Source organism: Sciurus carolinensis, chromosome X (genome assembly GCF_902686445.1).
Source record: "Sciurus carolinensis chromosome X, mSciCar1.2, whole genome shotgun sequence".
NCBI classification, from domain to species: Eukaryota; Metazoa; Chordata; class Mammalia; order Rodentia; family Sciuridae; genus Sciurus; species Sciurus carolinensis.
In genome coordinates this window covers 52050173-52194351 of record NC_062232.1, presented here as the reverse complement: position 1 = coordinate 52194351, position 144179 = coordinate 52050173, and the positions used below count along the sequence as shown (strand labels likewise).

Sequence of the window (144179 nt, the reverse complement as noted above, 5' to 3'; positions counted from 1 at the left end):
AGGGATCATGCCCATTGTAGAGATGGGGAGGACAAGACATAAGAAATATGATACCCTTTAGCTACTAGGCAATGGAACCAGAATAGGAACCCAGACAATTCAGTTCTAGAGCTTTCCATACCACACTCCTAGCATCCAATACAGCATGGTAAGGGCACTTCAATAAAGAAGGAGCAAGTCAGACAGAAAAAATCCCTGTCCTGTTGGATTTAGGGTCTAGTTCAGGGAGACAGACAATAAACCAATAAATAAATATACAGCATGCTAAGTCACAAGAAGAACTTTTAAGAAAAACAGAGCAAGGTTGTGTACTGAGAGTGATAAGGTGCTATTGTATTTATTTTTTGAACCTAGGAATATAATTTCTATAATAACATTAATAAATCTTTGCTATCTATTTTGCCTCCACAAAGACACAATAATTTATCAATTCTGTCACATGAAACCCTTTACACATTTTGCTTTCTTTTAAAACTCTCTTACAATCTCATATAGCTTTTATAATTTACCCAAACCTTTTCTTAGTTTTGTATTATATTCCTTGGTTATTTTGAGATCACAATAATCTTCACAACAAAAATCTATCTTTTGAACACAACTTTAAATAAGCTTGAGTCTAGCTTACTTTGGAGCCATCCTAACATGGAGTAGGGTGAGAGGCAGAGATTTATGTCAGGGAATGTGGAGCTTTTGACAAATCACATGGTACAACATTACATCTGAAATGTGAATCAAATAAAAACCAAGAGAGCTCCTAACTTTTTGTGGAAAAAGTGGCAAAATGTTTGTTTTACAATGTCAACCTTGGAACAAATCAGGCTCTTCTTATTACCTTCCAAAAATATGGTTAAATTCCAGTCCAAGTGTAATGAGTAACACAAAATTTACATATAACTTATTAACAATGGGTTACCTTTATCCAGTTTCAAAACATCAAATGACAAATAAGTCATTTGATGTCAACCTAATTATTTCTATATAAATCTGAAGGAAATTATCGCTACAGACAATTTTAGTTTGTAAAACATCAACCTGGTAACATACTCTCCTAAACTTTACTTTTTAAAAGACTTTTATACTTAGAGAACATGAATATATCTAATATACAAAAAAAACCAGTAATAGTCAGTATCACAGTTACATAGGTATCCTTATATTAACTAAGTTTAACTTTTAAAGTTAGAATCCATTGTGTACAGTAACTATAATCATAGGTCTGCATAGGTTAGCAGTACTAGCAAAAGTTCAAATAGCCTTTAATCTCTTTACTGTATTTACTTTTTTATTTATCTTTTAAATTTGTATTTATTTCTAATTGCATATACTTATACTATTATTTATTCTTTTTAGTTATATATGAAAGGAGAATCTATTTCAATGTAATTATACAAGCATAGAATATATCTGATTCTAATGAGAATCCCAATCTTATGGATATACACAATGCTGAGATTCACTATGGTGTATTCATATATGTACGTAGGAAAGTTATGTCAGATTCATTCCACTGTCTTTCCTATTTCCATTCCTCTCTCCTTCATTCCCCTTTATCTAATCCACTGAATTTCTATCCCCTCTTTATTGTGGGTTAGCATCCACATATCAGAAAAAATATTTGACCTTTATTTTTGGGGGATTGGTTTATTTTATTTAGCATGATGTTCTCCAGATCCATCCATTTACTGGTGAATGTCATAAAATCATTCTTCTTTATGGTTGAGTAATATTCTGTTGTGTATATATATCACAATTTCTTTATTCATTTATCTGTCGAAGGTCATCTAGGTTGGTTCCATAGTTTAGCTATTATTGAGCTGCTATGAACATTGATGTGGCTGTATCACTGTAGTATGCTGATTTTAAGTCCTTTGGATATATACCAAGGAGTAGGATAACTGGATCAAATGGTGGTTCCATTCCTAGTTTTCTGGGGAATCTCCATACTGCTTTCCAGAGTGGTTACACCAATTTGCAGTCCCACCAGCAATTTATGAGTGTACCTTTCCCCCCATATCCTTGCCAACATTTATTGTTACTTATATTCTTGATAATTGCCATCGTGACTGAAGTGAGATGAAATCTCAGTGTAGTTTTAATTTGCATTTCTCTAATTCTCTAAGATGTTGAACATCTTTTTATAAATTATTGATTCTTCATATTTCTTCTTTTGCAGTGTCTGTTCAGTTCCTCTGCCCTTTTATTGATTGGATTATTTGGGTTTTTCAGTGTATAACATGATGTTTTGATTGGGTTGATTTTTTATGTGGGGGGTACGCTAGAGACTGAACCCAGGGACTTACATATGCTAGATAAGTGCTCTACTACTGAGCTACAACCCCAGACCTTGGTTGATATTTTAAACAGGATGATCAGAACAGCCTCATGAAAAACTGGTATTTTTAATGAAGAAGTTGAATATTTTATTATTGTTTATTATTTCATTGCAAAGCTGTTGCTTCATGGTCTAAAAATAGCAGCAGCAAATGAAGTACATTGAAAAATTAAGATAGCATTGTTTTTCTTCCTATTATTTTTTTGGTGCTGGGGATTGAAACTAGGGCCTCATGCATGTTCTTGATCCAATACTGTACAAATAACAAAAACTGTTTTCTAGTCTCAGTTATTTCCAATCATCATTAACTATTTTGATTCCAATCCAGGTAAGTTACAATATTGTATAAGGCTTAAGATAATAATATTATACTTGATGACAAAATTCATATTTTTGCAGTGTTGGGGATTGAACTCAGAGTCTTGTACATGCTAGGATTGTTATTTCATGTTGCTCCATGAATTAATGCAACCAAGGCAGATGGCATCCCTTGTGCAGAGACCAGTTGGCAGCTGCCCTCAGCCTCCAGGGCACCTATGGGCAGGGCCTGGTTGCTTCAGACCACAAGCAGGCCTCAGATCACTAAAGTGCTGACTTTTTATGCTTTTCTTGAGATATAATTTACATACAATAATGAACATTAAATATTTTCTTTTAAAAATTGTTATGTTTTATTCATGCATTACAATTATACATAATTACAATAAGTGCAATTATGTATATGTACATATACATAATATTTATATTTATATATAAATATACATAAGTGTGGTTCAATGTGATATATTCATACACACACATAACATAGTTCACTCCATTTCAATCCCCATGACCTCCCCAGTCCCTTCCTATATTCTACTGGTTTCCCTTCTATTTATTTTTTAATTGGTACATTATAATTATATATAAAAGTGGAATTCATTGTGATATATCCTAAAATGCACATAGCATAATTTGCTCAATTTCATTCCCCAGTACTTCCTCTTTCCCCTTCTCCTCAATCCCCTTCCTCAACTCTACTGGTCTCCTTTCTATTTTTGTGAGATCCCTTTTATATTCTTTTTTTCCCTCACTAGCTTCTACATATGAGAAAAAATGTTCAACCCTTGATTTTCTGAGCCTGACTTGTTTCACTTAGCATGATGTTCTCCAGGTCCATCCATTTACCAGAAAAATGTCGCATTTTCATTCCTTCTTTTTATTTTATTCCTTCTATTTATTTGTATGTGGCAGTTGAATCCATTTTGATAGAATTATACAAGCATAGTATATAACTCCACTGTGAATATATACCACATTTTCTTAATCTATTTACAAAGAACACTAATCTTAAGAGCATAGCTCAGTGATGTTACCTTTATAGACACTATAAATAAGTACCCCAGATTAAGATTTAGATCTTTTCCAGCACCCTGAAGTCCATTCTGCCCCAGTGTCTGTACCAGAGATCACCACTACTTTTTTGTTGTTGTTTTTGGTATCTGGGATTGAACCCAGGGGCCCTTAACCACTGAGCCACATCCTCTGCTCTTTCTATGTTGTATTTGAGACAGGATCTCACTAAGTTGCTGACCCTGGCCTAAAACTTGCAACCCTCCTGCCTCAGCCTCATGCATTACTGGGATTGCAGGAATGTGCCACCAGGCCTGGCATGTCACCGCTATTCTGTCTTCTCTTACCATCAATTAGTTTTGCATTGTCTGATTTTTCACTAAACATGTCGTTGCTGAGACTCAAGCATGTTGTTGTGTATCAGTTCATTCTTTATCATTGCTGTGCATTTCTCCAAGGATATTCCACATCTAATTATTCATTCAATTCATGCACATGAGGTCTGTTACCATTTGGGAGCTATTATGAGCAAGGCTTCTCTAGATATTGATTTGTAATTCTTTATATATTCTAGATATGAGTTCAGATAGATGGATGGTTATGTGTGGAATATCTTCTCCCTGACTATGGTTGCCTTTTTATTCTCTTGGTTCATTTTTGATAACGAGAAGCTCTTGAGTGCAGTCCAATTTATCAATCTTTTCCATTATTGTTATTCCTTTTAAATCCTGTTTAGGTTATCTCCACCCATCAGAGGACATGACTGTATTCTCCTGGTTTGGGTTTTTTTTTTTCTTTCTTTCTTTCTTTTTTTTGCCTAGAAGCTGTTTTGCCTTTCATATTTAGGTCTATAATCCAACTTTGATGAATTTTTGTTTTCATCAAGAAGTAGGATGCAAGGGTAATTTTTCCCAAGACAGTCAATTGCTCTATTGCCACTTATTGAAAATATTGCCTTTTCCTCCACTGAATCAGTAACTCAGTGACCATATATATGTGAGTCTATTTCTGAGTTGAGGTGATGTTTGAGTTGAAATGTGACAGAAGTAAGTAAAGGAGTCAACCATGGTGCTAAGGGGAAAGAATGTTCCAGGGACTGGACTAGGATGAAGTACTTGTTTTGGGCAAAAAATTAAGGGGACACCAAAAATCTCAGTAATTTCAGATAAATTGTATTTTCACATAGTATTTTTAAAAAGTCAAAACAAATGCAGAAAATCCATAATACTATATCAAAATTGTACATAAAGTCAGGATGGGTATTACTGAGTTTTCATTTTGTCCCAGAGCCCAATATGACTTGGCACAGCAATTATGCATACAGTGCTGAAGTCCGGGGGCAGGTAGGAAGTGTCCAACCAGCCCCCCAACCTGGCCTGAAGTAATGGAAGCAGATATGGGAGGTGGTTTTCCAGAGGAGGTGCTATTTGTTCTTGTCTTAAAGGAAGAATAGGAGGTTTCCAGACAAAGTGTGAGACAGGAGTGCATCCCAGGCACTGCACAGTGTGATGAAAGGGATGCTGGCCAGCAGAGCTTGGAACTGGGAAGCAATCAGCAGGTCTGATGTGACAGTTCTGCTTGCAGTGGAAAGGGAGAGAAAGCGGAGAAGAGGCTGGGAAGCCAATGAGACCAGATGGTGAAGGGCCTGTAGTATCAGCCTGAGAAGTACGACTTTTTTCTTGAAGGTGAAAGGAAGCCCTTGACGGTTTTGTGTGTGTTGGTGGGGGAGATGCTTAGTACATGCAGTGTTTAGGAAGCTGTTAGACTGAGAGGGGTCCCTCCCTGACTACTTGATAAGTGGGAAGGGAATTACTAAGAAAGTGCAGTCCCCGCCAGAGGGTAGGAGCTCCGCGGAAAAGAGCCCAGAGTCAGGACTAGGAGACTCCCTTGCTAGCCCCCAATTCCCTTAAGAACCTTATCCGGGTCATTGACCTCTCTAGCCTTTGGACTTCCCAGCTGGATACTGGGTCTCTGCCTATGCATAGGCAAGTGTCATCACTGCCCTCTCTTCATCCTCTCAGCCAGTGGCCAGACACTTCAGTGCCCTTTCTACTTGAACACTGCCTTCTCTGACAGGCTGGTTCCTCTCACCCCTCAGTGTCCTCTCCCACTTATCAGCCAGTTTCTATGCCCAGGAGCTGAGGGCTGAAAGTGTTCACAGAGCATCTGGTGATTCTCAACCCTGCTACACATTGGAATCATCTGGAAAACCTTTACAAATAATCAGTCCCACTATTATGTGTAATTATAATGCATCATGAAATTTTTATTTTAAATTCAGATTTTTAGGTACATATCACCATTTTCAATAGCTGTTTTTATATACTAGTTTCTAATTAACAAAAGTATTAAAATATATGTTTAATTGATGACATGTTTGATAACACTCATTGTTGTCTAAATTTTTACACAAAACATTATAAATTAAAATTGAATGATATAAAATTTAAATAAGTGAGAGTATTCAGCATAAAAATGCCAATGCCTGAGTCCCACCCCCAGAGGCTGAGGGCATTGGCTTGGGATGGGCTGTGGGCATCTGGGGGTTCCAAAGCTCTGACTCTGTGTGATGTCAGACACTAGGATTTTTTGACCCAGTGACAATGAAAATGAAATCCAGTCAGGAGAGCAATCAAGTAGACAAGGCTTTTATTGGGGCTTCCATTTAGGAGAGGAGACACAGTTCCCACAAATAGATATCATAGTGGCTATCTGAAGAAAAGAATGGAGATCTTTTATTGGTTACTTACAGGGGTGGCAACATTAATTGGTTTTAGGTGTACTCAACTCAAGCCTTTTTCCCTGTGCAAGGATAAATTGCTGCAACAGTTCAAGAGAATACAGGGCACTCTGACCTCAACTATGCAAAGCTGGCACAAACCAAGCCAGGGGTCTGTTATCTGGCCATGAGCCAAGGCTCAGAAGTCCATTTGCCCTTTGTCTCTATGGTGGTCACTGTCTCAATTCCAATATGCATCCAGCATTGTGGACCACTGATCTACATTTTCAGACATCACTGATGAAAGCAATCACCTGGAATATTTGTCAAACATACCCATTTCTGGCTCTGTCTCAATCGCTAAGTCTTTCTGACTGCACCAAGAATTATGGATGGAAATATCTGACAACTCCCTCTTCCTTCTCTCTTCTTCCTCCTCCTCTTCTTGCCTCCAGAGATGAGACTCAGGACAAGTTGTGTATACACTCTGTGGGTAAACAAGTTGGCCCTGGGGGCTTCCCACAGAGTGGTTTTCCTTGGACTATATGTTAGCATGTTTGTTAGGCAACAATCAGACATTCAAACCATCAACAAACATATGAGGAGTTGAGCCTTTAGCTTTGGGTGACACCCGCCCCACCACATTTTTAGCAGCTGCAAGCCTCAGGGTTATGAGAAAAAAATACGAGAAGGTAGGGGTTTTTCCCTACCAGCCTTGAAAGAGAAAGAGGTGGGCAGATAAGAAAGAGATCAGAGATGGGGGATTGAGGAGGAGGGATGAGAAGGCAGCCTGACTCAAGATGCTGGCTGGGTACTGGGTGCAGCCCATGGTGGGCATCAGAGATACAGAACCGGAAACACAAATGCCAGTGGGTGAATCTGCAATGCATCCCTTTCATATCTAAAGCCACTGACAACTGTAGAACATCAACTTCAAGCCTAGTAACTTAGACAGATCCGGTCTCAAAATAAAAATAGAAAGGACTGGGGATGTACCTCAATGGTAGAGCACTTCTGGATTCAGTCTCCAGTCTCTCTCTCTCTCTCTCTCTCTCTCTCTCTCTCTCTCTCTCTCTCATACACACACACACACACACCTATGGAATCGGCATGGTTCCTGGTGGATGACACTCCCTGACTTCCTCTGAGGACATGTAGAAGTGGGTGTGGTGTATGAGCAAAGGCTCTTTTTTCCTTTGAAATGTTGCTTCAGTCTTTCTCAGTGCAGGGAATGACCTTGCGCTTCATATCTGCCATACTTCAGCCTTCTCCTTTATATCACTGCTTGGGAGCAACTTGAGGGTTGATGTTTCCTCCTTTTTCTGTTATACATTGTATTCCCAGTGTGACAGGCTGACAGAACTGGCTCCATGAGAATGTTACAGGCCAGACTCTAAGGGAAATGACTAAACAGACTCCATTTTGCTCTGAGACTCCATGTTATGTAGGAAATAAGCTTCTCCCATGGGAACACCCCACCTCTGTGCCCATGATCAGTTATTTAGTGTGACATGTTTAACAATACAGAATGACAATTCATATGTAAAGAAAAGTTGCTCTCTTTTGATTCCTCTTCCTCCTAAACAATGTACTATATGAACGGTGATTGTGTGGATGTTAGTAACCATTCTTTAGTTTGCACCTAGGTAAGAGTCATTTTGACCCACTTCCCCCTCTGTCGATGATCTCATGATGTTAGTTTGTAATTTCGAATCATAGCAACAGACACTTATGATTGATGTGATTTTTGGTATAAGAACCCCTACAGGAGCTGGTGAGATAGCTCAGTCGGTAGAGTGCTTGCCTTGTAAGCACAAGGCCCTGGGTTCGATCCCCAGCACCCCAAAAAAAAGTCCAATAAAAAAAAAAAACCCTACAACCCTATGGTCGGGGCTGTTCTCCCAATAGCCATTTTATGGGGCATTGTGTGAGTCAGTCAGTCGGCCAGCTTAATAAAGACTCTCAAATTTGGACTTCTCAATAGTGATCGGTCTGTTCTTAAGTTGCGCCCCATAACACCAGTAAGAACAAAACTTTGCTACTGCTGGGTACGGTGGCACATGCCTGTAATCCCAGCTACTTGGGAGGCAGAGGCAGGAGGATCCCATGTTTGAAGTCAGTCTCTGCAATTTAGCAAGATCCTAAGCAAGACTTCATTTCAAAATAAAAAATAAAAGGATAGACAAGATAGCTCAGTGGTATAGCAACCCTGAATTGAATCCCCAGTACCACACACACACAAAATTATTCAATAAATGAATATGCAGAATTCCAGGGTTTGAAGTATATGTTTCAGGAGCCATGGTTGGGGGCAGGGTGGCTGAGCTGAGTAGATATCACCCAGTCCACCAGAGCTGGTCTGCTTTTATATGTTTTAGTATTTATTTTTGAGTTATATTTAAGGATTTTATTTTTTTCAAAAGTATTGAGACCACAGGTACATTCCAATGTTTTCATTTTACAAATGAGAAAAAGTTGAGTCTCAGAAGAAAGGATTTTCCTGGATCATACATTCAGCAGCAGAACTGGATCTGGGATCACGGCCATCCAAGGCCTAGAATTTGAGCTTCCCAAAGCTGTCTGACAGTCCTTTTCACCAGATCAGGCCTCCCTTACCCCAAACCTCTACACTGCCTTCTCAAGTCTGCTTAGATGGCCTCGAGTGGGGGTTGGGAGAAAAAATGAGGAAGGAAGGGTAGAGAAGGAAGGAAAGGAAAGGAGGGAGGAAAAAAAGAGAAAAGAAAAAGTAGAGCTCACTGCACTGTGTGCCAGTCAATAGACCATTTGTACTAAATTTGAGGATCTGGGTTTCAGGCAGTATTAGAGAACCAGGGTTTCTTTGAAGACCAGTACTTCTGTGGGATGAACTTGGCTGGACTACACAGTAGAGCAGGACTAAAAAGGAAAAAAAGAAAAAAAAAAAAAACCTTTGTCCTTCAGCAGGCCCAGATGAAGATCCATAATGGTTCATAACACTTGTGATAGTCAGAGTCAGGAGCTTTGGGCTCTGACTCTGGCTCTGCCAATCACAGGGCCTCTGTGGACAAATAACTAAGCTTCCAGAGCCTCGGTTGTCAAGTGGAACTGCTAAGCTGTGACCTGTTTCCTCCCAGGGTTATTGTGAAGCTGACAGAAGATGCAGATGAGGAAAGTCCTTTGATTCTCAAATATCACTTGGGGCACTTGGCAAATGCACAACTTCCCAGGCCTCTGTGAGTGATTCTGAAACAAAGCCCAGAAACAAGTATGTTCAACAAATAATTCAGGTGATTGCTATCAGGTTTATCTGAGAAATGCAGAATCAGTAGTCCTTGACCCTGTCTGAACATTAGAATCGCCTGGGTAGCATTCAAATCTGGCGCCCGAGCCCACCCCAGACCAATGACCTCAGAGTCTCTGGGAGTGGGACCGAGGCACTGATAGTTTAAAAAGTTTTACAGGTTATTCCAACGTATAGCATGATTGGGAGTCACTACCTAAATGCTCTGGGAATCCTTTTATCCCTAAGCTCTGGGCATAGAGCTGAGCAGGAGAGGATACTGTGGGGTGAGAGGAGCCAGCCTGTCAGGGAAGGCAGTGTTGAATGGAGAGGGTACTGGGCTCAGAGTCAGGAGGTTCTCTATCTTATCCCCCCACTTCCTAGCACTGTCAGCTTGGCTAGATTACTTTCCTTTTCCATGATTGTAGATTTTTTTTGGTACCAGGGATTGAACCCAGGGGTGCTTAATTACTGAGCCACATCCCCAGTCCTTTATTATACTTTATTTAGAGACAGGATCTTAGTTGCTTAGGATCCCACTAAGTTGCTGAGGCTGATTTTGAACTTGCAATCCTCCTGCCTCAGCCTCCTGAGCTGCTGGGAATACAGGTGTGTGCCACTGCATTCAGCCAGAACCATAAAATCTTGAACAATCAGATGGTGTATGGGATGGGGAGAGAGTAATTGATATCTAACCATCCTTACCCTGGAAAGCTCCAAAGTTTTATTCTAAGAACCACTTAAGGTAAGGTTAGGCAAAATAGTTCATGAAACTTCAAAAAAACCACTAGATTAACCTTAAGGACTTCATCAGGATTCAAGTACTCTTCTCCATTGTTGATATTTCCTCCAACTTTGGAGAAGGGAACAGCAGGTAGACTTTTAGATCAAGGTATTTAATTTGCTCCCCTAACTCCAGAAGGGAGTGAGGCATAAACAGGAAACAGGAATAATGATCATGTTGGTGCTCCCTTAAGTTTGTTTTGGGGCTTTGCATAAGCTAAGTGGGGATACTGCTTATAGCTAACAGAAAAAAAAAAGAATAAAGAAGACACCATATCTGAGTCTAGCTAACCTCAGAATTCTCCAAACAATCCTGTGAGATACACTGTGATCATCTCCATTTTGCACTTGAGGTAACTGAGACTCAGAGAGGTGAATGGCTCTGAGGACACACAGCTAAGATGTGAGCAACATATAAAACTAGACAAGTCAAGGTGGTGGTAGGGCAGTTAATGATACATACTATAACCTGGATGGACCTCAGAAACATTAAGTGAAGGAAATCAAACACAAACGATCACATATTGTATGACTCTATCTAAAATTATAGCTTTTTGTACATAGTAGTTGGGGTATGATTCTTTTTGTATGAAGTATTCAGAAAAAGCAAATCCTAGAGACAGAAAGCAGATGAGAGGTTGCCAGGGAAAGCGGAGTGGGGAGTGATTCCCTAATGGATATAGAGTAGTCTTTTGGGATAATCAAAATTTTGAAACTAGCCGGGCATGGTGGCACACACTTGTAATCCCAGTGACTCAGGAGGCTGAGGCAGGAGATCAAAAGTACAAAGCCAGCCTCAACAATTTAGCAAGGCCCTAAGCAACTCAGCGAGACCCTGTTTTTAAATAAGATAGAAAAAAGAACTGGGGATGTGGCTAAGTAGTTAAGTGCCTATGTGTTCAACCCCCAGTACCAAAAAAAATTTTTAAACTAGAGAGAAGTTGTCACACAATGTTGTGAATGCAGTAAACACCACTGAATCATATACTTTAAAATGGTTAAATGCATATATGAATTTCATCTTAACAAAAGAATTCAGAGAGCTCACAGCTGTCATCTGCAAACATGCCACCTAAGCAGTATGTTTCTAGGATCTAATATCTTCAGCATGAGCAACACATTTGAACTTGCCTTGATGACCAATAACAGCTACAAGAGGCAAATAGTTCCCCTAATTTATCAATCTGATTATATTCAATTCATAGTATGAAAAGTAGGGTCTTCCCCATTCAATGCCTTTCACTTTCCTTCTGTTTTTGTTCAGGTATCCATCATCCTCTGCATGGGCATGTGAATTGAGAAGTAGGCTATGATTTTATTGAACATATTGTAGAGGTGTCAATCCCTGGCCTACGATTCTCTCAGGCATGGGCATGTGACTTAGTTTGGACTAATGAGATACTTGAGGAAGCCTTCTAGGAGTGCTTCTGGAAAAGTTTTCTTTGCTTTAAAACAGAACTACCAACCATGCAACAATGGTGGACCTATAATCAATGAAAATTTCCACCTCTCCACCCCCACCTTTTCATCAAGAGAGGAAATCTTTCTTTTTTTCTTCTTTTTTTTTTCTGATTGAAAGGACTCTGGAATGCTGGTTCCTCCTCTATTACTATCTCACTGGGTGGAACTGGGCTGGGGCATTTCATTCTTAGGATCTCAGTTGTCCTGTGGTTATAAATTGCCAAGAACTGAGTCATTTTAGTGATCTAAGAGACACCGATTCATAGAAAGAGCAGAGGCATTTCCACATGATGCCCTTTCTGGAGCCATCTCCCAGGGACTTGGGCTCAGATCTTGCCAAACTCCAGCTACCAGGAGATGATACAGTCTTGGCTTTGGCAATCAGGCAGTTCTGACCTCATTTTCCAAATCTATTCAGTCTCCCTCCCTCCTTCCATCCCTCCCCTCCTTCTTCAGAGAGCAGATTTGCTCTGCAGCTCAGAATGAACCAGGCACTCCAACCTCTTGATTGACAAGCCTGTGCATGGAGAATATTTTCAGGCACCCTATTTGCTAATAGCCCTTTCTGCAAGATTACAATTAGATTCTAATTGCCCAGTTTTCTTTCCTGGCTTTTTCTTATTAAAGAGATAATTTAACATTCAGCAAGATCTTGGGTCCCAGGGTCTTGTGTTTCTAAAACTCCATTCTTCTCATTGCCCCCTCCTTTTCCCCTTTTACCTGGGTCCTCTCTTCTGTCCCTTGTTAAAAAATTATTGACATCCTTAAAAAAGAAAGCCTGGTTGCTCCAGGGTTAGCAGTGGAGACTCCCCACAGAAATAGAGGTGGCCACGCCTTATTTGCTGAGACACATTTCCTTTGGGGACTTCTCACTAATATCTGGGGCCTCCACTCTACATGGGCTCCATACACACACTGTTACCCATCTAATGATTTTACCTGTGTACGTGGCAGGGGGGGATTAATACTTTGCCCTTAATTTCCTGCCCTAGAATATATTATACCTAAGACTTTCGTGCAGGCACATGAACAAAAACAGGGAAATAAACACAGAATAACATGAAGCTTCATCATCTGATTTACAAAAGGAGCCATCCCTAAGGCTCATGCCAGTCCAATCCCTGCCTGCCTTCCCAATGAAGATGCCACCCAGAAATCCATGTCTGCATACTTCTCATTGCCAAGTCCGGACCCCAAGAGTCCAGGGCACTGAAAGAACAAAGGAGATCATTTTCTGCCAAAGGACTACCTCTCCCTCTCACAGTTTGGGTTTCTGTGTGAGAACCTGCCTTTTTCCCAGGCAAGAGCACCCACACCTTAAGTGAATGCAACCCAAGCACCCCTTCATTCATACTTAGAGAATGTGAATGCAGTAGCACAGAGATGTCCTTAATATTTTTTTCTTTCTTTCCTTTGTCCCTTGCCTCACTGTCATCTCTCTCTCCTATGTTCTCCTTCCCTCTTTCATCTATAAGCAGAGTCTTTTCTGGTTCTGCCTTCTAATGCCCTTCCCAGTGACAAGTTGGCAAATTCTTCCCTAATGTCCTCTCCTGCCCCCAATATATGGCCCAGGTGGGATGATTGCTCACACTTCTTCCTCTAGGGTCACACCTCTCCCCTGTTTGCCTAATATTCCCAATCATTCATTCAACAAGCATAGGCTGAGCTCACTAGGGCCAGGCCCTCATTATGTGCCAGGAGCTCCGCAAGAAAGTAGTCACAGCTCCTGCCTTCAATGATCCATAGTTAGTTGAGAAGACAAGAACAAAAGGAGGTGATAAACAGGTAGTGGCTGTTAGGTAAGAATTTGGGCGACTGTAGGAGGGAGAGCAGAGTAACTGAGATGAAGGGCAGCACGCCAAATGGTGATCAATCAAACGGACAAGAAAACTCCACTGACCCTTAACTCCACCTGCTGACCCTTAACTCCCTTACATCCACCTGTCACTCAGTAGGACCCCCACCCATTCCAGCCTATAAAGACCCTGGGCAGCCAGAGCCATGCGCGATTTTCTCTGGCTTCCTACCTGACCTGTATCCCGGGGACTGGGAATTTCGCCCAAGAGCCAAATTCCAATAAAGCTTGCTTCGGCCACTTTCTGTCTGATTCTATTTGGCTGCTAGCTGTGCCCCCCAGCTTACATGTGGTGCCGAAACCCGGGAGGGTTTTTCGGCTTTCCCCCATCAGCGTTGAGGCCCACCCCCTCCCTCAGAAGAACCAGGAGATTCTGTTCCGTTCTGCTCAGTTCTGCTCCATTCCGCTCCATCCCGTTTCTCTTTACCCAGCATAAAACGGGGTAAGTTCCCTAAGTTTTTTCCCATTTGCCGTTTCAATTTTTACCCTCTGTTCTTCAAGGGGTCTGTCTGTTCATGGGCGCCACAGACCCCCCCCCCGCCCATTCCGTTTATTCCGTTCGGGAACCCCGAAAGTCAAAAGACGTTTTGGCTTTTGACCCATCCGCCATTTTTCCTGGGATGCCTTTTTTGCTTGTGCGTACCTATCTGGGTAAAGTTGGGCGGCTAATGGGAAATACCAGGATTTCATTGGACCCCAAAACTCCTTTGGGCTGTCTCTGCCATAATTTTACTAAACTGGGACTCCCCCAAAACTTAAGCCGCAAGCAGCTAGTTTTTTATTCGCCCGGGGCCTGGCCTCAGTATGTTTTAGATAATGGCTCAAGATGGCCACCAAAGGGCACTCATGACCATTAGCAAGCTTTGCATTTTGGAATTTGGCGCTCGCCCAGCTCCTTCCTATACCTGTTCCACCACCCAAGTTCTCCTCCCCTAGGCCATCCCAAACCCCGCCCCCTCTATGCTTTGTCCAGAATTCTGCCTCTTCTTCCTGTCCTCCTACTCCTCAGAGTCCTCCCCCTCCCCTTCTCCTCCAGAATGTTCCTCCACCCACTCCATTCCCTCCTCCCCTGTTAGCACACACACCATCGTATCAGACCCTCTTACTGCCTAACCCAAAACTTCTTTGTCCTCTCCGGGAAGTAGCTGGTGCAGAAGACATTGTGCAAGTTCATGTTCCATTCTCACTCCAGGACCTTTCCCAGATTGAGAAACGTTTAGGGTCTTTCTCTGCTGATTCCTCTACTTGTATTAAGGAATTTAAATATCTTTCCCAAACTTAGTCTCACCTGGCATGATGTTCATGTTATTCATTCTTCTACTCTCACTCCAGACGAATGAGCCTGCATCCAACAGGCAGCATAGGACCACAGTGACCAAGCCCATTTAATGGACATAGCTTTCCCCACAGGAGCAGCAGCGGTTCCGATAACAGAACCAAACTGGAACTATCAGGAAGGCCAGCAAGGCCACCATTGTTGTGCTCGCATGGTCCAATATCTCATAGCAGGCATGCAAGCAGTCTCCAATAAGGTGGTAAACATTGATAAACTGAGGGAAATTACCCAGAATCCAGATGAGAATCCAGCTCTGTTTCTTAACCGCCTTACAGAGGCCCTTACTAGATATACTAAACTGGACCCTGAATCTCTGGGGCTACAGTGCTAGCAACCCACTTCATTTCTCAATCAACCCCTGATATAAGAAAAAAGCTCAAACAAGCTGAGGAGGGCCCTCAAACCCCTATCCGAGATCTGGTGAAAATAGCCTTTAATGTCTATAATGCCTGAGAGGAATTAGCTGAATTGGCCAGGCAAGTTCATTTACAGAAAAAGGTGACACTCCAATCCCAAGCCTTGGTAGCTGCCCTGCGGCCTGTGACTCCAGCGAGAGCTTCAAAGGGGAGCCAGCAATCCTCTCCGCCAGGGGCTTGCTTCAAGTGCTAACGCGAAGGTCACTGGGCTCATTAATGTCCAAACCCACAGCCCCCCACCAGGCCGTGTTCCACCTGCAAACAAGCAGGACACTGGAAGAGTGACTGCCCTATGACTAGTCCCTCCCTAGCGCCTCTACGCAGAGGTGTGGCCAGCCAGGCAGTCCCTTCCCATGAGCTTTTGGGATTCGTGGAAGACAAAAGGAGCCTGGACTTGAGGATCCCCATCACCCTCGCCGAGTCCAGGGTAAAGCTCCAGGTAGCAGGTAAGTTCATAACTTTCCTTGTGGACACAGGGGCCACCTATTCTGTCTTGCCTGCCCACTCTGGACCTTTATTTCCTTCCCAGGTTTTGGTTATGGGAATTGACGGAAAACCTTTCTTCCCAAGCAGAACAGCTAGATTAGCCTGTGCCCTGGAGGGACATCCTTGTACACACTCGTTCCTAGTTATTCCCTCCTGTCCAGTCCCCCTCCTAGGAAGAGATGTTCTCCAACTCCTAGGATCCACCCTACAGCTCCTTCCCAGGCACACTGCTAGTGCTCACCTTCTTCTACCTCTGTTTCATACGTTCTCTAATGCCCCCACACCACCTATCCTACCATTACCCCCAGACCTGGTCGACCCCCAAGTCTGGGACACTTCCAAGTCAGTCATAGCCTCCCACCACAAGCCAGTCCTTATCCAACTGAAACCTCAAGCTAAGTTTCCTTCCTCTCCAAGCAGTTTGATTCCACAGTTCATGGGAAGCTACCATGTCTCTGAGCACTGGCAGCAGCAGCTGAATTAACTAAGGAAGCTCTAAAACTCGCCCTACTCCAACCAATAACTGTTTTCAACTCATCGACTGCAGGACCTCTTAAGTCATAAATCCCTTCCACTCCTGAGTCCATCACGGATTCAAGAATTTCATCTCCTTTTTATAGAAAATTCCACCATTACTCTCTGCTCTTCTCTCAACCCTGCTACACTTCTCCCACTGTCCCTTCCTCCCTCAACCATCAGTCATTCTTGTCCACAGGTGCTGGAGGCCCTATGTTCACCTCGTAAAGACTGCCACTCCACTCACCTGACCTAACCATTTTTATAGATGACTGTTCTATGCTGGGTACAGATGGACGCCATAGAGTCACTTACGCATTTGTCACCTCCACCCCAGTTCTGGAAGCCAATTGCCTTCCAGAAGGGACCACTTCCCAAAAGGCCGAACTTTTTGCTATGATCAGGGCTCTAATTTTATCCAAAGGTAAACAGGTCAACATCTACACAGATTCCAAATATGCCTTCTTGATTGCTCACTCACATTCGGCTACTTGGAAGGAGCACAGATTTCTCACCACAAAGGGGTCACCAGTGGTCAACAGCTCCCTAATTTCTAAACTCTTGGAGGTACTTCAACTGCCAAGTAAGCTGTCATCATACACTGCAGAGGGCACCAAAGATCTTCAGACCCTATACCATGGGTAATAACAAGGCAGACTCTGTAGCATGGGAGCTAGCAACAAAATCCTCAACAGCCCCCATTTTATTCCTATCCACTACAATTAAACCTAAATATTCTCCACAGGAAGAGGAGGACCTAATGACCTGAGGCAGCCATCTCGGGGATGATGGCTGGATTTTCCTGGGGGACCAGATCACCCTTCCTAAGCAGCAAGCTTACAGCTCATTGGTGGACATTCATAACTCTCTTCATACTGGCCCCAAGCCTCTACTGTGGCTTCTCCAGCCCCTCTTTTACCTTCCAGAAATGAGAACTATTCTGGAGCAGATCCACTCCACCTGCCCAGTCTGCTCCACAGAGTCCTCACGAGGGGGCATCAAACCCAAACTCCCAACACATCAGTTGAGAGGTCATCAGACAGGTGAAGACTGGCAAATCAACCTCACCCACATGCCCAAACACAAAAAGCTCCGTTATTTACTTACCCTGGTTGATACTTTTTCAGGCTGGATAGAAGCTTTCCCCACCCCCAAGGAAACTGCCTCCATCCTCATTGAGCAGATTATTCCCAGATTCGGACTTCCTGCATCCATCCAGTCAGACAACGGTCCAGGCTTCACCTCTCAGGTTGGCCAACTAGTGTCCAAAAGCCTCAACATCACCTGGAAACTCCACATTCCCTACTGACCCCAATCCTCGGGTAAGGTTGAAAGGGCTAACGGCATTCTCAAGGACCATCTCACTAAGCTTACTGTTGAACTTAGACTTTCTTGGCCCAATCTCCTTCCATTGGCCCTTACCCAAATCCAGGCGGCCCCTAGAGCCCCCTCAGGCCTCAGCCCCTTTGAGCTACTCTATGGATGCCCTTTCCTAATTAACCAGAACTTCCCAATCGCCCCTCCTCCTTTAGCATCTTATCTGCCCTACCTCACACTCTTGCACAAGCTCCTAAGGGAACATGCAGACTGCTACCTTCCTGCGCCATCCACAGCCTTATCTCCAGCTGGACCGCGAACTGAATCTGCCATCATTCCTCTCCAACTGGGTGACGCAGTTTTGCTCTGAGAATTACATCCTCAATTGCTACAGCTTTGCTGGACTGGACCTCACACAGTTATACTTACCACCCCAACAGCAACCAAACTTCTGGGCTGCTCCTCTTGGTACCATGTCTCCCACCTTAAAAGAGCACCCTTCCGGGATACCCAGTCCTGGACTTCCACTGTGCTGGGACCCACCAAACTTAAAATCTTTCGCCAGTCCCTATTATTGTTACTACTCATTAATTTCTCTCAAGCCTCTGTCCCAGCCTACAGGTGGTGTTTCTATGCCCAGGAAATGTAGCAGATGGGTAGAGTCTCCTTCTCCAAGATTGTGGCGGAAAAGGACTGTTCCCCCACAGGATATGACCAGGAAATCACCCTTGATCCCAAGGATTTTAAAACTATATCTGACTCTTCTTGCTATGTCTGTACGGTTTGCTTCCTATTTGACCAATACCAGCCATACTGCAAGACGGAGCCCGCCATATATGGAGGGTGCCCCTACAATGCCTGTAAGAGACATTTCCCAGAGCCCCACTGGGGGAATGCAAGAAGAATGAACATCAAAGACCCCTGGACACCAAGATGGGCCTCAGGGGTTGATGGTAAAGTTTACACAGGGCCAACAGCCAGCCGTCCCGTGGCCTCACTTAGAATCTGGAGCGCTTATACTCAGGTAATTCCTCAGGTTCACCTAACCATTCAGGAACAGGAAAAGAAGATCCAACACCAGCTCAATGCAGCTACGCAGCCTCATGCTAACCCTTTCTCATGGCTTACTTTGATACGTCAAGGTCTCCAACTTCTCAATCTCTCCAGAGTCAGTAACATTTCAGATTGCTTTCTCTGTGCAGGTTTGGACCAGACTCTGCTAACATCTGTTCGTATGAGCACCCTCCTTAACACTTCCTCGAAACCGAAACCACAAGGAAACCCCCTCACCTTTGGAGGGAGTTCCCCTTTATCACAATTCCTCAGAAAACTTTGCTTACTGTTATGCTTCCTCTAACTCGGTGCCTTGTAACTGAACCATACGAGACTCTTCTCCAATATTTGCTCCCCAGGATTCTTTCTGGTGTAATGGCACTCTGATGAAAGAATTAGGTGCCAATATGCCCTTTGCTTTCTGTGTGCCCTCTATTTTAGTTCCTCAATTGACACTATATAGTGAAGCTGAATTAATCTGGCTTTCTCAACATCCCATTCCTAGGGTAAAATGGGCCATTTTTCTCCCAGTGGTGGTTGGACTCTCCCTAGCCTCCTCGCTTGTGGCCTCTGGGTTGGGAGCAGGAGGACTTGGTTATGCAATCAGTGCCACCCAAAAGCTAGAACAGTAACTCCAAGAGGCAGTAGAGGCATCTGCTGCCTCCCTGGCATCCTTACAAAGACAAATAACATCTATTGCTCAAGTCTCTTTACAGAATTGTCAAGAGCTAGATCTGACAGCAGACAAAGGGGGAACATGTCTATTCTTAAGGGAAGAATGTTGCTATTACATCAGTGAAACTGGACTGGTCGAAAAGAGCATCGAAACTCTCAGGCATCTGAGTGAAAGGCTGAAGCAACATCAATCAAATGACCCCTGGCCAGGACGGCTGAACTCCACTCTTGTCACCTGACCCCTATCCTTACTCCCCTATTTGTGATAGGATTTCTGCTAATGATGACTCCATCTTCTCAGGTTTGCCCGGAACCTCATGAGTGAGGTTGCCAGGGTGACATACAACCAGATCCTCCTACATTCTTACAGCCGCCTCCCCACCGACCTAGAACCCAAACCTTTTTCTTCCCATGACACTACCTAACATGCAGGAAGTAGCCAGATGGACTCTGGTGCCCTATATCACCAAAAAGGTCGGGATGTTGGGTCGGAATTTGGGCAAATGTAGGAGGCAGAGCAGAGCAACTGAGACGAAGGGCAGCATGCCAAATGGTGATCAATCAAGCGGACAGGAAAACTCCCACCTGCTGACCCTTAACTCCACTGACCCTTAACTCCACCTGCTGACCCTTAACTCCCTTAACTCCACCTGTTGACCCTTAACTCCACTGACCCTTAACTCCACCTGTCACTCAGCAGGACTCCCGCCCATTCCAACCTATAAAGACCCTGGGCAGCCGGGGCATGCATGATTTTCTCCTGCTCCCTATCTGACCTGTACCCCGGGGGACTGGGAATTTTGCCCGAGAGCCAAATTCCAATAAATCTTGCTTCGGCCGCTTTCTGTCCGATTTTCCGATTTTATTTGACCACTAGCCGTTCCCCAGAGGGAGATTCAGGGTCCAGTTTAGTATATCTAGTAAGGGCCTCTGTAAGGCGGTTAAGAAACAGCTGGATTCTCATCTGGATTCCAGGTAATTTCACTCAGTTTATCAAAGCTTATTGGAGACTGCTTGCATGCCTGCTGTGAGATATTGGACCATGCGAGCACAATAATGGTGGCCTTGTGCTTTTTTGTTTTGTTTTGTTTTTTGTGGAACTTACCCCATTTGATGCCGGGTAAAGAGAAACAGGATGGAGCAGAATGGAGCAGAGCTGAGCGGTAAAGAGAAAGAGGATGGAGCAGAATGGAGCAGAGCTGAGCGGAACAGAACGAAATCTCCTGGTTCTTCTGAGGGAGGGTGTGGGCCTCAACCCACCCGAAAACCCTCCCAGATTTCGGCACCAAATGTAAGCTTACAGTGGCATCAGTGCATGTACAATGTAAGAGAGGCTCAAGTCACTGATTGGCCCCAGATTGCCATTGAGCAGAAGGATCAAGAAGGGTTTTCAAGAGAAAGTAAAGTTCAACTTGAGATCTGAAAGAGGAGTAAGAGCTAATCAGGCAAAAAGGAGAGGCAAGCCAGGTGCTGTGGCACACACCTATAATCCCACCAACTCAGGAGGCTGAGGCAGGAGGATTGCAGGTTGGAGGCCAGCCTCAGCAACTGAGTGAAACATTGTCTCAAAATATTATGTACAAATCAGAAGAATGAGAAGTTATACTCCATTTATGTCTGCTTTGTCAAAGTGCATTCTATTGTCATGTATAACTAATTAGAATAAATTTTAAAAAGTGCTGGAGGGCTGGGGCTAGGGCTCAGTGGTAGAGCACTTGTCTAGCATGTGTGAGGCACTGGGTTTGATCCTCAGTACTGCATACAAATAAGATAAAGGTATAAAAAAGTGCTGGAGATGTAGTTCAGTGGTAGAGCCCCGGGGTTCAATTCCCAGTACTGCAATAAATAAAGGAGAGGCAGAAGTACTGGGGAATGAAATTGACCAAACTATATTGTTACATTGTGTTCATGTATGAATAGTCCCACGATTATGAATAGTTATAATACACAGATAAAAAAAGTAAAAAAAAAGAACTTCTATTGGAAAAAAGAAAAATGGAGAGGCAGGGCATCTGAGGCAAAGAGACCCTAAATGTTCAGAGTCTAGAAAGAAAATGAAGGCATGACATATTCTAGGAACCTTAAGAAGGAAAATGGTCAGAGCAAGGACTACAAGCCAACCCACCCGAAAACCATGAGACAAGGGCAGGGCAGGTATGGAGAGCCTGCCACGTCATACCAGGAACATGAGATTTTATCCGGAAGGCCTGAGGGAGCCATTAAAGGTGCAGCTTTGAATCTGGTCCCAAGGCAGAGAAGGGGAGTGGCCATTGAGAATGGTACCCCCAGCTCATGTGGCAGTGTGACCTAGAGATGAAACGCTGGGTCTCTGCAGCCAGACCTCCCACACTGGAAACCCTGTTGTTACTTAATATGTGAGTGACCTTGGGCCAGTTCCTGAACCTCTGTAGGCTTCAGGTTCTTCATTGATGAAATAGGGATAAGTACATTATCAACCTCAGTGTGCATTCTGAGGATTCAATGAAATAGTACAGGCAAAGTGTCAGGTACCTAGGAAGTACTTGATATGGAGTAGCTATTTTTTATCAAACCCACAATGCTCTCACTATGTGCCAGACAGTATTAATTCATTTAATCCTTACTGTAACCCTGTAATATGAAGAGAATTATTGTCATTCTCATTTTACAAATGAGAAAATTGAGGCACAGAGAAGTTAAGTCTTTTGCTTCAAATCATGTACTAAGTGACAGGTCAGGATTCGAACTCAAGGAGTTGACTTCTAGCAACTGTGTGCCCAGATCCAATAGATTATATGACTTGGTGTCAGCATTATATTCATAAGCATTATTCTCCCTTGCCACATCTTAGTATAAGTCACACCAGAACCTCCAGCTCTTACTTTACAAGTCACTCTGGGTCACATCTAGAGACCTCTATAGAGATCCCATTTCCCATTCTTTGTTAACAGCTGGAAGTACCAACTTCCCTCAGGGCCTCCCAAGAAGAGCTAGACTTAAATTGCATTGAAGTAGGGGGTGTGCTGAGCAATACTTCACAAATGTGCAATTGATTACATGAATACTTTGGGTAAGACATCAGGGCGAACTTCCTGACAGTGAGAATTATAAAAGACAAATGGAGAGAGCCCATCTGCCTGGAGTCAGAGGGAGGATTGAGTGTTGGTTTTTTTCCCCCAAGCTTAATAATCAAACAAATGACCCTCAAAAGTGGTCCACTGATCACTGGCAGTGGGGGCAGGGACTAAAACCAAGAGCCTGGTTCCTCTCTGGCCTCTGGGTCTGTGCTCATCTGCAAACTCTCAGGGTGGTGTCTCTCCTACCCTGGCTGCAGCACTAGGCAAATACCCTTCGCTGCTCTACTTAGAGTCTCAGATCAGTTCCTCTGGGCTCAGGCATTGTGACAGTTCTGTGAATACCCAGATCCTCCAGGAGCTCATGGGCAATGGTGGATAACTGGGTAGAAGGGGCTGCCAAAACCTCTGGGGATATAAGATGGAGGAGACCAGTGATCAGACTAAACCTGAGCAGAGTTCCCACAAGCACAGATCAGGGGACGGTGAGACACTCCCCTGAGAACAAGAGAAGGTTCTGGTTGAAGGTGAGAGACTACTACCTGTACCTAGCCAATCATCTCCAACTGCAGAACCAGCTTGGTCTGTGGGTGCCCATTACCCATGAAGAAGGAGAGAGGCTATGGGAAGATCTTGTGTGAAGACTTTTGAGCTCTGGCAAGAAGAGGTCTCCTCCCCACATAATCTGACTTGGCCTGAATGAGGGGAGAAAGCACATCCCTGGCCCTGTGCCAAGATGTTCTAGTTAGAAGGCCTGTGTGGACCAACACCTCATTGCAATCTGGAGACCACTGTCCTCCTGTCTCCTTCCTCTCCATCCCCCAGCAGATGGCGCCCTATAGAGCTGAGCTGGAGGGCCAACCCTCTACTCTCTCCCCCATAGGCTGTCTTCTTCCCTTATAGGGGCAAAGGTCTGAGACCTTCCCAGGCCCCTGCAAGGGGCAAATGCAATAGGGCCAGACCAGCCTACAAACTAAACTCAAACATGCCCCTCTGCCCCTGTTTGCAAGACTGACTACATGTGTGACTCAGCCCTGGCTGAGGGCTACAGGGTGATCAGTGGCTAAGGTCCAGGTCCAGGGCTCCAACAGTGCTTCCTGCCCATCTCTAGGAACTTCCAGCACAATCAGCCTCACCAGCCCGCAGACAAACAGCTCATCCTGTCCCCATGTTTGTAAAGGCTGTAAGTGTCTACAGTGTGCCCAGCACACCAACTGATTCCAGCAGAAGCTGGGTCACCAGGATACCCACCTGTGTGTCTTTGTACATGGGGTTGTTTTCTGTGCCATTGTGTGTACACATAACTATGTGCCATATATGTCCTTGCGTGACCATACTATATAGTACACCCTAACACCAATGACATCTTGAGGACAATTTCACTGGCAACATCACATACACTATGCCCAGATGGCTATGTTCCAATGTAAAATCACCATGTTTTTATTGTCAAGTAATGGGCTCCTCCAACAGTATTGAATGGCCTCTTGTTCCTGAATTCCTCCACAAATCCCCATCAGAGCTAGGGTCACCAATAGAATGAGGTTAAGTGGTGAGGTGAAGATGTCCTTTGCAAATAGTACTGGATAATAATGCACATTTTTTTAAGCGGAAAATTTAATGGTTTAATTTTAGGCCTTATAAAAATCCCTTTGTGTCAAAGCCATCCAATTAAAGCAGTCAGAACACAATGTTCTTGGTGTCCAAATGGATGCATCAAAGCAGACAGGTCAAAATGTCAGGCGCATGTGTGCGTGCACGTGTCTGCTCATGCACATGCTCCTGTGCCTGTGAGTATCTGAAGGTCGTTGGCTCTGTGCTCCCTTTTGTGAGCATTTGGACCAGCTCAGGTCTCTATAGGCCTCGGAGCTTTGTTCAGCCTATGCTGAGTGCGTTTATGTGGAGGGAGGTGCCCATCAGCATTGTTCACAGGAATGGCCTGGCATGGAGCATGTCTGCCTGTAACTTTGAACTTACACTTTACTGGAGTTGGGAAATGAGGCTGATTCAAGGGGAAAAGAACTACTATTTGCATATCCTAGTCCAGACCTCTTCCCACCCAATTGTATTATTTCATCACTGCCATCAGTCTGGCCAGACTTTGCAACAAAGTCCCTCTAATGGGAAGTCATAAAAATGTTTCATAAAAGAGAAAGGAGCCTGGGGCCAGACCAACCCCAGCTGCAAGTCCCATTAGGGAGAAATGAGTGGAGGACAATGGGCTTCACAGGACCACAGCCTTTCAAGGTTTCAGGGTAGAGAGAGGCCAGGAATTCAGCTTTCTCTAGTGCCAGCACACTGGTGCCCTGGGCGTTCTGGAGAATTTGGGGTGGGGAGGCTGGAATAGGACTGGACTTGGGACAGTTGCAGAGACCAAACCCAGGGTGGGACTCAGTGGAACAAAGGGCTCAGTTCCAGGCTGTGGGCAGGCTTCTAGTGCATTGATCAGGTCTAGTTCAAGGATAAGAAAGGCTATTGCCACTACCACCTTGCTATGGGCAGGATTCTCATTTCTCTTTCTTGGACAATGGCAGTAATGTCTCTTCTGATCTCCCTGTGCTATTCTCTCCCTTTCCAGCCCAGACCCACACAGTGTCCAGAGGGAATCTCCTGAAATAAAGGTCCAACCTCACTCCTCCCTAACTAAAATCCTTTACTAGGTCCCTGGTGTTGATGGTAACATTTCCCAAATGTGACCTGGGGTTGTTAATAAGATCTGGTAACAAAGTGGGTTCCAAGGGCAAATATATTAGGAAAATGCTGGGCCTAGCAAAGTAATACAATTTTTTTTTTTTTTTTGGTACCCGGGATTGAACCCAGGGGTGCTTAACCACTGAGTCACATTCCCAGCCCTTTTTGATATTTTATTTAGAGACAGGATCTCATTGAGTTGCTTAGGACCTCACTAAGTTGCTGAGGCTGGCTTTGAACTTGTAATCCTCTTGCTTCAGCCTCCTGAGTTGCTGGGATTATAGGCGTGGGCCACCTCACCTGGTTACAATAAACTTCCTATTGCATCTTTACTTGGCTTATGTGTAGGGGGGCTCACCAAGAAGAGGGGTCTAAAAGAAGCTCGTTACCCCACTTCTTTGACATCAGACTCTCTTCCACCCCATCTTTTTCATAGAATATAGTGTTAAGCAGAACTCAGTTTAGGAAACACTGGCTTGGCCTAAATCTTGGGGACTTTGCATCTCAGGTGCTTCCAGTTCATCATCTTTACTCATGCTCCCCCCAACTGGAATGCCTTTCCTTGCTCCTCCTCAACACCTGGTTATTTACTACTTACCTTTCAAAACTCTTAGACTGTACTTCCTTCAAGGATCCTACTAGTACCCACCCCTCGATCTCCAGGCTATCTCTAACTTGTCAATTAACACCATGTATTGAAATAACTTCCATATTTATCTCCTTCATGGAATTCTGAGCACCTTGTAGGCAGGATCTGGACCTTATTCAACTCTGGGCCCAGAGCCCAGCACAGGGCCTGACGGTTCTCAGTGAGTGCTGAATGGACAGATGGCAAAGAAAGTGGAAAAGAAAGAAGGAGAAAGAGAACTTAAGAAAGAGAGGGATAGAAAAAGGGAAAGAGAGAAAAGCAAATATATGGAGGCTTTTGTCAGGAATCCCTCAGGATGGCCTAGGTTCCATGTGTCAAGTTAATGAACCTGAAGTGAAATAATGTATATTATATAAGATATTCTATACAGTTTCATTAACTTTTGGATTATTGGACTTTGGTGAGGCTATAGCCCACTCGCAACAGCAAGCAGTGCACATTATGCTGGGGCAGCCTACTAATACTGGAGTGCTTACTAAAATATTCAGGTGGACCAACCCCCACATCAGGTGATTCCCATTTGGCCCTCAGGCAACATGTTGAGTGTCAGATCCTACTCCATTGAGCCCTGCCCATGAGCTGCTGCCACTGCCTCCTTGAGGCCAGACTGAGAGGTAAAGGCCTAGGGGTTCACCCACCTCCACACCAGGCACTGGGATGTCCTGGCTCCTGCTCTACCTCCACTTGGATGATGCACTTCTCATCTACCTGAATCTGTTTTCTTCTCCTTCCCTCTAGCACTCAGAGCTAGGAATTTGGAAAAATACAGGAGCTAGAAAGAAGGCCAAGGTTAGGCCTTAAGGGAAGAACTCTGGAACTCAGAAGAGAATCTGATATACATAACAAATTTTCAAGGAATAGCTGTTGAATATAGGAACTTGGGCTACAGAGCATGAACTTCAGAATTGGAGTGTGATTCAAGGATTTCCTGAAGCCCCGCTTATTGCAAAAGAATAGCTCTTTGAGTCTACCATGGGCCCCGGATTTCTACCATTCCAGATTCCAAGTTCTTGCTTAACAAAGATGACCAAGGTTGTAGTCCCCACTCTTGGTCTAAGGACCAAAAATGTGGGCTGTGTCTCCAGCAAGTGAATGTGCTGCACAGAACTATCTCTAATCTCACCTGCTATCCAGAACTCCTGGGAACTGGTGAACTATCTGATCCCATTTGAGGGTTTGTTCTTGTAAGAAGGCAGTAGGACATTTTGGGACAAATGCAGCCTTCAAGAAAACTAATGTTCCACATGAGGACTCACTGGAGAAAGAGTTCTGTGCCTTTCATGGCTAATTAGGAATTTAGCATGTGCTTCTCTCTTAAGTCAAAGTCACTCTTTGGAAGTTGCTTTTCCACTCAAGCCAGGCCTCCTAGGCCCTCCAGAACACCCATGGCCCAGATGAGCCCCAGACCCAGCCCTGCCCATGCTCCTGAGTCTGCTCTATCCTTTTAGAGCCCGACAGCTTCCATAACTGCATCTGCTCATTGGCCCCATACCTCTTTCAGGGCCTTTCCTGTATAGGCTGGTTATGAGTGATTTCCTTCCTTCTGCGAGTGCAGTAGAGATGAAGCCAAGTTAATAAAGGAACTCAATATTGAGGGAGATGTAGAAAAACTTAGGCATCCAGGGCTGGATGGTGAATGAGGAGGTCAGGGGCAGGACCAGAACAAAGGAGCACGGAGAGGGTCTTCCGATGAGGTCAACTTCCTGCTTGATGAAAGCACTCATGGACACAAGTGGGAGACCCAATCAGACAGACACTTCCATACTCCTCCTTCTAAGCTGGGGATCCAACAGAAAAACAAAAACAGATGCATGAACAGAGGGGACATCAATCAATAATAGTGAGGATCACATTGACAGGGGAGGAGATAAGGAAAGGAGGAAATTCCAGAGACCATAAAAAGAACAGGCCAAACTCCCCACTGGAATCCCAGCTCTGGGGCCCCTTCTATTCGGAGAAGTCTGTCTTTGTATCTCTGTCCCTTTAGCAATACATCTTCTTATTGCTTCTTATTTCTGTGTCCTGTTCTTCAATTCTCTGTTGAACAGAGACAACAAACCCGGTACCCCTAGACAGTAACAGTATCTTAGTCTGTTTGTGCTGTTGTAACAAAGTACTACAGGCTGAGTAATGTGTAAATAATATGAATTTATTTCTCATAATCCTCGAGTTTGGGAAGTCCAAGATCAAGGTGCTGGCAGGATCTAGTGAGGGGTGATGTCTGCTTCCAAGATGGCACCTTGTTGCTTTATCCTCTAGCCTAAAATGGTGGAAGGGATAGAAGGCAAAAGAGCACTCCCTTCAAACTCAAGCCCATCATGACTCGATCACCTCCCAAAGACCACACCTCTTAACACGGTTGCATTGGAGATTAAATTTTAACATGAATTTGGAAGAGGCACCATCATTCGATTCATAGCTGCAAGTATTGGGAAAGGCAGTCTCATGAGTGCAATCCCAGCCACAAAAAAATGGGTCTCTGGAATATTTTCTTACTGGGAGATAAAGAGCCCTCACAACCTGTGCTGGGCTTGGGCTTATTCCTTTGGAGAGGAATAGCTTCCCCTATTCTTATCTTGATGTGTACCGGCTTTGTTCTGCTTAAGCGTGACAATCAATGTCCCTCAGGCATGCTCCCAGCTTTCTGAATTTCAGACCCCACTGGGATGTTGGGGAGGAGTCGCATGTGCTTTCCCACACCCAGGCACACTCACCTTCTCCATCCTATGGCCCACATGGCAGGAGTAGCCAAGAGTTTCTTTCTTTTGATTCTTTAAACAGTTTTATTGAAGTACAATTATTATTTAAACACCAGTCATGTTTAATATATACAATCTGATGAGTTTATACACATGAATATACTGGGGATACCATCACTGCAATCAAAGTACTTAACACATCCATCACCTGCAAAAATTCCTCTTGCTCCCCTTGTCTTTTATCGTGGTAAGAATACTTGATATTGGATCTACCCTCTTAAAAAATTTTAAGTGAGCCATACTGTATTGCTAACTATAGGGACAATGTTGTACAGCAGATCGCTAAAATTTACACTGCATAACTGAAAATTTATACCTCTCTCCCCCTGTAGCCCCTGGCAACTACCATTCTGTTCTTTGCTTCTATGACTTTGAATATTGCACACAACTCATATAAATAGAAAAATATAGTATTTGTCTTTCTGAGATTGATTTATTTCATTTAGCATAATGACCTCCAGGTTTATTTATGTTTTCCAAATATGGTAAAATTTCCTCCTTCTTTAAAGTTGAATAAAATCATAGTTTTGCCATATACCACTTTTTTCTTTCTTATACCACTTTTTCTCTATTTGTTCATCTGTTGATGGACATTTGGGTTGATTCCAAGTATTGGTTGTGGTGGACAATGAGTGGGGGGGGGGAGATTATCTCTTGGAGATTCTGATTTCAATTATTTTGAATATATACCCAGAGATGGGATTGCTGATCATGTGGTCATTCCATTTTTATTTTTTTGAGAAATCCTCATTCTATTTTTCACAGTGACAGCAGCATTCTATGCCATAGTAACAGTGTGTAAGCGTTCTAATTATTCAACATCTCCACCAACATTCATTAGCTTTTTTATAGCCATCCTAACACATGTGAGGTGATAGCTCATGGTGACTGTTTTATACTTCACTGATGATTAGGGATGGTGACTATTCCTTCATATATATGGTAGTCATTTCTATCTCTTTTTTGAGAAATACATATTCAAGTCCTTGTCCATTTATTAAAATCAGATTTGTTTTGCTATTGAGTTATAGGAGTTTCTTATGTTTTGTGTTTTGCATATTAATTCATCATTAGAAATGGTTTGAAAATATTTTCTTTCCATTCCATTTTCTGTCTTTCGATGGTTTAGTTTACAGTGCAGAACCCTTTTGTCTAATATAACCCCTCTCATCTCTTTTTGCTTTGTTGCTTGAACTTTTCCTGTCATATCTGAGAAATTATCACCAAGACCAATGTCAAGAAGCCCTTGCTCAATTTTTTTTCTGGTTTTACATTTTTGAGTCTTATGTTCAGATCTTTAACCCATTTTCATTTGACTTTTGTGTATGGTGTAAGATAGGGGTTAATTTCATTCTTTTGCTTATAGATATCCAGTTTTCTAACACCATTTATTGAAAAGAGTGTCTTTTCCCCATTGTATTTTCCTGGTACTCTTGTCTAAGATCAATTGTTCATGTGTGTATGAGCTCATTTCCAGGTTCTCTATTCTATTCCATTGATCTATCTGTACCATACTGTTTTAATTAGAGTAGCTATGTAGTATTTTTAAATCAGGCTTGTGATGACTCCAGTTTTGCTTTTTATAAAGATCACACAGATTATTTTGGTCCTTTTGAATCCATATGAATTTTAGGATTTTTTTTCTCTATCTGTAAAAAATGACATTGACACGGATGTGGGGAAAAAGGCACACTCATACATTGCTGATGGAGTTGCAAATTGGTGCAGCCACTCTGGAAAGCAGTATGGAGACTCCTAAAAAAACTTGGAATGCAACCACCATTTGACCCAGCTATTCCACTCCTCTGTTCATATCCAAAGGACTTAAAATCAGCGTACTACAGTGATGCAGCCACATCAATGTTTATAGCAGCTCAATTCCAATAGATGTGGAACCAACCTAGATGCCCTTCAATTGACAAATGGATAAAGAAACTGTGGTGTATATATATACACAATGGAATATTATTTGGCCATAAAGAAGAATAAAATTATGGCATTTGCTGGTAAATGGATGGAGTTGGAGAATATCATGCTAAGTGAAATAAGCCAAGCCCCTAAACCAAAGACCAAATGTTTTCTTTGGTAAGTGGATGATGATACATAATGGGGGAGAGTTGGGGAGACAAGAGAAGAATGGAGGAACTTTGGAAGGTGTAGAGGAAAATGGGGTGGGAGGTGGTGGGGAAAGGAAAGATAATGGACTGAGACTGACAGCATTACCCTAAGTACATGTATGATTACATGAATGGTGTGAATCTACATTGTGTACTACCATAGAAATGAAAAGTTGTACCCCATTTGTCTACAATGAATCAAAATGCAGTCTGTAAAAAAATTTAAACAATTAGATAATCCTAGAAAAGCAAATAAAAGGCCATTGAGATTTTTTCTGGTACTTATTAATGATTAAGTACAGTTTGATGGGTTTCATTGTGGCATATTCATACATGCTTATAACATGGTTTGATCAAATTAATTCCACATAGCTCCCCTTGCTCTCCCCTCCCTCCTCTCATTGATCCCATTCCTCTACACTAATAGTCTCTGTTTAAAATTCCTCTAGCTTCCACATATGAGAGAAAACATGCAGTATTTGTCTTTCTGAGTCTGGCTTATTTTGCTTAACATGATGTTCTCCAGGTTCGTCCATTTTTCTGAAAATGGCATCATTTTATTTTTCATCATGGCTTAATAAACATTCTTTCTGTGTATTTGCCATGTTTTATTTATCCATTCATCTGCTGATCGACACCTAGGCTGATTCCTAACTTGGCTCCTGTGAATTGTGCTGTGATTAACATGGGTATGCATGTATCACTAAAATATGCTGACTTTAATTCTTTTGGGTACATACCAAGGAGTGGTATAACTGGATCACATGGTAGTGCTGTTTTTAGTTTTTTGAGGAACCTCCATACTGATTTCCATAGTGACTGTACTAATTTACATTCCCACCAGCAGTGTGCAGTTCCCTTTTCTCTGCAACCTTGCCAGCATTTATCGTTATTTGTGTTCTTGATGGTGGTTGTTCTGATTGGAGTGAGATGGAACCTCAGTGTAGTTTTGATCTGCATTCCCCTGATAGCTAAAGATGTTGAATATTTTTTTATATAATTGTTGGCATGGGCATACAACATTCCAGAATCTGTGTGGGATACAGTGTACACAGTACACAAAGGGAAGTTCATAGCTATGAGCGCCTACATAAAATACTCAGGGAGATCTTAAGTAAATAACCTAATGATGCATTTCAAGAACAAACCAAACCCAAAACAAGTAGAAGGAAAGAAATAACAAAGAACAGAGCTGAAATAAACGAAATAGCTACTTTAAAAATACACAGGATCATCAATCAAAGAGTATTTGTAAAGATAAAGGATAATGATAAATCCTTAGCCGAACTAACCAAAAGAAAGAGAGAAAAGATCAAAATTAATAACATTAGAAGCAAAAATGGGGGATATCATAATGACACCACTGAAATTCAGAGGAAGACTATTTTGAAATTTTATATTCCAATAAATTGGAAAATCTGGAATATATGTATAAATTTCTAGGAGTGTATGACCTATTAAAATGAATCAAGAAGAAATAAAAAGCCTAAATAGATCAACAACAAGCAATGAGACTGTGAAAGAGGAATAAAAAGGCTCTCAACAAAGAAAAGCTGAGATAAATACACAGCTGATTTTTTTTTGTACCAGGGATTGAATGCAGGTGCACTTAACCACTGAGCAACATACCTAGTCTTTTTTTTTTCCTATTTTATTTAGAAAGAGGTTCTCGCTAAGTTGCATAGGGCCCCACTAAGTTGCTGAAGCTGGCTGTGAACTCACAATCCTCCTGCCTCAGCCTCCCGAGGTGCTAGAATTACAGGCCCGCACTACTCTGTCTGGCTTGTACAATTGATTTTTAAGGAAGCATTAACACCAGTGTTCCTCAAATTATTCCATGAAATACAAAGTCAGTATCACCCTGATATCAAAACCAGATAGAGATACATAAAGGAAAAATATTACAAACCTATATCCTTGATCAATGTATTTGCAAAATCCTTAATAAAACACTCATAAACCAAATTGAACAATACATCAAAAAGATCACACACCATGATCAAGTTGGTTTAATTCCAGGTATGCACGAATGGTTCAACATACACAAATCTAAAAATGAAATATACCACATAAATCGAACAAAGGACAAAAATCGCATGATCATCTCAATAGGTGCAGAAAAAGCCATTGATAAATAAACACCATTTCAAGAAACAAAAGAAACTAAGGATAGAAGAAACTTACACAATAAAGGCTATATATGACAAACCCAAAGCCAACATCACTCTGGTGGGGGGATTGAAAACATTTCCTCTTAAATCAGGAATAATTCAAATATGTCCACTATCACCATTGAGATTTTGATGTGAACAGCACTAAATCTGTAAATTTCTTTGAATAGTATAAATACTTTAATAATAGTAAGTCTGTGAATCCCTAAACATGGACTATCTTTCCAATTATTTGTGTCTTCTTGAATTTCTTTCTTCAGATTGATATAGTTGTCAGTGGGAAAGTCTTTTCCTCATCATTTATTTCCAAATATTTTCATTCTTCTTTATGCTATTGTAAGTGGAATTGTTATCTTCACTGTTAATATATAGAAACAAAACATAATTTTTTTTTTTTTGCGGTGCTGGGGATCGAACCCAGGGCTTTGTGCTTGCAAGGCAAGCACTCTACCAACTGAGCTATCTCCCCAGCCCCAAAAGATAATTTTTGATGATACTGGGGATTGGACTTAGGGCCTCACACATGCTAGCATGCTAGGTAATCGCTGCACCTCTGAGCTATGTCCCCAATCCTTTTTATTTTATTTTGAGACAAAGTCTTCTTGAGTAACCAAGGTTGGCCTCAAACTTTCAATCTTCCTGCCTCAGTCTCCTGAGTAGCTTGATTTACATTTGTGTGCCACTACACCTTGTTTTTTTTACTGCATTTTCTGTGTCCCCTAATTTTGCATGTTGTATTTTCATTTTCATTTGTTTCAAGATATCTTCTGATTTCTTGTTTGATTTTTAATTTGACCCATTGATTGTGAATTTTTGAATTTTGTTTATGCTATTAATTTCTAGTTTCATTCCATTGTGGTCAGAAAAAAAATATTTGTATGACTTCAGTTTTAAATTTGTTGAGACTTGTTTTGTTAACTAATATGTAATCTATCCTAGTGAATGTTCCATGCATACTGGAGAAGAATGTATGTTTTGCTGCTATTGAGTGAGATGTCCTGAATATGTCTGTAAGGTTCATTTATTCTGTGCTGTTGTTCAGGTTCAATGTTAATTGACTTTTGTGTGCATGTTCTATCCATTATTGAAAGTGAGTTATTAAAATCTGATTAACATGTGTTGCTATTTCTCCTTTCAGTTTTGACAATGTATGTTTCATATATTTGGGTGCTTTAATGTTGATTGCATATATAATCATTATATGTCCCTGGGAGATTGACTCTTTCATCATTTTATAATGTCCTTCTTTGTCTCACGTGACCATTTTTTACTTAAAGTCTATTTTGTCCTATGTAAGTGCAGCCACCCCTGCTCTCCTGTTTGACATTTACGTGTAATCACTTTTTCCATTATTTTTTTTAACTTGTGTGTATCCTTAATTTTAGACTAGTCTCCTGTGTATATCATATAGTTAGGTCTTAATATTTTATACATTAAGCCACTGTATGTCTTTTCTTAAAATTTTTTATTTGTTGATGGATCTTTATTTTATTCATTTATTTTTATGCAGTGCTGAGGATCAAACCCAATGCCTCACACATGTAAGGCAAGTGCTCTACCACTGAGCCACAATCCCAGCCCCCACTCTATGTGTTTTGATTGGAAAGTTTAATCCATTTACATTTAACAAAAATCATTGATAGTAAAGTACTTTTTTTTTTTTTTGCAGTGCTGGGGATTGAACCCAGGGCCTTGTGCTTGCAAGGCAAGCACTCTACTGACTGAGCTATCTCCCCAGCCGATAGTAAAGTACTTGATATTGTTAATTATTTTCTGACTTGTAATCCTTTTTTTGTCTTTTCCTGTTCAATAGTCTTCCTTTGTATTTCTGTTGATTTTTTTCTAGTAGTATTTTAATCCTTTTTATTTGTGTTTTTAATTAGTGTGTGTGTGTGAGTATGTGTGTGTATGTGTGTGCATGCACACTTGCCAGGAGGCTTATATTAGCCTCTTATATGTATAACAGTCTGCGTTAAGCTGGTGACAACTTCAACCACATATCTGCTTTTATTTTTCACATGTGCATGCACATACCTACACACTTTGTGCTATTTACATCAGAATTTATATCTTTCTACATCAGAATGTACATGTTTTTATATTGTGTATATTGTGTTTCCATTAATAGATTTTTGTCTTTTAGCTTTAGTCCTATACCATTGCAGTATGACAGTATTCTGTACTTTTCTCTATAATTCCCTTTATGTAATGACTTTTATATTTTTTATATGCTTTCGCTTTCCTGAGCAGTGCCATTTTGTTTTAACTTTAAGAACTCACTTTAAGGCTGGGGTTGTAGCTCAGTGGCAGAGCGCTTATCTAGAACTTGTGAGGCACTGGGTTCAATTCTCAGCACCACATAAAAAATAAATAAATAAAATAAAAGTGTTTAAAAAAGAACTAACTTTAGCATTTCTTGTCTGGCGAATACACTCTCCCTTTTGTCTGTCAGAGACAATTCAAAAGGAGTCAGGTGGGTGGGAGATGAGTCCATGAGGTGGAAACATCCTTTTGGAAATAAATCAAAATTTCGGAGGCAGTGCAGAGACTGACCTTGGTTCTCAAAATGGGTGAAACCAAGAGAAAAGGCACTTCTCTTTCAGTCACTACCAATATCCCTGTTGCAACCTCATGGACTCATCTCCCACCCACCCAAAACTTTTAAATCACACAGACATGATTTATTCAAATCTAGCTTCACCACTAACTAGCTGAATATAAAGTTGGGCAAGTTCTTTCCTTCATCTTTCTGAGCCTGATTCTAAAATGAGGATTAAAAAAACAAGGTTCTGTGAGTATTGAAACAGATGGGTGAACTGTGTCAAACACACTGAAGTTGTTTTTAATTTCTGTGGTTTCTCCTTCTTTCCCTGGGTCCCCAGGAAACCTGTCTCCCTTCTTAGCATCCCACCCTCTTAAATCCCTATCTCACTCCCCTCACCATCTCTTCTGCTTCCCTTTGTCATAAAGCTGTCACAGGCCAGGACATGGCCATTTCCTGTGCTTGTTTACGTTGGTGTTCTTTTGACCTGGACAATGTGTACCCTACTGCATGGACAAGCTGGAGCCACTGATTCAGCTGTCCCCCATGCCTGTGGGATGCCGGCTGGCAGGAGGCCAGTTTCAGTCTGGACCCAGCTCTTTTCCTCCTCTCAGAAGAGAGAAGCTGGGTCCCCTGGGGCTCACCCTAGAGCTTCCTCAGGCCTTGCTCCATCCCTTCCCCTCAGGAGCCCTGTGCCACAAACTGCCCTCATTCAACACAAGGAGCTTGCCCAAGGTCATAGGAGCCAGTTAGAGCCCTGACAGGAATTTGCTTCGAGAACTGTGGACTAGGAAAAGAGGTTGCGGTGGACTTGAGAAATGAGGAGTGTCTATACTCAGTCAAGGGAGGCAGGCGATGCTGTTGCAGTCAGACTGCTAATTAACTTCAGCCAAGTGGAGCGACAGGCTTCCAGCTGCCCCAGCCTCAGCACTTCCTTCTCCTGTTTTCCCTCTTGAAGTCTCTGTGCTAGCCTCTGCCAGGGCCAAGTCAGCATTAGACATAGTAGGCCCACTACCGAGGACCCACAGAAACCTTTTCATTTTACTTTATTTTAACATCAGAAGGAAAAAATTATATAACAATAATCAATAGAGTGCTGAAGTTGTATCTCAGTGGTAGAGCGATTGCCTGGCACATGTGAGGCACTGGGTTCAATCCTCAGCACCACATACTAAAAAAAAATAAATAAAATAAAGGTATTGTGTCCCTCTACAACTAAAATATTTTAAAAATCAATTAAAATGATCAACAGAGTCTAGATAATATTTGTCTTTATATCAATGCAGGTATAAAATATAATTTGAATATTATTTATGGAGGAAGAGGCCTGCATAAGCAAAAGTACTAGGGTCTCTGGAAATTCATATACCAGCCAGGTGCTGTGGCACCAGTCTCCATTCCAGCTACTTGGAAAGCTGAAGGAGGATTACTTGAACCCAGGTGTTCAAAGTCAGCCTGGGCAATACAATGAGACCCTGTCTCTAAAAATGTGAAAACTCATATGCAGCCCTAGACTCTGCTCAATCCCAGGCCCATCATCACCCGCATTTTAGAGGGATTCTGGCAACCCAGGGCTACCCCAGGACCCTTCTTGACCAGGGCCAGAGTCCTGAATTTGGGCTGTGGGGGTGAGCAGGGGAGGAGTAGGGCAGCCTCCATGGTGCATGGTGGCCTCACTTCTCTTCAGTCAGCTTTCTTCCAACAGCTTCTCGCAAACACATTTCCTCCCTGGTCAACTGCTCTCAGCCACCACTTCTTGTTCCCTCCTCCATTTGCACCCACGAATGAAATCACTGGCAGGAGGGCAGAGTCTCCTCCAGTGTGAAGAAGACAGGTTTGAGAGTTTGGGTTGAAGTTCAAGTGGCCTTTCTCTCAGACCCTCAGATCTCCGTCTGGGAAAAAAGGATGCTAATACCTCACAGGGGACTTTTGAGGTCGACAGGACATCCTGTGTGGGCAAGTCCAAGGCATGGTGCCTGGCACGCAGCAGGCACTGTGTATCCATGTGTCCTCTCTTGGGCAGCAGAAGGAGGTTGGGTGCATCCTCACCCACCCTGCCTCAGGCTCCTTCCGACTCTGGCATCCTCTTCCATCTCTACAGCCCCCACCTTGTGTCCTCTCATGTCCCTGCTCCTACACACATATCTAACTGCATGTAGCACACCCTCCCTGAGCAACTTGGATACAGACTCTTCTAGATCAGACCCTGTGCTGGTCACTGGGCCAAAGGGATGACTCCCAACTGTCCCTGTTCTTGATGTACACAGTCTATGCCAAGAGACTGACTTGTACATTTGAGATTAGTTTTATGTGACAAATGCCCCCTCAAAAAGTGTTTCTAGAGCTCTGGGGTTGGTTGGTTAGGAAAGGCTAGCTGAGGCTTGAACAATGTGAACCCTAAAAAGAGTAAAGAGAACATGCCAAGTTTGGGGGAGACCTTGTAGAGGCATTTCTGGAATGAATGAGCCAGAGCAATAAACAGTACTCACTTTTTGGCTATAACTGTGCTGAGTTCTGTGTTAGGTGCATCACACACATTTTATGGGATCTTCTTGACACATTAGCAAGGTAGGCACTTGTGTACCCATTTTACAAATGAGAAAACTGAGGTTCTGAAAGCAAAGTGGCTTACACAAAATCACAGTGCTAAAAAGTGGCAGAACCAAGATTTGAACCTGCCTGTGTGTGGCTGCAGATGCTTTCTTCTGGGAATCCCTACCTCCCTGAGCTGGGCACTCTGAAGGAATCAGGCATGAAGTCTGTAACATTCCTGACCCTGTGTACTATCAGACAAAGGAGAAGACTGGCCATGTAATTGGCACTCCAAGGAACATTAGGGGAGGCATAAACTAGATGGAGCGCTCAAAAAAGATGCAAATGACAATGGCAACTCAGAAAAGGGAGAGATCAGATCTTGCAGGAAGATTCAGAAATGATTTCCTGGTGGAGAGGTATTTGAGTTGAGCATTACTCAAATGGTGGGGTTTAGGGTGGCCTTAAAATATAGTAACCTCTGTGTGTGGTAATAACATTTTGTAGTAGACAACCTGCATTGCTAAGTAACACACATACACATCTCTCTGAGTCTTTAAAAATTTTTTTTTCAGTGCTGGGATTGAGCCAGCACTTTGCACTTAAGTACTCTACCACTGAAGCTATATCTCCTGCCCTTTTTATTTTTGAGACAGGATCTCCCTATGTTGCCATGGCTGACCTCAGACTTGCATCCTCCTGCTTCAGCATCCTAAATAGCTGTGATTACAGGTGAGTGTCAGTCACTGCACCTAGCTCTCTGAGCTTTCTTTTACATACAGGGAAACTGAGACTCTGAAAAGTTAATCAGTTTTAGGAACCTGTCTGGGACATGGCTGGAGAAGGGATGTAAAGAGGAGAAAGTTGGTGGGCAGGTCAAGGTCACATGGTGAGGTCATGAATGCCCCAGTTTGATAGTCAGTTGGAGGGAAGTAAAGGACATGATGGGTTTTGATTCAGAAAGCTACACAATGACATTGGATTTTAGAAAAAATTCCCCTGGCAAGTATAGGTGGAAATGGGAAGGAAAAGAGAAAAGGGAGGTAAGAGACTGTTTAGTCAGGTTTTTTTTTCTGCTGTAACTAAAAGACCCAACCAGAACAACTGTAGAGGAGGAAGAGTTTATTTGAGGGCTCAAGGTTTCAGAGGTCTCAGTGCACAAGTAGCTGACTCCATACTTGGGGGTTTGGGGTGAGTCAGAACATCATGGCAGAAGAGTGTGGCAGAGGGAAGCAGCTCAAATGATGATCAGCAAGCAGAGAGAGAGGTCTCCACTTGCCAGATACAAATATATACCCAAAGCCACGCCCCAATTCCCACCTCCTCCAGCCACGCCCTACCACTCAGTTAATCCCTATCAGGGTATTAGTTCATTAATTGGGTTAAGGCTCTCACAAGCCAATCATTTCTGCTGTGAACCTTCTTGCCTTGTCTCACACGTGAACTTTTGGGGGACAGCTCGCATCCAGACCATAACAGGAACTGCCTTTGAAATTGAGGTCAAAATGAAGGACATGTAAGATGGATGCCTCAGACACTGGAACAGAGGCTGAAGACAGGAGGCACTGTGGACGGAAAGTAGACAAGACGGCAAGTTCTTCTTTAGGGCCTACCTGACTTTGTGGGGAGGGGCCCTCCTCTCTGACCTTCTTTCCTCCCTCTCTGTCCTTGAACCCCACACTGCAGCCCCACTGGCTTCTTGTCCTTGAAAGCATCAATCTCACTCCCACCCCAGGGCCATTGCACTTGCTCAATATTTTCTCTACTCTGAACTCTTCTCCCTAGATATTTGCCTAGGTGATTTCTTCTCTTCTTTCAGGTCTTGTAGACCTCTTTAGAGTTCCTCCCTGACTGCCTATTGAAGTGACCATCCACTCACTACTAACTCATCCTACTCTCCTAGCCCTTAGCACAACTGAAGTTAGTTTGGGTATTTGTTTATTATCTACCTCCTGCTAGATGTGTGTACTAGATGTGTGCAAAAGGAAGGCCCTAAAGAAGAACTTGCCGTCTTGTCTACTTTCCGTCCACAGTGCCTCCTGTCTTCAGCCTCTGTTCCAGTGTCTGAGGCATCCATCTTATACGTCCTTCATTTTGACCTCAATTTCAAAGGCAGTTCCTGTTATGGTCTGGATGCGGCTGTCCCCCAAAAGTTCATGTGTGCAAAAGGAAGGTAGGACCTTGTCTGGATGCGTGCATGCATCAATTGAGAGGGATGTGTGGGAGGAAGGGGTTATGGTATATTTGGTTGGGCAGCCAAGATTAACAGCATCACCAATAGAGAGACAGAGCAGGCTGCGGAGGAGCAGAATGTGTGGGAAAGATGATCTGCTTGGCTGCAGCCTGTTGAGTTGAATATGCAGGTGGGGTCTCCAGGTGGAACTGTCCACCCATGCAATGGCACAGACTGGCTTGAGCTAAGGAACAGATTGTGACTCAATAATGATGTGATGGACATCTGCACAGAGGCACAAACTGAAGTGATGAATGCCAACAAGGTTCCTAATGAGCTAGTGGAGGCAGGGAGGAGAAGAAGAAGGAAGGACTTTGAGAAATACCTGGCATTGAGACAGAACAGGAGGAGAGAGGTGGAGGAAGGGCAAGAAAAGCAATCCAAGTAGCTGTGGTCAAAGAATTGGCAAAAGAATTCTGATTATGGAGGAAGGAGGGGCTCAAAAAGGAAGATATGACATGGAGCCAACTTGTCAAGGAGGAAGTGGAGTGAAAACCAATCAGCAACTAGGGACTAAAGAGCCCCTGGAATATTTCAAGGGTAGTGAAGAGATAGGCATGTCCAGAATGGTGGAAGCTGAGGATCTGGGGGGGTCTGGGAGCCAAGAGGGTAGGGACTGTCTTGGATGTTGTCTTAATCTGTTTTAGTTGGTAACAAAATACTAGAGACTGGGTAATGTATAAAGAATAGATCTTTATTTGACTCCTGATTCTGGAAGTTAGGAATTCCAAGAACATGGCACCAGTGCTATGGTTTGGATCTGGAATGCCCTCCAAGGCCTATATACTAAAGGTTTGGTTGCTAGCCTGTGATGCTTTTGGGAGGTGGTAGAACATTTAGGAGGTGGGACCAAGTTAGGTCATTGGGGGCGTGTCCTTGAAGGAGGTATTGGAACCCTGGCCTCTTCCTCCATTCTCTTTTTGCTTCCTAGATGTCATGAGAAAAACTGACCTCCATCGCATGTTCCCACCACTATGTGCTGTGTCACCATAGGCCCAAAGTGACAGGGTCAGTTGACCATGGACTGATATGTGAACCAAAATATATCTGTCCTCCTTTAAGTTGATTTTCTCAGGTATTTTGCCACAGCAACAGAAAGCTGACTAACAGCCAGCATCTGCTCTACATCTGGTGAGGGCCTATTTGCTGCATTATAACATGGCAGAAGGCATCTCATGGTGAGATGAATCAAGCTTGCTAATTCCAATCTCTTTTCCTCTTCTTATTTTTTTAACCACTCAGCCACATCCTTCATTCTATTTATTTATTTATTATTTATTTATTTATTTAAATTTTGACACAGAATCTCACTAAGTTGCTTAGGGCCTCACTAAGTTGCTGAGGCTGGGTTTGAACTTGCAATCCTCCTGCCTCAGCCTCTTGAACCATTGGTATTACAGGTGTGCCTCAACGCACCCAGGTTCATCTTCTTATAAAGTCTCTTATTCTATCAAGGGTGCCCCACCCTCTCAACCTCATATAATCCCAAATACCTCCCAAAGGCCAACCTTCAAATACCATTAATATATTAATTTGGGAGTTGTTTCGACACGAGAACTTTGTAGGGACACATTTAAACCATAGCAGATGCCAAGCAGAAAATAATGCAAATATACACTCACCCAAAAGGGAGATGTCACACCCCAAGTCCTGATTCTGTGCTAATACCTACTCTTCTGCCCCCAAACCTGCCTTCCCTTCTTTCACTTGATCATATTTCCTGGAAGCCAGATCCAGAAGGTCAGGGACTGGATTAGAGAGCAAGTTTTAGATTCAGAGAAGTCAATTCACTTGCAACTATGTTCTCATGCCTCACACTGAGTATGTTGGAAAGGCACAGAACTTTCTCCATGTTATGGGCCTGTGGAAACTGTTCCAGCTTTATCAAGACAGACCTGAGCATCACCCTCAGGTATTGTCACTATGATAGTCTTCTCTTTTTATTTTTCCTTTTTAGATATACATGACAGTAGAGTGTATTTTGACATACTATATATATATATATACATATATATATATATTATAACTTATACTAATTAGGATCCCATCCTTGTGGTTGTACATGATGTGGAGTTTCACTAGTGATGTATTCATATATGAACATAGGAAAGTCATGTCCGATTCATTCCACTGTCTTTCCTGTTCCCATCCTCTCTCCCTTCCCTTCATTCCCCTTTGCATAATCCACTGAACTTCTGCTCTTCCCTCCCCTCTTTTTGTGTGTTAGCATATGCATATATGATAGTCTTCTTTACATCTGACCCTCCAAGACCTGCCATGCTCTGTCTTCATATGGTTCCTGTCTTCCTGTACTTCCCTTTAGCAAAATGTTATCCTCTCCATAATTGCCCTAATAACAACTGCTACTGCCCACCCAACACTCCCTATCCTCCTTCCCTGCTTTATTTTTTTCCTACATATTTATCACCTTCGAACACCCTTATATATGATTGGTTGAATCAATAACTCTCACATGAGAAAAGGCACCCTCGAATCTCAACAGACATGGGTTCCATCACAATACTGCTTCTTGCTGCCTCGTGACCTAGAGCAACTATCTTCCCTTGCCTGTTCCAACATATCTTCACTTGTGCAATTGGGAGATGAACTACACAGTGAATCTCTACCTGGAGAGAAGTTCTCCCATCCCAAGGAATGAGCTGGATGAGGGAAGGGGACAGAAGGTTCTGTTTGGAGAGGGGCAAGAGCTGGAGAGCTGAGGGGACAAGAGAAAGAACAAGGTCTGGGGGACCCTATGACTGAAAAAGGGGTAGACACCAGGGGACACCAAGAAGACTTGAAGGCAGGGGTAGAGGCTGGGGTTGAGTCCCAGCAGCTTCCTGTTGCCTGTGGCTGCATTCCCACACAAAGCAGCAGCGCCCCCATGTGGACTCAAGTAAAGCTTGGCTCTCAGTTGCCACTTTTCCTTTGCCCATAGTCCCACATAGTTACTTTAGTGCTTCCTGCACTGTGCACAGCTGCAAGCCCCACACAGACAACATCTCCTCCCTTAAGAACTTGCTGCTTCACATCCATGTCTAGATTACTGCCTGTGCCCACTGTGTGAGCTAACATTCCACAGTGCACATGCACTCTTGCTTTGTGCCTGAGCACAGCCTACATGCCATAGCCAAGTGCCTGTGCTGTGAGCGTGAGGCAGCACTGGAAACCCTGACCCTGTACAGGACCTGGGTCCGAGACTGGTGAGATGCCGGACCATGACCCTGGGGGAGGGTTACATCATTTTGCAAATATGGTTCTGAATAGGAGTAGACAATGCAAACCAGTGGGCTACTCATGCTTGTGTGTTCAGCCTATTATATTCTACCTTAAATTATTTTCTAATCATCAACATGTGCAGATTTTACATAAATATTTGGATTTCCAGATTCCCTGGAAAAATCAGATGTGGTTCTCTGGTTCTGGGTCTATGTTCCCACTTGTCTATAATGGATGGGGAGGGAATAACTTCTACCCAATTTAGATGGGATATGCATTCTCCAGTTCCTATGGCCTTTACCCGGCATACTTTGCTTATCTGTGCTACCTGCCTGGCTCTCATAAGAATTATAATGTGAAACTCTTATAGTTTTCCAGAAAAGGAATGGGAAGACTTACCAAAATGAAACAAGGTCTAAACAGAGGAGGATCTTGGAAGGAGATTCTCTGGAAAGACTAAGGAGTGATACAGGAGGTATACTTTCTGAACTTCTCGCCTGCAGAACTTCCTTCCTGAGCTCATCTCTGCCCACACCTAGCAGAGGGCTCTGTACTATGTAACAAAGGAAGATGTGTAGTATTATTAAGACAGGCGCATCAAGGTGTCCTATCACTTAACGAGGACTTGGTAAGAAGTTGAATACACATAACCTCCTCATAAGGTTATATTTTCCCCATTTTAAAGATGAGGAAATTGAAGTTCAGAAAGTGTAAGGAAGACACATGGCTAGAAAGGGGTAATGACTTTGAGCCTTTGAGTTCCTGGCCTGCAGGTACTGTGTGTGGAACTGACAGCAAGTTCAAACACGTGATTTGAATTCAGTTGAGTGGAACTTGTATAATTATCATCAATCTCCTAACTTAATAGATCAGTGGATTTTGAAGTATAGTGCTTAGTGGGTTTGGATATGAAGTGTTCCCCCAAGGGTCCATGTGTCAAAGGTTTGGTCCTCAATGCAGCAATGTCCAGAGGTAGGGATTTTAGGACATGATTGGATCATGAGGAATTTAACCTCTTCAGTGGCTTTGATGTGTTCCCAGCTAAATAAGCTATTGGGGTGGGGCCCAGTTGAAGTAGGTCATTGGGGGAGTGTCTTCGAAGGTTATATCTCATCCCCATTCCCTTCCCACCACCCTATCTCTTTCTCCCTCTTGTTCCCATCTCTGCCAGGAAGTGAGCAGTTTTCATTGGCCACACCCTTACACCATGATGTTCTGCCTTGCCTTAGGCCCATAGCTATGGAGCAAAATAAACCATGAACTCAAACCATAGGCCAAAATAAGTCTTTTCTCCTTCAAGTTGTTTTTTCAGGTATCTTGTCACAGCAACACAAAGCTGATGGACAGTGCATGAACCAAGGGCATCAGCATCACCTGTGAACCAGTCAGAAATGCATATTTCTCAGGCTCAATTGCCAGCCCCATTAAATCAGAAATCCTGGATGTGTATCCCAGCAATCCATATTGTAATAGGCTCTCTGGGTGATGCTGATGTTCAGGAAAGTTTGAGACCCACTGGAGGAGTTATAAACACACACTTTGGCAGACTGTGTAGCTAGCTATATGGTCACCTGGGTTACTAGCTATGTGACTACCTCAGATGATAACATAAAGTTCCAGAGGTAGTAATTAGTGGTGCTGAGTTTGACTTCAGGTAGTCTATCTCCAGAGTATATGGTCTTAATCTTCACCCCATATTCTCCTGATGGGACCTAATCCAGGGTTTCTGATCCCTGGTGGTTGGCCCAGGGTACCAGATTCCAGAGCTGACAGGGTAAGGGAAAACTCTGGCTCTTCCAGGAGTTTCCCTCCTAACTTTTTATCTGTCTACTAGTGATCATCACTCTCTGGGTGGTCATTTTCATACTTCTCATTAACGTGCTAAACTCTCATCCTTTGTGCCACCAGCATAGCCTCCTTCTAGAACAGGGTAGTATGGTACCTGTGCCAGAGCCCCCTGATGCCTTCCTGGAAAATTACTGGCCAGAGCTGCACACTGGTGTCCCTCAAGTCCATCACTGCTTATTTCAGCTCTGGCCCCACACTCATACTTGGGGTGCCCCCACTTACTTTTCCCAAAGGCAAAGGAATGACTATTCCCCTGTTCTACCTTATTCCCTTCCTAGGCTAGCCAAGTCTCCCCTCGGCAGCAGCAGTGAGAAAAAGTCAAAGACACGGGCACAATTGAGCCAACCTGGAAGGAGAATGGAAGGACATGATAGAGGAATGGAACTTGACCTAATAGGTGGGACCTGACTTGAGCACTCACTAAGCCAGGCTTGCCATGAAGTATGACAGGTTCATTTGACCTCTGAGGAGGCTGGGTCTCAGGGAGAAAGTATGGCTTGCTTACCCAGGCTATTAACAGCCTTGAAGGGAAACAAATACAGGTTTGATTCCAAAGCCTACACAACTGTGTGCTATATAATGCTTCAGTCAACGAAGGACTGGATATAGGAAGACAGTCCCATAAGATGATAGCCCCTAGTGATGTCATAGCTATCTTAATTTGTGTAAGTATACTTTATGGTATTTGTACAACAAAATCAATCACTTAACAACACACTTCTCAGAATGTAACCTCATAGCTAAGTGATGGGCATGGCTTATGGCTAGAACAGGGACCCCAAGCCTCCTGTGGCTGTTTCCACTCCAACCTTTGTATGGGTGGTGTGCAGGACCCAGGCTCATCTCTTCCTAGGGCTAGAGTTAAGACACCTCAGGTATCTGGTGCATGGCATTTGGGAATCCTGGCCAGGTCGTAAGATGGGGTGTGCAGTGTCTGCCCATGTCTTGGCTTCTTCAAGTTCTGTCCCCCCATTACTTCCTCAAGACAAGAACTAAAGCCTTCCTCATTCCTCCCATCTCACCCAAGTCCTGAAATCAATAAGCTGGGCCTTGGGAGAAGGTGAGGTAAAAGTTCACTTCTGACCTCTGAGCCCCAATTGTAACCCTTGTCCCAAGTTTTTAACCAGTTGTCTCAGCAAAGACAGCCACAGAGTCAGAGTATATATCTAGTAATGCTTTATTGTTCCACCAAGGGATCCTTCTGTACCCTGCTCTCCACCTCTCCCGTCTCATCAGAAGTGTCCTGCTCTGAGGCCTTCTAGACCCCTGCTCCAACTCAAGAGATTATAATACATTTAGGAGAGTATACATATACTCTCCTATGTATGTATATATATATATGTGTGTGTGTGTGTGTGTGTATGTATATAGATACACATATATATTCTGACTGTACAGTATTTATAGGTACAAATAAAATAAGCTTAAAAATTACAATAGTGGCTGGGACCCATCCCACTCCAGTTTATTTAGCAGAAAGAAAAACAGAGTACCAGCAGGTCTTTGAGTGAAATTTGGATCTCCACATGAGCAGAGCTAGCCAGTGAGCAGGACTGATCAGGTTTGAATAAACCCCTAGCTGGTTAAGATGGGCCTTTCTGTCTGGCTGGCTCAAGAAAGGGCCATTATGTTAGATACTTATCTTTTTACCAATATGTACTTTGACTTGGCCCATGTGCTGGGAGTGAGCTTGTCTACTCTGCAGACATGGCAGTGCATGGTCAAGGGTGACCAGGGAACTCAGGAAGTGGCAGATAAAATGTGGAGCCCAAGCCAGGGGAGACTTGTTCATTGGTCTCTTGAGACTTGAGAAAGGAAGGTTGTCCACCTTTATGTCCCAAGCTATCCCAAATCGTCATGTCACCTACTAGGGGCCTGTCAGTGCCCACTCTAAATCAGCCTCATAAAAATTGGCATCGTATTTACATAAATCAAACAGCTGATGGTGGTTGGGGCTGCCCCATGCTCTTCCCCTCTGCCCATATGCTTCAGTTCAGTTTCTGGAATAGCCAGTTCAGGGCCAATGTTGACCCCAAAGACAGGACCAGAACCTCCTGTCCAACCTCAAAAGGACCCTAGCACCAAACAGGATGGCTTGGCCTCTCAGTCTGGGAGAGAGCTGGGACAATATGTGCTCTCTCCCTCCTTCCCCCTGCAGGTGGGAGGCACTTGGGGCTTGAGACTCAGCGGGGCTTACTGGGCAGGTGGTGCACAGCAGCAGTCCTCCTGCTACTAACATGATTCTATTCTCTTGGGAGAGCAGAATGCAATGCTGGGAATGAAGATGGAGTGGAGGTGGAACACCTAAACCTCCCCCCTACCCTGTCCTGTACATGCAGAGGTGCTTTAGGAAGTAAGGCAGCCCGGCAGCCGGAGCCACCTGGGCCTGACTCTGCTGCTGGCAGCAGCCTCTGGAGGACCATCTGTTCTTATTCCCTCTCTCTTCCTTGGTGCCAGGGGCCTGGGCCATGCCAGTCCAAGCCTCACAACTTTGTCTCAGGGCCAGCTGCCTGCAGTGTGGGGAAGGAGTCCCTGATCTTTGCCACTTCCATAGCACAGAGGTGCCCGAAGACTTTGTTGTACCAGTCAGGAGAACGGCCCCTAGAAAGGTAGAAGACAGGTATGAGCACTGGGGTCTTCCCTGGAGCTCTTACCAGGGGGAAGGAATAAAGGGCCTGACCCCCACCCAGATCCCCCCCTGGGAACCTGATCTCTACCCTGGGGATCAAAGGCATGGGGCATAAATTAGGTACAGAGGCAAGGGAGTAGGTCAGGGTCACAGGGCTAAGGCAGGCCATCCCAGGCCTGGTACCTGAGGTCAGCACGGCAGATATGAGTGAGGCGTGAGCGTCCCAGGCCACAAGGTTCCATGAGGTACTGGGAAGTGAGCATGAGAGCCCGCACCCCTGACTCTGGCACAGGTTGTTCAGGATCCAAGGACTGGGAGACAAGCAGGCAACCCCCACGAGGCAGGTCAGAGCGCCACATCCTGTGGGGAAAGAACACCCATTCAGATTCCTGGTGCTGGTTCCCACCCCACCTCTCGGGTCCCCCAAGCACAGCAGGGTGGCAGACGGAGTCCCTCACCGGAGCACCACGAAGTCGCGGCAAGGATGGGGTGCCATGCTGTCAGTGACGTAGTGGTACAGCTCCACCCCTGGCATCAGGGCTTCTAGCACCTGGGCTCGCAGCAGGTCCTCATCCCAAAGGGCCCGCTCCCGTAGGACACGATGTAGCACCACGGCTGGAGGGGCTGCCACCTCTGTGGATGCCTTCCACATACGCAAGGGGTGCCCGTCTGGTGCCTGCAAGCAATGGTGGCAGGGATGAGGACAGCTGTCAGTGATGGAAAAGTCCTTCTCCATCCTACAGTCCTACAGGGGCCAGGGGCCTTGCTCCAGCCCCTGACACAGGAAGACCACAGGTCTCCTCTGCTAACCATAGCCAGACCCAGACAGGCTGGCCCATGCTCTGTCTTCCCCCTCCTTTTTGGATTCCTGCTGCTCAGTCTTCTCAAGAGCATGAAGAGATGACATGACACACATTCTCAGAGGCCTACTGGGCCTTACTATGATTGGGCATAGTGTTTGGAATTTCTAGAAGTGAGCAAGAAGAGAAGGTAGTGATCATCCTCAAGGGACACTTCATCTGGCATGGGAAGTAAAATATGTGCACCACCACAAAAGCAGACATTAACACAGCCTTTTGTATGTTCCAGGTACTGTGCAAAGTCCCTCCATTCCCAATTCCATAGAGAAGGCAGACAGAAGACTTGCAGTCTTACTCAGAATCAGCATCCAAGAAAGAGTGCAGCCAGTGCGAGGAGGGGCACGGAGAGAAACCAGCTCCCTCCTGGGGTACGACAGAAGGCTCTGAATGGAGGAGGGAGCTTATGACAGAGAAGCTAAAGGTGACATTAAAAGCGGTATGCTTTGGGGCAGGCTAGTCAAGGCAGTAGGATGCCACGCACAGACATACAAAGGTAGAAGTGCAAGAAGTTCAGCTCGGTTGGACAGGGAGTATTGGGAAATTGAGGCTATAAAAGCAGTGTGTCTGGAATGGGGCTTTTGGTAAATAATTCTGGAAGGTGGTCCCTGAGAGAGACCCCCTTGGTTTTATTTGGTTCTTGATTCCTTACGGTACTTGCTTGGCTGGTTGACATCCTCCAAGTATCAGGACCAAGCCCAGTGAGGCTGGCAGAGCAGCTCCCCAGGACTCCTTCCTCTAGGTTCCTGCCTACACAATGCCTGCTTCCAGCCCCATGGCAACTATGTGGAGTGTGGCACCCACCTTCCTGCAAGCCAGATCTGTGTGCTGGGGTCCTGGCACACTCATCCAGCCCTTGAAGCGCTCAGCAGCATCCCGCAGCAGCTCCTGGACGCTTTCCTCCATGTAGAGGCTCAGGCTCACCCCTGCTGCCTGAGCCTGCCGTAGCTCAGCCAGGGCTGGGCCAGGAGGGCTGAGCTCGGCTGCGCTGTACGAGCCACACAGTTGCACCACCATGTCCTGGGGCACCTGAGAGGACACACATACATAGGGCTGGGGGCCATGGGGAGCAGGAGACCCCACAGGGTCTGTCAGGTTTGTGTTAAGGGCATGTCTTCTGCAGTGTGGTAAATGAGAACCCTTGTGGGAGAGGTATCGGAAAAAGAAGGAGGGGGCGTATGTGACGCGTTGTGTGCTATCCCTGATTTGGGGTGCAAAGGCCAGGCCTGACTGCTTGCCGAGGCTCTGGTAAGTAGACACCATGGTCTGGGCTTACTCACTTGGAAAAGTTTCTTGCAGTCACTGATCATGTGTGATAGGCCCTGGGTGGCAGCCATATTTTCACTCAGGTCCCTGGGACCAGGCCGACCAACCAAGCTGCGTTTGCTCTTGATCCTGGAGGGAGGGGGTGAGAGGAGAGGATGGCACCAAGGAACAAGACAAGAAGGCTGACAAGCTGCTTTCCGTCTCCCAGAAAAAACCCTGTTCTTTTGGAAAGGTCCTGTCCCACAGTGGCTAACCAGCCCTGGGCCCTGAGAAGTCACACTGACCCCTTATGGTAAGGCCAGAAAACAGCAATGGGAGCTATCAAAGGTCAAGTGTCCAATGAGACCAAACCCTCCCAGCCTGGCCCTGCCCTGCCCTGCCCTGTTTCACCTGGGGGAGGGGCTATCCTTTTTGGAGACGTTGAGATGGAAGATGGAGGGTGCCAGGCACACTGCCAGGTTGCCGGCTGTCATCTGGTTTTCCTCAGCAGAGGCAATGTCACTTAGGAAGTAAAGTAATGTCTGTAGCACTTCTCGGTTCTCATCAGGGAGCAGCAAGGTGGCGGCTTGTGCTGCTGCCAACCACTGATCCTTGGGGAGGACTGTGGGGAAGGAAGAACAGAAGGGCCTCCTTACCTCCCCAGAGGCACTGGCAGCAAGCCTCCCACTTCTAAGAATACACAAAGCACAAGAGTTCCCAGGGGAGCCAGGGAGAGGGAAGGAAGAGACAGGCTTTGGGAGATCTCTGGGGCCTAGATCTAGTTCTGCTCCCAATGTGCAGTGTGACCTCAGGTAAGTCTGTTCATTCCTTCAGGGTCTCAGTCTACCCTTCCATATAATGGGTTTGGGGGAACATAATTTGGGAACAGAACATCTCCAAGTGCTTTTCCAACTCTAGAGAGTAAATGAGCTCGTGATCTGGCCACCCGATTTCTCTGCCACAAGTCCTAAGATTCAGGGACAGTTACAATGCGGCAATTATTTGGGTGAAGGTGACTCACGCTGATAGATCTGCAGGAAAGTGGTGGTGAGCTTGCTCGTGAAGATGGGCTCAGGCAGGTCCCGGAAATATTGCTTCAGCAGGTCAGCCACATCATAGGCAGACTGGCCCTCGTAGCAGACATTGTCAGGGGAGGTCTCGTTCATTTGGCGCAGGTTCTGGATCCTGGACTTGACCCCAGACTTGCGGAAGATGCCCACCTAGCCCATGCAGAAGAAAGAGGGACGTAGGGTGATGCATAGGGAAGGAGGGAAACTGTGAGCCAGTCCTGATCTGGGTGACAGGAGCACAGGTTACCCTAGAGACTTTGAAGCCTAGTGGGCTTCCTGCTGGGCAGGGTAGGAGATAAATGGCAAGACCCGAGAGAAGGCTTTTTACAGCCTGGGGGCCAAACAGAAAGATGACTTTCAGGGAGATGAACAGGAACTTAGGCTAAGGCAGTTCCTAGCATATGGGGACTAGAGAGACTGGGGCAGAAAGAAGCTGCCACAGAGCTGGGCAGAGGGTTTCAAACTAAGGAGGGGAAAGGAGCTATGGCTCCATTCTTGCTGAGGACAGGAAAGGTCTCTGGTAGGCCATTCCAGCTCAGGGGGAGGGTCAGAGCAGTTTCCCCTGCCTCTCCTGAGCCTTGGGGCTCCAGCACCTCCATTGCCAGCACCAACTCTCTTCAGTTCCCCTGGAGGGCTTACCTGGTCCAGGCACTGGCTGCGCAAGTAGCGCATAGCTTGCTGAATGCTTTGTGGCAGGGGCTGGCCTGTGCGCTGCACGTGGATAAGGGGTGGCACCCCAAATACATGCTGTCCCCTGTAGTCCGGAGTCTTATTCCTTTTCATGAACTTGGGCATTGACCTGTTTAGAGAAGTGACAAGGAATCAGGGAGGAGGGGCACAGTTTAGAGAGTTTCTAGTCTCAGGGGCTCAGTGGTACCCGAGGAGGAGGGTAAGGACCATAACCCCAAGGGCAATTCTCACTGAGCACCTGCTTTGGGCCCAGCCTGAGGGAATCACATAAGGACACTGGGAGCTCTCAAGTTTGGTGAAGGTGATAACTGTGTCAATAGGCCATGCCAATTCATGTGGCCAGTAGTGGGCCAAGTAGTAGGGTAAGAACTTAGGGAAAGACCCACAAGGGAGGGAAACTACGTAGCAGGTCAGGGACAGCTTCAGAAAGGAGTTGGTAACACAGCAGGTTCAGACAGAAAGGCACTGTCCCAGAGAAATTAGGAAAATATATTCCAGGTGGAGAAAACAGCAAAAACAAAGGCAAAGAGTGGAGCGGGAAGCATGACACATTTAGAGAAGGGTAACTAGTTGGGTATGGTGGCACTGGCCTATAATCCCAGCAGCTTGGGAGGCTGAGGCAGGAGGATTGCAAGTTCAAAGCCAGCCTCAGCAAAAGTGAGGCACTAAGCAACCCAGCAAGATCCCGTCTCTAAATAAAATATAAAAAAGGGCTGGGGATGCAGCTCAGAGTAAGCCCCCCTGGGTTCCATCTCTGGTACACAAAAAAAGAGAGAGAGAGAGAGAAGGGCAATTAGTCCCACTGGCCTGTAGGATGACTTTGTTTGACAGGGGCAGGGTACAGAACCAAATGGATGGAGCAGAACCAGACCATGGAAAGGAATTGGACAACACAGAGCCACAGGGGGTGTTTAATTATCTGGAACATGATAACCAAAGCTGTATTTTACGAAGATCTCACTGACGGCAGCATGGAAGTTGGAATGGAGAAGGAACAGCCTCCAATCCCACATCCATCCTCACATGGCCCCTCCAGCCTCCTAGTACAGCACACCACTCCCCAGGCCTGTGGGCTTTGCCTGCCTGTACCCACCTCTGGGTTACCTCCCCAGGGTGCTAGACATGAGCCAGCAGCTCCCCTCCCCATGGCCTGAGAGCCACTCACCAGACCCAGCCTTGCTTGTGGGGCACAGTGTACTTCTCCATGAAGGCGGTGAGCCTCAGCAGTGAGCCCTTGTGCAAGAGGTTGATCTGGCCTGCAAACTGCCGATTGATCTCCAGCGACTCCGAGTTGAGGCTGGGCCGGTGGGAATTCTGGAAGCTGTGCCAGCGGAGCTTCCTGGTGGGGGTGAGAGAGGCAGAGAAGGCTGGAGAAGCAGGTTTGGCTAGTCCTTAGAAAAGGCTGTGTTCTTCTGGTCCTTCTTTTTCTCCCCAGAGAAAAGAAAATATGGAGATAGGACCACGTTCAGCACTGCTGCTGGACCCCAAAGTGAACAAAGCTCATTTTGGCTTCCAGGTCTGCCAGGGGCCAAGGAGCTCTCAGGGAGGGTAGCACTGTGCTCAGGCCCACGTAGTGCCAAAAAGCAGTGCCAGCCTCTACCTGTTCCACTACTGTGAAGGAGCTGCTCCACGAAACCTCAGAGGCTGAGCTGAGGGTCAGAGAACATCTCTAACACCCTCACTGCATAGATAAAGAAACTGGGCCCCAAGAGAAGCTACCATTTATTTCCTCAAGGTCATAGCAGGGGCAGGACCTGAACCTAACAGTCCAAACTCCCAAGTCCTGTACTATTTCTCTTTTCCTCTTGGGACTATTTCCCTGGAGGTAATCGCTCAGCCCCAAGAACCTGCTCCTGGGTCTCATGATTAAGAAATTAGAGACTGGGTAGAGGAAGAGAGAGAAGGAACAGGAACCCCCACCCACAACCCTGCCCCAAACTCCCACCTGCAGGGTCTGGTAAGTGAGGCCCCAACGCCTGAATCACGCCGTTCACGGGGCACTGATGCCTGGAGTCCCACCAGGGACCCTGCAGCCTTGGTCTCATTTGTGGAGTTCCCACTACTGTCAAGTTCACTGGAAGAGGCCCCAGTGTCAGAAATGGAGTGTCCTTCTACAGACAGGCTGGAAGCAGAGGTGGGTTCCCCACCTGAGTTCACCTCTTGCTCATTGTCCTGGGCCCAGGCTGGGGCCTCAGCCTCTACCTGTGCCAATGGTTCCACCTCATCTGGGGCCTGAGCTGGCACTACTGGCTGGACTTTGGCCTGGATCCAGGATAGGGACTCTCCAAGGGCTGGAGTCTCTGCCTGGGCCACAGCCTCAGCCTGTTCTTTGACTTCAGCTGTGGCTACTTCTACTGATGAAGTGGTCTCCTCTTCTTCTTCCTCCTCCTCTTCCTCTTCCTTATCTCTAGGCTCCAGGTCTGGGTACATGGCCTGGGACCAGAGCTGTACCCGTTGCTGTAGCCCCCACACATGCTGGAGGATATCATCTAGGTGGGCGTAGCTGCCCCCACCCTCCTCCTCATCTTCAGCCTCAGCCCCAGCCAGTATAGGCTCAGCTGGGTACAGCTCAGGCATGTTGTCATAGGTGCTGGCATGGCTGCCTGTTGAGCCACAGGAACCCCGGCGGCCTTCATAGCCCCAGCGCCTAGCTGGCTGCCAGTCTGCCAGACGGTGTCCATCCTCTGGACACAGGCTCTCAATGGACAGAGAGCGAGGGAATGTGCCTGGTTTATGGTCCCCGGGCACATGCACCAGGTAGTCACCCCGGTGTACCTGCTCAGGATGCCGGAACGTAGCCACAGGCCACGCCTCCCAGGCCCTCCGAGTCCCACCATCACTGCCACTGGCTGAGGTGGATGCCCAGTTCTTGGCCCTGTAAAATCCAGCTGAGAGGAAGCCACGGCAACTGCGGAAAGATGACGCTTTGGGGGCCCTCTCTGAGGTGGCTCGGCTACGCTCAGGCCCTGTTTGCTGGCTGTCACCCTTTTCCTTCCGCCTCAGAGACTCAAGGTGCTTGAGAAAGCTTCGGGAACGGTGCTTCTTGCTTTTTTCCTGGGGAATCTTCTGGCCCTGGGTGGGGCTGAGGAGGGGTGGGTCATTAGGGCTGGGGACACGGCCTAGCAAGGGCAGGTGCACTGGTTCAGGCGGCAGGCTCACAGTGAAGGCTGGCAGGGAGGTGGCACTAAGCTCAGTGAGGACACTCTCACAGCTTGAGGTCACTGGCAGGCTAGGGCTTGGTGGGGCCAGTAGGTCAGAGGAACCCACTCGTGACCAGCGCTTGCTTTCTGGCTGAAAGGCCCAGTGGGTGCTGATGGTGCATTGCTCTTCTTCTTCTGAGTCTTCATTCTGGGGAGGGTACCACAGGGAAGGGTCAGCAAGGCCTAGCCAGCCCACAAGTCCCAGCCTGAGCTCTACTCTCTGCCTCCAAACTCATGGGGGCCTTGCTTTCTGGTTGAGGACATGGCCTAGGAGTGGGCAGCTGGTTCTGGGAGTGCTGGGGGAAGCCAGGGTCAAAGATGGAGCCCAGATATGTTATAACATCCATCTAAATCACCTACCCTCCTTATTATACAGATAGGGAAAGTGACACCTCCAAATGAGAAGCCACATAACCGAGGTCATACAGTGACATGCAGTAAGCCAGTGACAACCTCCTAAGTGTTCAGGCTGTATTTTTAGATTAGAATCATAGGAGGTTGGAACCAGGGAGGGATTTTAGATTTTCTAATTCATCTCGTCCTTGGCAAGGAGAGGAAACTGAGGCCCAGACTGGAGAAGAGGCTTGCCCAAGGTCACTCAGCAGTCTGTCAGAGCTGTAACTAGACTCCATGGGCCTATTGCTTCACAGGCCAGGATCTGGCAACCTGGTTACTGCAGGTTTCTTGTGGAAAAGTTCTAAAAGAAACCCACTAAGTTTATCCCTAGAAAATGACTAGGTTACAAGGCCCATATTCTAGGGCTATATCCAGTCCAATGTATAGAAAAATTCTTCTTAGTTTCTGAAATACCAGAACAGCAGTGATGCAAAGGCCATGGAAGGATATTAATCTAGACAACCAATTCATTGAAAATTAGGCTCAGGATAGCAGGAGACCTTGTGAGCGTGAGGCTGAAGATCCTGACTTCTAAGAAAATAAAGGCCATGATCTTTCTACTACATCATTCTGTGTCTGTCTCCTATTCAAGGAATTTTAGCACTGAAGGCAGATGGATTTCCCTGAGGAGAGACCACCACTAGGACAAGGTGTTGGCAAACCCAGAAGGGAGATATGGCTGAGCTGGGGCAGTATGAGTCCATGGGCCAGGGTACTTGCTCACATACTCTCACCTGTAGATGAAGCTCACTAAAACAAAGTAGCCTCCTAAGGTCTGTCATACAGGGGGCTTCCTCCATCCCCACCCTGGGTTGGGGCAAGGCATTGTTCTGGATGCCCCAGACTTTGGGGATATTGAAGCTAGTTTCGCAAGTAGTTTATATAGGTCATGGTTTCCCCCATGGTGCCACAAGACCACAGGTCCCATCCCTTGCCAGGATTCACCTGCTTGCATTGAAAATGAACCTCCAGTTTCATCGAGGCACAGTTGTTCAAGGTCATCAGCCTCCTGCAACAAAATGAAAGCGTTCACACCCCCAAAATCTGGCATGACCTACCAAGACTGTCAAGATATTGTCCACCACTTTACATGGCCGAGTCATCAAAACTTCACCCCAGCCTCAGTGTCCACAAAGGTCTTACTATCAGGCACAATGCTCAGGAGAGTATGGCCTTTGTCCTCCAGGAGCTTAGAGATATAGAAAAATAGCACCATACAAATGGGACAGGTTCAAGAACAAAGGAGACAGAAGGCATGGCAGGCAGAGAGGATGGGGCAAGGAACTTCCATGAAGGGGTGGTGTGCAGTCAGAAAAGGCTTCCTGGAGAATGGAAATGAGATTTTAAAGGTGAGAGAAACAGAGACTCCTATCCCAGGCTTCTACCCAGGAGTCTGTGATAAGGTGAAGAGGAACGCAGCCCAGTAGGAGATGAGTAGGAGAAGGTAGGATCAAGGCTGTGAAGATAGGTCAAAGGCCAAATGGCAAAGGACCTGGAGTGTCATGCTAAAAAAAAAAACTTTGCACTTTTGTATGTAGGCAGTAACAAATTTGTAAACTGAAGAGCACCCACTTGGCACTTTAAAAAGCTGATTTGGGTGGCTGTTGTGAGACTGGATCCAGAGGGGGTGGAAATAGAATACAGAGACTGGCAGAAGGTTACTTTCATAGATCCAAGGAGAAATCATGGTTTGGCTTCAGACAAGGGTTGAGCTGCTATAAGTAGAGAGACTGAATCTGAGGAAGGAGTCAAGGTGAGATCTGGGTTTTCTAGCTAGAGTGAGTGTGTGAGAGTGTCACAGACACAAAAAACAGAAGAGCAGTGTGACTGCTGAAGTTGAGCCTTGTTAATAACCTGGGCTCCTCTGTTAGAGGGTGCAAGGGATTGGTTTTTTTCATGTGGAAACCCCAAGCTGGGCCTTGGCTTCCTAGCCCTGACCCTTCGACCCCCTACCTGCACAGGGCCCCCAGAGAGTCCTCGTCCAGAAAACTGTGGTCCTTCTTCACACAGCCAATATCCAGGGGAAACGAACCTTCTGTATGGCAGAGAGAAGCAAAGATAAGTCCAGTAGTAAATCAAAAACCAAGCCTGGGCAGCCCTTGAGCTGGAAGTGTACAAGGGGGAGGGGAGGGAATGGAGGGAGCTGGAAGGCAAGGCAAGGAAGAAGAGAAAAAGTCAAGAGTAAAGAGGAGGACACATGGAGCTCTGAGTTCACAGTTGGGGGGAAAAGCTAGGAGGGTTGAGCTGGACTGAAGGACTCCATTGGTCAGTCAGGCAGATTCATGGGGGATCATAGGCCTGAGACCCTGAGTAGCTGTCAAGAGCCAACTTGGATTCTTCCAGTCTCATTTGAAACCTGGGCTGCTCAGAATGAGAACCTCTTCCCTGGCCCAAGGTAAACCAGGGTTAGGGGTAGAGAGGGAGTGAGGTAGAGAACAGAAGGGCCAGTATGTGCCTAAACAACACCTCACTTCCCTCTATTGTACAGAGCACTGGGAGTCCACTCACTGGGACTTAGAAAATGGAGAGGGATGAGGAATGAGTCTGGAGAAGGGGAAGAGAGTCTGAGATGTCCCACAGCCCTCTACCTTACTGGTAAAATAAGCCCATTCATTCATTTACTCATTTCACTAATACTGATACTGCTTTATGCCAGGTATTGTACAAGGTATTGAGCACACAACAGTCAACAGGACAAAATTGGTCCCTGCCTCCAGGAACCAGTCCTGTCATAAGAAACAGAGAATAACTATATGCAAAACCAAGAAAACACAGTTACAAATGCCACAAAAGACATTAACCAGAGTGATAGGGTAAGAGAGGCTGGTGGGGGCTACTTGGGGAGAGGTGATCAGTGAAGGCCTTTCTGAGGCACTGATTTCTGCACTGAGTCCTGAAGAATGAGAACAAGCAGGCTCTGCAAAGAAACTACTAAGAGAGTTTCAGGCAAAAGAAGTGAGTTATACCCAGCAGCTCGGGAGACTGAGGCAGGAGGATTGGGAGTTCAAAGCCCGCCTCGGCAACTTAGCAAGGCCCTGTGCAATTCAGCGAGACCCTGTCTCTAAATAAAATAGAAAAAAGGGCTGGGGATTTGACTCAGTAGTTGAGTGCTCCTGGGTTCAATTCCCAGTACTAAAAAAAGAAAAAATGAAAGTGAGTTATAGCCATCAGGGATTTGGTTTTAGGCCTTCAAAATCTCCTAGACACCTATTAGACATCTGAGTAGAGATACTGATTTGGTAGCTGAATAGATGAATCTGGAGCTTGGGAATGAGGTCGGGACACAGACGTTGGGAGGACAGATGCACTTGGACAAAGATCTCATAGAAAAGAAACGGGGAGAGAGTAGAGGGTTCAGGCTGAGCCTTTGGACACCCTAACATTTAGATGTCAGTTAGAGGAAGCAGTCAGCTAAGGAGACTGAGAGCAGCAGCCAGAGAGCCAATCAGGAGACGGGGTATGAAGAACTCTAAGAAAAGCAGAAAAATGAAAGAAAACAAAGTGAAGTCATCACTGTGGGCAAAGTAAGGTCTAGGCTGAGCCACCAGGTTGCATACTCCATTGTATTAATGTGAATGGCATTTTCAGGAATGGTAGAGGGCAATGGCCTTGGCAAAACAAGGTCCCTTCAAATATGGCCAACACCAGAGCTTGTGGAGATTGATGAGAGTAAACAGGAGAGCGGAGTTCTTAGCTTAGGAGTCGATTCCCTGAACAAATTTGAGAGGGCCCAGGATACACGCTTCTTGTGTTGTTGGAGAGTCTGATTTGCCCATTTCACAGATGAAAAGCTGAGGGTTAAAGAATGTTTAGGTATGGGGGAGGGGAAACAATTGGGTGACCTTACCTTCAAAAAGCTGAGCATACTGAGGGAATCCTGTCGCTCGTAGCCATTCACATGCTTTTTTAGCCTCAGTTTCTATAACAACAGGGAGAAAGAAAGGGGTAGAGAAATTGGGTTAGCAGGATGCTGGCACCGAGTCCTCTGGATGCATGCTGCCTTACTGTCAGCAGGCAGGCGCATCTAGTTCTGGCGATCCAGAAATGGCAGGGGAAGCTCAGAGGTGGTTGGCCCATTGGCTCCAGGTCATAACTAGAAAGGGCACCCCTACTTCCTGTCCTGGCCACAACTTTCTTGAGCCTCATTCTTTGCCTGTCCAAAACCCCTCCCACTCTCCCGCCCCCTGCCCAGGAAGGGAAACCAACACAAGCAGCAACTCCCAGGATCATCTGGGATCAAGGAGTACTGCTGGGATAAGAAGCCACAGCTGTGTCCACCACTAACCTTCCGCAGGGAGCCCCCCCACCACAGCCCTGGGTGCAGCATCTTAGTTCAGCTAGGAGATAGATATGGAATATTCAGTAATGCTTATTTTTTCCTTTCTCATCATCTTACCCAATATTCTCCAGCATAACCTCCAGCATTCTCCTTTCATAACCAATCTCATTTAATATTTACATATACCTGCGAACTTTTTGCTATACCCATTGTACAGATATACAAATAGGATCAGAAAGGAAATGACTGATCTAGTCTCTCAGTTGACAGTTCTCATTGCCCAGAACTCTACTGGTCTGGAGAGCTGAATCCTTTTTCAGGCCTGCATTGCCTCCATCCCAGAAATACGGGGATGGAGTCCAAGTTCAGTTCCACTCTGGTTTGGGCTTCCTGCCTTTCTAACAGCAACTTCCCAGTGGTCTTCTTCCCCAAACTCTCAAAAGGGCCCTTCCTGGTCTGCCCCAGCACTCCTCAACATCCCAGGCTATCTGTGGCCCAATCCAGTGCTAAAGGTTGTGCTGACACAGCACTGGCCTTGCAAGTCTTGGAAGGCAATGGCTGGGTCAGCCTCCCACCTCTGCTCTGAGAGTGCCAGGCACAGACTGGGCACTGGTGCCAGCCTCAGTGGAAAGATGCAGGTGGACAAAAGTCACTCAAGACACCCTCTTGGTTACCAGAGTAGGCCAGATACCAGTAGTGAAGCTCTGGAATTGCCAAGGTGGCTATTTGCTCCCAACCTATGTGGTACAAAGGACTAGGGGGTGCTGGGGTCATGAATCCTTAGCATTGTGGTATTGGCGGGGAAAGGCTGCTGGCTTCAGCAGAGCTGGCCTGGCCATGGAGTCCTGCCCTCAACACTTCCTCCATTTCCTTAGTGCCTGTGGCCAAAATCTAGCCTGGCCTTGCTGACCAGAGAACTCCAAGGAGATCGGTGGGATTTTTCCAAGACAGGAAGAGCTCTCTCTTCCCAGGGCTCGCCCACAAGGAAATCCAGGAGAGATCCTGGGACTGATAAAACAAAGAACTCTTCAAATTTCAGAGATGCTGGGCAAGTAGACAAGGGAGGGGAGAGTAGAAAAAGGTGGAAGACAGAAGAAACAACAGGTACCTCAAGGGTAGTACACAGATGAGCACTGGAGTGAGGAGAAGAGAAAGTTCTGCAACCCCTGGAGCCCACGAAGGCTTTGGAAGCAAATGGGGTTGGGGCAGGACCACATATCTGTGCATTTCCATGGTGGCCATCCCAGCAGCTGATTCTGCACACAGCTGTAGACAATTTGCTCCTGTCCATGATCTATGGCCATCAGTGAAGGATCATTTGTCTGTATATGCCCACAGATGCCTCAATCTGTGTGTGCACTTACATCTGTGTATGTGCGTGTGTGTTTGTGTGCATGTGCATGCACATGTGTTTTATCTTACTGAAACTTCCTAACTTATGATAGAGATGTAGGAATCATCAGAACCTCAGAGAGCCCTAGGAAGAATTTGACAGAGCTCTGCTAGCAGTACCTCAGTCTGTCTGGCAGGGGGCAATGCAGGCCTGAAAAAGGATTCAGCTCTCCAGACCAGTAGAGGTCTGGGCAATGTGGTGAGACCAGCCACAAGAGACTGCACACCAGCCCAGTTAGGATTTAAAGCACATGGTTTTGCTGCGAGGGCAGTTGAGCTGGCTGCCACAATCACTTCCCTGTCCCCTAACAGGGAAGGAACACTGCCACACCCCCAGGAGAAGACAGTTTTCTGAACTAAGTGCCCCTCCTGGCAGCCAGCTCGGCTTTCCTGTCATTAGAACAGGGGAGGTGCCAAAGGACAGACCAAGTCAGAATTTCCAGAGAGGTGGGCACAGGAAGAGGCAGTGACCCCTAAAGAGTCACAAGTCTGGTAAGGCCATTCCAAGCAGGAGAGTCATTGTGCATGCCAGGAACAAACCCTTGAAATCCCACTGCAGCCCTCAGTCACTCAAGGCTAGAGGCTAAACAGAGAAGAGGTAGATGGGCACTTCCCTCCCCTATTCCTCCCTTCCTTAGCATGAAAAAGGTAGGAGAGTGCAGTAATGGAATCCAAAAGTTTATGCATCTGCCTCTGCCCAAGCCATAGAGCCCACAGGTGAGTGACAGGCTGCCCGCCTGTTCCAATGATGCTAGGTAGTAGCCCTAGCTGGAGTTGGCAGGGAGGGGACCAGTTCACTCAAGTTTGTTCATTCCTACCTGGAGCCCTCTAGAATCCTGCCCCTCAAAGTATGGTCCCAGACTAGAAGCATGAACATCACGTGGGCACTGGTCAGAAATGCAGAATCCCAGGTCCTACACACCCAGGACTAATGAATCCCACTTTACACTTAATTAGATCCACCAGCAACTTGCATATACATTAAAGTTTGAGACGTGCCAGTCTTAATCAATAGCTCAGCAATTCTCACTTCCGAATGCACATTAGAATCAACCAGGAAGTATTTAAAACATACCAGTGCCTGGGGTCCCCTTCCCAGAAGTCTAACTTAATTGGTCTGTGGTGGGACTCTCCACATCAGTATTTTTTTAAAAACTACAGTATGAAGCATTCTGAGGCCCAGGGGACTTTCCCAAGGTCACTCAGTGTTAAGTGTCCCAGCTGACACTACAACCCTGATCTTTTAATTCCTCGTTCAGTGCCCTTTTCCAGTGCATTATGTCACCTGCCTTTAGATGCCAAACAAGTCAGGGGCTTAGTCTCAAAGGAACCATCTCTAAGCCCCCAAACTTTTTTCTGCTCTTCTGGTCTAGTGGAGCCATGAGCTTGAGTTCAGTATGACCTCTTTATGCTTCTCTTTCTTCCTTTGTAAAGCTCAGGTCATAGCATGCAGTTCTTACAGCTCCAGAGATCACTGGATGAAATACTAGAGAAAACAAATGCCCTGGGCTCATAGTACCAGGCACTGGACATCTGCATCCCCTCCCATCTCTGATTCTGAAGGGTCCTAAAGAAAGAGGAAACAGGAGAAAGAGACCCAGCTAGCATTCTTTTCTGGGTCTGGGCAATTGCTGCGCCCACACCTTTTACAAAACTGGAGCCAAATGGCTTAGGAAAGTGAGGTTAGGAAGCAGAAGTTTCAAAGAGGCTGCATTTGCTCCAAAAGACAAAAGAATAAAGATGTTTGAAGCAGGGCTACAGAGCAAATTCCCCAGCAGCCCTCCCTAGCAGGAATCTGGAGAATGTAATGGGTTATTACCGAACAGGATGTCAGGGACACTGGCTCCTGACAATACACCATCTCATGAAGCCCGGGAGGCCCTTGAGGCTCCCTCCCAGATGGAGCAGTCTGGGACATATGTCTTGGTGATTAAGGGCTGAACTAAGATACTTTACCTTTGTCCCTCTAACCCGTCCCAGCCTGCTCTGGCTGGGCCAGGAGTGACCCCACCCCCACCTTCAGTGGAGTCAAGTCACCTGAGGCTGGAGCCCAGGCAGTCCAGACTGAGGATTGGCTTATGTGCCCAGCGGGAAGAGTGACACTGGGCAGGCTGAGGCGAGTGAGGTAGGAATGTCTGTGGCCCCTGGCCCTAACATCTATGTCCAGATGTGCAGATTCCAAGGCACGGCTGCCTTCAGTTTCAATTGCTATATTCTGCAGGTTGCACTGTGGCCAAAGTTAGGGTCATGTGCCAGGACAGGTCAGTAGAAGCGCTCAGCTGACACAAACTGGATTCCATTGAGATATAAGACCCAACTCTCTCCATGTGGAGGGGCACAGGTGATCTGAGCCACAAGTCAAGAGAGAGAGCATACTAGAAAGCTCTAGAATCAAATCAGGTCTGAGTCATACCCACATGTCTCCCGGAGGGTATGTCAAAGTAGGAATGACTGAGCAGCAGTGCATGGTTTCAGAGGTCAATGCCAATATCTGCACGTACATTTATACAGGCCACATACCAAAGATCCTCTTAGCACAGAGCATTTTTCTATGCAGTGAAAAGTGAAATGAAAATGCAGGGTTTGTTCTTGAGAAATGCTTTGTGAATGATGGTAGGCTTTACAGACCCAGGAAAAAAGCAGCAACCTTTCCTACTGAGGAAATACAATAATGCCCCAACATGATAACTAAGTCGTAGGGGGCAGGGAAGCTTTATCTTTTTTTTTTCCAAATTAGATTAGTTTACTATATTTAGAAAGTATGACAGAAGGATGAAAAGGTGAAAATAACAACCATAAGTGTTCCATTAATTTAATGCCCATTATGCCCAAGGCATTATGCATAGTACTTTTTTTTCCAAATTTTTAATTGGTGCATTTTAATTATATATAATAGTATGATTCATTATTTGTACATGCACATAACATAATTTGATCAATTTCATTTCCTAGTACCTCCCCTTTCCCTTCCCTCCTCCCTCCCCTGGTCTTATTCCTCTTCTTTATTGGTCTCTCTTCTATTATTTTAAGAGCTCCCTCCCTGCCTTTTTTCTTTCTAGCTTTCATATATGAGAGAAAACATATGACCCTTGATTTTCTGAGTCTGGCTTATTTCACTTAGCACAGTGTTCTCCAGGTCCATCTATTTATGTGCAAATAACATAATTTCATTCTTTGTAGGTGAATAATACTCCATTGTGTACATATACCACATTTTGTTATACATTCATCCATTGACAGATACCTAGAATAGATCCATAGTTTGGCTATTGTGAGCTGCTGCTCTAACCATGGGTATACATGTACTGCTATAGAATGCTGACTTTAATTCTTGAGGATAAATATTGAGGAGTGGTATAGCTGGGTCACATGGTGCTTCCGATCCTATTCTTTTGAGCATTCCACATACTGATTTCCATAGTGGTCATAGTAGTTTACAATCCCGCCTTGTTGGGGGGCAGAAAAGCTTTTTCCAAACAAACCAGCTTCCCTGCTTGCTGTCTAACTCATCTTAAGCACCGTGCTTCATCCTCTAAGCTGTGGTTTCCACATCTATACAGGGGGGATTAAGAACTCCCCTGCCTATCTCTATGGCTACTGTGTGGATTGATCAGGACTTTGCTGAGTTTCAAAGTGGCAAATTAAATTTATCATTAGAGATGGTTAGTTTGGTGAAGACTAGTTGATCTTTGTAATCACAGTCTTTAAAGTGCATTTGGATCATTTTGCTAGTGATACAGAAGTGAGAAAAGAATTAGCAAGTAGAAAGAAGGCAACAGGACTAGACTGCAGGAGGTAAGGCCTCACCCAGCCAACGTCACCAACCCCCCTCCCAGGATTGGAGCCCCTCTTCACACCACTACTGGCAACTTGAGTCCTTGTACCTTGTGGCCACTCAGCAGGTTATGAGAGAGCTTCCCAGGCCCTGGCTTCAGCCTGCTCCTTCCAGCTCAGTCCAGCTCAGACCTTAGTGCCAGCTAAGACATAGAGCCCAAGGCAAGCAATGCATGGATGTCACAGGGATCCCAATGTAAGTGTTCCCTGTAAGTTACTACCTCATGGGTGTGCCAACCTTTTTCTCCTTCACTCTCAACTCTGGCTGTACATTTGCTCCTGGGGAGCTATGAAAAATGCCAGTGCCCTGGCCCCACTTATGATTTAATAATTTGGAATATCCAGGGACAAGTTTAGTTTCTTTGTTTTTGAGAGTTCTCCAAGTGATTCTAGAGTGCAGCCAAGATAAGAGAACCACTGCCCTAAACAGACATGGTCAGTTAAATAGCCACAGGCAGAGGACCCTGGGAAGAGTCTAACAGAGGCGAGACTCAGGCCTATTCTAATCACTGGCATGAGTATATGGGCAGAGGAGAACGAGCATGAATATGAAGGTACATGAAAGGGGTAGGGGAAGGCAGATCTGTGGGTGTTTCTGAAGGTAAATTTATTCAAACCATTAGCTGATCTGCTCCGCAGGGCAACTTTCAACAGATGAATCATCTCCTTTTCCTTACTTAGCATCCTGTTTGGAAAGCTATTTCCTCCATGGCCCTTGCCATAGGACAGGTAGTCCCAAATTGGGACTGGTATCAGCATTGGTCTCTCTCACCATCAGTAAGCACAGAAGGAAATGTCAGTGTCCTGAGGGGTAGAGAAAGACTTTGGATGCTACTCTCTTTGTGACAACCCAAGTTCCCAGGGTAGGCTCTGTGAGACCAAACTGGTACCCTGAGGTAGGACTGGGAAGCAGGTAGAGGAGCCATTAACTACCACAGGTCCTGTGAATGTAGCTGGGAAATTCTAGGCCCTGGCTAAAAGCTTCTCAGATCATTTCTCTTAATTGATCCAAGGCCTGTTTCCTTTGCTTACTCCCCACCCACCTCTAGAGAGGGAACCTACCATCAAGGAGGAGATGCTGGTCTTTGGGAAGAGAAGACACCAAAAATGCTATCTTAGAAACTACCATCCTTGGCACTGGGCCCCCACTGCTTCTGACCAGCTCCTTCCACCCTCATATAAGAATACACTATGGAGCTGGGCAAAGGAAGTCTGCCTACACTGCCTTGAGCCCTCGCATTCTAATTAGCATAAAGGTGCCCTTATGGTTTACAATGACCCTGGCAGAGATGCTGCTGAAAGGTGACTGACTGGCTTCACCACTTCTCTGAGAAACAGAGAGAAGGGCCTTCACGATAGCCATCAGGGATTCCAGGGGCACTAAGACTTCCCCTCCTGATGGTGGAGTGGCCAATCAGGGGGGTCTGCAATATCCTATCCATTGGGAGGTCCAGCATACTTGCTATCTCTCTCTGCTCCTGCTGCTCTCAGCGCTGGAATCACCACTCTCACTCAATGCTCACAGGGGAGGGAGGCATGGGGAGGAAGGGAGACAAGACTAAAATAGCTCCCATCCCACATTCCAAACCTTGCTGGCAGGGCACCACAGCAAGGGCCACTGTATTTCAGCCCGCCTAGCTTGGCAGTACAAGACACTGGCTGGTCTCTGGCTTGTTAGGTCATGGGGCAAAACTCAGAGCCCTGCTGCACCTGTTCAGATGCCAGTCTCAGTCTCAGCCAGAACTACAGCTGGATGCCAAGCTCCTGGGCTCATGTGAACAACACTTTTGGAATCTTCCTTTACAAATGAGGCACCACCAAAGCACACAGCCAGGAGGGTCCTCTGGGGCTTGGAGGCAGTAAAATCAAGCTGCCTAATCTTATTTTTGCTGGGAGCAGGTTCCCTTGTATAGTTCTATCCTCTGATGTACCTCTCTTCTTAACTTCATGTCCATGCCACAATCACAGGGCAAAAATTCATGTCACTACCACAGGGATTTCCATCTAGGAACATCTTCCTCTCCAGGAGACATCTGGCAATGTCTGATCATTCCAACTGGGGTGGGGGATATAAAGTGTGAAACCATGAAGTTCAGTCTCTGCCTTACCTGAGGCCTTAAACAACCATATCCCACCTTGGCAAGGTCCTTGGAGTGAGGTGAAGAATGGTACAACAGTCAGTAGAGTTCCCTTGCCTTTGAGGACACCTCATAGGGTCAACCAGGGAGAAGTGGAAATTCTGGTTTGGAGTTTTTATAAATATGAAAATGACACAAGAACCCCCAAACTATGGTTTCCACCCCCATCCATGAAGTGTGGCCTGAGTTATACAGGCAGCTGCAAATGGGTGAGAGTGATGAGGAATCTGAGGTTAAACAAGATCTCTGGCCCCCTGGAGCTGCTTGAGAATCTGGGTCCAGAGGTAGCCTAGCCTATGGTCCCCTAGACTAGCAAATGACACAGCAGTGCCAAAGCAGACAGCTGACATTCCTGTCTAGCCCTGGGCTTCCCTGTGACAGTGAAGGTCAAAGCTGCCACCTGCTCTGCTGCAGTTCCTCTATTAGCTCTCTTGCCCCCAGGGGCTCCTGCTCCCAATCCATTCCCAGGTGTTCTGTCAAGGTCATGGTGACAAGGAAAAACAGGTGCTTTAATAAGCCATGTACTACTCCACCATCACCAGTCTCCAACCTGTAGGCAAGAGATGCCAGCCAAACCAGTCTGGGGCAGATGTTAGACCAGCCATAACAGCTCTCTACTGTGGTATGGGCCTGAAGTATTGGGCTGAAGGTCAGGCAAACTACCTTCTGGCCTTAGTTCTACTAGCAGCTTCTGTATAACTTTAGGCAAGCCACTACCTCTGCTGAGCCTCAGTTTCCTATCTTCTAATGGCCACTCCCCAAAACCTAGAGCCAGAGCAGAGGAATGTGTGACTGGCAGTGGCTGGTTCAGTGGGGAAAGCTGTCTTCCTCCTTTACATTCTCTAATGGGGGACCCAACTAAGGGTCCTCAAAGAGGGCCAAGACCAAACCCATCTTCCACCATAAAACAACTCTCCTGATGTTTTTGCCTGCAGAACATCAAACACCTAGGACTCAAGTCATTCTTGTCCTCTTTCCCCATATGTATTTTGTGATCGACGTTTAACACCTTGATCAGGGTTTCCCATGCCCATTTGTGCTCTAGGTTTCCAGGCCTGGGTTATCTCCACCCACCATGTTCTCAGCCTGCAGTTTTTCCTTTCAACGGGATCTCCGGCCAGCTTCTTCTCCCAAGATCCCAGTTCTCATCTGGACACTCTCCTACTCTTCAATCTAATGGGCTCCCTGTCACCCACAGCTTAGAGTAGGTCTGCTTTCAACCTGACACTCATGGCTCAGCACATTCTAGACCCAGTCTGACGTGAAGCTGCAAACTCCTACTGACTCACCAAAATGTAGGCCAAACATCCCAACCGGTGATCCTACCCTGCTCTCTTACAAACCCCTTACCACCCAATGACTTGGGTCAATTAGGTAGCCTCAACATTTCATTACTGTCTCAGCAGCATGTGAGTCTGTCTCTACCATTCAACTGGAAGTTCCACTGTATTGGGTCCTATTGGTCTCAATGTCCCCACTGCAGCGTGGTAAAGGGTACCTCTGGCTCCAGTCCCTCCTCTGTACCACAATAGTACACACCTTCAACTAAAAACCACTGCACTGACTGGCAGAAAACCTTGCCCAAGGCAGAAAGCACAGGGCCAGGAATCACGACACAGGAGGGTGAGAATAGAAAATGAACTCTGCCTGAGGGTGGAAGAATTCTAACTTCAAGAAACACTCAGTTGTGTCACCTAAGATCAAGTAATGGCATTTAAAGTGCACCTGACAGAAGGGCCATGCACTACCTTCTGCTTCCCTTTCTTGGGCTGCAATGTCTAGGCACTCGCTTGTTTTGACCCTGTGCTACCACCTCTGTGTCCCACCCCCTTGCCTACTTCCCTTTCCTTTTTCTGAGTCCAAATATAAACTCCCAGGCAGGAAATGCCTTGAAGGAGCCTGGCCCCACCCTGAGGTCCAGAGAAAATTGTCTCTGACAGAAAGGAAATGGGCTGGAAAGAAGTGGAGTCCTCACAAACCAGCAGACACAACCCCTCCCCTGAGTCCTGCAGCCAGCCAGATGGAGAGTTGTGATGCTGCACATATAGCAGGAGACAGAGGTGACAACTATGAGGTCCAAGAGAAGAAGGACCCAAAATGGTGACCTATTAGCTGGGTAAGGCCTACAGTAAGAGAGGTTGTGAGGGATGGTAGGAAGAGTGATGTGCTAGCAACCTAGAGATTGGCTTTTAGTCATGCCTCTGTTCCATCTTACCTATGACTATGCTCATTAATGACAACAATGTTTATGATACAGAATTATTATAGTAATTATCAATAGACATTATTAGTTATTGAGTACTTACTATGTGTCAGGCCATGGGTCAGAACTTTACACAGATTGGCCAGACATGGTGGTGCACACCTGTAATCCCAGCCTCAGCATCTTAGCAAGGCCCTAAGCAACTCAATGAGACCCTGTCTCTAAATAAAATACAAAAAAGGACTGGGGATGTGGCTCGGTGGGTAAGCATTCCTGAGGAGTTCAATCCCTGGTACCCCTGCCAAAAAAATAACTTTACAAAGATTATACTGGGCAAGTTAATTACCTTCCCTATACCTCAGTGTCTTCATCTGCAAAATAGTGATATAATCATGATACCAACAAAATGAGGTTTATGTGAGAATAAAATGAAATGATACAATATCTCAAGCATACTAAGCCATTAATAAGTCCCAGGCATTTCTTCAGGCACTTTTTAAATGAATTAGCACTGAATGTTTACAATAACCCTGTGAGGTAAGTGCTCCAATAATATTTTACAGATGAGGAAACTGAGGTACAGAGATACGGAATAACTTGCCCATGATCGGCAGCTAAGTAATGATCAGCAGAGACGTAAATCTAGGCAATGTGGCTCCAAAGTAAAACTACCAAGTTAGGATCACCCTCATTACATAAGGAGAAATTGGCTAGGCTGGGGCCTGGCACACAGTACACACACACACACAAACACACACACACACACACACACACACACAAAACCAACTGACCAACAAACAAACCACCTCTCAGAGTTTTTTGCAGTGTGAATTCTTAGGCTAAAGTAACTTCCCATCAGTGAGGAAAGCACTGGATCATCTCACATCTCATTTGGTCCCTACAACAACTCTGTCCAAAGCAGGCAATGTCTACTGCACAAATAAGGAAACTGAGGCTATAAATGGTCAAGTGGTTTCTACTGGAGTACAGATGGGGCCAGGATCCTGCTTAAATGCTTGATCCCCCTTGCCAATCAGTTTCCATTTTAGTCTCCTTCTGCTCTCCGCACTTAAGTCACTCCCCATCAGTCATGCACACATTCAACTAATAGTACCTGAGTACCCACTGAGTGTCAGGCCATATGGTAAGCACCAAGGTCTGAAAGCACAAGAAAAGCTAAACTCTCCTGGAATACTTGGCCAGAGATGTTGCCAGGCTCATCCTTCTCAGGGAGACAGAGGTTAAGATGGACTGTCCCTTCAAAGGACACCCTGGGGTTTGTTTTGGAAATAAGATAATAGGGAATGAGCTCCAAAGGAGATGGCAGCTGGTAAAGCCTGAGGAAGGAAGCTTGCAGCCCCCAAGGAGCTTGAGATGGGAACATTGGAGGCAAGGCTGGATCTGGACAACTCCCCACCCACACACTCCTAATTCAAGCATGGGCCATATGAGCTGGAGGGATCGCAAGTGTTAATCCAGCCAGTCTCTTGCCTGCCCCTGCCCACCCACGCCTTCTAAATAATGCAACCTGGTTGTCAAGACAGCACATGAAAATGTGTCTTCTTCCCTGATGCCACCGAACACCCTATTCCTGACCCTCAGTGCTGAAAGGTGCTAATCAGGCAGGCTTTGTGCTGATGCCAGAACCTGCCTGCCCCCATCTGTCCTGCATGCCCTCCCCCTACCTTAATAGGATTCTACTTTAGAACAGTAATTCTCACTCCTTTGTGTTAGCCCTCTTTCCATCTGTCCACCTTAGAGGTGGTAGGGGGACAAGAGCACGGGCAAGGACCTGGGGACTGGCTGCCCAGAAGTACTAACGGCTCCTGGGTGTGATGAGCACTTGGAAGGAGGAGGAAGACCCATACTCCCTTTTCTCCTTGCTCCTGCCTCTTGGCCAGGCATCAGGAGAGAGAAAGTCATGGTCCAGTCATTAAGGGTAGAAGAGATGGAGTCAGGCTCCCTGGGTCCCAATCCTTGTGCCATTACTCCTCAGCTGCATGGCTCTGAACATATTCTTCCTTTAACCTCTCCTGACTCAATTGCTTTATATGGAAAATGGGGAAGATGACAGCAACAACTGCCTTACAAAATCATCATCAAAGTTAAGCATGCTAAAGAGTACCAGGGATTTAGAAGAGTTCACTATTATTATTGGTGTTACTGTCATTACTACAACCTGTTGTAGTGTCACAAATGTCTCTAAAGAAGGCCAGCAGAAGGAACCCTATAGGTGGGCCCAGCTATGGAGAGCTTTTATAGATGAGGTGGTATTGGAAGCAATAGAAAAGGCCAAACCTAATGCCCAGAGGTGGTGGGTTTCAGCCCTATACATCCCCAAGTCCCTGAAAAACAGCAAGGTGACAATGTTGCAGAAAGTACTATCAAACAACAATAACAGCTAGAAATTATTTATATTACTGGACTGAATATTTAACAACCCCAAGAGGTAGGTACATATCTCCATTTCATAGGTGACAATATCAAGGCTCAGAAAGGTGACACAATTTGAAGTCATCCAGGACTGCATTTACCAGAGTTCATGCTCTTTGCAAGGACACCCTTCTACCCCCTGTACTTCGTGTACACCTCTGGATATGTTTTACTTCTGCTCCACTCTGGCCCTTTTCCCACATTCCCCTTTGTTTTTTTTCCCACTGAAAAGGCCCTGCTGGGGTAGGTGTTGCTCACACCAGATGTTTAGGGCTACGCTCCTCCTACAAGCTCCCTGGCCCTGCCTGAGCCTGATTTGACCTCAGCCTGGAGCAGAATGGCAAGCTACAGGTGCCTATCTCACACTTCAGACAGGCCAGCCTTTGGCCAGTGCAGATAAAGGGCAGGAAATCCTAGGCCAACTCCCCTGGAGGTTGTTCCCTCTACCAAGGGAACAGGCTTGCAGCCCAGGCAGAGGTTCCTCTGTGGTGGGGAAGCTGCGGAGTCAGCCACAGCTGCCTAGTCTGCTGGGTGTGGTTTGGGGGAAAACAGGGAGGGCTGAGCTTCAGGAGACCTAGCTTCCAAATCCTCCCTCAGTAGAGGCTGTTCATTTCCTTTCCCTTGTCCTCAGCTGATCACCAACGGCCACACTGAGGGAGGGACCTCTACTTTATTGGGTAGCTCTGAGAATGGAGTGGGATCATGGAAGTGAATGTCCCTGAAACTAAAGAAATGGGAGGACTCGCTGTCACTGTCATCAACTGCTGGGGGAAAGAATGACTGAGTTGGTATTTCTCCCTGTCTGATTCACTCTTCAAGTCCCCACTGTGGACATCACTCATACTCATTTCCGGCTTCAGTACTCCCTAAAATATCCCCTTTCCTCCACCCACTCAAGCTCCAGAGATGAAGGCAAGCGTCAGAAAATCAGGGTATATTGGAAGCCCCCTGCCCTATTACCCTGTATTCAGCTCATCAACTTGGGCACCTACTCTCACCAGGTTTGTCCTCCACCAAAGGGTCACTGATAAGAAAAAGGACTACTCAGTCAGTCACGGGAGCTGGCTGGATGAACAAATCAGAAAGAGGGTTGTATATGGTGTTTGGACCCAAGATTATAGGGTTTAGTGTCTACCTATTGGGGTCACCAGAAAAGAATTAAGGAGATGTGATCCTGAAAAGTTCAAACAAGAAATAAATAGGGAGTGAAGAGCTTTCAGCACTTCATTTCTTGCCACCCATATGTTAAGGGAGCCACAAAATAGTAGCATGAAGAGGGGTCAGGAATGAGCCTGGGAAGGGGGCTGAGAGGAACAGATGGAGGAGCTGAGGCTATTCACCCTGGAGAAAATGCATGGGGACTTGGGTTCTGTCCTCAGACCTCTGAAAGTCAGACAGCAGATGGGGTCTAGGTAGTTCAAGGGGGCAGCACTGGGACCCAAGGTTAGAAATTTCAGGGAGATATAGTCACGTTCAACATGAGATAAAACTTTCAGATATCCCTCAGCTGAAGCTACTGCTTGAAACACATCACTCCCAGTTACTGAAGATGGGTGAGCAAGAACTACACAACTACGTGGCAGGAAGACCTGAACCTCAGAAGGTGACTTGGATTCAGTGTCCTCTAAAGGACCTTCTCTCATGGATTCAGTCTGCATGCCTGCCTCTAGGGGGACTGTGGGAGAAAATGTAAGAGTGACTGGAGCTGGCCATGACCTCCCTGCTTTCCACAGAGACCTGGGATCCCAGGAGCACCTTGGGCCAGTGGAGCAGGGGGACCAGTCACTCATTAACTTGTGGCTGAATGGGTCAGAGGGTAGCCACCTGGGGCAGATGCAAACATGGGGAGGGGCTAGAGAGCAAACTGCACAAAAGCCCATGCCAGGGGAGAACCCAATAGTGACTAGGCCTGGCTGAACTTGAGGCCAGGCTTCTATAGTCCTGTGAATAAGAAAAAAGGTCTTGAGTGGGACTGCATCCCTGTATAGCTGTAAGGGAGCCTGGGAGACCCCTGAGACCATGCCACCTGCCATGCCAACTTTACAGACATGGTAATATAGGCCCAGAGAAAGCAACTATCTTTCCCAAAGTCACTCACAGAGTGGCAGAATCAGAAGCTGAGTTTTCTGATGTCACAGTAGGTCCAACAGGGCTTCACTAAATGTTGGTTCCTTCTCTTCCCACTGAAACCGTAGAAAGCTGCTTGTGGTCTGGAGCTTTCTAAATTGGGTCTGGGTTCTCGCCCATCCCTCCCCAACTCCTACTGCTTTGTCTGGATACAGGCTCTCTGAAGAAGGCATGCTCCACTACAGAGGCCCTCAAACTTTCAGTCTAGTGTGGAGGGACCCACAGCTGTGCTCAAAACACTCACACATGTTCACACAAACTCACCTAGGAACAGCATACCGTTTGGGTGGGCATTTCTTGCTCTTTCAGACTTTCAAATTGAGATCAGAGGGTCTGTTGCTTTTGGAAACATCCCTCTAATCTGCTTCTGACACTGATGCCTAAAAAAAATCCTCCCCCCACTGGTGCCCATCCAAATCCCTATTGACTCAACTACCTTGCCTTTCTCAATTCCATCCAAGCTGACCGTGTGTCCTTCGAACCATGGGAATAACTATTACTGTTTATTTAAGCAAAGAACAAAGGGATAGAATTTTAATTGGCCCCAGAAGTTCCTGTGATTGAATGTTTGTTAATGTCCCCTCAAGGGGAAGGTCAGTGTTTAGGATGGGGTCCCTTTAAGGCCTGGGGGGGGGGACAGGGAATTAGTTAATGTCTATCCCCTAGAGGTGACTTTCCAAGGTGGTTATTATGTGGCTCAATCATTAACCAAGTAGTGGCAGGACCCCAAGCTTGTTGGAAAGGGGCCACTCCTTTCCCAAGGACATCCCAAGAGCAGGAGGCTGCAGCCAGGGAGAACATTCCTGGGGTCTTTCTGTCCCTTTCTGACAGGCTGTGATAGAGTGTATAGGGGCAGAGGCCTGTATTAAGGGAAGCTCTCCCTCAGCCCACATGGGGGTGGAGGAGGGCTGGCCCGGAAATGGAGGAAGTCAGCACACCCTTACTGGAGCGGGCGGGAAAAGAGAGACAGTGAGGGTTTTTATCATGAATGAGAGAGGAAGCTCCAAGCTGGGCCTTGGTGATTAGATGACAAGCTGGAAAAGACGCTCATCCTGAATGCATCCTGTTTTGCTCTGAACTGGCCTCAGGGGCCAGGGGCCAGGGAGGAGCCTGGGTGGAGAGCAGCCTCCCAGGAATTCTCCCAGGCCTGCTGACCTCAAGCTCCTGGGTGGCCCTGGAACCGGGGAGGCAAGTGGGAGTCAGAAATCCCATTTACCACTGGAGAAACAAAGGTATTGAGTTTCTGGGAGAAGCTTTCACAGGTCAGTCTGGAAATGGGGAGACCCAGAGGCAGCTAACATCTGCCACCAAGTGCCACTACACCAGCAGTGTGGCATCTGTAAAATGAGGGACTAGGACTCCATAATCCCTCTAGCTTGGACTTTTCATGGGCCTTGCTTCCAAGGTTCAGCTCAAATGTCACTGCCTCTGTCAGTCACCTTCCCTTCAGTCAAAAGTAATTGCTCCCTGGACTGAACTCCCAGGGCAAAATCTCCTCCTCAACAACTGGAAATATGAACACTGACCAGACATTTGATGATATTAAGGGACTGTTCTTGGTACGATAATGATAACAAGATTATTTTTTTATGAGGCCCTATCATTTAGAGATATATATTGAAATATTTTTAGATGAATTGACAAGATATCTGGAATATGTTTCAAAATAACAAGAAAGGGGGTGAGGTAGATGGGGGTATCTGAGGTCTTATTACACTAATGATCTCTCTTTTGAAATATATTCATGGTTCTTCATAATTTCCTTAAAAGCCCTCACCGAGGTAAAGAATCTTATTAGGCTGTGTATTATTCAGACTGCTAACCCTCAAAATAGATGATAGATTTCCTGAAGGGGTTATAGTTCTGTTTCCTCCACAAGACCCAGCAACAAGCCTAAACTTAATGACTATGTATAGCACTTGGTACTTTACAAAGTACATAGCTGTGGATCCCCTAGTTTAATTCACTGAGTGGAAAAAGTGGGGAGAAACTGAGTCTGAGGTTGAGGGGAGTGGCAGAGCCTGGATTTAATACTCCATATTTCCAATTCCCAACCTTTGCTCCATGCTACCCTGGACATTCAGTTCTCAAATTCCGGCATGTGATTGAGGTAAACAGGAACAGCAACTGTTGGACTTGCAAGTTCTCAACATGGAGGGCTGTGCAAAAAGACACTCAATACAAAAACATGGCAATCTGAACTTGTGACAGGACCCAGACTGTGGCCTCCAGTTCACTGATTTGTATCAACTAGGATCCTCCCTTGATACACGTGCATGAGTGCACACATGTGCATGTGTGTGTTCACGCACACACACACACACACACACACACACACAAAGCCCCAACTCACAGATTATCAGAGCTTTAAAAAACACTTTACACCAACAACTGTGTGCCCAACCACCCTGTATGGGGGAGAACATAAAATTCACTGAGACCTTGAGGAGTTGATTCTTTCTATTCCTAAATCCTGGTATCTTTGCCATTCCTGTCCCCATTTTATCTGCTGAGCAGCCTGCCCAAGGCCCAGGGCCATGATGTTTAATCCTACCCAAACTTGAAGCCCAAGGAAAACTTTCTCTCTTATTCAAGCCAAAATCAACTCCTTCTTCCAGTCGGATCCCTTGCCTCACCATCCCTAAGAAGATGAGGGTATAGCCTGCCTTTGTTAAACATGCCACCCACCAAACCCAAATTTTCCATGGCTAGAACAAGGAGTTCCAGAACTTGTTCCATTGCACTGGCAGCTACAACAGCATCCCAACTAGATACCATCCCTTCCTCCTTTTGTTGACCTTCTTGCTTTTGGGTCCCTGCTGCTATCCCTATACCTGGCCCCAAGAGTCTTCTGCTCCCCTCCAATTTGTAATCCCAGCAATGGATTTTTTAAAATTTAAGAAGACACATAGAAGGTCAAAGTCTAGGTCTCTTAGTGCCTCTTTCTTTTGTTCCTCTGCTTGAACTCAGGAGCTGCTAAGGTTTAATAAGGAAGGCCTTTTTGCGAGAGTCACTGCCCCACCCCCAGCACTCAAACAGGGTTACACAGTCTCTTTGTGCACCTTTGTCCCCTCTAATTGTTGTTTTTAATTTTTTTTAGTTGTAGATGGATACAACACCTTTATTTGACTTATTTATTTATATGTGGTGCTGCAAATTGAACCCCATGCCTCACACATGCTAGGCAAGTGCTCTACCACTAATCAATAACCCCAGTCCCCTCTGATTGTTTATAACATCCCCAGATATCATCTCCTGGAAGCTTTTTCCAAAGGCAGAGGGGAGGTGCAAGATGCACAGTGAGGTTCTGAACACTTCAACAAGAGTTGTTTAAGGTATGGAAAGAAGGCAAGAGAACAGAGGAGACCAGACTTTATCCAGTGTGGCATTTCCTAGCCCTAAGTATAGATGTCCAGGGAGTAGAAATTTCAAATACAAAATCTAGAACCTGGATGTAAGGCCAGATCTCTGAAATGAAGATCAGTTTAGTGTATCCAGCTAAATAGCAGTTACAGTTTTAGGGCGAAAAAGTTTTGTTCATCCCCTCCCAAACACCACCCTCCCCATCAAGCTCTTCCACTCCACCAGCCACCCAGAAACCACATGCAGCCTTCTTCTGTTTGAGGACTGCTTCCCTCCCATTCTCAGACAAGTTTTGTCCCTCCTTCATTCCAGGAGCATGAAATTGTGTGTGTTGGGGGGGCAGGTCTCAGAGAGCAAGGATACAGATGGTGAGGGGAGACTGTAACCCTTAGAGTGGGGGTGGGAGCTGGTGGCTGGGGAGGAATCAGGGTTTGAAAATAGCCCTGGGTGTGATTTATTGCTCTTTCCTCTCAGGCAGCACTGATGAGACCCAAAGAAGAGAGAGAGAGTCTCAGGACTTGTGGTGAACATGGGCTCCAAGTAAGCTTAATCTCCAGGGTCCCAACCTCTGGGACCTCAGGCTCTGGAAGGAAACTCCCACCCCTCCCTACCTTCAGTATGGCTGCTGTCTTGAACACCACCCCCATACACACTAGTTTTCCAGCTGGTTTAGCTGCATAATCACCGCAAAACTCAAACTGCATAGCTCCTGTCCCCCCAAGCGTCGGTTGCAGAGACAACCCTTTACCTGCCAGTTAGAAGACTGGCCCTAGGGTAACCAAGTAACCAAGTGTCAGCAGAAGAGACTGGGGCCTTTAGATATTGAAATCCAGCTGCCAACTGAGGTGTAGTCTAATACACTGAGACTCGCAGAAGTAGTATGACTCGCCTAAGGTCACATAAACTGGTTGAAGCCCAGTTTCCTGAGTGGTAATTCAGTGCTCAACTTCAACAAGTGCTGGAAGAAGAAACGACCCAGACTATCTAATTTGGAACTCTCCAAAAACTTCCACTAAGAGACCTTTCTTCAGAGGTTCTCTTATCTAAACGCATTTGGGTCTTCGTGGGGAAACTGAGCCCTAGAAAGATGCTACCTATTCTGAAGTTTTCACTTGGTCCCCACCACTACGTTAATACTAAGAAACTCCTAGGCAGTTCTCAAAAGTGAAGGCAGTGACAGTGGCAGACGGGGAAAGTCCATATGGCTACATGGCTTTCTGGAAATGCACTCGAAAGCAGATGAAGGAGAAGCGGTAGGAGACAGCGTGACTCTGCCACAGAGCCCAAAGCCCAGCCACCCAGGCCTAGCCACACACACCTCTAAAACTAAAGCGACGGCTCCCTGCTGCAGCCAGGCCCAGGGGTGGCAGGCGGACACTTTCCACCGTCCCACCCGCTGGGCTTCTCTGGCAGACAGCGTGGCTGGTGCTCTCAGGGGCCCCCGATTTCGGTAACTCTGAACCCAAATCTTGGGGGTAACCGTGGTTCGGCTAGCTTTCTCCCGGTTTCCTTGCGGAAACGTGAGGAGAGGGGCCCAGTAGGAACCCGCCAGAAAGACTAGGCGGGAGGAGGGAACCAAGGCACCCCCTTCCTCTACTGTCGCCCCAACTCTTACCTGGAAACCAAGTCCACCTCTTTGGATTCTGCCCGACACAAGAGCGAGCAGGCAGGAGGCGAGCACAGACGGGACTGTTCTGTCTGGGGCACGCGAGGAGCCTGGAGTCGGGCGGGGGTAACGGTGCCAGCCAGAGGAGCAGCTGCCGCTGCTGCTTAGCCGTTGTCAACTCGAGTGCACTCTCCTCGCAGGTGGGGAGGGAGCGGCTGCTAGTCCGGCAGTAGGGCCGCCCCGCCCACCTCCAGGACCCTCAACCAATGAGGGCGCAAACTGGCCCAATGGCCTCCCCTAGAAAACCGCCCAAATTGGGGTGGGCGGGGCTCTGTCTGCTGGCTACTCCAATCCCCACGCCGCTGCCTTTCCCTCAGGTCACACCGCTGGGAGGGAGGAAGCGCAAGCCCAAAGCCAAAGACACAGGGTGAAGGAGTGAATTGGTCAGACATACAGACTAGTATTTATTGAGTTCTGAATGTGTGCTGCACCGCGAGGGGGCTTTGAATACATATGCCATATGCACCAGAGGATTCAGTGATTTGCTCAGGATAATTTATGGGGGGTCTAGAAAACACCTTCAGTGAAATCTTTAAATTAGTAGAGGCAACCAAAAGAGAACTAAAGAATTCAATATTTGAGCAGGAAGTTGCCATCCCCACCTTGCTCAGATTCCAGACTTCTGCAACCTCCCTAATAACCTTATTCCTCTGTCGTCCCCCACCTAAGTTATCTTCATACAGAAATGCATGGAAATTTGGAGGAAACCAGCATTAATCATGGCAGGAGAAAGCTTCCAGTTCTGATAGCAAGGACCACCAGAAAGCCCATTCGAATTCAGAAAGAAACCGTGTTAGGATTCGATTTCTCTGTTGCTTTCCTCGTAAAGTTCCAACACAAGTTCACAGCTTCAATTTCACTGTTTGAAATGAGGACTCCTATTAGTCAGGGCTGGGAGTATTTAAAACCTCCTGATGTCTAACCACTATCCCCCCACATTTACTATTGCAGAACCTGAAGAGAAGTGACTCGCTCTAGGCTATCCAGCAAATCCATGGCAGACAATACCTGCACATTGGTTATTTTCCCCACACCTAACAGAGGGGAGAAATGAAGCTGAGGTCCTTGGAATGCAGGAACTGCATCCATCAAATGTGCTTGCTAGAATATCCAACACAGATGAGAGCAAACATGATTTTTCAGAGAGCAACTTTCTCAAATCACCCATGACAATGACAGAACCAGATCTAGCCTAGTTCCACGTTCCCTCCTCCTTCCTGGCCTTTAGTCTACTAAGTTAAACTGGTATTTTCCCGCCTTACTTCCCTATGGGCCCCTAGGGAATTCAGAGGTGCACCAGTGAAAAGAGGCTACTGCCACTGCCTACCCCTTTGTCACTCTCAATGGCAGGGCTGCATTTGGTATCCTCTGGCAATTTGTTCAAGGGGAGTCATCTTGAATGTGGATAAGGCCTATACACCAGAACTCACTCCTGGAAACAAAATCCTACCCAGTGTCACGAATCCTTATGATGGTTGGGAAGGGATATGACCTCCTTGGTGAGGCTGGGTAATAATTGTAAGCATCCCTAAGGCCCTGAGCTGAAACCAAAGATATCTTTCTTGTGCACAATGCTAGAAAGGACATAAAAGTAGGGGTCTCCACCATGACCCTGTCTCTTCCCTGAGGGGAAGAAACCATATCAGAGCTGATTTCATTTACCCCATAGCCTACAAGAGTTTCTCCATAATGTTTGATAGTGGTTGAATAAATATTGAAAGATATTCAAAGGACAACTATGAAGAAATTAAAATCATATGAAAAACCAGCAAACCCAACTTATCTTTCAGTATATAGAGCTAACTGAACAGATAGGATGGATTCTGAGACATCGGTTGTTTTTAAAATGGCACTCAAACCAGAAAAGTACAAAAGTATAAAACATACCAAAAATTGGTGGGCATGGTGGCTCACACCCATAATTCCAGCTACTCAGGAGGCTCAGGCAGGAGGATCACTGGTTCACGGCCAGCCTGGACAACTTAGTAAGACCATGTCTCAAAATTTAAAAACAGGCTGGGGACATAGCTCAGTTTAAAATGCCCCTGGGTTTAATCTATACTACGGGATAGAAGGTGCAAAAACTACAAAAGGAACACTACAAAAAACAGAAACTTCTACAAATAAATACAACAGGAACTTTACAGTGCCTGGCATAGAGTAGGTGCTCAATAAAATTATTTCTTTGAATGACTGAGTAAAAACAATAGTCAAGGAAAACTATAATCCTAATATTTTCCATGTACAATATGACATTTTGAAATAGTTCAAGCTATATCAGGGCTATTTCCTTGGTTCTTTTTTTTTTTTTTAAATCTCCCTCATCTTGTGAGCCTCAGAAAGGCAAGGAAAGCTCAGCCTATTCAGAAGCGCTAAGATAGCTGAGCCCCTTCAAAACTGCCAGCCCTGGCTCCCCACCCCAGCTTGACACTGTCCTGGGTAGAATGAATAATCAGTAATAGTTCTTGGAATGGATGAAAAAATGGTGCCTTCTGGGATGTAGCCTGAGCAGCTCTGGAGATCACTAGAGCTTTAGGTTCTTGGCTTCCCTTTTCCCCCAAGTCCCTACTCTTGCTTGTGTTTTATAATGCCACCACTACTACCCTAGATGCCAGCTCAGGGAAATGTACAGTGTATGAAGCAGGCTGAGGGCTGGCAAAAATAAAGTGTGTGTATGTGTGTGTGTGTGTGTGTGCGTGTGTGTGTGCGCGCGCGCGCATGTGCGCACGCGCACCTGTGGTATGGGCCTTCCTTCATTCTATCACTATCACAGCCTAGCTATAGAGGACAGTATAATGGACTCTACAGCCAGACAGCCTAAGTGCAAACCTCAACTCTAGCTCTGTGACTCTGTGCTTTCATATCCTCATCTGTGCAATACAGATGATAATCACAGCACTGATCTTACATGGTTGCCAAACAGAGCCACCGGGCTAAAAATCACTGCCACATAGTAGGTTCTCATAAGGGCCAGAAACGGAAACAGAGGCACTGAGAAATAGTGGAAAGAGTCCTGGATTAGAAAGCAGGAGAACTAGATGTTAGTCCTAGCTCTATCTGCCTTCTGGCCAGGTCTCCCAGCACAAGTCATTGTATCACTCCAACCATCAGTTTTTCTAACTGTAAAATGGGAGAAGAGCTTAATAACCAGTGGACACAACGGATGTGAGAGTGTTCCTTAAAGGCTAGTGGCAGGGGTCAGGATGGCACTGAAAGAGATACAGAACGAAAGTTTTTAAAGGGCCAATCAGCCTTTTCCTTCTAGAATGTGGCAGACAGCAACTTCACATACCACTAGCCAGAACCTCCCTCTGAGACCTTTGGGTCCCAGTAAGGTCCTCTCTGAGAACTCACAACAGTCCCTACATCCAGCTTCCAGCATGGAAATACGATTTTATCACTCTGTTGCAGGCAAACCCACAGCCTTATTCCGTAAAGGCTGGGGCTAATGTCACAAAAGCATGGAACAGATCCCTCCACTACTTTGTTCCATGAAAGCTAAGGGAGAGACAGCAAATGGTTAGAGGGAACCCAGCCGAGGAGTGCAAAAGGGGGGAAGTGGAGCCTTGAGCAGGAAATGAATTACACTCTGACCTGCCCCTCCCAGCACATGACAAAAGATGCCTTCACTCTTAGGCTTCCACACTTGAGCACACATTCCTGAAGGCCTCATGGAAGTCCACGGGCAAAACCTGCTCCTCGTGGCTTGGGCCCCCACCCAGCCTCGTGAAAGGGGGCTATTGATCAGATGTGAACAACATGGAGTAGTCAAGGTTTATTAAAAAAATTCCTGAGGTGCTGTGGCCACAGCAGGGGGCCTGCACTAAGAGGGGCAGTCCGAGCAGGGGTAGATCTCAGGAGGCAGAGGCGGTAGTGGCAGCGATTGGGAAGGTGGCCAGCACATAGGCACCTTACTGTTTGTATCTTGCCAAGTGGGCACGGGTGGGGGCAGAGAGCTGCTCCTGGGAGGAGCACAAAGACCCCTCTCAGTCCACAACCCAGGGCACAACCATGGCCACACCCACCTGCCACCTCCAAGCAGCCTGGAAGGAGGAGCTCTGTGCTGGCTAAGAGCCTTGGCTGGCAGTAAGGGAAGCTGGAGAAGTGGCGAGGGGTCTTCAGGGGTCGCCTAGCCTCTCCGTGCTTCCCCTCCCTCAGCTGGGACACAGAGGTGCTCCATCCCTGTGCCTGGCAGGGTCAGCAGCTCACAGGTGACTCTGGCACTTGGATTGGGCACTAGAGGCAGAGAACCCAGGCCCCACTCTCTCCAAGATATGCTAAGAGTTGTCGTCACCCCTACCAAATGCCAGGAAAGGTGGCGGCTGCTGGAAGGCTGAACCCCAGAATCCATGCAGCGATAGCCTGGACTGGCTGGTTAGTTCAGAGGGGCTGGAGGTTTGCTGCTGCAGGCAGATGGAGCACACACGAACCCCCATTCCCTCGGGGGTGGTGACCTACACCAGACCCAAACCAAGAGGTGGGTCACCATGGACAGAGCCATTGGTGACTGTGGCCTTGGGCTCCCAGAGCAGGATGCCCACCCCCAAACCACCCCATTCCTGCCCTACAAGGGAAACTCACACTGTGCTGAGGGAGATGAGCAAAGGCAAGCCCACCTTAACGCCGCCCCCTCATATTGCCCTGCACCCCACAACATGAACACACACACACAAGCAGTTGTGGCCACAAGGTTACTCTCCCTATACCCCAACTCTTCCCCTTGGCCTGATTCAGTCCCTGCCCTGCACTTGGCTCCTGCCTGGCTACCTCTTATTTCCTCACCTAAAACACAAGGACAGGACCCTAGGTTCCAGAGCCCTTCCTTTCCAGAACATCCTCTGCTCTGTGAGAGTCTCTGTGTGCTCTTGAGGAGGTGGAGCTTCTGCAGTGTAAGAGGCTAGGAGGGGAGTGAGGGTCCTCTGAGGAAGGAGGGAGCTGAGAGAAAGGTCAGAAAAAGCAGAGAAAGGGAGAGAGGAAAGTATGAGGAAAGCCATGGAAGGGAGGGGCTGAGGCCAAGAGGACTCAGGGCCTGGGGCCAGTCTCTGCCACAGATTCACCCTCAGCTCACCCTGGACCCATGGCAGCTCACCCTGGACCTCACCCTGAGCCCCTGAATGGACCCCAGGATCCTGCCCCCTTGCCTGGGAGCCTTGCACGTGTCCTTCTGGGGCTGCAGCTTCCAGAACAAAACCTGGGAAGGTGATGGGGAGATGGAGGGCAAAGAAAGGGGGCTCTTCCTCTCTCCCACAGCTCCCCAGTCAGCCCACCAGGGCCTGCCCTGCTGCTGCATCTGGACCCTGAGCCCAACAAGTTGGAGGGCTGCTTGGGGAGGGGTTTGACTCTCACAGTCCTGCCCAGAACTGGCCCAGCCCAACCCTGTGACTATGTGTCCTGGGGGCTTAACTATGTCTACTCAGGCCACTGAGCCCACCTGCAGAGAGCCACCCCTCCTGTCCCTGAAAGGCAGGCCTCAGAAGCTCCAGGAGGACATCAGAGAGGGGGTGGGCTGTGGGGTGAGGCTCAAGGGTCACTCAGCAAAGGGCCTAGGCTCTGTTTGGATTCAAAGTCCCTGTCCCCTCTCAGAGGGCTCTTCTCCAAGTACAGCACGCCCCCCCATATACATCACCATACCCCTCCAAATACACGCCCTCTCACTAAATAAGAGTTCAGAACTTATTAGCACTGGCTGGGGTTCCCCATGCCCAAACACGCCAGTCAATAATATGGTGCCCCGACCCTCTCTGTGCCTGGGTCTTGCAAAGGATGAGAGGGTTGAATGGGGCAACGAGTCACAACAGCTTGAGTCTCTGCCTTTTGAAGCTCCCACTCACTACAGTGGCAGGAGGCAAGGGTAGCTCTGAACAGAGAATGCCCACCTCGAACAGGATATACAGACCCCCAGAGAAAAGTCAGGGGCCAAGATCTCTAAATCTGACTTCTATCCTACTGCTTCTACCATAGAAATGCTTTGTGATCTGGCAAAGAATCTTGCCTTCTCTGGACCTCAGTGTTCCCTTATGTATGTAATCATAGTCTGATCTAAGATCTCTGAGTGCCCTTTCCATGGTTCAAGATCCATGACAAATCTATGGTGAGAAATCCAACCCAGTTCAGTATTTCCTCCCTGCCATTGGGTAGGATCAATAGAACATATGGGGGAAAGTAGCAGGCAGTGCCCCAAGATATAGAAAGTTGTCAACTTTTAAAAAGACAAAGTTCAAGGCACTTTGGGAGATTCCTCTGAGTCCGAAGAGACCTTTGGATGAGGCTTTCAAGCAATGGGGGCTGACCCAAAAGGTGCTGCAAGGATAGCTGGGCTGGTACCTGGTGTACACATATGAGGTACAGAATGATGTAGAAAGGGGTCCTTGAAGTGACAGGTGGTGGGCAATAGGGGAGTTAATATCTAGATATTAAAATGCAAGGATATGGAGTCCGAAAACAAACAAAAAGTGGGGGTGGATAGAGGGGCAGACAGACTACGGAATGACCAGGGGAAAATACAGGCCCAGGGTCAGACATGTAACAGGACAGGAAGGCAGGCAGGAGCATGAACCAGCAAACGCCAGGCACAGAGGCTTGGCAGAATCGGCAGTAAAGGATGCACTGTTTTCCAAACACTTCCTATGTGTTAGTTGCTGAAGGGTGTAGGCAGAGACTGGTAGGGACGAAGGAACCAGGCCAGATGGGCGGCCAGGATAAGAAGATGGGCGGCCAGGATAAGAAGATGGGGCAACTATGGAGCAGAGCAAGAGCTGGCCACGAATAAGAAGGCAGGAGCACGGAGTGGAAGACCTGAAAAGGGGGGACTGCCAACCAGGGGTGGAGTTTGACAAACGGACATAGGACTAATAGGAGAAAACGGGACGGGAACCAAAGCCGCGGAGCCAGTGGGGACCGGCTGCTTCGCGAAGCCGCCGCCGGCAATGCAGCCGCGGGAGGCACTGGGCGAAGGGCAGCCCAGCCCCGACCCGACCTCCCCGCCTGGGTCTGCCCGGCTTTCTTCACCTGGATTCCAGCGCGGCGGATCGCACCGGGTGCCCTTCACACCCCACAGCGTCCACGTCCGGGGCTTTGGGAGCCGCAAGGCCGGCTCCCAGCCCTGCGCTCCGGCCATGCGTCCACGGGTGCCGCGCAGCGCCGCGCCTCGCCAGGGGGCTCCCGAGTCTCACAGCGAGCGAGTGTGCTAGCCCGGCGCTGGCGCCTGGAGTGGTGGCACCCAGACTGAGCCTCTGGCCAGGGAAGCAGGGAGGGAGCCAGGGAGGAGCTGAGGGAACGAGGGCTATAGTCGCCCCGCCCCCTCAGTAATGACTAGAAAGTTCCACGCCCCTGCCACCTTGTGCGGAACTCTTGTCTAGCTACACTACCCTCAAGTCTTCTACTCCGCCACTCTTTCTCCCCATTGCCCTTGGGCCTCCCCTCCTGAATTGGTGTCACTTTCTGGCCTTTTCCGCCCTGACCCCCTATTTAAAAGGTGCCTGACCATGGATCTCCTTCCTGCTCTCATATCCCTGTGTGAGACAGTGGGAGATGTCCTTAGCCAGTCTACCTCCTATATGCCTCCAATCTCACCAACCAGGTGATGTGGAAGAAGACTTTGGGCCAGATGGAGAGAGGAATGATGGTTCCCACAGTCTTGCTAAACTGACACTCCTCAGCCTCCCCTATCCAACATCTTTTCACACACACCCATGCCCCATTTTCCCACTGGCCGGCAAGAACAATGGAACCAGCTGTGTTCCAACAAGAACACCTTGAAATCCTTCTAGTACCAAGACTCTCCAGGAGTGGAAGCTGCCCTTATAGACTCTATTACATATGGGAAACTCTGGCCCCAGAATGTAAATGGCTTGGTCAGCATCTATACAGGGACAGTTATCTCTATGTTGCAGAAGTGTTGTGAGGATTTGAATGGCTGAGTGAACAGTGTCCTGCACGGAGTACAGGCTCCATAAAGAAAGATTACCTTTTATTCTCAAAGAGCTCAGGAGTGGGGCTCTATCCCCACTCATACACACACACACACACACACACACACACACACACACACACACCTGGAACTGGGACTCTAAGCTACATAACCCCCCACCCATAGCAAGCAAACTTGTAGCACCTGATTTGGAGATGGTGGCAGGACCTGACTAATTTTGTTTACAATGGAGGGAAAACTGAAATTCGCCGGCTTGCAGACCCAGTGATTTCTATTCTGCTTTTGTCCAAGGCCAGTATGGGGGCCAAGACTTTCACACTGTCTCTGCAAGAACTATGGTATAACCTGGGCCATGTCTCTTCTCTGAGCTTTGTTTGTATCTCAGTTTGTACCCCTTATCATTTACAAAGCATGTTCAATATTGCCATTGTGTCAGAGGTCACAGCCCTTCCCCTCTATTCTCTCCACACTTTGTGCCTCTAATCTAGGGGAAGCAGCCTTATTTTTGAGTAGTAGGCAAGAAAAAGGAAGAGTGTTCAGCTGATGTGTGCTGATTGGCATGTGATTTGAACCCACTTTTCATAGATTCAGTGTCTGAACTAGAAGGGAATTAGAGGTTAACCTGTTGATCTCCACGCCATTCAACTCTTTCCCCCAGGTTAGGGCTGGCAATTAATAGGCATTGGCAAAAATATTTAGTGACTGAATGAATATATTCTTCATGTGGGGATCAGGACTTGCCCAAAGGCACACAGTGAGTTCCAGAAATCTGATCTCTCCTCCTTCCACTAGGTCATTGTATTTTGTGGAATTATTTTTGGTTTTCCTCAAAAATCAGTAGAATCAGTAATGTGGGGAACCTATTCTCTCCCAGCACCTACTGGCCTATCAGTAATCACCATACTGGACTAGGTCAGTCGGAGCAAATAGCCACCAGGATGCACCCTTTGCACCCAGCTTGGTGCCACCAAGTCTTTGACTTCTGAGTTTCCAGAAGTCTCTTCACTGTCCTTGCCACAGGGGCAAGTTCCAGCCTGAGGAAAAGGAGGCCCCAGCCAGCTTCCTCCCTGCATAGGAGTTTCCCTTTTGCTCTCCGGTTGGGCGTGAGTGCAGGACACAGCAGCCTAGAAGGAAGGCCTGCAGTAGCCATTTGCTATCCTACTAAGGCATCCCCTCCATGGCCAGTCCCTCCCCAGTTTCCTGAGTTCTGATGCTTCAGCCCCAGGCTTAACAGTGATATGAGAGGGCTCCAAAAATTCGCTTGAATCACAGAACCTCAGAGCTGGAAAGGACCTTAGAGGTCATTAATTCCCACAACTTCCCTACTTTGGGAATGCCCACTGATGGCAGAGGGGGCCATCTTACCTAACCTCACACAGCTTCAACTTCCTCCTCCATAAAATGGTCAGGATGACACCTAGCTGACAATGTTGCTGCGGGTGGAGATGAAGAACAGATTTAATAACAGCTAAAATATATTGAGCACTAACTATGTGCCTGTCATTGTTCTAAGCACTTTTTTTTTTTTTTTTTTTTGCGGTGCTGGGGATCGAACCCAGGGCCTCGTGCTTGCAAGGCAAGCACTGTACTGACTGAGCTGTATCCCCAGCCTTGTTCTAAGCACTTTTTAAGAACTATTTAATGTCGATCACCACCATCTAAAGTAGTTGTATTTTTATCATGATTATCATCATCATCACCCTCATTTTACAAAAGAAAAAATTGAGGGATGACAAAGGTAATGTAACTTTCCAAGTTCACACAGATAGTAAGTGGCAATGACTGAAGTTGAACCCTGAATCTCCATTGTCCCCCACATAAGGGCGAGGATCTTGTTTACTCGAAAGAATGATTGATAGGTCATGAGGGTTCCTGAGCTCTTTGGCATTGGTGTCATTTTTGTATTCAAGTACCCTTAAGGGCTAAGGGAGAAGATTGTGAAGCCCCTGGGGGTGGGGACTGAAGATGTAACCTGAAGCTTTAGCTCCACGCAGGGAATGTCTTTGAAGTTCCTGCTCCTATCTTAAATATCCACTTGCATTTTTCAGTTCATATATCTATCTATATCTATCTATCTATCTATCTATCTATCTATCTATCTATCTATTATAGCCATTGTTTTCTTATCCAAATTGGTGTTTTTCTTCTTAAGTCTTTGAGGAAAGTTAACCCTCCAGGAAGATGGACCCCATTGGTCCTATAGATTCCTGTGCCTCCAGACTACTACCTTGCACCCCAGAGGTGCCAAACAGGGAATTAGGAATAGCTAAAGTTTATGGAGCCTTTGTCACATGAGCCAACATTCTAAGTGTTTTCTACCTATGATTTAATCTTTGTGACAAGTTTATGGGGAGGTCAAATTATTATCATCACCTCTATTTTCAAATGAGATAACTGCAGCACAGAGAAGTTAAATGATTTTCTCAAAGCCACACAGTTTGGTCTGTCAGCTTTGTCTAGTAACCATCATATGTATTGCCTCTCAGGTCACATGAGAGTTTCTCTTACCTTCCTACCTTCACCACTTCCCACTGGATCTATTGATTTGATTATTGGCAGAAGTGTGCCTTATTCCAATTAGGTTGTCAGCTCCTTGAGGGCAGACATTAGTGTCTCTTCCCACACCTCATCATTTTTGGATCAGTGATGAGCCCAGAGCTGGGCAATGCACAGAGTTTTTGCTCCATTCATGTTTGGTGACCATTTCCTGGCTGGTGACAGTCTCTTGGTCCTAGCACCCATTTGCTGATGGATACAGCATTTCACACAGAAGCCTCCTGTCACCGCACACTACCCGCACCCCGGCCTATCCCTGTTGCAAAATTGTAGCTTCAGAAGTGGCTTCCACAGGGAAAAGGTCATGCTTTGTTTGTTTGTTTGCAGTACTGAGGATCAAACCCAGGGTCTTGGGCATGCTAGGTAAGTGCTCTACCATTGCACTATATACCCAGCACAAGTCCATTCTTCTAAGGTGGCATTCAAATGACTGCCCAAGCTCACCAGCAACTCAGCTGGCATTCCCAAAATACACTTTGCTTCATTAACCCTCCAAATATGCTTTATGTGCTCTTCTCCCTCCCAGAAATACACATCCTTATTCCCTTTACTTACTCACAAATACTTATATGGTGCTTTCAAAGTGCCTGACCACCACTCTAACTCTTTACACACTTTAACTCACAAATTCCTTTTAGAAAATCTGTACGTGCTATTATTATCCCATTTTACAGAGGAGAAAACTGAGGGACAAAGAAGGTGAAGTATTAGCCCTATCTCCCATACCTAAAAGAGTCCTATATATCCTTTGAGTACCTCCTATGAATAGCAAAAGTCATTCCCTTTCTGGATGATTCCACAGCTCAGCTACACCAGCAGTCATTCTATATTGAGCTTAGTCATTTATATGTCTTCCTGACCAGCAAGAATTTGAAATCTCTGAGAACAGGGACCATATTTTATTATTTATGGCTGATCCATTGCTCAGTTTGTCCTTAGAGAATATTGGTAAAAGCTTTGAACGAATTGTGGGTGAGTGAGTGAGAAGCAGACTTGACCAAACAAAATGATGGCTGAGAGATTTGGGGGTTTCTTTCCCCAATGTCATTGGGGTGGAGGTACATAAAAATGACTTGATGACCAAGCATGAAATGCAATTGCAGATAGTAAGAGAGGAAGAAAGAGAAGCAACACCCCCTCCCATCCTGCCATTAATGTGGCTGGACTAAACCTGGTGCCCTAACCAGAAAGCCATCCCAGCCCATGAGGCATCTACTTAGCCATGAAAGCCAGCAGCTCTGGGGGCTGCTCTGGAAAACTGAGCTCACTGGTTTCTCTGTTTCCCCCTGAAAGGCCCCATGACTGCTTCTGCAATTCAGAGTTCATATGGAAAAGATGGAAGGACTTAGATATCACCCCAGAGAGTTGGGGTTTGTTGCTTTTGGTCTCAAACATTATACTTCAGTGAGTTCTCTCTGTCCTTCCCTTGCTGGCCAAATGTACTTTGTGGAAAAGGAAAGGAGAATTTGGGCATAATTCTGGTCCCAAAAGGCTTTGCCATTCAGTAGTTATGTAACCTTTGGCAAGTTAATGAGCCTCAATTTCTTCACCTAAAAAATGGCAATTTTTGCCAGGCCTGGTGGCACATACGTGTAATCCCAGCTTCTCGGGAGGCTGAGACAGAAAGATGGAAGTTGAAGGCCAGCTTCAGCAACTTAACAAGACCGGGTCTCAAAATAGAATTTTAAAAAGGGATGGAGGCATAGCTCAGTGGTAGAGTGCTTGCCTAGCCTATGAGAGGCCCTCCCTGGATTTGATCCCAAGCACCAGAAAAAAATGGGGAGAGGCTATTGAACCTAAGTGGTTCAATAAGGTGTGTTTGTCAATTGCAAACTCATCCTTTAACTTTCCACCCCACCTCATTGTTTCCTTCTTGTCCCTGCATCATGTAGGCTGCTTAGTTCTAATGCCCATTAATCTTTCTGCCTTTATCTGGGAAATAATACAGTGCCCACACACAGCTGTTCCCCATCCCCACTCCTTGGTCTTAGGACACAAACCTTCACCTCTGTCAGAACTTGCAGAAGCCCCTCCTCCTCTTCCCATCGCTTGGCAGGGTGTAGCACCAACACACAGCAATATATACCCTGTGGTTTGGTTCAGAGTTCAGGGATCTGACCATTTAAGCAACTAGCAGGCTCATGATCAAAGGCCGCTTTTGTGTCAATGGAGTAGTTTGCATCTTGGGGGTCAAAACTCTGCCTCCTGCATCCCCCTCCTCTTGTGACAAACTAGGAGGGCCTTGCTTGCCTCCATCCCTGGTATGTCCCCCTGGGTTTTTAGGCCAGTGCCTGAGAGGGCACTGGGTCTACATAAGGCCAGACTGGAACTGGCGGGCCCTTGTTGAGCATCTGGTTCATCCCTCATCATAGAGATGGAACTTCTGAGACTTCTCTGGAGAGAGGAAAGCAGCCCCAGGCTCTGACCCTGGCTTTGCCATGCAGATCCAGTCTTCCAGGGCTCTCATCGGACATGAGTAGCCCAAGAGGTTGGGTTAGAAGAGATGACTGAGAAGCTCCAGAGTTCTCTGGGGGCATTTCTCCCAAAATTTCTCCTCAGTGTGGTGTCCCTAGGTAACCTATGTTGAAGTCCTGGAAACAAAAGTTGGCAACTCACAGGTTCTTAGCCAAATAGTGTTGGCAATGCCGCACCCTAGACGGATAGGGGTGCATACACGCTTTAGCTGTGAATAGGGCAGAGTGCCAGGTCCTCCCCCACCATACTTCCCTTCCAACAATGGGTTGGAAGTCAGGCTGTAGTCCGGAACCAGAGAAGAAGGAACCTGCAAAAATGCCAACTCAGGCCAAGAACTGGATCTGAAGGCCTGGATGGTGGAATTTAGCTGTGGGTCAGCTGCATCCCACAGACTGGAGAGCTAACAGGAAGGGGACTACATCCCTTGTCATGACAGAACCCCAAGCCCTGTGCAGTGAGAGGCCCCATAAGGATAGGGAATTGTCTTGTCTTGAAGACTAAGGGTAGGCCAAGCAGGATATGAGCCTCTGAAAGAGACTGAAGTTAAGGGCTTGTAAAATTGAGAGAAACTTGCTTGTGCTGAACGTAAAGGCTGAGGGGCTGCACCCTCCCTACTGACCTGGCAGATGCCAAGTAAGCTCAGATCACCGCCTCCCCAGGCCTGTCCAACACAGGCTAACTAAATCTGTATATGTATATTTTTCCACGCCTTTTCTCTCACTTTGATGACTCTGCTTCTTTAAAAGCTTTGCTCACCCTCAGAGATTGCAAAGATGGAATTTTTGAAAGAATGTGTTTCTTCTATCTCCCTTCAAAGATAGTTTTGAATGAAACCTATTTTCCTATCAATTTGGTTCTGAATATTTTTGAAGCAGAGGGAAGAATAGCCTAGCCTTTTCCCCAGGCCAGAATTAGTGCCACCTGGTAACATGTCCAGTGGGTCTAGTCATACTCTGACACCTCCTTTCACTTACCCTCTTACCTTCTTTTCCTAGCATTTGTCTGACCCAAGTCAGGAGCATTGATTCTGTGTTCTAGCTTAACCAAGAGACTGTTCTCTTTGACCAATGTAGCTGGTGGTGCCTATGCTGTCTTTGACTTGCTGTGCAACCTTGGGCATATTACTTGCCCTCTCAGGCTTATGATATCATCATCTGAGCATAAACAAGTTTAGTTGGACTAGATCAGTAGTGCAGGAAAAACCTTAAGGTGCACTGTGGGCTGTTGAGGGGAGAACAGGGCAAGACTGACTCAGGAGGCTCTGGGCCCCCACCTTGCTTAAATCAGCCATGCTGTGTGTTCACATAGGGTTTCACATAGGGCTCACTTTGGTGGGGGCAGGGAGAGTCTGCATCTAAGAAAGTTTTAAGCCAATGGACTAAATGTGTTCTTGCGCTTGGGCCTCAGTTACCTTACAGGGCATAATACAAATGAAATGCTTAGGACAGCACCCAGCACAGAACAATGATAATAATAATAGTGACCATTTTGGAGCACTAACTATGTGCCAGGCATTGTTCAAAGACTACATGGAGATCAACTAAATTGATTTTTCCAAATCTTCTCAGAAGGCACTATTTTTATCCTCATTTTACAGATAAAGGCCCTGATCAAAGAAGCTTGGCAACTTGTCCAAGATCACACAGCATATGAAGGTACTACTAGAATTTGAATTCAGGAAGTTTGACTCCAGGATCCTCATTCTTAGTCAGTACATGTATTGTTTCTCAATAGATATTTGGTTATTTTCTCATTGTTGTTCTTGTTGGCAAATTATTTCCCATCATCTTTAAAATGGGCCGAGTTCACCTCACAATGTGACTTTGACTTAGATTGTGGCTGTAGAGTGGGCAACTTAGGAGCTGTTCTGGCAGTCAAGCCAGGCTGCACAGTGCTCTCATGTTGGTGTGCCAGATCTGTTGAGGTAAAGCCTACAGTCTGGGGCCACTTCTCCAAATAGTGGGCAGTGAAAAAGTGCTGAGTTTGCTATGAAAATAAGGACTGGATCATGTGCTCAGAGCCTAGAAGAAATCAGGCTGCAGATCTGGTGGGACCTTTAGAAGGTGGTGGGATGCCACTCATGGTATAGGACACTGCTGATTTGTTCCATGTCGGATCTCACTGACCCTGTCACTCTAAATCACCTCCATTTTCCTGGCTCAGCCTTCTTCTTCCCTTTGTACTCCTTTTCTGGCCCCCGAGATCCTTCTCTTCCTCTCTTCTCCCTCTCCTTGCTCAGCAAGACTCATAATAACTTGCTAAACCACAACCCTCCCATTTCTTCTATTTCCACTTTCCAGGGGAATTTTGCAGCTGGTCTCCACTGACTTTTCCCTGGATTGATCCTCCCTTCTCTCTGGCCACATCCACCTCTTCCCTGGTCCCACCCACCTTCCCCGGGCAAGTTTCCTCAACTTTAACCCCCTTGGCCCATAGGTAAATTGCAGAGGTTTATCCCTTCCCCTTTACTTGTTTGTCAGGGCTACTAGCTCCCTGGGCAAGGACCTTCCCTTTTCTGGGCCTCAGTTTCCCCATCTGATGGAGGTTGGGCTAAATAAAACCTAAGAAGCTTTCTAGATTTAGTTTCCAATAGTTTTCTAACTGCTCCATTTAGAAAATTGAATCTTCTTGGCCACATCTTTCTCTTGCCTTTACACACACACACACACACACACACACACACACACACGTGCTCTTTTTTGGGTAAGAAACTTCAAAAACATTCACTGAAGCCAGAATCTGAGGAACTGGTTACTGAGTGAGGTACAGAGTGGAAACAAGATTTGCAAATTTTCAAAATAACAAAAGTTCATGGGGACAAGGAGGCTTGGCCAGTGACCACTTGGTAGAGGAACAGAATTCTGCAAGCCAAGTAACTTCAGAAAAATGATCCTCTCCACCAGGTTTGGCTTCAAAGAAAGGCCAAAGAGCTGTGTGGCCTGAACCCTGCAGAGGCAGATCATGAACACCTCTAGGAGCATGCACAACCCTGGGAATTCAGTTCCATTTTCCCCCAGCATCATCACCTGCACATTTTGGACAAGTCAGGGAAGCTAGGAGCAATGGGGACAGGGCCCCTGACAGGCCAAGGTTTCTGTTTCAAAGGTGCTTAGGCTCAAGTTGCAGAGACAAGTATGGAGATAAATAGGCCCCCTTGCAGACTCTGAGGTGCTTTCATCTCATTTGGCCTTTACAACACCCTTGAGATAGTGAGAGAGTAACTGTTATCCCATTTACAGATCAAAGAGGAGACAGAATTCACTCAAGCTGATCTGATCTCTCAGAGACTCAATCCCAAGTGTTTAGACTCCAGAGCCAGTTCCCTGTTCGAAACATGTCTGCATTTTCAGGAACTTTGACAATATAAGATTTCTGGAAAGCTACGACACCAAACCAAAACCCTCTTAACAGTGGCTAAATCTGGAAAGGAGGAATGAGGGGTTATGGGATCTTAGATCTTCATTTTATATGCAGATACATTGAGATTTTTACTCTGAGTGTGTATTTTTATTTTTAATCCATATGTGAAAGGTGGAAATAGCTCGAACACAAGGCAGAACATGATCCATGATACAAGACAGACAGTATGCTGGGGATTCAAAAGAGGGAGGGGACAATATTGGAGTTGGGCTTCGAAAAATGGCAAAAGTCTAAGCAGATTGAGATGGGGGGTGGGGAATTCGAGAATTCCAGACTGCACAAGTCAGCCATTTCCACTCAGCAGCTGTGGTTGCCTTCTGAGACAACAGGCCTGCCTAGAAGGAATTCTTCCAGAATAATCAGGTACACATAGTGGGTAGGATTTCCTGTTTTCTTTCCTTTCCTCATTTTATATTGTGAGGTACCTGGGCCACAGTCCAGAGCTTGGGAAACACCTGCTTTCTTCCACATGGCCCTCACCTGCTCTGTGATCTTGGTTTGCCTTGGATATGTCCAGCTGGGTCAGTTCAGCCAGACACAGGCAGAAAGAACCATAGGGAACAGCAGATATACAAACAGAAAGGGGTCCCAGTCTAGCACCCTTTCCCCCAACTGCTTTTCACCAATTTGCACCAGAGTCCAAGATTGGGTATCATACTATTAGCTGATTGGAATGATCACATTTTTGGAAAATCACATTTTTCACATTGTTGGAAAATCAAGGCCAAACCCCTTTTCAATTAATGATAGTAGAAACACAGAATGCAGGAGCTTGAAGGGACTTAAAGGTCACCCAGTTCAATCCCATCCTTTTAATGGTGGGGAAATTGGGGCCAAGACAGAGGGACTTGCCCAAAGTCACAGAACCTATTAGCAGCCAAGTCAACACATCTTGCCTTGCTATACTGAAGTCCTAGTGATGAATGACCCTCACTGTGAACTGGGCCTTTTCAAAGGGGCTCATTGGCAGACATAAGAAAGACAGCACATCTGGTCTTTGGAGACCTGAGGTGTATGAGGCACATCTGATCCTTCCATCACTTCCCATTGAAGTTCCCCTCTGGCCTGCATGCTGCCTCCTGGAGTGGGGGTGGGGCCCTGGAGTCAACACTCAACATCTGCCCTCCCCATCCCAGAGGCCCGGGGCTCATTCCTGAGGCCTCAGCTCCTGCTTTCTTAATCTTAAGTCAGATTTTTGGCCTGGAGAAAATGCCTCCCCCACCCTGCTGCCTGGGTTAGTCGTGGTGATAATTTTATCGTCACTTAACAACTATAGTTTGTGTATTGTCTGTGAGCTTATAGAGCATTTCTACCCCCACCATCATGCTTAGGTCCCACAACCCAGGAGTTCAGTATATGGACTCCCATTTTATTTTATTTATTTATTTTTGGTACTGGGGATTTAACCCTTTACCACTGAGTCACATCCCCAGTCCTTTCTTTCTTTCTTTATTTTTTTTTTGAGACAGGGTTTCACTGAGTTGCTCAGGGCCTTGCTCAGTTGCTGAGGCTGGCTTTGAACTCGAGATTCTCCTGCCTCAACCTCCCAAGTGGCTGGGATTACAGGTGTGCACCACTGCGCCTGGCTGGACCCTCATTTTAAAACTAAGAGAACTGAAGCTCAAAGAGATAATCACAAAATTAATAAGTCACAGAGTCAGAATTCAGACTCAGAGCTGTGTGGATTCTCCAAACACTGAGTTATTTCCTCTACACTAAGGCTTCACTTTTTGCTTATTTCTTGGCAATTATGAATAGATGGATGGATGGATGGATGGATGGACCAAAGAATTCCCAAGCACTATCTGTGACTGGCTCTATATGAGATGTGAGGTTACAGAGAGAGATGATACAAAGTTGCTACCCTTGTGAAGGCCACCATTTCAGTCAGCACTTCTCACAGTTTTGCACCAATGCACACCCAGATGATTGAACACAATGAACTCCATCTCCATTCAGCCCCCATCTCCATTCAGCCCCTATGAGCTGGAGGAGAATCCTGTGTAGCCAGACACATGTGAGACACTTCTTTGAAGTCTCCACTTTTATCTTACAGATTCATGGGAACTTTACATGCTATTCCCCAATAGATCAATGGTTATTTTAATATAAAATCACATTTTGTCCTTAGATCATCTAGAAAAAATAAACTATGGTAAGCAGATGCTCTTGGAAGCAACCTCAGAGAGAGGTTCTACTTACCTCTGGCCCCAGGGAAGACAGTAGTATGGGTTTTTTTGTGGTGAAATTCTTATTATTCTGTGAAACTAAGATTTTGATAAAAAGGCTACAAGTGTGTAGTCATGCCACCATGCGACACATGTACATGTGTGCCTATAGGATATCCAGAATGGGAAGAGCTGATTTCTTTAGAAGTACATGTGTTTTGCTGGCACCCCAAAACAAGTCCCACTTCTAACCTATCTACTAACTGTGAACTAGGCATGTTCCTCAGTCCAGAAACCAAAACCATAAAGGATCCCAGAGATCCTGGGAAGCTTCTTCCTTAAACACCTTTTTTCATTGGCCCTTTTAAAAATAACAGTAGGGAAATAAGATGGCACCCACTTCCCAGTGATGGAGAGCTGAGAGGAGAGACAGTCAGGCAAACTCACAGCAGTTTATTAGGGGTGATGAAGTAGTTATCCTGGAAGATATTTGGGTACTGACAAAGCACTTCCCTGCTTTTGTTGGGGTTCAGAAAACAAGAGGCCAGTGCTTTATAAAGTCTGAGTATTGTTCTGCTGTTTGCATATTCTCTAATTAATTTATGTCTGTTTTTTCTTGGTTTTAAAGGAGAGTTCTGAATACCAGCCTACTTTGGTGATCCACAGGGAAACAAAAAAAGGGGGCTTGGATTCTCTCTTGGGCCATAGGTTAAAGAAGCAGGACATCTCTGGGGAGCCAGATATGGTGATAAGAGCAGTGAGATCAAAGTATGACAGTTTCAAGTGGCGGATGGGGCGGGGGAGGGGGAAGGGCTAGAGATTCTGAAATGACTGCCCCTCCCCTCCTTAAGAATCTCCTTTTGGCCTTTTTCTCTTTCCAAACCTTGAAGGGCTTTGTGTTTTGTTTTTAATAAGGGAGGCCGTTCCCTTCCCCTGTGGAATGTATTCCCTGAAATATCCTGCTCCAGGGACAAATGGACACAGGGTTGGAAGCCTCTGTTCTCAGGAGCTCTACTTCCTATGTTTTCATTTTTCTTCTCAAAACGCAAACCAAACCAACTCTTCCTGTTTCTGGGTTTGGGATGTGGAAGGTCACACAGCAGGAACCCTCTAGCAAACAGGTCAGAAGGGGCCACTGAAAACTGCCCCTTGGATGCCCTGCCATGGGGGCGGGCTGTTTGAGTGGAATTCCATTCTATGGAGAGAAGAAGAGGACTAGGAATGACACTCAGCCTGTGCTGAGGGACCAGTTGGGCTTATGATACTTGTTTGTTCTCCTCTGTTTTGGCCCTTTCCCCAGGCAGACCAATTGCTGGGAACCATGGAGCTTTCAAAGCTCAGTCTTTAGCCACTGGTTCCTGTCCACTGTGAAGAAGGCTAAGGAAACCATCAGGGCTGTGAGAGATATGTGCATTTTTAATTTTTTTATTTTTGGTACCAGGGCACTCAACCACTGAGCTACATCCCCAGCCCTTTTTATATTATATTTAGAGACAGGGTCTCGCTGAGTTACTTAGGGCCTTGCTAAGTTGCTAAGGCTGTCTTTGAACTCGCGATCCTCCTGCCTTAGCCTCCCGAGCTGCTGGGATTAGAGGTGTGTACCACTGCACCCAGCTAAGACTGTGAGAAATTATTTTTAAGAGCTAGGGTTTTCACTTCCAGGAGGGATAGATTCTGGGCAGGGCATTGTAAATGAGTGGGACTTGGATTCCAGTCTGAGTTTTGTTGCCCTCTAGCTATATGCTGTTGTGCAGACCATTTACTTTCTTTGTGTTCTCTGCTACCTACAATGAGAGCATTGATTCATATAATCTATAAGGTCCCTTCCACCTCAGACATTGGGGAATTCTAAATGCCAGCAGTCACAAGGAAGAAGGAACACACTACTGTCATGAGACTCTAAGGAGTTAAAAATAGGATCACTGGGTAAAAGTTGTAAGGCGAGGTGGCTAGATATAAAGTAGAACTTTCAACTGAGGATAAAAGGGAAAAGAAGGCTTCACCATATCTGAAGAGTTTGGTCAGAACATGAGTGGGTACAGAGCAGGAATGGTACAAAAGGCAACTAGAAGCTGGGCCTGGGTTGCACACACCTGTAATCTTAGCAGCTCAGGAGACTGAGGCAGGAAGATCACAAATTTGAGGCCAGCCTCAGCAACTTAGTGAAGCCCTATCTCAAAAGAAGAACTAAAAATGGTTGGGGTGTAGCTCAGTGGTAAATTGCCTCTGGGTTCAATCTCTAGTACATTAATAAATAAATAACAGAGCCAGTTAGCAACTGAACACTAAACTCAAGCTATGATCTCCAACATTTGATTTTATTTGGTAGACTCCAGTCTCCACATGAAATCTCCATGGGACCTCCAAAAGGTAAAATGGATTTGGTTGAATGAAATAGGCATGAGATATCCCTGAACTTTGAACTCTGATTCCCCCTAAAGAATCTCTGGGGACTCCAGGGGTCCTTAGTATTTGGTTTGAAAAGCATTGGTTAATATGGTACTGGATTGCCCTTCCAGCATTGAGATGGAGGGAAACTCCCAAGTTTTGAGTGTTTGTTGGAAAATGTGCTTTACATGAATCTGCACCACTGGCTAGCACTACTGGACCCTCAAGGTCCTATCTCAAGACATTTCATCATCTGGAGCCAGTGGAGCTCTGTGTTGATCTATAATAGCTAGTTCAGTGCTGAAATGATAGGGAAGAAAGTCTTCTGAAAAGAAGAATTCACCAGTCTGATTATCAGAAGTCCTTTTGCTATGCCATCAAAAATAAAAGACAGTCCTTGGCAGACTGGTTGTTTATGTGAGGCCCTGTGCTTAGTTCTGGGAATGCAGATGTAGCCATTGTACAAGAGACAAGAAAGGAAAGAAGCCAATGCAGGACAGTGTGATGTGTTGTAATACAGACATAGACAAGATGCGAAGGGGAGTCCGAGGATGGCTTGAAAAGCCAAGATAAAGAGGGACTGGCAAAGGCTCTGCCAAGAGAGTCCAATATGAGGGTCCCGTGTTTGTCCAAGAACTAGTGAGTTGTCCCTGGGGCTCAGAAACGTGGGAATGTGGTGTGTGATGACCTCGAATACCAATGCAAAGAAGATGAAATTTGGTCAAAGGGGCAAAACAAAGTTATTGGGTTTTTGTTTCTTGTTGTTGGTAATGTTTTTGCAGCACTGGGGATTGAACCCAGGGCCTTGTGCATGCTAAGCAAGTATGCTACCACTCAGCTACACACAGACCTAACATCTTTAAAAGAGAGAACTCTAGTGGCAATATGGAAGGTGAACTGGTAGAGAAAGCATAATGATAAGACCAGTTAGGGAATAATAGTGACCATCCATGCAACAGCTGCTGTGGGCCTAGATGGAAATGTGCATAACAATGTGGATGCATGATGGAGTAGATAAAATAGAAGGGGAAGACTTAGGAAGCATTAAAAAGAGCTCTTGTTGGGAATGGTGGCACATGCCTGTAATCCCAGTGGCTCAGGAGGCTGAAACAGGAGGATCAAGGCCATCCTCAGCAACTTAGCAAGGTCCTAAGCAACTTAGTGAGACTCTGGCTCAAAATAAAATCTTCAAAAGGGCTGGGTATGTGGCTCAGTGGTTAAGCATCTCTGGTTTCAATCCCTGGTACCAAATAGATAAATAAATTCTCATGCATGTGATTTGGTGGCTGAATGGCAGCAAATGAGAATGATGGAAGAGTCTAAGTGACCCCCATGCTTCTACGGTGGATGGTGGTACACTAACCAAGAAAGGGAGTCTGAAGCTTCTAGAGAAACTATGAAGAATTACAATCTTTAGTATTGAGTTTGAAGGATCCACAGGCCCTTCTGATGGAAGTGTCCAATAGTGCCTCCCGTATCCTTTTCAGACCTGGCATTCAACCTGCAATTCCCACTCCCTCTTCATCTCCTGATCTTCTGGATAGTCCCAGCTTACACAAAGGGCCAGCTAGACTGTGTCTCAGTACATTTGTCTGTCTGCATCTGTAAGCCAAGCTTGTGTCTGGTTTGCATTCCTGAAAACAGGAACTGGCAACCTGGGTTTCCCAGTCCCTTTGGCCCCAAAGGAATCCACTCACTATATTCCTCCACAGTTTTGAGAGCCCTTCCCCCACCTCAAATAACATCTTGAAATTGCCCTTTCCACTGACCCTAACCCCGCTGTTCAGTCTGACTTTTGGCATAGACATAGGGGATGATATGGAGTCAACATGCAGAGGACCTTGGGACCTTCTAGTTCAAACTTCTCATTGTTTGGACAATGAAAACCAAAGGTCCAGGGAGGGGAGGCAACTAACTCAAGGTCACAGAATGAGTTTAATGGCAGACATCGGTCTAGATCTTAGGTCTCTCAATTCAAAGCACAGTGTTTTTACCATGGCTGAACTCACTGTAGGTCATGGTTGAAAGATTTCCTGTCTCAAATAATAATCAATTCCAGATAGCCCCTAACTAAGTAGATCTTTATACTATTCCAAACTGTTGGGTAAAATATCTGTCAAATGTCTGATAAAACAATGTTAAATAATCAGATCTATTAAGAGTAGTTATAAGAATGATTTGGTAATTTTCAAAAGATAGGAAGTAGATCAAATTATTCTTATTCTGATGATTTTCATATGCTTGGTATTTTAGCCTGCTGCCCTCTTGAACCTTGGAGGTGACACCCAATAGCATCTTAAATGAATGTGTTTAAATAAAGAAATTTGTTGCTATTTTCTACCTTTTCAATCGGTCTTCCTAGCCCTTGGAGCTGGGGGGAAGAGTCTGGGGCGGCTGATGGATGAGTCTGGTGCAGAGGCTGAGCCTGCAGCCAAACCAGAGCCAGTCGGGTTTGGGGAACAGTGACTCTTATTACAAGCAAAGTATTACCCCTACAGGTCACCGCAGTCACTTCAGCAGGAGCCTGGAGAGAAGCCCTGAATGACTTTGGGCTACAAAAGGATCTTTGTGCACTGGGAGCAAGGGGCTTCAGGGAGGATTTGGCCCCATTTTGGTGGGAAGGAAGGTCAGCAGCCCCCTTACATCTCCAGGTGGCTGGGAAGGGGAGCTAAAGCATTCAGTAGAAACTGTGGGTCTACAAGTCAAGGAGTTATTGAATTTCGGAGCAGCAAGATACCTTAGAGATCCTTTAGAGCAAACTAGTCATTTCATAGTTGGGGACATTCAGGCCAAAGGAGGGCAAGGGAGAGGTTCAAGGCCACACCTGACAAAAGACAGAACCAAAACTGGAACATAGAGATCTGGCTCTCTCTTGCTCCAGTACCTGGGAGGTAGTTTTGACTTGTGGGTTTTTTTTTTTGTTTTTTTTTTTTTTTTTTTTTTTGGAAGAAGGGGGTTCCTCTTAGGCTGTGGAAATCTCCATCTTAGAGGCAATTTATGTTCATGGACCATGGTATGAGGACTTGAAAGAAGCATGAGGAAATGCAGAAAGATCAGATGCCTACATGGGAAATGAGCTCCTGAGACCTGAACCTCCTCCTGACCTGCTGGTTCCTATTACCACTAGTCTATATTTTCCAGTGTTTAGTAGATATTAGCATGGGTTGATTTGGGGTGATACATTGATACCTTGAATTATGATGAATATCTGTTTAATTTACTATGTATCAGAAAAAAACCTAACCATTACCTCAAAACCTATTTACATAGCTATTACTACCTAAGACTAGCATGCACAAGGTCCCAGGTTCCATCCCCCGCAACATCAAAGAAAATTCTAAAGTTGGTTCACAAATAAGTGAAGTTTGGGAAACACAGTGGATTTTTTTTTTTGTACTGGGGATGGAACCCAGGGACACTTAACCACTGAACCACACCCCCAGACCTTTTTATATTTTATTTAGAGACAGGGTTTCACTAAGTTGCTTAGGGCCTCACTAATTTGCTGAGGCTGGCTTTGAACTCACAATCCTCCTACCTCAGCCTCCTGGGCTGAACACTGTGGATTCTTACATGGACCACAACAGCAGAGCTCTCAAAGGCCATCCAGGTCATCCTCTGGGCCTGGGCAGCACCACATGTGTTGAGGCCAATTGGACACACATCGTGCTTTCCTATAAGACAATGCCAAGGGGTCCCATGAGTCCCCCTGCCAAGGTTTCCTCTATCCATAGGACCACTAGGACAAAAGTAGTACCATTTCAGAGAAAACTTTGGTTGACTTATCCCTGATAGGAAAAAATTATCCATATAATTTGTATACAATTGTCAACTGTGAGTCAGTGTCTCTACTTTCTGGGTCTCTATAAAGTCCCTAACTGGTCCTCTTCTTCGTCACTTCTGTTCTGCTGTAGTGGCATTTGGAAGCGTGGCATGTAAAAGCACAAGAGGTTCAGTGTACAGATGCCAACATGTAGGTTCAGAGAAGAGGAAGGCTCTTAGGATCATGGCGCCATGAATGGCACAGTCAATACACGGTCGCCAATGAATGCTGATTCTACCACCACACCTTTCTTGCCCCACAATTCCTACTCTGTTGCCCTTTTTGCATGCTGTCCCCACCCCACTCTCATCCCAGGCAGGCAGTCACAGATTCACCTGCAGTCCTGTTCAACACATCTCACTTTCTTCCAACCCTCTGAACTCACCGAGGGCCCAAGAAGCTACTTATTAGTCATCTCTAAGAGGATTGCTAGATGATCAAGGGACAGGGATGGGAAAACATTTTTATTTTTGTGTCTCTTAAATTTTGAAATGTATGAAGGCATCACCTACTCCATCAATAAATAAATAATAAAACAAATCAAGAGCTCTGCTCATTTCCTCCATGAAATCTCAGAATTAACCAAATTTGTTCAACATTTTGATGTTTTTAAGGCACTGTATCTTATGACCTATAAGAATCCCATGCAATAAGCCCCATTTTATAGATGTGGACACTGGTCTAGAGAGAGTAAGCAACTTGCCGGGACTCACACAGTGACTCTATAATGATATTTGGGCCAAAATCCAGGTGTCTTGTTTCTCAATGCCTTCCTGCTACTATTGCCACATCCACATAAACTCATCACTTCTCCCAGATTGTCCTCGAATAAGCCTGAAACAATGTGTTCACATTTGCCCTTAAATAGACATTTTCAAACTTGAACCTAAAGGAGGAGTAGGAAGACCAATCTCATCTCAGCTTTGTAGGTGGCAACCTCTTCTGCCTGACTCCACCCCCTAAAAGACACTCCTTTCTGCTCTAGGAGCCACAGACCCCTCAGCCACTAGGTGCCCACCCTCCTGGGGTTCCATGCTGGCACCTCAGCCTGGCACAGACATTCTAATGAGGCAGCTTGGCAGCTGCAAATGCATTCGTTTGGGGGGGGGTCACTATTTCAGGACCTGAGGGGTTTCCTTTTAGCCTTTGCAGCTGGTGTCTGAAATGGAGAAGTTTGTCCTTCCCCCAGTATGGGCAGTGCATACATCTTGTACCCTCAGAGGTCTCTAATGCAAAGCAGGAACTGTGCTCAGCAAGAAGCCCTGGTATGGCGATGGGTGGGGTGGGGGGTACTGGAGGAGCAGATGTATGCTCTATGCTGATCAAAGCAGTGTTCTGCTTTAAAATAGGCTCCTTCTCATCTGCTGTCATGGCAATACAAATAAACGCCTCACCCCACCCGTTCTTCTTTTCTTTCTTTCTTTCTCTTTTTTTTTTTCCAGTACTGAGGTTTGAACCCAGGGCCTCATGCATACCATTCTATCACTGAGTTACTCCCTTGGCCCTTTTTTAGTTTTTTAATTTTTATTTTGAGACAGCGTCACACTAAAATTGCCCAGGTTGACCTTGAACTTGTGATCCTCCTGCATCAGCCTCAGAGAAGCTGAAGTTACAGGTGTGCACCACCACGCCTAGCTTTGTCTGTTTGTTTTGGTACTAGGGGTGCATTACCACTAAGTTGTAGTCTCCAGTACTTTATTACTTTTTATTTTGATACAGGGTTACACTAAGTTGCTTAGGGCCTCACTAAGTTGCTGAGGCTGTCCTTGAACTTGTGATCCTCCTGATCCTGCCTCCTGAGTAGCTCTCATTACAAGCATCCACCACTGTGCTGACTGGTCAGTTCTCTTTTAGTAGTCAACACCCAATAACCTCAGGGTCCTAAGATAGAAAAGTCCTTGGGAATTCACTAGATCCCTGGTCTACCTCCCAGAAGGACTGTGCCCAAACCAGCTCCAACTACTTTGCATGGTCCTCAGGATAAAGGGTCTTTTCCAACACCTTCCCAAGATGCCCTTGGCATGACATTTCATTGGTGCCTCACTGTTTCAGCACCCCTTACCACTAACTGCCACCTGGAAGCTATGTTCATGCAAATAGTGACCTCATCTTGATAAAAAATTGGAGCCAATGAGTGGCTGAGATCAGGAGGGAACCAGGAGGTTGATCCCAATGACCTCAGTGAAGCATGACCTGTGTCACTCATTCTAGCCATGGCAGCAAACTCTTCCCTGGTCAGGATCCTTCTTTTCCTTCCCAAACTTGTCACCCTTCTCTAGACAACTGTGTCCTCCTCAACAGAAGGAAGTGGCTCACAGAGTGCCTACTTGTCCACATCCAAGTAGGACACAAGAGGGCAGAAGACAGGTAGGCAGTCAAGCTCAAAGAAACTTGTTAAAGAGCAAAAGGACGATTTTTATTTGTTTGTTTGTTTGGTTTTGTTTTTGTCTCAGTGGGCTGGTGCAAAATGGCATTACAGCTTTTTTATTGGTGCATATTAATTGTACACAGTGGTGTTTCATTGTGGCATTTTCATAAATGCATGCAACATAATTTGGTCAGCTTCACTCCCCCTACTTCCCTTTACCCTCCTTTATTCCCTCCCACTTATCCCCTTTCTCCACTCCAATGGCCTCCCTTTTACTTTTGTGACATCCCCTTTTTTCTTTTCTTTTTCTTTTCTTTTTTTTTTTTTTGAGGAGGGAATTTTTCTTTTTTCTATTTTTGGTACAGGGGATTGAACCTAGGGGTGCTTAAACACGGAGTCACATCCCCAGCCCTTTTTAAATATTTTATTTAGACACAAGTTCTCGCTGAATTGCATAGGAACTCGCTAGTTGCTGAAGCTGGCTTTGAACTCCCAGTCCTCCTGCCTCAGGCTCCTCAGCTGCTGGGATTACAGGCCTGCACCACTGTGGCCGGGCAGCAAGGAGGAAGTTTTTCACCTTAAGGCAACACGTATTCTCTTATCCTAACTAAGCTCTTGAAAACCTTCCAGATAAAGCAAGTGTTGGGTATATCACAGACACCAAACCCCAAATCTCCCCCTTCCCCTTCCATTTACCTGTTCCTCTTTCCCAACATATCTCCCACCCCTAATAAACTTCCCAGTGGAAAGAAGACATTTGAGAGGAAGGGAAGCACGTGGGTGCCTGTCACTTGCTGATAGCTCTGGAGGGAAATCCTCCCCTGGCTCCCTGACAAAAGCAAAATCTCCATCTTAGAAATAGAAGTTCTGCCTAGAGCCAAAAGTCAGGGCCCTGAAGAGGCCAGAAAATGCCCAGTGGAGGGAGACAGAGAGGATGACTTCAGCTTTGCATCTCAGCCTCTGGCTTCAGTCCCCAGGGGACCTGATCAGCTGAGAAGCTTAGTCTCATTGTAAGCTGTTTGTGAACCCAGCCTCATGAACTTACCAGCATTCTTCCTAGCTTGCATCAACGGGAAGCACTGCAAAGGAAACAGAAAAGTAGTCACAGCATTGCAGAGATGTAATGTCCAAACTGAAAGGGAGTTTTAAAATCAGCAATTTCAATCAACCCATTTTACAGAAAGACAGATTGAGACATACAGAAAAAGGAAAACAAAGTAAGGAGCAAAGTGAATTCTAGAATCCCAGATTCCTGACTGCCTATCCTTACTACTTCCTCCTATCCTAATGGCTGATTCCCCTAGTTTATTTCCTTTACATGGAATGGAGAGTGCTCCTGCCAAGATAGGGGACCGGAAACAGTCTGTAAAACACACAGTACCATTCTAAAACCTGAGTAAAGATTACTCAAAAATCAGTCCACAACTGCCTGGCATTTGCTATCCTTGGTATAGCACTGATCATGCTAGAAGCACAGTATCCTGGTGGAAATAGCAGTATTTAAAATTTGAAAGGTCAAGTTTAAGGTCACTTTCCTCTATTTAATGACTGTGAGACACTGGACATCACCCATAACCTTTATTTATGTATTTATTTATTTATTCAAAAGTAGGGATTGAACCCAGGGTTGCTCTACTACTGAGCTACATTCCCACCCCTATTATTTTTTTTATTTTGGACAGGGTCTCACTAGTTTGCCCAGGTTGGCATTAAACTTGCAATCATCCTGCCTCAGCCTCCAGAGTCACTGGGATTATGGGTGTGTGCCTTATACCCATAACTCCTTGAGCCTCAGTTTCTTTATATAAGATTAGGAGAGTAATAACCCTGACCTCACAGGTTTTCAGAAAAAATAATGTGTATGAAAACACTTTTTAAAATGGTAAAGCACCTTATAAATTCATTCAACAAGTATTTATAGGGCACCAATAAATATTTATAGGGTATCCTACAGAGCATTATGCCTGATGCTAAGTATATACAGCAATCTAGACAGGTAAGGACCTCGTGGGACCAAAATCTTATTGGAAAGGAACAAACAATCAATAATCAAACAAAGAAATAAAGGAATTTCAGGCATCACTGAGAACCAAGAAGGGGAAACTTTAAAAGACAGGATGAGATAGGGAGTGCTTGGGTAAGAAGATTAGGAAGGTGACCACAGGGGGTCTCTCTAAGGAACTGAACTTTGAGCTGAGATCTGAATGACAAGGAAGAGTTAGATAATGTGGAATCTGGATGCAGATTGTTCTAGGCAGTAGTTGAAGAGAAAGAGGCAAGAGTCAAATTCTGCAGGGCTTTGAAGGCCAGGGTGTGGATTTTGGCTTCAATTCAAACGTAGTATGGAGCCATACTATGGATATAGTATGGATATAGTATGGATATAGAGCAGGAGAATGATAGGATTTTATCTCTACCTTAAAAAGATGACTCTGGCAGCAGGTGTGGATTGGATGATAGAGCTGAAGCAGAAGCAGGGAGACCTGTCAGGAGTCTTCAATGTTTTTTTTTTTTCAGCACTGGGGATGGAACCCACGACCTGGCACATGCAAGACAAGCAAGGGTTCTACATCCCCATCCCATGAGGCTTTTCCTGTAGTACAGGCAAACAATGTCAGGGACTTGGGCTAAAATGACAGTGATAAAGACGTTAAGCCAATGGTTAAGAAGGAATGAAAGCAGGAAGGAAGGAAAGAAGGGCACTTCTTAGAAGAATTTTCTAGGCCTATTCTCCTGCCTTTACACAGCCAGCCTCTTTGTCAACCAAAAGGATCAGCAAAGCAGTTGCCAGAGTATGTGTACTAAATCTTAACTTTGGAATAATGACTGCCAAACCAGGTACAGACACTTGACCACAATGACTCCTCATTCTAAGATTTGTCTTGGCTTTAGCTCACCCTAAAATGACTAAAGGTCAGGTCCACACTTGAAGACCACACTTGTCCACAGAAGAGAGAAGGGATTGGGAATGTGCCCTTCTCAGTGTTCCCTGGCAAATCCTTTGAGGGATGTGTTAGTGTGAGGGAGTCAGAAAGTTCTAGAATGGGCTAGATGTGAGCCAAAGGGAACAGTTATAAAAGTCCCATACAAAGCTACAAGTTGGAACTAAGATACATCAAGTCAGTATAATTCTCAGAGGTAGATCAAAGTGGAGAAGAAAAGAAAGAGAAAGGGCGAGCCTGTGAAAGAGAAGGAGGAAGCAGGACCCTGGGAGGTCCTAAATGGGACAGTTCTGAGAAATTACGGTATGAACTGATGGTTGGGACAGACTGCTATCCTGCCATCCTGCTCCAGTCATACTGAATCTCCTCCTCTCACATTCTACCAACCCAACCCACCATGGGAATGTCGTAATTAGGGATAGTTCAAAAGATGATTAGTTCTTAAATTAACACAGGGTTTTATGGGTTACAAATAAATGACTTCCTTTGACTGTCACAACCATCCTACATGGTAGGTTTTATTGTTCTCATGTGGCATATGAGGAAAACCAGGTCCAGATAAATGACTGATTTACCCAGAGTCAAGCAGCTAGTAAATGTCAGAGCCAAGATTATACTTGAGTTCTATGGTGCCCCTGATTTTATTGCATCCCATTCTTTCCTTTGAGGTCCAGGATAACTTGGGTTGGTCAGGACCATTGAGTCCCACTCTGATTTTGACCTTGATCCTTATACTCTTTTGGTAGCTAAAAACTTTACAGGGGAAGATGAGGTATGAATTTTTGCATCCAAGAATTCTACCATAGTGGTGACTCTTTTTGTTTCCTGATGTAGAACATATTCCACTTAAACTTAGTGGGTTCTGAACCCAAAGAAGTTAAACAACTACAAAGACAGTGAAGATCTTCCCATTCTGTAAGCCATTCATTCATATGGTATTCATGCATTTATTCACCCATTCACTAGATGTTCCCTCAGGCTCAGGCCCTGTGCTAAGTACCAACAGATAGAGACCAGGCAAATTTCCTAACTTAGTGGAATTCACAGCAAAGTGGGGAAGCCACCCCCAACACAAATTAATACAATTCCATGTAAGTGGTACTGGAAAGTGCAGTTTTATGGAACTGAGCAGAGGGAATAATTCAATGCTGGAAGTTGGGTCGTATTGCCATCCTCATGAAGGAAGTACCAATTTGAAGTCAGACATGAAGATGAGTAGTTTTTCATCAAGTAGATAAGGTGACAAAAACATGACGGGCAGAAGGAAGGGCATAGAAAAAGGCAAGGAGGTGTCAAATCATGTACTTTGAGGAACTGTGTATAGTCTGGCTGGTGAGCAGAGTGCCCGACAGATACTGGAGAAGCAGGTAGAGGCTACATCGTGAAGGACCTTGTAGGACATCTTAAGAACCTTGGACTTTATCCAGAATCCAATGTGGAACCATTGAAGGGGACTGAACAAGAAAGTAACATACATGGATTTGTTTTTAAGAATGCTCGTGTAGTTATCAAATGAAAGATGGATTGTGAATGAGGAGGTTAGGCAAAAAAAGACAGAGAGACCAGGGCATTGGTAAGATTATGGGTTGGACAGTGACCTTTGCGAAAGGAAGGATGGGACAAATATACGGACTATTACATGGTAGAAGAACCAAAGTTAAATAATAGGATGTGAGAGGAAAAGAAAGGAGTTCAGCATGACTCCAAGGTTTCTGAACTGGCAACTGGGTGAATGCTGAGGCTATTAACTGAGATACGGAACAGAGGAAAAAGTGGCTCAGGGATTATAGGAGAGAAATCTTTCTGTTGCAATGAATCTTGCCTTGGACATGGTGGATTGAAGGGGTCTGTGGAACATCTGCTCAGAGCTATCCAATAGACACTGTGGTAGACCAGCATAAAAGCAGACATTGTCCCTTCCCCCGAAGAGCTTGCAGTCTGGTGGGGGATAGAGTGATCAGAAAAAAAAAAAAGAAACATTTTTGAGAGAAAAAGGGAAACAGGTTGAAGGAGTAAAAAAGAGAGGGCCAGAGTCAAAGGGGGGATAAAAGCAAAAAGAATAGTGCTGGGTGAGAAGTCAGGAGAGGAGTAGTTCAGATATAAGCTGCAAAGGTACCAACCGACCTGATCTGGCCCTGGCAGTCCTCAGTCATAAGTGGCTGACTGGGACCAAGCTCATTCTCAGCACCTTTTCTGCTCAGTCTGCAGGCTCTCCAACCAGTCCTTGCCCTGCTCTCTGGGGGAAGGCCTGCAGAGATGTTTTGTCCTTTCCTTGCCTGGTTTCTCTGCTTCACCCACCACCCCACTCCACTGCCCGTGGTTAACCATGTGCCATAGACCCAGGCCTAGGGCCACAGTCATGAGAGCACGTTCTTCACATTCCAGCCTCCCCCAGTCCTCTCAGCTGGGCCACACAGAGCCCTATTCACAGCCTGGCCCTCCCTCTCCTTCCCTCCCTCCAGAGTGGGCCTCACCACCCCCAGGCCCAACCCCTTTTGCCAACACAGACTATGGCCACTATAGGAGGCAGGTTCCCCTAACCCCTCTAGAGCTGACTCCTCTGTCTCTTGGGGTCTCTCAACTGGGAGGTGAGTCCAATGGGCTTGACCCCTTGTACATGTATGAGTATGTTTGTGTATTTTATGCACTCAGTAACCTTCCTCTGGGTTAGGCCTGGAATCGGGACTGGGTTGGGCCAGACTGTCACTGGACATAGGGATTTTTGGGCCACAGTCTGGATTCCTAGAAGGGTTCATAGCCAAGCATGGAGACAGTTGGTATATGGGGATGGCTGGATGGTACCTGCCACCAGATTTTAAATTGGAGTGCCACAGTGCCATTTTTAAAACCAGGGAACATGTGCATACGTTCAAGTGTAACATCTGCTGCTGGTGGGGTGCTATCACCCTGGAGAATGCCAATCTCTTCTTGAAAAGGGCAGAGGAGACGTGGTCTTTAGAAGGACTGACTGGCATGGACATGCTGGGCCTTTGACCACTTCTTTGCTGGGCCTCAGACTTGTTGCCTAAAAAAGGGATCCTACCTCTAGCCACAGGAACCCTGATCACTTTATTTATTTATTTGTTTGTTTGTGGTGCTGAGGATTAAACCCAGGGCCTCATGCATGCTAGGCAAACACTCTACCACTGAACCACATCCCCAGCCCCCCTAACCATTTTAAAAGTCACTTACACAGTCACAAATTCCTAACGTCTAGAACTCTTTTCTCCTCTGTACCTTCCTGCCAGTCCTGACAAGGCTTCTGGTCTTTCTTCCCCACCCTGATCCCTCACCTGGCCCACGGGGCTGCTGCAGGTCTGGCTCCTTAACTTCAGTCCCCTTTCCCTGGAGGAGACTTCCTCCAATCTCACACCCTATTATCTTGGCTGCCTCCACAGCAGGCTGAGAGCTGGGCCAAGGGAGAGAGTGAATGAGCAGCTGCAACCCCCAGGGGTTCTCTGGATAATCTCAGGAATGTCATATCCTAAAGACTTGACTTTCCCACCGGCCAACAGGGACCCTCTTTCCTGCCCAGAGCTTGGGAGTCTTTCCAGGGGAGGGGCCTCAGAGCAGGGAGTGTAGTAGGAAGGGGCTGGAGGAGAGAGACCCAGCAGTTCCAGTGTGAGATGGTGCCTCTTTTCAAGACTGACTTAGTCTGACCAGTGGTGGAAGCAGCGGTGGGAATAGGAGGGTTAGGGGAATTGCCTAAAAAACTCACTTCCAAAATCTCAGGGTAGTAACATCAGTGTTTGCTGTCGTCCTTTTACTGTATGGGATGCCCTCAATTCTGAGCTCTCCTCAGCCAGCGTGGTGAGGGAATTGGCAGGTCTATTTTTTCCTCATTTTATAAATGAGTTATCTGAGGACTCTAGCAATGGACAGAGGGTCCCCTACAGTAATCAATTCATCATGTTCACATTTAACTCCTATTTACTGACTCCCTACTCTGGCAGGCTTATTCACAGATGTCATTGCAATCAAATAAGTAGTGGGAAATATTCTGCTGATGTTGTAAATAAGGAAACCAAGGCTCAGAGAAAAGATGAAAAGGCAGAACCTGGGGCAGTAGAAGGATGCCCAAATTTCCAGCTACTATCTTATGTCATCATACCACATTCTTTTCTCCAGCTTCCAGAGGGTGACCCAACGCAGGGTAGAGGAAAGGCCAGGCAAGTTCAGCCCATGCTCATTTCCAGAGCCTCAACCCCCCACTTCCCCAAGTGCAGGACTTCCTTTCCTCTGCTCCTTAGCAATCCCAGCCTCGCAACTGCCAACTGACCTGGACTCTAATGTCCCTGGCAGCGGCAGCAACAACAGCTCCAGAGTTGGCCAGAAGGATGGGGCCAGGAGCTCCATTCTCCCACCCTACTGTGAAGTCTCTGACCCTAAATCCCAGCACACGCGGTCTGAACTGCTGTTCCTTGTTATTTTTACCAGTGACTTGGAAATGCAGGCCAGGCCCTAGCTACCAGACCTTCCCAGGCCTCCAGCTGTTCTCAGGCCCTAGGGGTTCTGGGAGGTCCATTCTCCATTGCAGGCTCTTTTCCCTGGGCCTGGGCTCCTTCCTCCCCAGGGACCTGGAGTGGAAATCACTGACATTTTGGGAGCAGTGCTTTTTTTTTTTTTTTTTTTTCAATTTGACCTGGAAGTTTGGAGAAATATATGCGAATATAATGAGAGTATCAGAGCTGGAACAACTCTCGGAGATAACCAATCCAACATCCTCATTTTATGGATGGAGAAACTGAGGTCCAGGTTATATAACTATAGTGGACTTTGGAACTAGATTACCTGGGTTAAAAAATTTCCAAGGTAACAGCTGTGTGACCTTGGATATGTTTCTAACCTTTCTGTGTTTCAGTAAAATGAAGATGATAAAAATGGCATTTGCCTTGTAGGGTTACCATGATGGAGAAATAAGTTAATATAGATGAAGGGTTGAAATGGTGGCACTACAGAGTATGTGCTCTAGTGATAATCACTTGCATTAGTTCCAACTTTCTTAGTGTTTGTGAGAAAAAAAAAACAATCAAACCTGGCATTGCCAATCTATAGCCTTCTCCATTTACTTGTCCATCAGCCACGGTGTCAGGCATAACCTCCACCCCCAGCACCTCCATTTGTACACTTTTTGGCACCAAAGCAACTGAAGACAAAGGAAGAATTTATATCTGAGGAGACAGATGTAAATTGAAGCTTTGCCTTAGAATAGATTCCCCATCTCACTTTCCCATGGCTAACCCACCATCTCCCACCCTCCAGAACAAATATTGTCTAATCTCAGATGATTCTTGAGCAAATGGCACTACTTATGCTGAGATGGGACCACTGGGGGAGAGGGACAGAGTTAGGGGCTGGCAAATTCAGGGGGCAGGGGTCCCATTCCCACTCCCAGGTTGGGTCAAAGATGGTTCCAGGAATTACCTGGATTCCAGTGTGGCCATTCCTCTGCCTTGTGGACTAAGCAGGATCACCAAGTACAAATATTAGATAAAATCAGATTGGTAATTGACTGAATAGTTTCATATACTGAAATTTTGTGGACTCTATCAATTGTACCCACCAACAGGGCAATTAGGGTTTGTGAGTATGAAAACATTATTTTATATGCACTAGACAGTAAGCTCCATGAGGGTAGGGACCTACAGCTAGGTTGTTCACTATTATCTAATTCCTCAGGGCCTGACACATAGTAGGCCCTGAATAAATATCACTTGGTTGAATGAGTGAAGGAATGAATTCTTAAGGATATTCCTAGCCTAAGGAAGATCTCTATTTCATTTCAGATAAGAGTAAATAAACATCTCAACACATTTTACCATCATTATTTCATTTGAACCCTGTCATAGCCTTGTAAGGTAGAAATAAGAATTATGCCCAGTGTACAAAGAATAAATACGACTACTGCTTACTGTGTGCTGCTTTTCAAAGAGTTGTATAATTATTTACTCATTCAAGTCCCAGAACAAACTTATAAGGTGCTTTCTATTTTTATCTACATTTTATGGAGTAAGAAACAAAGGCCCAGAGTGGTAAAGTAACTTTCTCTAGGTCACACAGCTAGCAAGTTTTGGCTCTGACAGGTGAAGGATATCTAGATAGATACCCTGGTCTTCTCACTGCCTCAAGAACACCAAGGTTGAGCTCCCATACCCAAATTTCAATGTCTCTGGCTGGGGATGTTGCTCAGTGGTAGAATACTTGTCTAACATGTGTAAGGCCCTGGGTTCAATCCCCAGCTGCACAAAAAGAAATTTCAAAATCTCTTGTTTTGCCCTGACCCCGTACCATTCACACCCAACCCCAGCATCCAGGGCAAGTCCTTTGGGTCTGTACCTCCTCCCATCTCCTTACAGTCCTTGAAGACTCTCCCTCTCTTTCCTCCATAGATTATCCCTTCAGATCCTGATTCATGTGCCAGGCTTGTACTTATACCATTTTATTGGCAGTTCCATTAAGTCTTATCCACTGAGAAGAGGTGACTGGCCTAAGACCACACAGCATAGATGAGGCCAAGGTAGATGCACTTTCCAGCTCAGTCTGTCCAGCGCTTTTTGGGCCACACCAGAGGCCTTCCATTTGGACCTGGGAAATTCCTCCTAGAAAGCTTCCCAGGTCACCCAGAAATCAATTCCCAGCTCTCTTTAACAGCTTTACCACAACCTATTCTCTTGCCTCCATCCATGGGCCTGGTACCTCGCAGATACATAGCATGTCAGTATCTAGGTGACTTACAGTTAGCCTTTCAGGGACAACTCACAGATAGTATGAATTTTCCACACATGTTGGTTTCCATGTTGGGATCCAGGACCTACCACTCAGCCAACACAGTATTTGACTGGGCTGTGATACTCTGCAGAGAGAGCCCTGGGGGTGAAGCCTCCTTCTTTGGGGCACAGGGCCTTGCCCTGCCCCTGCTAAGCAGTTTTTCCTATAAATGAGAATTTATGTTATAATTTCTTTCTTTGGATCCTGTAATTACTAGGTGGCTGTGCATATATATCTCAGAGGTACAAGCATACCCTACCACTTCCATACTCAGACGCACACACACGACGTCACCCCAAATTGGTTGAAGTACCCGTGGGAATGTTCTGAGGTGAAACAGAGTATCTGAGGAGGTGGTGAGCTCCACATCATTGGAGGTGTGCCACAGTGTCTAGCCACTTGATAAGATGTAATAGAGAGGACTCCTAAAAGGAATGTGAAGATGGAATCCAGAAGTCTCTGAGGTCCCTGCTCAGCTCCACGAATTCCCCATACTCCTCCTTCCCCTCCCTCAACAGCCTTTGGGGTGACAAGGGCCAAGGAATGGAAAAGGAGCAATATCCTGGAGGCTGGGAGAGCAATGACTGAATCACCCAATCACTGCCACACTTATATGCCGGTGGATCCCTTTAAAGACCAGAAAATTGTGATTTGGCCTGGGACAAAGGGGGTCTGGGGTGTGAGCAAGCACACATTATGAGGATGTAGGTCACCTCACATGCATGTGTGTATGTACATGACTGTGAGCCTGCTTGAGGGATGTGTCTATGAAAGCTCATACTCATATGAATAGGCGCCTCAGTAGCATGATATAAGATCAGCCACAAGGAGGTCCCATGGGAGAGAGCATTCACAGGACAAGGTGCTTCGGAATATGTACCTGGGGACTCCTATGTATGACCTAAGTATGAATACAGTGACTGAGGACAGGTATGGCGGCTCATGTTGGACCACAGCTGTGTAGCTAACTTCTATGAGCCTTCCCAGTTTACAAGGGACTATTCTGTCATGTTTGGCTTTGACTTCCCTACAAACTTTTAGGGTAGGTGTGATAGCATTGTTACCATATAGATGTATGTGTGCGTGTATGTGATATGTGTACAAATGTCCCACCTAGTATTACTGTTATATTTTACTAGAGACAAGTTGTGTTTGAATTTTGCCACAGAATGAGTAGGGAGATTATCATACAGACCTCATTTCAATCAGGCTATGTCCTGAGTCTGTCTATGACCTTGGGCACATCTCTTCCTTCACTGAGTCTCAGTTTCCTCATGAAGAGTTTGGAAGGAGAAGAGAACAAGGGGGAATAGATGACCTCTGAGGAGGTTTTCATCTCTGATATTGTGTGATTATCTACCTATGTTATAAAAGGAGGGAACTGAGGAACACTAGGGAGATTCAACTCTCTTGATGTCACCCAGAGGCCATGGCTGAGATGGAGCTGCAGTTGGAACTTCCACCTCCCAGGTCAGTGTCCTTTAGGAATAGATATTGCCCCCCTGAGACAAAGAGAGTGACATGAGAGAATTTGTGTTTTGGACACTCATTATGTGCCTAACACCATGATAGATTTTGGATGGGAGCAAAAGCTAATATCAAAACATAAAAGAAGTGGTCCTCTATTTGTGTGTGTGTGTGTGTGTGTGTGTGTGTGTGTGTGTGTGTGTGTGTATGTGTTTGAGAGAGAGAGAGAGAGAGAAATTCAGATACTCAGATGGATGCATGCCTGGTTGTGCTGAGAGGCCATGGATACTTTTTGGCCCCTGGGGCAAGAACATCAGACACGTATGGAACTATTTATACTGGGTTCATCTCACACCCAAACGTCTTGTCCCTTGGCTGCCCCTACCTCAGAGAACCTCAAAGCAATTCCAAGCCCTGGCCTGGCCTCTTGCCACCTTCCCAGTATCCTTGGTTTCTGAGGTGTTACCCTTGAACTCTCAAATGGTTTACTTCTCTTCTAAGACGCAGGCAGGATCAAAGTAGAGGCCTGAGGAGAGAACTGTAGCAAAGGAGTGGACAGGACCTGAGACCCTAACCCTGCAGTTTGCAAATACGGAGTAATCTTTTATTTTTTTTTTTTGGTCTCCCCCAGTACACTTTAGAAATCTAGTGTATTGACCGCCTATTCTATGACAAACATGTAATATTCTGTGAGGAAGGTACGGACTAGTGTCCTTTTTCAGGCAAGGAAACTGAGGCTCAGAGAGATCTTGCTCAAAAGCACAGGGTTAATATGTGTGCATGTAGAAGTGAGTGCAATTTAAACTCATTTATCTGTTTCCGTCATCCTTATATCTCTTTAGATGATGGAGAGCACCATGTGGCATGGAGTGGTAGGGGGCTCGTTTTCCCCATCAGAACCACCAGGAGATTGAATTCAATGATCTGAGAAGGCCTTTTCAGCCATGGCGGGCTCTATCTACCACAGCCTTGCCCCTCCCCTCAGTCACCTTTCCCACAGCCACGTGACTGCTCACAAAGAGGCCTGGCTCAGAGAGGGAGGGTGGCTCAGAGCAGCTGACTGGGCTGACAGGCCCAGAGTCTGCCTTTCTGACTGGGGCCTGGAAGCAGCAGCATTGGAAGACAGAGCATAAGACCCAAGCGTGTATGTTGGTCTGGGAAGTTGCCTCTTAGTCTTGAGATCTAGCAATGTATTGATTCATGTCTACCAAGATCATACAAAACCACAGCCCTGTGTGTGTGCGTGTGCATGTGCATGCACATGTGCCTCTGTGCTCTGTGAAATACTTCCACATGTCTACATAGTTTTGTGACATGTCTGGATCTATGTGTTTCTGTGTGTCCCTGCATGCTTATGCATGGGAGGGTATGTAGCTGTGTGCATGTGAATTACATGCTTTCATATGTATGTACACATATTTGTGTGTGTTTGTGCCCAGGTCTATGTGTGTTTGTACTTATGTGTGTATGTATGTGTGCACAAGTAAATGACATGCCTGTGCATGTGTGTATAGCTCAGTGTGCACAAATGCACATGTGTGTCCTGTGTTTGTGGGCACACACAAGTGCCAAGTGTGTTGAACCTAGATGGAGATCACTAACCTTATCTTGGGGCTCTCCTAGTCCCCTGATTTCTCTCTCTCTCTCTCTCTCTCTCTGGTACTGCAGGTAGATCCCAGGGACACTTTACCACTGAGTTACATCCCCAGTCCTTCTTTTTTTTATTTTGAGACAGAGTTTCTCTATGTTGCTGAGGCTGACCTCAAACTTGTGGTTCTCCTGCCTCAGCCTCCTGAGAGGCTGGGATTACAGGCATGTGCCACCATGACTGGCTAGCACAATAGTTTCTAAGAGGCTAACGTGGTTTTGGGGTGTTTGCTGGTCATATGAGAACTTGGGGTTCTCAGCATGCAAAATGATTTAAATTCATTCCAAGCACCCCGAATGGTTAACTAGGGTAGTAGACAGGGGTGCCTCTTAAACATGGAATCCCAGAGGCACTTTCAATTCCCCCTTCCTTTGCCTTTATCATTGTATCTAGCTTTTCATCATCTCCTCACCACCTATCCTCACTGCCATTGCAGACACCTCCTTTCTGGCTCTGCCTGTCCACTTAGATCCTCCTATTCTATCCCTACCTGCTGCTGCTGGAGTGTGTTTCCTAAAATATCAATTTCATTATATCCCTATTTTACTGAAATCGGTTTTCTATCCCCTAAACCAGTAATCCCCAGATTTTGGGATTCCATGGATAAAGAAGTGAATTTTTAAATAAACATATTTTTGTTTACAATTTTTAAATATTAAAATATATTTACAATTTTAAAACAAATAAATAGGGGAACAGTCAACATGTCACAAACTTTTTTTATTTTGCCAAGTTTTTAATTTTTTTCACTCCTAGTTTGCAAAAGAAAAATAGTTTGACCCCTCACTGCCAATAATCTCCAAATAAAAAATAGTTTGAATTGAATTAATTCAGCTTCTGAGAAATCACACTACATTAGTCCTTGTTTTCTCCCATTCCATTGCAGGTGGGTGAAAAGAATCTCATTGGGGACCCCAATGGGTGAGAACCTTGAGCCCATGGTCAATTCCAAACCCTTTGGGGGTAGCCTCTGTTTCCTCCTCTTTAGTGCCTCTGTCCTCGAACCGCTTCCTTGAGCTACATCACTAGAATGAACCCTTCCCCCAGGCACAACCACTGCACTGCCTTCAAACTCTTGCTCATGCAGTTCCCTCTGCCAGGCATGCCTGGAATGCCCCTCCTCCCCTTTTTGGACTGACAAACTCTTCTCTTCCTTCAACCCTGAGGCTCAGCCCAAATGTGACCTCCTGTGAAACCTTTCCAAGTCCCTCCCCATGGAATGGTTCTTTATTCCGGAGGGTCCTGGCAGTCCTTTCCTGCTATCTTAGAATCAGGTTGTTTGAACATCTTCCCACCAGGTTGGACTGTGGGGAGCCACATAGTGTCAAGAAGGGCATGGGCTTAGGAGTTCAAACCTCAACTCTGCCAGTCATATCTGAGTGGCCTTGTGAATATTCCTTAACCATTGATAGTGTCCTTTCCCAATTAGCAAAGCAGGAAAAGAACATGTTATAGTAAAGATCACCACCACAGTGAATGAATTGAAAGTGCCCAAGTCTGATACACAGCAGATGCTAAATATATGAGTTCCTTGGTTCGTGAAGGCAGAAATCATGCTTTACAAACCCGTCTCAGTTTTGCTGTACTCATCATGTACTTCCTGTGGCCAGGATGTAGTAAGCACTTAACAAATCTTACTGATTTACTGCCTATCCCAGGTTGGCATATAGTAGGTGCTTGATAAATATCTGGCATTTTTCTTATCTCCTTTTCAAGGACAAAAACCATGTCCTTCTTTATCTTTTTGTAGTTCCCACAGTGTGTAGCACATAGTAGGTGCTTGATATAGGTTGATGGAGATTAATAGCAATAATAATAACAGATACAATTACTTGGGTGGATGTTACCTGCCAGGCAGCATGCTAGGAATTTGACATACATTATTTCTTATATTTTGCATATGTTTAACATGTAAACACTAACACCAACCTCTTCACCCTATAAGGTTGGTGTAACTATTGTCCTCATTTTAAAACTAGAAAACTGAAGCTCAGAGAGGTTAAGTGTCTTATCTTCATGTGAAACCTTGGGAAACAACAGAGGCAAGTTTTAGGAAAAAGAGTCAGCTAGCAGCCACACATGGTGGCACAAGTCTCTGATTCCAACTACTCAGGAGGTTGAGGCAGGATACCAACCTGGGCAACTTAGTGAAACTCTGTCTCAAAATAAAATAAAAAGGACTAGGGGTATATAGCTCAGTGGTAGTGCACTTGCCTAGTATGTGCAAGGTCCTGGGTTCCATCCCCTGTACTAGGGATAAAAAGCCTGGTGGCTTATTTATTTCCTTAGGAAAGCAGTAGAAGGTCACAGAGGTGGTTAAGAGACAAGGGTGAGACTTGAACCCAAGCCTTTCTAGCTCCAAGTGCCTCAGGAAGTCTCAGAAGCTTGTCTGATCTGTCTTTCCCAGTCAGCAATGGTCCCAGCTGCTTCCTTCCCCCATGAACCATGGAATGGGATGGGTCTGGCCGGCCACTTACCTTCACTTTCCTGAAGCAAGACCAAAAAACGTCCAGCAGAGGCATGGTGGGACGCAGGAGCTTGTAGAGCTGGCAAATCTCTGCTGGGCATGAGCCTCTCCCTCTCTGCAGATGAGGCTAGAAGGAACCCGGGGCTCAGGGACAGCTAGCCCTGGCCCTGGGCTCCATCAGCGAGCACTGCGAGGGGAGAGGCGGAGAGCCGCGGCTGGCCTGAGATCAGCTGCCTCGACTGCCGGCCCCTCCCGGAGGGCTGAGGGAGGGAAGAAGGGAGGGAGGGAGGGAAGGAGAGAGGCTGGCTAAGGAGGAGGGACCGGGAGGCGGGTCACTCACTGATTCAAACTCGGCACCGTTAACCAGTTGGCTGGGACTGGACAGCAATGCCAGTTGAAATTCCCCATACGTTACAGTTACAGTTTCCCAGCCTGGGTGTCTAGCGGGTCTGCTGGCTCCAGCACCAGTCCCACCACCTGTGTGCCGGTTAGTCTGCCAGCTTGCCTCCTGTCCCATTAATACATCAGCTCTCCCTAGGGCCTTCAGGTACAACCCAGACCAGGCAGGAGCTATGGAAAGAGTGCCAAGGAAAAGGACCAAGGAAGGACATTCCTTGGCCCTTGTCAGGAAGGTGTGAAGGCTTGAAGCCTTGGAAATACCTCAGCCAGGTGGCTCTGAGCTCTGTGTCAGGGGGTCCTTCTCCAGCCCCACTCTAAAGTCAGGCATCCTGCACTTCTGGGAGGCCCCTTTTATCTGGGTCCCAATTTTGCCAGCTGTGCAAAGTCAAGGTATAGAGGTCTCTAAGTCTCAAGTCTGTTTTTATGGTTCCTATTTAGAATTAGGAACAGGGCAAGTCTGGAAGAAATCCCATTCCAGAAAACAAATTAATCTCCTCTCAGAATTCCCCAGCTAATTCCTAGGAGTCCATAGGAAGTCAGGTAACTCCCCTGACCCCAAAGAATATGAGCCCTCAAGGGCCATTTCCTCCACCCCCTAGCTCACAAAGAATGTGTGTACATCCTTTTCAGAACATCTTCTGAACAAATGATACCTTCCTTCCTTTATCCACTTCCATGCTCAGAAAACCTCCAGTCTGAAATCTAAACTTGAACCCTCTGGATGCCCTGCAGTCACTTCTTTCAGTGGAAATAGAGTTAGCACTCGGCAGTTCTAGAGGCTTTCTGGGCAGGAAGCCATTAAGAAACAGTGATCCTTCCACCCCCACACACCCCTCCCCAGACCTCAAAAGGCAGGGTGCCATGGCTGGTGGCCAGAAGCTCCCAGGGACCCCATGGCAAAAGGCCAGGCTTGGGTCTCTGGGGGTGCATGTCATCAAGAGGCTCAGAATAACTTACTCCCTCTGGCCTTATTTCTTTTTCAGAGACCAAGTTGGTCAGGCAAAAGGCCAGCTTCTAGGACCCTGGAAGGTCCTAAGCTTGCTTTGAGCAAGCCTCTGCCTGCCCTCAAGGACTTTAGTCATCAGTGGTTTTGTCCTAAGGCCTGTTCAGAGAATATAGAAGGGTCCCTCCTACTCTGCCTACAAGTTTCTCTGTGACCCTCGGTTTTGCCATTTGTGCCCTAAGGTTGTAATAACTAATCTGACACCCTCTCTCTAGCTCTGGCCTCAGAAGTATCTCAGATTTGACCTAGGCTCATAAGGGGAAGTCCCCTACAGGATGTGGGGGAAAGTGTAAAGTGAAGACCCAGGTCAGAGACTGTTTCCTCCTTTGAGCATTTGCCCACTTCCCCTGCAGTGCAAGCCCTGAGGATGAACATCTATGGAGCAACTATTATAGGAGAAGCAGCATGGAGGCCTAAGATGGCCTCATAGTCTCTGCCTCTCTGGAGTCACCTCTTTTAGATTCAGGCCCCTGGGAGGAAGTGCATTTGCTACATCTTTGGGCATTCATTTGGGAAGTGATAGTACATAGCACACCACACTGACCTGAAAAACAAGACTCTTCAGTTTTCATTCTGAACCTTTCATTCACTCCAGGTTGGCCCGAGATGGTTAAGCCCATGAACTCTGGAAATAGATTGCCTGGATTCAAATCTCAGCACTGTGACACTCTGAGTGACCTTCGTTCTGTCACTGCATTTTTTCTCCTCTGGAAGGTGGGGGATAATAAGAAAACTTACCTTGTGGGAAGGTTTAAACTGAATGAGTTAAAGCACTTAGTAAACTGCCTGGCATAACGTTAGTTCTCAATAAATGGTATTTGATACTGTTGAAAAACAGAGGCTTTGGAGCCAAACAGACTTAAATTTTGGTTTTGCTACCTCCTGGCAGTGTGCCTTTACAAAAGCCACGTTCTTTCTCCAAGCTGGACCATGGATTCATGCTTACATAAGGGGACTGCTGTTAGGAGTTAACAAGATAACATTCACATGCACTCACTAGCTTGGCTCATAATAAGTAAGTGTTCAGTAAATGTTATTCCCTTCCTCCCTCTTCCTGTCCTGGGTGCTCTTGATTCTTCCTCCTTCTGCAAAAGCAGAAACAACATTGATTTTTGCATCATTCACATAGGAGTTCAAATCCAAGTCTAGCTGCTTTTTGGCTGTGTAACCACCTTAGGAGAGTCATTTCACCTCTAGCACCCTTAGTTTCCCTGGCTGTAACATGAGTATGAGGATAAAGATCCTCCTCATCTCCCAGGTTTCTTATTTATGAAAGAAGGAATATGAAGGGCCTGATGTGACAAGTCTTCTGTCTTATCTCTTTCCTCCCCTCCATATACGATTTGGACTCTGAGTCTGGCAGGGCCTTGCCTCACACCCAAGGTCTGCACTGATCAATCAGTATAGAAGGCAGGAAGCCTACTTTCTTCGGGGTTGAAAGTAGCAATTGGGGAAGGTGGAAACAGGTTGGGGGTGCTGGGCAGTAGCTGTGGACAGGCAAATCAGGGAGGCTGTCACATCAATCTTTGTCTAACTAGAATTGGCACTATCCCTGAAGGGCTGTCATGTCTAAGGCCTAAGTCACTGACCTATGCCAAGGATCCCAGATGAAGAAGAAAGACTTGGTGTGGTCCAGGCCCATGAAGAAGGAAGAATGGCCTTCCTCCCAAGGTCATTATGTCCATGTCTGTGCCAGATATTGAGCAGATCACATCTGTGATGATTAGGGGGCCCGAGGTGAGGGGTCCATTTAGAATATGAGAGGAAGTCAGAGACACACTCAAACAGGAATGCTTTTTGCAATTAAAAGTCGTTAAGGGGCCAGGCACGGTGGCTCAGAGACTCTGGAGGCTTAGGCAGGAGGTTCGCAGGTTTGAACCCAGCCTCAGCAACTTACTGAGACTCTGTCTCAGTAATAAAAGGGGCTAGGGATATGACTCAGTGATTGAGCACCCCCGGGTTCACCACTGGCACAAAAAGGTTGTTAAGGACACCAGAGAATATTTATTTATGTGGCTAGGTCTATCACTACTTACCATATTAGAAATTAAGACTGAGGCATTTAAGGAATATTGTTTGATTGATTTTTAAAACAGGTCTAAATTTTAAATGTTAACATAAATAACATATTTGAGAACATATGTTTATGTATTTTATGAAGAATAGCAATATTTTCCAAAACAAAAATAAATCTACTGAGAAAAGTGACATTGTTTTACATTTTATGGGTCTCTTTAATGTCTGGCTTAATAGAAGACAGCTGGATTCTCATAGCTGCTCTGCGTTCAATCTGTTCTGAGATGCAATTTGGCTTGAAGTATATGAAGAAAATCCTGCCTTCTGCAGATACAGAGTTTGAAAAGGGAGACCTCACTGACCCTCAGAAATGTTCTCAGGGACCCCCAGGGATTCTTGAACCACACTTCCACAATCACCATTTTTCAAGATCCTAATTAGACCACATTAGAGAATCCTGGAATATCTGAGCTGAAAGTCTTTTAGAGCACTCAATTTGAAATTTCTTGTTGTGCAAAAAGGGAAACTGAGTCCTAAATAGGGAAAGGGATTGCCTGATTTCACACAGCAAGTCAATGGCAGAACTCAGACTTGGATCTGAGTCTCCTGCTTCTTAGGAAAGTTATTCTCCCACTGTTTTTGAATAAAACACAGCTTTTGCAGGGTGTGGTAGTGCACGCCTCTAATCCCAGTGGCTCAGGAGGCTGAGGCAGGAGGATTGCAAGTTCAAAGTCAGCCTCATCAATTTACCAAGGCCCTAAGCAACTCAGCTAGACCCTGTCTCTAAATAAAATATAAAAAAGGGCTAGGGATATTGCTTAGTGCTTAAGCACCCTTGGGTGCAATCCCTGGTACCAAAAAAAAAAAAAAAAAAGAATACAGCTTTATAGTGGTAACTGTGGGTGACAAAGAGACTTGGTACCAGGTCTGTCACTGATGGAGCAGTTAGAGTTTTTCAGAGCTTCCAAGATCACACAGATTGCCCCAAAAGGCAATGAGCTCCCTGCCACTAGATATATATAAAAAAATTGATCCACTAACTTATTAGGTTCCTATCAGCCTCAAGAGCCTAAGAGACATGACTATAAATGGTACTTGCACCACAGTTCAGGCAGCGTTCCCATGGAAGAGCCAAAATGATCACTTTTCCAGGGTCTTGCACATGCAAGGAAAGCACTCTACCAGTGAGTTACACTCTCTGGACTTTTTATTTTATTTTGAGATAGGGTCTTTCCGAGTTGTCTAGGCTGGCCTTGATCCTGTGATCCTCTTGCCTCAGCCTCCCAATCTACTGGGATAACAGGTGTGCACTACCATGACTGGCTCGCATTTATTTTATTTAAAGAAGACTATGTATTTAACCATTTATTCTATACCTTTAATTCGACAATGTTCATTCATTCAACAAATATGTATTTGACATCTATAATATACAGGCAAAGTGCTGGTGTCTTGTTCTAACAAAATAAGTGATTTCAGATGAGAATGATACATTCATTCTTATTGTACTAGTAAACTACCTGTCTTGCCTTCTTTTATTTCAATCCTATTTATTTTATGCTCATTTTAGTGAATGCCATGGACCCAAGGAACCCTCCTCAATTACTGCATGCATTGTGTGTGGGTCAATAATGAAGAATTAGGAAAGAAAACCTGGACCAAACTTGACACTTGAATTTCATCTACTTTTCTTGGTCTCCTAGTAGTATTTACCAGTGTTTCAATTAATGCATTCCACTATAATAGAGGGAGAGAGTAAAACCTGGTGGAAATAAATTTTCCTAGCATTTCACAAGAAGGCAGGGACTTGTGAAAGGGACCAGTCTGGATTTCCATTTCCAATAATTATTGTAAAGAATAGAAGCATGGAAGTGCTCCTAGGAGACAAATATTTGTGTAACACTCTCCAAACGTCAATGTACTCTCCTAGAGAGGAATATGATATTATGTGCATCTCCTAGAAGGCAGAAACTTCCTCATGAGGGAACACTGTTTTCCAATACACACTGTTATGGTTTGCGTATGAAGTGTCCCCTGAAAAGCTCATGTGTTAGTGTATGAGTGTCCGGAGCTGAAAAGGTTGTATTATGAGAGCTATAACCTAATCAGTGGATTGATCTATTTGATGGGTTAATAATGTGAAAGAACTATTGTACTGGGTGCAACTGATGGCAGGAGGGGTGTGACTGGAGGAAGTGGTCACTGGGGGGGGCATTCCCTTGGGGATTATATATCTTATATCTTGCACCTTACCCCCCTCTCTCCCTCCCTCCCTCCCTCCCTCCTCTCTACTTCCTGATTGTCATGAGACAGCAGCTTTCTTCTGCCATGCATTTTTGCCATACTGTTCTGCCTCACCTGATGCTCAGAGCAATCTAGTCAGCCAACTATGGATTGAGCATCTGAAACCATAGCCCAAATAAACTTCTCCTCCTCTAAGTTGTTCTGGTCAGGTATTTTGGTCACAGAAGAAAAAAGCTGACTACCACACACATGTATTTTCCATGCAAAGTCACTCAGAATGGCATCTAGCACTTTTGCCAATAGGTCACAGGATCTTATACCAAGGACTTTTACCTTTACTCATGCGTTTATTTGTTAATTCATTCAGGAGACTTTGGTTATCACTATTGTGTGCTTGGTCTTGAGGATGCAGAGACAATGATGATGATGATTATAACCACAATTAACATTTACTGGGCCCTTTTGGATACCCTGGATATTCTAAGTACTCTCCAAGCTTTATCTCATATAGTTTCACAGCACCTCTATGTGAAAATTACTCTTACAATTCCCATTTTACAGTTGAGAAAACTGAGTCCCAGGGAGGTGGTAAATCTTGCCCAAGATCACATAGTTGATAAGTGACAGAGCTGGGGTTCAAGCAAAAGCCATCTGAGGCCAGATCCCATGCTTTTATACTGTACCCTCTGCTCAGATATGATCCCTTCCCTGGCACAGGGTAGGCTCATGCCCCACAGAAGAGTTAATTCAAGTAGACCAAGAGCTCTGACCCAAGATGGCGTATGAGAAGTTGGAAATAGAGAGGCAGAGGAAGTGTTATTGGAGGCTAGATAAAGGTCCACTCAGGGGATAAGACGGCTTGAGAGAAAAGGTTGCATTCATATTGAAAGATGGGCAGGGTTTGAAGAAAAGATTAGACTAGTATTCCAGAGAGAACAACATTTGCAAAGATCTAGTAGGACTTCAGAAATTACATACGACAAAGTTAATTAAAATGGTTTGTATTATAGGGTGCATAGCATTGTCATATTGAATAAATCAATATATGGGATGCCCAGTTAAATCTGAATTTCAAGTAGCCAAAAATTTTTTATCATGTCTGAAATGCAAATTTAGTTTATGTCCTGTATTCGTATGGCAACTCCAAGAGCATGTAAATGAGATTCTAATGAGAAGGGTAGATTAGAATCATATCATAGAAGGCCTTCAAGTCAAGCTAGTTAGTTGCTGAACGATCATGAAAACATGCCTCTTTGAGTCTCAGTTTCCCCATGTGTAATGTGAGAGCCCTGGACTAGACCAGTGATTCCTAAACCTGGGGCACAACTATTTCAAAAATAAAGACTCTTGGCAACTCCCTAGGCATACTAAATCAGAATCTTAAGCGGGTAGTGCCTGATTCTCTGGTGATTCTGATGAACAACTGGGTTTAGAAGACAGTGGGTCAGGTAACTCTAAGCCTCCTTCTAGTTCTTATATGCATTGTGGCCCATCCATGAATTGATTAGACCAGAGAGGTAGACTATACCTTCATATTACTAAATTCTTAAGTCCCTTTTGTCCCCTGAGTGTCCTCATCATTAAGGCTCAAACATTTCCACAAAAGATTTGGAACTCTCCTTCCATTTCCCCTCCCAGCTTGCAGAAGGTCACCAAGTTAAATGACCCCACTATGGGGCATTCTGGCAAACAGAAGGTAGCGGGTTGTGTCCTTGCTGCAAAATGTCCCTTGTCTTGGAAGGAATTTCTTCCTACCCAAGGGAAGGGCTCAAGGATGGCTGGGAAATGGGATGGAGACTGGGTTCTGTATGTTGCAGGACCATCAAGGCAAGCAGCCAGAGACTGAGGAAGAACTGAGCATGATCTGTGAAAAATTAAGAATATGCTCCTTGGAGAGGTGAAATTCCTGCTGTTGGAAAGTCTGGTCTTCCATTCATCAGGGCCTGGAATCTGAAATACAGACTTCCTCGCTTAGGAACGCGTGGCTCCTGCCCACTGCCACAGTGGCTACTGCCCATAAGTAGGTCAGTTCAGAACCTCCTAACTCCCATAGCTCCTACCTCAGCAAGCCTGGCATGCTAAGATTTAGAGGCAGGACAGGGAATATGAGACCAAGATCAAGGACCGAGATCTGCTGCATTTCCTAGCCAGGCCCAATAGCCCCTGCCCTGGACCATTCCACCTCTTCAGGAGGCCTTGGACTCCATTGCTAAGTGCACCCCTATGGTCACAGCTTTGTTGGTGGGGCCTCCTCACTAGAGTCCACTTGCCAACAGGTCAGTTCTACTGGGGATCACAAAAAGTGGTGGCTGAATCTCGTGAGCACCTGATTATGAGCAGGCTCATCAGTTATGATCAGTCTAGCACATGAGCAATCTTCTGCATGCAGTGGTGGCTCCCAGTGCTCTGGCAGCAAGGTTTCCATCTTGGCTCTAACAGATCAACTAGAGCGTGGCAGGGCAAACAGAGCAGGGCAGGAATGCTATCCAGTGAAAGAGGAGGGGAACAGGGAAACGGAAACAAAAATGGGGGAAGGGAACCCAGAACAGGGAAGGAAAAAAAAAAAAAACACTGGCTTGGAGCAAGGTCTGGGTCAATGACACAGTGGAGATTCTGGGCCCACTTCTAACCCCTTCATAGCACACAGGCATATCTTAGGGCTGTATAGGGAGATCCTGAGATAGTGGCAGCTAATTCTGGGAGCCTATTTTATTTGCCAGGCTTAGTGGATAATCAAATTTCTTGTCATAGAGGATTATAGCCACAGTGTGCTGAAGCAAATCTGGATGTCCTGAGATATGGCAGGACCTGGGTAGGCATTATGCAACAGGCCTTGCTACACTTGCAGTCAGGTGGGTAGAATAGGCTTGCAGGTGAGCTAAGGTGACAGCCAGAAGTCAGGGTATCTAAGGGAGCAGCAAAGGCCTTCAGCCCCACACAATGTTTTGGGAGAGAACACTGAAATTGACAAGGTGTTTAGGGGCATACTAAACACTTGCTAGAGTTTGGATCTGGAGTGTCTTCTGAAAGTCCGTGTGTTCAAGACTTGGTTCCCTCTCTGTGATGCTATGGGGAGGTGGTGAAACCTTTAAGAGGTGGGGTCTCTTGGAAGTTAGGTCATTGGTGTGCATGCCCTTGCAGGGGATATTGGGACCCCCGTCTCTTCTCTTTCTCCTTCATTCCCAGCCATCAGAAGGTTAGTAGCCTCTTCCACCACACATCCCTGCCATGATGTACTGTGCTGCCACAGACCCAAAGCAATTAAGGCAAAGTGACCAGAAACTGACACTTATGAAATGATGAGCCAAACAAACCTTTGTTCCTTTGATTATCTTAGACATTTTGTTATAGTGATGGAAGCTGACTAATGCAGTATTTTAGTGGGCAGCCAGAAGGGGTCTGTGTGTAGGCAGCAGGACCCTGGTTGGGGAAAAGGGCCCAGGCTCAAGTCTATAAGGGAATCAGCAAAAGCAAAGCAGGAGCCAGGTGTGGTAGTGCACACCTGTAATCCCAGTGACTCAGGAGGCTGGGACAGGAGGATTGCAAGTTCAAAGCCAACTTCAGCAACTTAGTGAGGCACTAAGCAACTCAGTGAGATGCTGTCTCTAAACAAAATACAAAATAGGGCTGGGGATGTGGCTCAGTGGTTCAGTGCCCCTGAGTTCAATCCCCAGTGCCCCTCACCAAAAAAAAAAAAAAAAAAAGCAAAGCAGGGCTCAGTTCTCCGTTCACCAAGGATGAAGCTCAGAGAGCAGAGCTGGAGCGAGCAAGGTGGGGATCTGGTCACTGTCATCAGAGTCCAGTGATTAGAACCAGGGTGCAGGGAGGGAGCACCCCACAGCAAGGGCCTGATGTTGAGTCCATCAGGTAGGCCTGGGGATGCCCCATGTCAGGATGGGTGCCAGAGATGCAATTGGTTCTGAAATTGAAGTCAAAAGTTCTCAACTATGGGGGAAAGGAGACCAATAGTGACTAGGTACCATGCAAGTTTAGATAGTAGGCATTCCATAGGGTCAAGTCCAGTCCAGAAGTTGATTGACACAACTCAGCTTACAGAGCTTGACTCAGACCCTGCCACAGTGGCAAGAAAGCTTCCCAAGAGACTCAGGCTGGGCAAAAGCAAGTCCTGAGCTGGGAAGTGTGGCCTTTTTGGTGACTCAGTAAACCATGAAACCCAGGACAAGTTAATACCAGGCTTCTGTACCTCCATTTCCCTATGTACCAATCCATAGAGTTGGAGGAAATAAAATCCCTGAATAAGAATACTAACCATGGTAAGGATGATAAACATAAAACTAAGAGTAGAACATTAAGAAGAAAGTAGAATAATTAATTCTACCAAAATAGTCACAATCATGGTTGACATGTACTGAACACTTATTATGTGCTAGACACCACTCTAAACATTTTCCTGGAATATCTCCTTCAGTCCTCACTAGAAACTATGTGAGGAATGTAGAGATGAAGACCACAAGAAACTTCAGAGATGTTTGCCCAAGGTGATATAGTTTGTAAGTATATATGTTAAGTAGAGATTGGCTTCTCATTATGGCAAACTGGTTCCTGAGCCTGCATAAGCAGCCCTCATGGTCATGGAGAGAAAAAAATCCCCATTTATATTTCTTCTTTTGAGAAATGCCTATTCAGATCATTTGCTCATTTAAAAAACTGGATTGTGTGTGTGTGTGTTTGTGTGTGTGTGTGTTAAGTATTTTGAGTTTTTCATATGTTCTGGATATTAACCCATGTCAGATGAATAGTTGGAAAATATTTTCTCCCGTTCTGTAGGTTGTCTCTTTAGCCTGTTGATTATTTCTTTTTACTGTGCAGCTCTTACCCCAGTTCAAGTGACTATTATTAAAAAAAAAAAAAAAGCTGGTTAATCCCAGCAGCTCAGGAGACAGAGGCAGGAGAATTCCAAGTTCAAAGTCATCAACTTAATGAGGCCCTAAGCAAATCAGCGAGACTGTGTCTCAACATAAAAAATAAAAAAGAGGCTGGGAATGTGATTCATTATTTGAGCACCTCTGGGTTCACTCCCTAGTGCCAAAAAATAATAATAATAATAATAAAATAAAGTAACAATGCTAGTGAGGATATAGAGAAAAACGGCAAACATATAGACTGTTAGTGGGAAGGTAAATTGATACAACCCATTAAACAAAATAGCGAGGAGATTCCTCAAAATAACTAAAAATAAAATACCATATGATTCAGCAATTCTACTACTGGGTATATATCCTAAGAAAATAAAATCAGTTTGTTGAAGAGATAACTGCACTTCAGTGCAGCATGATTCACAATAGCCAAGATATGGAACCAGCCTAAATGCCCCTCAACCAATGAATGGATAAAGAAAATGTGGCACCTATACACAATTATTCAATTATTAATGCCATTCAACCATAAAAAGACTGAAATCCTGTCATTTGCAACAAAATGAGTGGGAATGTAGAATATTATGTTAAGTGAAGTTATCCAGGCACAAAAAGGCAAGAACCACATATTGTCCCTCATATGCTTCTGTATATATGAGGGACAATATGTGGTTCCTCATATTGAAAGGAGAATAGTGACTACTGAAAGGAGAATAGTGACTACTAGAGGGTAAGGAAGTGGGAAAGAGGGAGAAAAAATGGAGGCTGAATTTGATCTGTGCATGCTGTGTGCATGTATTGCAATATCACACTGAACTCCATTAATATATACATTTAATATTATATTAATTTTTAAAAAGATCCCAACCACCCTTGATAGCCCATCAGCAGTTAATGGGACCATCTCCAACAGTGGGAATGGGTTGGTCATTATTCACACTTCCCTCAGCCCTCAGACCATTGAGTAGCCTTTGATGACCAGGCCTAAGGACTCAACTGTGGCTAAGGCCAGAGCTTTCCTCTATAGAAGGCATATCGACACTTCATAAGACTGCAGTAACTGTCATCAGTGTGTTGATACCAGGCCCTGAGCCCTCTCCTGGTTTCCTAGCATCCAAGTCAACAGACTTGGGTTTTAGAGCTAAGCCCTGTCTCCAGGGGAGCAGAGAGGGCACCAATCTCTGAGCAAGGAGAGAGAAGGACATAGGATCATCTCCTACCTGAAGCAGTGATTCAACATGGGAATGGGGAACAAGCACTTCTCTTGATCTTGATTTTCCCACATATGCTTTTCATTTATGCATTAAACAAGTATTTATCATCATATGTCAGACACTCTTCAAACCACTGGGTATAAAGTAGTAAATGAGAGTGGCATATGCCCTGCCCTCCTGAAGTTTAAATTCTTTCTAGTGGGGAAGAAAAACAACCAAAGAAGAAAATATGCAATAAAGTAAAACAAATGCCAGCTAGTGAAAATGGTCATACAAAATATAGCAGAGGAAGATGACAAATGTTGGAGCTGGGTGTGGGACTATTTTAGTGAGGCTGGTCAGGAGAGCAGAGCCTTCAAGCCTGGGGATAATGGCACTACCACAAAGGGCTCTTGTTGAGATCCAGAATATGAAGTGGTGAATGACTGCGAAAGTCGTAAAACTGTCCAGATGGGAAGAATGATTCCTAGTTTTTATCCTCGGTATCCTTCAATTTGCCTTTTGCTTTTTATCTCAGCAGAAACCCGTTCCTCCCAGCCACTGCCTCCTGGATGTTTCCCTCCCCCAGTTCTGTGATAGTTCCTTCCCAGATGACTCAGAATTTCTCCTTCATAAAAAGGACACTGCCTGAGGAAGAAGGTGGAGTAGATGCCAGAGACCAGGGGTATAATGCCACTGGGCAGGGGTGGTAGCACATCTGGAGCTCTGGAGCTCAGGAATGCCAGAGAGCCAAGGTGCAAGCGGGAAGGACAGTGGGGAGAGGACTATTCCTAGGCAGCCTGAGCAAGTCCTGGGAGGAGAGTAGGGGAAGTGCCTAGAAGCAGCCTGCAGTGTTTAGGAATTCTCTTGCCTAGTGCTGCCTGTGAAGAGGCAGGGGACACATGACTGGAAGCGACCCCAGCTCCAGGAGTTCCTGATGCAAGGTCAAGCAGCAAAATCCCCCAATGAGTTACTTCCAAAGACACAATATCAGATCCCACCTTCTGAGGATTCTACCTGAAGGGCTTGTGTCTTTTGAAAGAAACTCTTCACATCATGCTGATAAGCACTTCTGTTTCTGATCACTGCTCTGGCTTAACCTCCTATGTAACAGAAAGGGAAACTGAGAGACAGAGAGTAACAGGTGTATCTGATGTCACAAAGTAGTTCAAAGTACCAGACTGGAACTAAAGCCTCTCTCTATATCCTAGCTCAGGATTCCTTCCACGGTGCTCCTTTGTCTCCGCATCCTTCAGCCCATATTTCACTAACCTCACCGAAAACCCTGAGTTCTGGCATATTCTACCAAGCAGAGGTACAGGGTATGTGGTGGGGAGGTTTCTATCATAGACAAGGGGTGTCTCCTCACTAACCATTGGGAACACAAGCTCAAGTCTATCATTGTCCTTTCTTCCGCTCCCTTCATTCTACCCTTGTACTGACCCCTGGTGGCAAGGCCAGGCAATGGGCGGAGAGGCTAGTTTCCTTGGAAGTTCCTGGAATAAGCTCTTCATCTTTCAGATGGGAGCGAATTGGACCCCATTCAGAAAGTCAGTCAGCAATTCTTTGAGCATTAACCACTGTGGATTTATCCGACAGTCCTGCCCTCGGACAGTTTACAATCTAGTCTCAGAGCTAAAACAGGTGTTTGTATTTAAAGGAAGAGAAGGGGCCCTGGGCTGAGAGACAGGAGGCATACCTTATGTTCCCCACTCAGCCCCTTCTAGCTTGGAGATCTCAGGCAAACCTATGCATCAATCCTTGCCTCAGTTTCCCCTTCTAAAAATCCGAATGAAAATCTCTGCCTTACCCATCTCCTAGAGTTATTTGTAATAGTAAATAAAGGATGTGAAAGTTACTGCGACTCTGTAAAGTGCCACACAAATGGAAGGAGGTGTTTATCACAATCTGAGCAGCTAAACAGGCTGTGGGGGAAGTTCACTGACACAAGGAGAGTGTTGTGCTTTTCAACTCATTTACACCTTCTTCACAAGAATGGAACTCTTTATGAAAGCAGCTTGGCTTGAACATCAACCTTTCCTAAGTTAAACATTTAAATCAAATGCAAACTCACACAGAAGTTTTAAACATACAAACACCTAGGTACATTTCAATGTTTTCTCGCTGATCTTCATCTGCTCTGAATTATGAGGATTAAACAAGTTAATGCATATCAAACTTTTCTGGCAAATTTGAAAACACCATGAAAATGTGTTATTAGTATCAAATGTAGACCCCATTACATTTCTTTCTAGAATCTCCTATTATGTACTTCTGTAGGATCTAATTGTCTGGAAGGTGAGGTCAGTAAGCATCAAAGGTGAGCACATTTTGCCACAGTGTTGGGCTGGGATAAGTTCCTTGGTTCCACCTGAGGTTCAGAGGCCCAGCCGCATTAGGTTGGGCTCCTAGTGGGGACAGGAACTGACTAATTTCCCACACAGTGAAAGGCCCTCAGGAGTACAGGGACTTGTTCTGACAGCATTAAGAAAAATAAGTCATTTGCTTCCAGTTGTTCCTAAGGTCCAGTTATATTTCTGCTTCTCCTGAGGTTTGCTTGTTCTACCCTGTGTTACCCACCCCCTTTTATTGCTTAAGCTAGTTTTATTTTGTTTTGTAATGTTTGGTTTGGTTAATTTCTGCTATAGTTCAGATGTTGAATGCCCTCCAAAGGCCCATGTGTTAAAGACTTGGTCCCCAGGATGGTGCTACTTAGAGGTAGTGGAACCATTGGGAGATGAAGCCTTGGGGCAAGTACTTAGGTCACAGAAGGGTACCCTCAAGGGTATCATGGGACTTTGGTCTCTCCCTCTCTCTTTGCTTCCTGGTTCATGATGTAATTGCTTTTGCTCCACCATGTGTTCCCACAATGATGTGCTACCTCATCACAGGCCCAAAGCAATGGGGTCAAACAAATATGGATTGGAATCTCCAAAACTATGATTCTAAATAAACGTTTTCTCTTTAAAAGTTAATTGTCTCAGGTATTTTGCTATAGTTACAGAAAGCTAACACAATTTCTAAAAAATGTGCCATGACATTTTTTCCATCCTCAACCCTTCCTCCTAAAATCCTTTACAAAGAACACTGTCAAAGTGCTCCAGAAAAGAATCCAGTGCAACTCATTTTTAAGTCATTTTCTCATTTGACATCTCTACCAACTTTGTTGATTACTCTTTATTCCTTGAAACACTCTTACTTTGATGACTCCTCACTCTCATTCTCCTCTCTGGCCTCTGGTTCATCCCTTCCCCATCTCCTTCACAGAGACATCTTTCTCTGCCTATACTTTACTGCTTTTCTCAAAAGATTTTTCCTAGACTCATTCCACTCTCCCAGGATGATCTCATTTATTTTCAAGGCATCAGCCACCATTTAGTGCTGATGATTCCCAACCATTGCTTTGAACCAAGATCTCTCCCTGAGCTCTGTCCCATGTATCCAGTTACCTACTTCACATCTCTGTCTTAAAGTCTCCCAGTCTTCTCAAATGCAACACATCCAAACTTAACTCACTGTTTAGCCCTTTACTGTGTTCTTACTTTAATGAATAGTTCTCACACCCTCTCACTAACTTACTAAGCCAGAAAAGAAACCTAGAAATTCTCCAAGCTTCCCCTCTCTTTTTCCACTATCCTATCACCATGTTCCATCAGTTCTGCCTGTTGAATACCTCTGTCTTTGTTTGTTGATTTATCAGTTTACTCGCTGTAATAATAAGGACTATAACTGTCATAAATTTAGAAAGGTTAAAAAGTGCCCCTTCTTCCAGACAGATCTTAAACCAAAATTACTGAGACTGAGGAATCTCTGAAATAAGGGTCGATTAAGCCATTACAGATGTCAGCCCCAAAAAGGACCAGGTCCTGGGACAGGTTCCTTCAACTTCCAGAAGCAGGATAAGATAGCATTTGGAAAAATAGCCCCTGGACTTAAAGCTCAGAACTTTTTTATTATGAACATTTGAGAAGAGAAATCACAAGTTGTTTACATGGACCCTACATTGGCTATAGATAAGAGGGGTGGGCTAATAAAAAACTAGAAAAGCTCTGGGATAGGATGACAGTCCATAAGGTGAAGCACTGGTTGCTTGTGGATTGGCTGGGGTTAGAAGCAGGATGTGGTGGTGCTTAGAAGTGGTGAGGGGATTTGGGTTAAGGTTTAACATCCACTCAGGAATGTGAAGCAGTCTTTGTTGTTTTGGGACTATAGCTGTTAACTGATTAACCTTCTCCATATCCCTCTCCCCTTCATCCTCCTGCCCTTGTAATGAAATTTAAGACAACTAAGGATTTTTCTCCTATCACAGAATTACAACAAACAGTTTGTAATTAGCTGAGTTACTATCATGACTGGTCTAACACACTACTGATACTGCCGTTTACTGGTGGTGAGTCCTGCTTCCTCAGGTATTCCAGAGAAGCACGCCAAGGCAAGCGTAGGGTAGAAAGTAAGTTTTATTAAAGAAAAGTAAATGCAGACTTCTCCTGGGTGGAAGAAGGGGACCCAAAGGCGGAATCCATGGGATGAGCAAATCTTGTCCTTTTTATAGGTTTTATTCTCCCATTCTCTCCCCTTATCTCTTTCCTTCCTGCCTAAGGGATTAGGCCCGGTTTAGCAGGTGAGATGTAAAAAGTGAGAAGCGATGGGCAGGAGGAGGGCCAAAGTGATTCAGGCAGGTAAGGGCCCAGGGGGCATTAATTAGCAGCTCCTTGCTTGCAGTCCCTGACAAGGGCAGGTAAGTTTGGTTATCAGTGGGCTCTGCAGGTCCTTGACATTCCATTCTCCCAGGGCAGTCTCCAACTTCCAGAGGCAGATGGCTTTCATTGCCCCCATCTTCTCGATCTGACCCGATCCCCTATTTCTACACTAACTGCCTGTCCCCAATTCTGGCTTCACGACCCTCACCCAACTCTTGAATCTTCTTAGCCTCTCAAGCCCTAACATCTTTGCCCTAGGTCAGCTCTCAGTTTCTACCTGGGGATATTCAAACTGTACTAGAAATGCTCTAGAAGTCCATTGAGCCATGTCAAGGGGAGTGGGAGAGTATGAGAAGCTAGGGCCCTGGTCCCAACTCCTGCTCTGACCAGAGCAGCACTAATTGATAAATTTATTTATATGCTGAGATCAATGTAAAATTTTAATATTTGAAAAAAATAGTTTATACTTCCAAGAGAAAGAGGGAGGGAGAGAGAGAGAGAGTAAGGAGAGATGGAAGGAAGGAAGGAAGGAAGGAAGGAAGGAAGGAAGGAAGGAAGGAAGGAAGGAAGGAAATTAAAAAGAAAGAATAAACAAACACCACTGAATTAAGTATTGCAGCAGTCTCCAAACATTTCTTCCTGCTTCCAGTCTCCACCCCTCCAATCTGCTTTCCAACACAGCTTATGAATTTTGGGTTATGTAACACTATAAAAATAAATACTATATGAGTTAGGTGTTTGCAGTAAACAATCCAAATAAGTGATGTGTCTATAGACCAGGGCCTTTTGGACTCAGCACTATTGACAGTTTGAATGGGATAATTTTTGTTGTGAGGGCTGTCTTGCATCTTGTAGGATGTTTAGTAACCTCCCTGCCCTCCACCCACTAAATTCCAGTAGCACTCACCCAGTTGTGACAACTAAAAAAACATCTGCAGAATTTGGCAAATATTCCCCAGGAGGCAAAATCTTCCTCTGTTGAAAACTGCTGCTCAAGAGTAAAAAATATGTCCTCCTTGAGCTCTGCCAATCCCACTCCCCTCCTTAGAGACAGTCGTTAGGAACAGCTGACATGTATCATCCCAGACCTTGTCTATACATAGTCACACATATGTATGTGTATAACATTGTGAGCTTTCCAAACTGCAGATTTGGAAATTTAATTCATTGTGTTCTCCAATTTCTCTCTAGCCTGCAGGAGAAGATACAAGATTTTTAGCCAAACATAAGGTAGCCTTCAGGACCTAACTTCTTAAGACTTTTCCTATCATCCCTCCTTTGTGGTAAAGCCTCCCATCATAAAGGGCAAAAAGCCCAAGTACTCACTGTCCCATCCTCCCCTGCATTTAGAGCACAGACTAGGGACTCAAAGGGAAATCTGATGGGTAAAAGGGATATATCTTCAGGGCAAGGTTTCCTGCCTAATATAAGGACACACATGGCATGACGTGGTCCTCTTAGTATGTGTTTTTACCTGCATGTGACTCTTGCAATCATAACTCCCTTGTAATCAAGAAGAGATATTTTATTGGCAAATCAAACATGTAGAGCAGAAAGACAAGAAAACTCCAGGTCCTTGATGATAACATTGAGCCACTGCACCTGCCTGGGAACCACCTTCCTTTGAACTTCTTGTCATGTGAAATAATAAGTCAATTATCGTTCATAATATTTTTCTGGCAGATATCCACTTACTTGCAGTTGAATGCATCCTAACTATTATGGTTTGGATATGAAATGTCCCCCAAAGACTTGTGTGTTGAAGGTGTGGGTCCCCAGTGCAGCAGTATTCAGAGTTGGGGTTTTGTGGAAGTGATTGGATCATGAGAACTTTGACCTTGCCAGTGGATTAATTCACTGATAGCTGAATGAACTACTAGGAGATGGTAGGGACTATGGGAGGTGGGACCTAGTTGAAGGAGTTCGTTCTTGGGGGTGTGCCCTTGAGGACTATAACTTGTCTCTGGCCCCTTTCTTCCCTACTGGCATGGGCTAACCAGCTCTCTTGTGCCATACCTTTCTGCCATGTTGTTCTGCCTCATCTCAGGCCCAGTGCAATAGAGACAGTCAACCATGAATTGAAATCTCTGAAACTGAGAGCCAAAATAAATCTTCCCTGCTTTTAAATGATTTATGTTATGTATTTGTCACTGTAATGAAGAGTTGACTAACACACTAATATACATCATATTCCATTTACAGTTGCCTAACTCACTAGTACATGCCTTTGTGCATGCCACTACCTCTGCCTAAATTGCGTTCTCCATAATAGTGGCATGACAAATACTCTTACATCAAGTTCCACCTTAAGAATTGCCTTCCTTATAAAGCCTTTCTAACCATCATCCTATATCCACACACAGTGAACAATATTCCTTCATTAATCTATTTCATTTTGTTTGTATTTTATTATATAATGTATCACACTGAATTGTGTTTTATTTACCTGTCTCTTCCATTAGACTGCAAGCCCCTTGAGGCATAAAGCTATATCTGATTCCTTTCTGAATGAATGTGCTCATCCCAAATAATCTTGGAATAGAGGAGAGATTTAGTAAATGATTACTGAGTAAATGGTTGATTTACTGGAGGGACTCTATTCACAGGGCTTGTGAAAGAGGGTCTTCCAAGTATTTTCTCTTCCTTTTTTTCTTCTGTTCTTGCTGTAGCACTGGGGATTGAACCCAGGGGCACTCTACCACTGAATTACATCCCTAGCCATTTTTACTTTTTTTTTTAAATGCATTCTTTGCTCAGGCTGGCTTCAAACTTTTGATACTCTTGCCTCAGCCTCCCAAGTTACTGGTATTAGAAGCATGCACCACTGAACTCAACTTTTCCAAGTTTTTCTAAGAGGACTGGCATTATAGAAACCCTGGATGATGACTGTGGTGGTGATGATGATAATGATGATGATGATGACTGCTAGGGAATGATACTCAAAATATTTCACAAATACTGTGGCACAAATTCTGACTAATCAGAATGGAGATCATAACAGTGTGTAAATGCTGAATATCATATTTGACTTTTTGGAATATTTGTAGGGCTATTATGTTTTGGATGTGAGTTGTCCCCCAAAAGCTCACGTGTGAGAAAATGCAAGAAGATTTTGAGGAGAACTGATTGGATCATAGCTTTAATATAATCAGTTGATTATTCACCTAATGGGATTAACTGAGTGGTAACTGAAGACTGGTAGGGTGTGGCTGGAGGAGGTGGGAATTGGGGGCAGAGTGGTATATATTTTGTATCTAGAGAGTGAAGTCTCTCTCTCTGCTTTCTGATCACCATGTTAGCCACTTCCCTCCACTACACTCTTCCACCATGATGTCCTGCCTCACCTTGAGCCTTGAGGAATGGAGCCAGCTGTCCATGGACTGAGACCTCTGAAAGTATGAGTACTCAAATAGGCTTTTCCTCCTGTACAATTGTACTGGTTGGGTCTTTCAGTCACAGAGGCAAAAAAGCTGACTAAAACAAGAGCAAAGAAAAATTTCCTAAGTCCTTTCAGTCTCACTCAATCTTCACAACATTCCACAAAGCTTGCTTTGAGTACAAGTAAAGTAAGGCTCAGAAAGTTTATGTGACTTGCTTAACATCACAACAAGTGCAGAGTGGTGGGAGCCAGAATTTGAACCCATCTGCCTGGTCTCTCCATTCTGTAGGACCCTCAATATGCCATAATTCCTCCTCTTTTTCTTGCTTTTAAAAAATATTTTTAATTGTAGATGGACACAATCCTTTATTTCATTTATTTTTATGTGTTGCTGAAAAGCAAACCGGGTGCCTCGCACATGCTAGGCAAATGCTCTACCACTGAGCCACAACCCAGTTCCTCCTTTTCTTGCTTATACACCTACACACCCTATTCATCTTCAAGGACCGAATATCCATGATGCCTAAGGTGAGCAGCTGGAGAACTAGAGTGGTGGGCCAGGAATGTCTTCTCATCTCAGACCCCAAATGGAAGGACTGAAAGAGAGAGACTTTCAAGGTCATGGAGCCTATTTTATAATGAGAGAACTACACACTTGAGAAGACGGACTGAATATTGCCTGTAGAACCAGAAAGGGCATTAAAGATTGTTTAGTCTAACATCTCCCCCTCTCACTCTCATTTGGCAGATAAGGAAATGATGGTCTAGGGGGAACTAACCTGGCCGACAGTGCAGTGCAGGATAACGGCAAAGCTAGGGCTCAAATCCAGATCCTTTTATGTGACACATCTCATTCTATCACTTCATTCTCATCTCCCAATTATTACTTTTACAAAAACAAACAGGAGATTTTACATACGGTATAAGAAGAAACTTTAAAATTATTCTTGGTCATTACTCAGCATTAATTGTCTGGGAAGATTGCTGGAAAGTTCTTGGTAGAGAGAGAAAAAGATAGAAACACTTCACAGAGTCTTCTACTTTTTAACCTTTTGGAATTTTGAATCCATGAGTCTGTCTCATTTTTATTCCTCATCTGGAATTTTTCAAAAGGGCATTGCACATTGCAGTAAATTGTTTTACACTTCAGGCCACCTTGTGTAATAATCAGACCATTCCATTTTGCTTACCCATGAAGGAATGCTGACTTTTGGACCATATGCAGTTTTCTTCCATGATTTGTTTCCCATTGCCACTTTTTCTATCCTGTTTTCAGCCCCAGAGTCAGAGCCAAACCCAGTGCTGAAGAAGAGGAAAGAGGAGGAATGGCATACAGACCTGCAGCCTCAGGCCAGAGCCATCTCCATAAACCCAAGCACTCCTCCAATCTATACATAAGACAAGGAATCCTCAAATGGAAGGAGCAGCATGGGTTCACAGGGAGCTCCAGCAAACCATACAGTACCCCTCTTCTTCTTTCCCCGAGCTTGGCCTCAACTTCCAGTGGCCTTGAGAGTATTATCCTAGATCTGCCACTCACATTTGTGTCTTTGAATTTCAAATTTCCTTGCGTATAAAATAATTGATTTGCCATGTTGGGATGTGACTTCATTATATAAAATATATAAATTATATAAAATATTTTGAATACTTTTATTATATAAAATATATATATTATATAAAATACTTTGAAGTAAATAGCATAAAGAAATCACAGTTTTATTATATGTGCCACATCTCCTGGTCTATTGACAGAGAAGTAGAGTTCACAGGGTGAATCTTGTTGCCCTCTTTCTGGCTGACAAAATGGGAGCAGTACTCAGGAGTACCTAGTGGGTGCTTCCTTTGTTCCCAGGGACCCATTCCTAGTCCTCTGAACAAGCATTCCAAGGGGGTGCATTTATATCTGGAATTATGAAGGAGAGAGGGAGAGTTCTGGTCATAAATCCCAGGTCTCATTCTGGAACAAACAAGTTCTTCGGAAATGGAGAGGTCTTTGCCTTGGCTAGACTGAGAGAGGAAGTGATTGGCTTGAGCTTTTTCAAATCTCTCTGCAGTCTTCTGGTTCCAGGAATTCTCTTCCAACTCTCCTGCTTCCCCAGTTAGACAGAGTGAGCAGAACAGACCTGGTTGGGTTTCTTATCAGAGACTTGCATGAGATCTTTGAATGAGACTGTGATAAGTACATACAGGAATATTGCACTCTAGAGAGGGCAAGACACTCAGCCAGGTCACACAGCTCCTCTATGGTAGAAACAGGGTAGAAACCAGAGCTATATTGCCCTGGCCTCTGATCTGGGATCTTTGGAGGGGGTGGACTTCTCGAACAGAAGTCACTCTCTTAGTAGTTTGTTGATCCTGAGGCATTAGGTCCTGCTCACCCTGAGAGCCTTTCTGCCACTCTCTCCCTGTCTTCTAAAATGGAAAGTGGACGCCCACATACCTGGGATGAGCATTTTCTGTCTGGAGTTGACATTTTCTCATGCAATGAGGTGGAGCTCCAGGAATGCAAGGACTCAGACTTTGGACTGCTCTGCCCCTCTCCCACCCTTATGCCTGTCACAGAGAGGGTCAGGCACCATATTATTGACTGGCGTGTTTGGGCATGGGGAACCCCAGCCAGTGCTAATAAGTTCTGAACTCTTATTTAGTGAGAGAGTGTGTATTTGGAGGGGTATGGTGATGTATATGGGGGGGGTGCTGTACTTAGAGAAGAGCCCTCTGAGAGGGGACAGGGACTTTGAATCCAAACAGAGCCTAGGCCCTTTGCTGAGTGACCCTTGAGCCTCACCCCACAGCCCACCCCCTCTCTGATGTCCTCCTGGAGCTTCTGAGGCCTGCCTTTCAGGGACAGGAGGGGTGGCTCTCTGCAGGTGGGCTCAGTGGCCTGAGTAGACATAGTTAAGCCCCCAGGACACATAGTCACAGGGTTGGGCTGGGCCAGTTCTGGGCAGGACTGTGAGAGTCAAACCCCTCCCCAAGCAGCCCTCCAACTTGTTGGGCTCAGGGTCCAGATGCAGCAGCAGGGCAGGCCCTGGTGGGCTGACTGGGGAGCTGTGGGAGAGAGGAAGA

General features: G+C 45.5%; 1 protein-coding gene across 3 annotated transcripts; it reads right to left on the bottom strand.

Moving 5' to 3' along the window:
- Positions 1-46513: 46513 nt before the first annotated feature.
- On the bottom strand, positions 46514-121473 carry Stard8 (StAR related lipid transfer domain containing 8). 3 transcript variants are annotated; one of them, XM_047536974.1, is made up of 15 exons: positions 121307-121473; positions 107050-107083; positions 59289-59360; positions 57395-57476; positions 56387-56450; positions 53791-55193; positions 53011-53184; positions 51795-51954; positions 51107-51305; positions 50497-50707; positions 50121-50235; positions 49645-49869; positions 48442-48659; positions 48167-48343; positions 46514-47955 (listed from the first exon to the last, which is right to left on the bottom strand). In XM_047536974.1, the coding sequence occupies exons 1-15, from the start codon at positions 121349-121351 to the stop codon at positions 47838-47840; spliced, it is 3297 nt and encodes a 1098-aa protein (XP_047392930.1). In that variant the 5' UTR covers positions 121352-121473; the 3' UTR covers positions 46514-47837. The 3 variants fall into 3 exon arrangements, with proteins under 3 accessions (XP_047392930.1, XP_047392929.1, XP_047392931.1); XM_047536973.1 differs by lacking the exons at positions 107050-107083; positions 121307-121473 and adding an exon at positions 85885-86085; XM_047536975.1 differs by lacking the exons at positions 107050-107083; positions 121307-121473 and adding an exon at positions 78826-78994.
- Between the last annotated feature and the right edge of the window lie 22706 nt (positions 121474-144179).

Bases quoted from the DNA above. Each gene is read 5' to 3' on its own strand.
- Stard8 (XM_047536973.1), bottom strand. From the start codon at position 85,993: ATGGCCGGAGCGCAGGGCTGGGAGCCGGCCTTGCGGCTCCCAAAGCCC. The intron at 51,955-53,010 runs GTGAGTGGCTCT...TTCTCTAAACAG, and splicing joins CACAAGCAAGGCTGGGTCTG to GTCAATGCCCAAGTTCATGA. The intron at 49,870-50,120 runs GTGAGTAAGCCC...GTGTCCTCTCAG, and splicing joins ACTGCAAGAAACTTTTCCAA to GTGCCCCAGGACATGGTGGT.